Raw genomic sequence first — 144,179 nt, forward strand, 5'->3', positions numbered from 1 at the left:
TGCAAATGGTGGATTTGGTATGCTTATGTACGATTAAGGGGTTGCGATCGTCTTAATTGCATGAGTCTTGTTTTTATTGCACACTTACACTAGCATGAGTCTATGAAAGAGGCGATGTTGGGTAATTTCGCATGGATTATTTGCTTGTCCCAAACCTAACGTCGAATGGGGTCTGAAAACTTAAGGCTGAATCGAGATTAAGAGGTGGTTATCTAGTCTACTTGATAGACGCCCGGTAAGGCATAAATGATTACGGATGGGATCCACATGCATATCGCATAGAGTCACACATTGAGTCGCACATGTCGGTGTGAATTATGGTTTGTGTGATTATGTGATATGATTGTGTGGATATGGTTTTAGTAGATATGCATATACATGGATTTTAGGTGATCCATTTGATATGAATTGTTGATGTGTTGTTGATGTGATGTGTGTGCATATTTGTGATATATGTGATGAAATGGTGACTTGTATACATTATGGAATCATGTGAAAGTTGTATACATATGTTATGATGATTTGTAAATGATGATGGATGATAATATGTACATGAAATTGATATGTTATGAAATATGACTTTTGTACATCATTTAGTATTTATAAATGAATACATGTGGATTGTTGAGCCATGTCTTATGATGATAAACATGTGATTCTTTAATAAGATGATATGATGCATGTTTGTATGAAGCGTGACGAATTCTAATAGTATATGTATGTTTGTTATACATTTCATATTGTTAGGTTTTTCTATAATGATTTGAATTCTCACCCTTCTATTGGAATGATGTTCTATCGCGACATCGCTCAGGTACCGGAGATAGTGGTGCTTCGCACAAGGATTAGATTTGGAGGCTAGTTCTTGTTGTATTTTGACTAGGTAGTCTATAATGCTCTGGTCATGTAACACTTGGGTTTATGGGATTATTTGTCATTGTTTTGATGTTGAGAGATACTGTTGTGCTCTCTTTTATCTTGTTATTTGGATATGTTGGTTTTGATGTTGAGTGGCCTTAGAGCCCAAAACGATATTTTATGGTAGATGATTTATGGGAATCATCACTATTTACCATTTATGAAGAGAGATGTTATTCTGCTGTGTGAGTTTGCATGTTGGTTATTTGGTTTTGATTTATAATTCGTGTCACTTGTATGTGACCATGGCATGTGTTGTTTCTGGCAGAAGTAAATGTGATGCCCTCGTGTATGCATGCTTTAATTTACTCTGATTATGCAATTGTATGTTGTATTTGAGTAGTAGTAGTTTAGGGGGTGTTACATTAGTGGTATCGAAGCACAGTTGGTCATTCGGCCAGGTTATGAGTTTGTTTGATTCTGTTGTATCTGATTTGTGAGTATGACATAATCAATACAGTTTCGTGCTTGCGGAGGCATTGACCCTGTTGGCTGGTGCCATTCTGCAAATGAATGCTGGTGATCGGGAGCGTGATGTTGATGAGTTTCGTGCTTTGGGGAAGTTCCAGAGGAATAATCCACCAACTTTTGAAGGAGCTCATGAACCTGAAAAAGCTCAAGAGTGGTTGAAGGCGATTGAGAAAATATTTCGAGTTATAAATTATTCAGATGCGCAGAAGGTGCAGTTTGGCACTCATATGCTTGAAAAAGAAGTTGTGGATTGGTGGCGCAACACTGTTCAGAGATTTGATGAGGATGGAATTGAAATGACTTGGGCACTTTTCCGTGATGCTTTTCCGGAGAAGTATTTTCCAGAAGATGTTCGTGGAAAGAAGGAAATTTATTTCCTTGAGTTGAAGCAAGGTAATGGTACCGTAGCTGAGTATGTTGCAAAGTTTGAGGAGTTGATCAAATTTTGTCCCCATTACAATAATGCTAATGCTAAGAGATCCAAGTGTCTTAAGTTTGTGAATGGCTTGAGACCTGATATCAAGAAGGCAATGGGTTACCAACATATTATGGGATTTTCTGAGTTGGTTAACAAGAGTAGGATCTATGATGAGGATAGCCGTGAGGTTCTGCTCATTACAAGTTCTTGCATGATAAGAAAGGAAAAGGGAAATTCCAAGGGAAGTCGTACGATGGTAAGAAGAAAGCTGGTGATGGCAAGAATCCAAGTGGGGGAGGATCTCACACTCCTGTCAAGTGCTTCAGATGTGGTGTTAAGGGACATCCTGCTCCCGAGTGTCCTAAGGGTGATATGACTTATTTCAAGTGTTGCAAGCAAGGTCATCAATCTTTTAATTGTAAAGTTGCTTCGAATGTGACTTACTACAACTTGGTGAGAAAAGGCACATTATTACCTAGTGCAACAAGATGAAGAAGGAGCAAGCCAAAGGGAAAGTGTTTGCATTGTCCGGTGCTGATACTTCTGCTGAGGAGAGATTGATTCGAGGTACGTGCTTTATTAATAATATGCCTTTGATTGTTATTATTGATAACGGTGTGATGAATTCTTTTATTTCTTTGGATTGAGCTAAGAGATTGAATCTTGAATTATCTATTATGCGTGGAAGCATGGTTATTGATACTCTGGCTATGGGTTCAGTGACTACTTCATCTGTTTGTTTGAAATGTCCGTTGAATATTTGTGATAAAGATTTTGAAGTTGATTTAGTGTGTCTTCCATTGAGTCAACTTGATGTTATTTATGGAATGGACTGGTTGAGGGCCAACCATGTCTATATCAATTATTTTGCGAAAGCTGCTCTTTTTCTTGAGCCAGAGAAGGAGGGTGATTTATTCCTGTCTACTCAACAAGTGAATGAATTTGTGCAAGATGGTGCTGAAGTGTTTATGTTGGTGGCAAGTTTGAAGCTTAGTGAAAATGGAACAATGGGTGAATTTCCAGTTGTTTGTGATTTTCCTGAAGTGTTTCCTGATGAAGTTAATGATTTTCCGCCTGAACGTAAAGTTGAGTTCACGATTGATTTGATTCCTGGTACTAGTCCGATATCGATGGCTCCGTGTCGGATGTCACCATCTGAGTTGAAAGAGTTGAAGAGTCAACTAGAGGATTTGTTTGATAAGAGGTTTATTCGTCCGAGTGTGTCACCGTGGGGTGCACCTGTCTTGTTAGTTAAGAAGAAAGAAGGTACTATTAGGTGGTGTATATATTACATACAACTGAATAAGGTTACTATCAAGAATAAATATCTGCTTCTGAGGATTGATGATTGGATGGATCAGTTGGTTGGTGCTTGTGTGTTTAGCAAGATTGATTTGAGGTCTGGGTATCATCAGATCCGTGTGAAAGCTGAAGATATTCAGAAGACTGCTTTTAGAACAAGGTATGGACACTATGAGTATTCGGTGATGCCTTTCGGTGTGACAAATGGACCTGGTGTATTTATGGAGTAAATGAATCAGATTTTTCATAAATATCTTGATAAGTTTATTGTTGTGTTTATCGATGAGATTTTTATCTATTCAAAGAGTGAAGAGGATCATGCTGAGCATTGAAGTCACGTAAGTTGACGCCGCGTATTATTGGTCCGTATTAGATTTACGATAAAGTAGGTGATGTGGCTTATCGGATTACGTTTCCGCCGTCACTTGCTAATCTCCATGATGTGTTTTACGTGTCTCAATTGAGGAGATACATTGTGGATCCTTCACATGTTGTCCAATTAGATGATGTTGAGTTAGATATAATTTGACCGTGGAGACATTACCTATGCGGATAAAAGATAGAGAGGTGAAACAATTCTGTGGTAAAGAGATCACTTTGGTGAAAGTCGTTTGGGGAGGACCGACTGGTGGAAATGTGACGTGGGAGCTTGAGAGTCATATGAGGGATTCATATCCAGAGTTGTTTGCTTGAGGTAATTTTCGAGGACGAAAATATTTCAAGTGGGGGAGAGTTGTAATACCCCGATTTAATTTTTGTATTCATTTATTAGGTGTTTATTTTAATTAATCATTATTTGGTGTGATAATTAATTAAATATGTGTTCTGGTTATTATTTTAATTATTTGAATATATGTGTTATTTGAATAATTGAATTTTATGAATAGAAATGACAATTGTTTAGTAATGGGCCTAATTAATTAGAATGGGTGGATAAGTGGGTTAAGCCTATTATGAGTTAAAAGGATAGTAAGGGTTTTAGAGATTATAGTTAGTTTTGTAAAACAAGAGAAGAAGAGATAATATAAGAGAAGAGAAGAGAAAGAGAATAAGAGGAAACTAGAAGAAGAATGACCTATAGATTTCATCTATACTAAGGTAAGGGTGGGATTTCAAGTGGTTATGGGTAAACATAATGTATATAATGTATGTGGGTTAGATATCATGAACTTAGGATTTGGGGATTTTGATTTTGAGAAACCCTAATATGTGTTTATGTTTTAATCCATGAAATTGATATTTATGTTATGCTATGATGTTTCTATATTAAATTCCATGAATGAGTATGTGTATATGTAACACCTCAAAATTTTCCCTCCTCTCCTTGGGACTAGCTTAGCCTATTGCATTTCATTTTGTAGGACATTAGGCATTTGCATATTGCATATCATGTGAAAATAAATAGGTCATCCTCCTAAGTCTTTCTCAGAAGATAGAGAGGTTAAGAGGTTCATGCCTGAGGGTCTTATTGAATTAATGATCAATCATCTGAGGGTTGCTCTTCAATTAGGGTTTTATTGGTTCCTCAAGGAGGTTGAGTATTATCTTATTGGCAAGGATACATCATCATCATCATGGTTATATCCTTATCAAAGGTTTCAGAATTCATGCTCAGGTTCCTTGGGATTAGGGTTTTGACCTCTGGTCAACCCTAATCAATGGCATTCTTCCAGCCAGGGATTCTCAAGGAGATGAGGTATTTGTTGATGATGAAGATCATACGATTATTATTTTAGGCTTATTCAAGCTAGGGTTTCATTTCTGAGCCATTTCCTCAAAAGGTGGAGGCTCAAGCTGATCAGAGCATTTTCAAGTCATCTAGGACCTATAAAGTCAACAGAAAGTCAACTGAGGGATAGGAGGGGGAGAAATGAGTTTAAACATCTCATTCATGTTTAAAAAGGTTCATTTGTCATTACAAATACATATCTTGAAGAATTTGAGGTCATGGCAAAAGTTTCCAAAAATGAAAAGTGACCTGTAATTGAAAGTTTCCAAAAATGGAAGGTTTTTGGTCCAAATTCAACTTGACTTTCCAACATCAAAGAATTTTCAAATGAAATTTTGTCCAACATGAAAGTTGAATATCTTTCTCTCCCATTTCCAAAAAGTCCAAGATCATAAGCATCTGATGAATGGTTGAGAAGATATGATCAAATCATTGCCAAGTGTGTATGGAACTTCAACAAGCCATAACTTTTGATCTAAAACTCCAAATTGAGTGCCTCTTTTTGCAAAATTCTTCTTTTGACCTATAATTTCCAAATCCATCAAGGCATTGCATGAAATTTCATCACATGAACATTTGCTCATTCATGATCATTTTGGAGGGAAAATGACAAATTTGATTTTGGTGCATTGTATGAACAAAATGCCATTGCCATTGTGTTCATTGGAAGATTTTAAGTGAGTTTGATCATGCACATGCTACTGTTCACGTCCAAATGCTCCATGCACCTCCAATTTTCATTTTTTGGTCACACACCCCATTTTCACTAATCTCAATTAAACCATGCTTAATTATAATTTGGATGTGATTAGTGGAGCATATATAAGCCAAAGCATAACAGAATTGTTCATTTTTTCACCATTTCTAGATCTAAACTCAAGTTCCCTCCAAAATTTCTCCAATTTGAAACTTCATTTTCTTCCACATAAGCCTTTGATTTTCTTCCATATTCTGGTTCTCTGATATTGATTTAGTGTAGATCAAGCATTCAATCATTGAATTCGAGCAAAAATCAAGCATACCAAGCTCATGAAGGTGAAGATGGAAACTGTTATTTGAGCAAGATCTATGCCTCTTCAAGCTCCAATTTCTTCATAAAGCTTCATAACAAGTGCTCAGGAGTAGATCTACACATTTGCCAGGCCTTGGAACTGCAGATTTCAGTGACTGTTCTTCAAGAGGTAGGTTTTTCGATCCTCTTAATTGCTGATTTTATGTGCATGATCTTGTAGTTCTTCTCTTGCTGGTTAATTTGATCTAAATTTCGTGTGAAATGGTTGATTATTGGCTGAGATATGATGATTAGAAGTTTTGAATGTCAAACTGTTTTGATTCGATTTGAATTTGTTATGATGAATTAATATGATTTGATGATGGATTCGTGTTCCTTGTGTCATAACGGTTCGAATGATATAAATTTTGGCCGATTCTGGAAATTTTTTGAATGCTTGTTACTGTTCCTCCACCGTCTTCATGAAGAAGACAATGGTTTCCACCGTAGCCTGGCCGTGTGAACACTGTGCTAGGGTTTCTGGTTCGTTCATGTCCAAAATACTGTAGAAGCGCCTTTCAGGTTTAGCTCGCATGTTCGATTCTTCCATTTTGCTTGTTATTTGTTTTAATTCATGCTGATTCAGCGCTTGCGTGTGCCTCCATTGGCAGATCCATTGGTCCTTGGTGCATTGACCGTTCCACATATGCTTGACTGGATGACTGTGTTGCCATGTCATTTAATGGAACGAAGCGTTTTGAGGCGCGCTTCATTGAGCCTTGTGTTGTGTCTTCGATCCAGCTTTGAAACATTTCCATTTTATTCAATTCATTTCATTATTTTCTGCATGTTTTACATTTTTATTCCATATTATACATGATATTCAAAAAATCACTAAAAATAGCTTGATGATCCAATTAATTCCAGATTTTTTTTCTATATGATCATATGAATGTCTTCTATTTTTTGATGTGGATTTCTGGAATTGTGCATGGCTGGAATTTTAACTGTGCTAGACTCTTTGAACATGTATGCATTTGTGACATGTTTCACTCATCTTATTGTGAAATGCTCAATAATGATCCAAATGCCATGAAATTTTGCATGATGATTCTTAACATGATGATTGACTTGTGAGATTTTATTTGGCATTTTTTGCTATTTTCTTCCCTGTTTTGGACACATGGACTTTAGGTGTGACAATGTGTGTCACACAATTTGATGTCTTGCTTGTGCATTTTTGTATCCATATCAATTGAACTCTGATGATTCTAATTTTTGGCATGATGATTGTGCTGGACATGTTGTATGCTCATAAAAATTTCCATGATTGTTTGATTCATTTTTGTTTTAATATGAAATTTTGACTCTTGATGATCAATTGTATGCACCTTTTGTTTGCCTTGCCATATCTTGCTCATGTAATGACCTTGCTTGTTGCTTTTGACTTGGTCCGTTTTAGGACATGTTCTTGATTGAATAAACATGCTTTTTGTTGAATATTGGTTGCTGTTTTAGCTTTTTGATTCACTTTTGACCCTAGGCTTTTCCCTAGGAGTTTGGACTCACATTTTGAGCTTTGTCTTTCACGTTCAATCAATAAGTCCTAATGGATGATGTGATCTCCTTGCTTGAGATACAATTTGCTTTGTTTAACTAATGTTGATTGTGTTGTAGGTCCTTGGATGGCTAACTCACTTGAGTTGTTGACTTACATTGTGTATATTGGTTGTCTTACTGTTGTTTGTCTGTTGATTGTTTATTTGAATGTGGATATTGACTTGTTTGATTTTCTTACAGGTACTTTAGTAGCTTTAACTCATTACTTGAGTTGCTTTGCTTTGCTTGTGGTTGGTATACCACTTAGGTAATCTCTTGAACTCCATGTAGTCTGGAAGACCTGCTATCTTTGGCAGGCACCTGTCTGAAGCCCTCCTTAAGAGGCCATGTTCTTGTTTGTTTAATTTTGTGCTAAAGACCTCAATGAGGCATGGTTACATGTAAAGACCTCCTAAGTGAAGAGGCATTGGCAGATAGAAGGGATGTGCAATCCATCCCCTGCTATTCAGTTGAGTCTATCATCTTGCTTGCACTACGTGCTGATGCATTTTGAATAAACACCCAAAATCTTGTATATAGAGTCAGTCATTGTGGAATAGAGTTCCTCATTCTGGACTCCCATGTTTTCGTTGATTTGAAGCTCACCTAGGCCCGGGTTAAGAGCTATGAGGTTTAACCCTCATTACCTTTTCATCTGCTCACCCTGACGGTCAATGTCAGTGGTTAAGAGCCCCAGACACCCTTTCCAGTTGGCTTGTTTGTCGAGGTTGTGATGACCCCTTGACTAAAGCCCTGTTATGTTGTGTGAGCCTCCTTGTTTGCATACTGTGTGTGATACCTGTTCACCTGTGTTGTTTATTTGCTGTTTTGACTTGCTGCCTGTGCGAGTTAGGTTTTGATTCAGATACCTCAACCTAGGACTATTGTGGATTGCATGACAACTATTAGGCTCGAGTCAGTCTCCCTTGTAGTTTGTTATTTCCCAGTCTCTGGTTAGGATAGAAATTTCTTCCCTGTTAAGGGGAACTACGTCGCCCTGATTCTCATACCAGATGAGATACGTAGGCAGGAGATCGTATGAGATCTCTTCGGGCAACCTTTTATTTTTTTGTGTGTGTGTGCTTGACAGCTATTAGGCTCGAGTTCCAGACTCCCTATTAGCTTGTCTGTTTGATGACCTCTTGTGTGTGTGTGTGGAGTCTGATGTAAGTCCAACGATTGGCATTCGGTTTCCCGTTTATTTGTTGTGTGCTTGGAGTCTGATGTAAGTCCTGCGATTGGCATTTGGTTTCCTGTTTGTGTTGTTTGCTTGGAGTTGGACGTAAGACCATTGATTGGCAGTCTGTTTCCAGGTGTGTGTTTCGTTTGACGTCGCAACGTCTCCTTTCAGTGTTTATTTCAGCGTGCGTTAGCCGAACTATGAGTGTTCTGATTCTTTCTCTAGATAAGGAAAGATACGTAGGCATAGGATGCGATATCCTATCGAGCATGTTGCTTGTTTCCCCGAACTACGTCGACTCTGATGTTTGTTTCTGACAAACTACGTAGGCCCAGGATGCGACATCCTGCCGAGTCACCTTCCTCCGTCTTCTTACGCCTGTGTTATTATTCCAATGTGCGTGCATTCTTTGAGTAGTTATTCAACAACCTTCTTTCTATTCTTTTGAGCGTGGATCCCGTCGAGTAAGACGGACGTGAGGGGTGCTAATACCTTCCCCTTGCGTAACCGACTCCCGATCCTTGTAATCTCCGGTCGTAAGACCATTTCCTTTCCAGGTTTACTTCGAGCGTTTCCTTTCCCTCCTTTGGGATAAATAACGCACGGTGGCGGCTCTGTTTGTTTTTTTTCCCGCCGGTTGTTTTTCGCGGATGCGACAGCTGGCGACTCTGCTGGGGAATTAGAAGTTGACCTCTTGCTTGTCCATCTTCCCTAAGCGAGTCATTCCTAGTGCTCTTTAGGATAGTTATGGTTGCTTTTATGGCTTTATTTATTGCATTTATGATTATTATAATGTGTATATATTTGCATATGTGTTTGCATGCATCATATTATCATTGTGCTGGATTCTGTACAGGTTTGGTTCCTCTGATTTGGGGTGGGTGTCCTGAGTGGGGCTAAAACCCAGGCCCGAGTATACACCTAGGATTAGTGTGGTCTCACGTTTCCTCACATGTTGGATCAACATGTTGTTGCGACGTGACATACCATAAGCCGGACGAGGTTCTTTTGAGAGAACTCTTCCTTTGTGGGGTATTCCACTTTGGTTGGGTTATCTCATCTGAGCTGTTGACTTCGCTGACCGTTCTTTCCCGGATCTTTGGTTTAGATGATCTTATGAGAGCTGCAATGGCACACCCGAAAGGGCAAACCCGTTGAGTATCTTGTCCGATTGTCGAGACCATTATCCGCCTTAGGATGACCTTGTTTAGAATTCACCTGTGAGGGGAGGGTTTGATTCTTACAGATGCATGTTCTGATGGTGACTTTGATGGTGACTAATGGTTCAGTTATTGATCAGAGTCCTATTTATGAGTTGGATTTATGGATATTTATTTCCGAGACGCCGGAGTTCTGTCCATGGTATGTATCAGTGGGGATCCGTTTATTTCAGGATTCCATGGGCTGGTTCAGAGGATCTGGTGGTTATCTGTTCAGAGGACTTTCCAGTGATGATAGTGATGTATTCTTCGTTCCGTTTATTTCGGAACCCTGAGTTGGATTTGTGGTTACATATTCCCTCAGATGGTTGTGATCAGTTCAGAGATCAGGGTTTCAGTACAGATGTTCAGATGACTTGGAGGATGGCACAGTGCATTGCATTCATACATCAACATCATTCACATTTTGCATTTATCTGCATCTAACTCATGTTTATCCATTTGCAGGGAACATTCTTGATCGAGATCCTGGTTGAGAGACACCTTTGCTCCAGACATGCGGCCCGGCTTGAAAGATGACGTCGTCTACAGTTTCTTCAATCCAGAGATTGATGTGTTGAAGGATATGATAGCGTTGATTACACCTGACCATGTGGGGATGTTCCGTGAGACTCATGGTGGTATTCTGAAGATGGTTTTCAGGCTTACAGATACAGATAGGAGTGCCATCCACACTCTTCTCCAATTTTATGACCCCGTCTTGAGATGCTTTGTTTTCCCGGACTACCTGTTAGGGCCTTTGATGGAAGATTATGCCAGTATCCTAGGTATTCAGATCAGGAACCAGATTCCATTCTATGTCACTAAGGGGGAGCCTAATGTTGCTGAGATCTCTCGTGCTCTTTATTTGAGCCCAGAGGTGACCAAGGGAGGTTTGAAGGAGAAGGGAAAGTTGCCCGGTTTTCATCTAAGTTTCTTAGAGGCTAAAGACAAGGAGCATGCTGTTGTGGGTGATTGGAAGGATGTCTGTGCTTTGGTTGTTGTGAGCATCTATGGTATCATCCTGTTTCCTAATCAGAAGAACTTTGTGGACATTAATGCCATCCGGTTGTTTATGCAGAGGAATCCTATTCCTACCTTGGTTGGGGATGTTTATTACTCGGTCCATAATCGGAATGAGAAGCGGCGTGGGGGATTGATCAGATGTTGTGCTCAACTGTTGCACAAGTGGTTCATGGGATATCTGCCTTCCAGAGGTGCCTTTGTTTCTCTTGATCCTATGGTTAATTGGGCGACCAGGTTGATGGGTTTGCGAGCCAAGGACATAGCTTGGACTCATAATGGTGTGGCTGGATGAAACTTCATTTACAGTTGTGGGAGCTTTCCCAATGTGCCTCTTATAGGAGTTCAAGGTTGCATTAATTACAACCTGACGCTTCTTAGGAGACAAATGGGGTTTGCCATGGAGGTTCCTCCTCTCGAGTGTGAGATTGAGAAGTCTTGCTACCTCCCGGCTGAGGGTAATCTGTCACAGTTGAGGCAAGTGTCCGGGGCATGGCGCAATATTCAGAGGAAGGGCAAGGTTCCTTTTGGTAAGGTTAATAGCAAGTCTTTTCCTCCGTTTGATGATTGGCTTAGGAAGAGGATTGAGCTTACACATCTACCATTTCTTGGGGGTGATCCTTGGTGTCCATTGATTGAGGGGCCATGTTCTTCTGTCAGCATGGAAGAATTCCTTGAGATGAAGAAGGCCAGAGATCAGCTGCAAGCAGAGAAGACTGAGATAGAGATGAGTATTGCTAGGATTCAGATGGCTAATCAGGAAATCAAAGGGAGAATAGAAGATCAGGATAAGAGACATGCCATGGAGGTGAAGCGCTTTGACATAGACACTGCCTATTACCGCAAGATCAGCCAAGCGTTGGAGTCGTCTACAAAGGAGCATGACATTACCAAGGAGAAGTTAGCTAGAGCTTTGAGTGTCATTGAAGATGAGAAGATGAGGCAAATCCTGGTGAAGAATCAGAGGGATGTCAGAGCTAAAGTCCTTGCCACGGAATGGGAAGCTGAGAAAGCGAAGGTTATTGCTGAGGGAGATCACTATCTTGCTGAAAGGGATCATTACTTCCGACAAATGAAGATTCACCAGAAGGAGATAGGGAGATTGCAGCAGGAGAACACTGAGCTCAGGTTCGCCGTGAAGTTTACCAATATGGTTGGTGATACAGAGCCCTCTGTGGGACCTTCTTCGGTGTAGACTTTTGTTATCATGTGTTGGATTACCGTCAGGCCTGTTGACGGAATTCACTTGTTTTTATCTTCTTTCTGATTCTGGAGAATTGTATTTGATTTGTATCAGACCTGATGTATGACTCTCGCACATGTAATGTACTTTTGATATACAGTGGTTATTATCAGTCAGTAATTGATCTTCAAGCTTTATTTGCTTTCCTATATGCGCTCACATAGCACACACATGGTTTGGTGATATCTTTGCTAAATCATAACTCTCTGATCTGTATGGTGAAACCAGATGTTTGATGCCAAATTGTTGCTGGCGAATTATGATCTGTCTCGATGAAACCAGGATCGAAAGACAGAGTGGTCCTCATATGGATAGACATTGCATTTATGCATGAATGATAATAACTTGTCTTCTATTTTGCAGGTGTCAGTTGCTAACGTGCTTGATTGTTTCAGGAATCATTGCTCGCGCACGTAGAATCATTTCTTTGCACGTAACACGTCCACACAGATACTTTACCAGACACAACAAATCCAAGCTGATGGATCTACCCAACGCAGATATTCTCGAATTTAAAATGGGTGAGCTGATAAACGTCATGCAAGGGTTGGCCTTGGGGCAGAAAGCACTTGCTGATAAGGTGGAAAAGCTCGAGCGGGCTTCGGCTGCCAACAGTGGTAATAATCAGGAGGGTGTTTCCAACAACGGTCTCGGTGGCTTAAGGGATGGTGGTGATCCCAGGAAAAAGACTATCACTGGTGTGGTGATCAACAATGGTGGAGGCTTTGGTGTTGCCACAGGCGGTGGACCAGGTCCGATGGGTAACAATCTGAAAGATAGTCTATTTCCTCATTTCTTTAGGGCCGAGGAGGATAGAGAGGAAGACCAGTTCTTCGTGATGAATGAATAATTTGGTCAATACGGTGTCCAACCACCCAACAAAGAGATTCAGGTGCTGGCTGAGAAGATAAGAGCTCTAGAAAGCTATGCTACTCCGGGGGTTGTTAATATGTCGAACATGGGGCTAGTTGAGGGGATTGTGATCCCGCAAAAGTTTAAAGCGCCTGCGTTTGACAAATACAATGGGAGTTCTTGCCCAGAAACTCATCTCCAGGCTTTCGTCCGAAAGATTTTTGCTTATACAATGGACCAGAAGCTCTGGATGTACTTCTTCCAGGACAATCTGTCTGGTGGGTCTTTGGAGTGGTATACCAAGCTGAAATCTTCTGACATTAAGAGCTGGAAGGATCTCGGGGATGCGTTCTTTAAACAGTACCAATTTAATGCAGATATGGAGCCTAGCCGTACCCAATTGCAGGGTATGTCTCAGAAGCCTAATGAGGGGTTTAAAGAATATGCGCAGAGATGGAGGGAGTTGGCTTCCCGAGTCCAACCTCCGTTGGTAGACCGAGAAATGTCTGATCTGTTTATGGGTACCCTTCAGGGGACGTTTGCAGAGAGGATGGTGGGATGCCCGGTTGCCAACTTTGCTGATATAGTGGTGGCCGGAGAAAGAATAGAAAGCTGGTTAAAGATGGGAAAGATCCAGGGTAGTGCTTCGTCGTCTAGATCAAAGAAGCCCTTTGGGAATGGTCAGAGAAAAAAGGAGGGTGACACCAGCGCTGTGTATGCCCAGAGGGGACAAAGTAGGGATCGTTACTACTAGCACACTGCTGAGATAACCATTCCTGCTGATAATCAACAACAACAACAACAACAACCGCAACAACAACGACAACCATTTCAATAAAGACCGCAGAGGGCCGTGTATCAAGTAAGAGGGCGAATGATTGATCGTCAATTTGATAGGCCACCTGTGACATATTCCTTCCTGTTGAAGAAGTTGAAAGACTTAGGGTTGGTTTAGTTGAGGACTTTGGCTCCTTTGAGACCTGATCAGAGGCCTCCCAACTATGATGAGAACGCCAAGTGTGAATTCCACTCTGGTGCCCCTGGACACAATGTGGAAAATTGTAAAGCTTTTAAGCATGTTGTCCAGGACTTGGTGGATTCTAAGGCAATCAACTTTGCACCATCACAAAATGTGAATGCTAATCCCATGCCTGCGCATGGTAAAATGGGGGTGAATGCAATTTCTGAAGATGGTAGAACCGTTGGGCTGATGAACGTGGATTAGTTGAAAACTCCATTGGCTGAGGTCAAAAGACAATTGTTGGAGAATGGGGTCTTCCCGGGCTATGATGATTGTTGTGCTGCGTGCACCGTTGCTCCTAATGGGTGTGTTTTATTGAGGGAAGCTGTTCAGAGCATGATGGATGAGGGAAGCCTCAGATTTGAGAAGGTTGATTTGGGGAAGGAAGATATCTCCATCATAACCATTTACTTCGACCCGATCGATTTGTCAACGCTGGCAGATGCGGCTCCAGTTACCATCACGGTACCTGGGCCTATTTTTTATGACAATGATGATGCGGTGACGTAGCATTATGGTGGATAGGTCTACTGTAATGGCGAGAAGCAGGATGATCAGACTGCAGGTGAAACCACCGTTTCAAAGGTGGATAATGCCGGACCCAGTGGTTTCACTCGCAGTGGAAGGTTGTTTGCACTGGACACTTTGAGGGGTGGGGAAGGAGAAAAAGAAAAGAAAGATAAGGCCGAGGCTTTAGCCAGGGAAAGAGGGAAGCAGGTGGTAAATGAGGGTACTCCTGTGATGACACCGACGCCTGGTGGGTCGGAGAAAGAACTTGATGATGAAGATGAAGAATTTTTGAGAATCATCAAGAAGTCAGAGTATAAGCTTGTTGACCACTTGCAACAGACCCCATCCAATATCTCAATTTTGTCCTTATTGCTGAGCTCCGAGGGGCATAGGGAGGCTTTGCTGAAAATACTGAAGAGAGCCTATGTTCCCTAAGAGATTACGATTAATCAGTTGGAAATAGTGGTGTCTAACGTCAATGCCAGTCATGGGCTGGGTTTCACTGATCTTGATTTGACTGTGGATGAGCGTAATCATAATAGGGCATTACACATTGCAATGAAGTGTAAAGGAGCAGTGCTCTCGCACGTGTTGGTTGATACTGGCTCATCGCTCAATGTGTTGCCAAAGAAAGCCCTGGCAAAGTTGGACTGTGAAGGGGTGGTGCTGAGGCCCACAGACCTGGTTGTTAGAGCTTTTGACGGTTCGAAGCGGGTTGTGTTTGGGGAAGTGGAGCTCCCTGTGAAGATCGGACCCGAGGTGTTTAAGTCCGTATTCTATGTCATGGATATTCAGCCGGCATACAGTTGCTTGTTGGGTAGGCCATGGATCCATGCTGCTGGAGCGGTGACTTCGACTTTGCACCAGAAACTGAAGTATATCTGGGACAGGCAGGTCGTCACGGTTTGTGAGGAACAAAACATCTTCGTCAGCCACTTATCATCGTTCAAATATGTTGAAATGGACGGTGAAATTGTTGAGACGCCAAGTCAAGCATTTGAAACCGTCAAGGTGGAGAATGCCCTTTTTGCTAAAGAGGAGAAGCCGTCCATTTCTTCTTATAAGCAGGCCGCTGAGGTGGTGAAGAGCGGAGAAGCTCCTGGTTGGGGGAAGATGATGGACATCGCCGCCAAGAAAGACGGATTTAGGGTTGGTTATCAGCCGGACCGAGGCTCGTCTGGGCAGGGCAGAGGACGTCGTCAGCCATTCACGTTTACTAGTGCTGGAATGCTGGATCCAGATCGCATCTGTATGGTGGGTGAAGAGGTTGACAGTGACTGTGAGCTTGATCAGTGGATAAAATCGTGCGTACCAGGGATGGAGATCCAGAACTGGAAGGCCAAAAAGATCATCACTGTCACTCTACGTGAAGAGTAATATTTCCTGTTTTTCAAATCTGTCTGCATGAAAGCCATACGTTTTGCCCGAAACGTAATGGTTCATTGTAAGGGCCACCTCATGTGTTTCATTTTGCAATATTTGCATCATCAATAAAGGGATGTTTTTCAATTAAAAGCGGTGTTCCTTGTTTTTCATATATTTTTGTAGTTTAATAAAAACAAAAATAAAAATGGCAATGTTAATTTTCATTTTTCTTTTAATTTGCTTCGCTCCGGTTCTAAAGCAATGCATGAATCAACATTCATGCAGATGCGATCTTTCTTCGGATCTCATTGATAACAATCCTGTTACACCCTCATATGACTTCGACAATCCGATCTATCATGCCGAAGAAGAAAGCGAAGAAGATTGTGATCTGCCGGAGGAATTAGCCAGGTTGTTGAAACAAGAGGAGAAGGTGATTCAGCCGCACGAAGAGCAGGTTGAGATTGTGAATCTGGGTACCGAGGAGGTCATGAAAGAAGTAAAAGTTGGGGCTGCTTTGGAGGCAAATGTCAAGAGCAGAATGGTAGCATTGTTGAAAGAATATGTTGATATCTTCTCCTGGTCTTATCAAGATATACCAGGGTTGGATACTGATATCGTTGTGCACAAGCTACCGTTGAGACCAGATTGTCCTCCTGTGAAGCAGAAGTTGCGCAGAACTCGACCTGAGATGGCCATGAAAATTAAAGAGGAAGTGCAGAAGCAGTTGGATGTTGGGTTCCTCGCTGTCACTAATTATCCGCCTTGGGTCGCGAACATTGTGCCGGTCCCGAAGAAGGATGGAAAGGTGAGGATGTGTGTGGACTACCGGGATTTGAACAGAGCTAGCCCGAAGGATGATTTCCCATGACCTCACATTGATGTGTTGGTGGATAATACAACTCAATTCTCGGTGTTTTCCTTCATGGATGGCTTTTTTGGCTATAATCAAATTAAAATGTCGCCAGATGATATGGAGAAAACAACGTTCATCACACCATAGGGCACTTTCTGTTATAAGGTGATGCCATTCGGTCTCAAGAACGCCGGTGCTACTTATTAGAGGGCCATGGTGACTTTGTTTCATGATATGATTCATCATGAAATCGAATGCTATGTTGATGACATGATAGCAAAGTTCCAGACAGAAGAGGGGCATTTGGTAGATCTGGCCAAGTTGTTTGACCGGCTGAGACAATTCAGACTGAGGTTGAATCCGAATAGGTGCACTTTCGGAGTGCGGTCCGGTAAGTTGCTGGGGTTTATTATGAGTGAAAGAGGAATCGAGGTTGATCCTGCTAAAGTAAAAGCAATACAAGAAATGCTTGAACCGAGAACAGAAAAGGAAGTTCGTGGTTTCTTATGTAGATTGAACTACATTTCACGGTTCATATCTCATCTAACAGCCACATGTGAACCTATATTCAAGTTATTGAGAAAAGATCAAACGATCAAGTGGAATAATGATTGCCAAGCGGCATTTGAAAAGATTACAGAATATTTGCAGGAGCCTCCGATTCTGATGCCTCCTGTGGAGGGACGACCGTTAATCTTGTACTTGACGGTCCTCGAGGGGTCTATGGGGTGTGTATTGGGGCAGCATGAGGAGTCTGGTCGAAAAGAGCATGCCATATACTACCTTAGCAAAAAGTTTACCGATTGTGAAACAAGATATTCACTGCTCGAGAAAACTTGCTGTGCTTTGGTATGGGCTGCTCGCCGACTGAGACATTATATGCTGGTTCATACCACTTTGTTGATTTCTAAGATGGATCCAATCAAGTATATTTTTGAGAAGCCAACATTGACCGGACGGGTTGCGAGGTGGCAAATGATTTTGACTGAATATGATATTCAGTATACCTCTCAGAAAGCAAGCAAGGGGAGTGTATTGTCTGATTACCTCGCCCAGCAACCCATTGAGGATTATTAACCGATGAAGTTTGAATTCCCTGATTAGGACATCATGTTTCTCAAATCGAAGGATTGTGAGGAACCAATCCCGGAGGAGGGGCCTGACCCTGAATCCGAATAGATTCTGATGTTTGATGGGGCCGTTAACGTGAATGGTAGCGGTGTTGGTGATGTTTTGGTTACGCCAAAAGGATCTCACATTCCTTTTGCTGCCCGGCTAACATTTGAGTGCACCAACAACGTGGCTGAATACGAAGCTTGTATCTTGGGGATTGAAGAGGCGATTGATTTGCGGATCAAGAACCTTGTTATATATGGAGATTCAGCTTTGGTTGTGAACCAGGTTAACGGAAAATGGTATACGCATCAATCTCATTTAATTCCATACCGGGATTATACGAGGAGATTGTTGACGTTTTTCACCAAGGTGGTATTGCATCATGTGCCTAGAGAAGAGAATCCTTTGGCAGATGTTTTGGCTACTCTGGCCGCGTTGATTAAGGTATAGTGGTGGAATCAGTTCCCCAGTGTTGAGGTGGGACGTCTGGATAGACCAGCTTATGTGTTTGCTGTTGACACAGCGCCTGATGATGAAAAGCCGTGGTATTACGATATCAAGCGCTATCTGGAAACCCAAGAATATCATGAGGGAGCGTCCAAGAAGGACCGAAAGACTCTGAGGAGGTTGGCCATGGTGTTCTATTTGAATAAGGATGAGGTTTTGTACAAGAGGAATTTTGATTGGGTTTTGCTTAGATGTGTCGATGACAGAGAAGTAAGCCAATTGATGAAAGAGGTTCATGAGGGGTCGTTCGGTACCTATGCCAGTGGGAACGCGATGGTGAAAAAGTTGTTATGAGCTGGTTATTATTGGATGACAATGGAGGCCCAGTGTTTTAACTTCGTGCGGAAGTGTCATAAATGCTAGATTTATGCTGACAAGGTGCACGTGCCTCCAAACCCTTTGAGTTTGATGTCGTCTCCGTGGCCGTTTGCTATGTGGGGCATTGATATGATCGGGAAGATTGAGCCTACGGCTTCGAATGGGCACCGGTTCATATTGGTGGCTATTGATTACTTCACCAAGTGGGTGGAAGCGGCCTCTTATGCGAATGTGACAAAGCAGGTCGTTGCCAGATTCCTCAAAAGAGACATCATTTGTAGATATGGGGTTCCTGAAAGAATCATTACTGATAATGGTTCTAATCTCAACAATAAGATGATGGCAGAACTGTGTCGGGAGTTCAAGATTGAGCATCACAATTCTTCTCCTTATCGTCCAAAGATGAATGGGGCGGTCGAGGCAGCTAATAAGAATATTAAGAAGATTGTGCAGAAGATGGTCGTAACCTATAAGGATTGGCACGAGATGTTGCCATTTGCATTGCATGGGTATCGTACCTCGGTGCGCACATCTACTGGGGCAACACCTTTCTCTCTTATGTATGGGATGGAAGCCGTGCTACCGGTTGAGGTCCAGATTCCGTCGTTGAGAGTCCTGATGGACGTGAAATTACAAGAGGCTGAATGGGTAAGGACTCGGTATGAAGAGTTGAGCTTGATTGAGGAAAAAAGGCTGGCGGCCATTTGTCATGGGCAGTTGTACCAGCAGCGGATGAAGCATGCTTTTGACCGGAAGGTGCGACTTCGTGTGTATCACGTAGGCGATATGGTGTTGAAAATGATCCTTCCTCCTCAGAACGATCGTAGGGGCAAGTGGACACCCAATTATGAAGGTCCGTTCGTGGTCAAGAAGGTTTTCTCTGGCGGAGCCTTGTTGTTGACGACCATGGATGGTGAGGATTTTCCATCCCCTGTGAATGCGGACGCAGTTAAAAAATACTTTGTATAAGAGACCCGCTGGACGAAAAGAATAAAATAGTCCAGGCAAAAATGGGCATCCCGGCGAACCGAAAAAAAAAAGGTTCGGGCAAAAATTAGGGATAAAAAGAAAAAATGTACACCCGACAAGTCGAAAACCCCACAAGGGCGGCTTGGGCAAAAAACGGTATCCCGGTGGACTGAAAACCCGAAAGGGCGGTCCAGGCAAAAGAGGGATTGAAACGAACAACTGCGTCGAGCATGATCGTTTGTATTTTGGATATGACACGTGGATAATTCCCGGTAGGGATCGGTCGGAAGCGTCTTGTTCAGAAGGCAGAAAGCGTGGAGAGTCTAAGGACATATGGGGTGTAACCGAGTTGGAACTCGATGAGATCACGGTTTCACATTGCCATTAGGATAAATTTTCCTTTTGTGCGCAATTACCTCTTTTCAGGAATTGCTTCCTGTGTATTTGCTCAGTTATGAGCCACCTTTTTCAATTAATAAAATGCATATTCAGTCAAATAATTTTGTTTTTGTTTTCATTACCGCTTTGATTGCAAAAATATCTGTTTATTTTGATAAAGAATCTTTGCATTATGAGACATGGAGGTCTCTTTAAATGCATGTTCATAAGATTGAAAACCTGAAATCTTATTCGGAAGGTAGAGTGACCCAGGTGTTGAAATCTTGGCACGCCTGGGGCACGTTTTTATCTAACGATTTCTTTTGCAGGTGCTGTTAGATGTTTTCACTCACTTGCAGGTTGTGATGTGAAGTCTTTTGATAAAATATCCATGTGGAGTCCAATCAGGGACAAGGGATTGAAGAATAGTGAAAAGACGACGGAAGAACGAGCGACGATCCTGGAAGGTTAATCAAGAAGACTCTTCAAAGTTTGAGGACTGGAAAGTTTGTATGAATCCAGGGAGTTCGATCTCCGTGGAGTACGGAGAAGGCGAGAATACAAGGTGATGAATCTGAAAAGTCCAGACGAGCCTGGGAGCTCTCAAAAGTGGAAAGCTGACACTGGATTTAGATGTTGAATGCCAAGGTTCGACGAGTCAACGGGTGTTCTGTGCCAGACTTTCCTTATTTACCCAAGCAGGGTCGGGATGGTTATCTCCCCAGCAGGTTTGAGATCAGTGTTTCCTCAGCAGCCAGGCCTGAAGGTTGCTATTTCCCCAGCGGAGGTGTCTGTTGGCAAGCTGTTTCCCCTAGCACGACGGAGCTTGTTAGTTCTCCAGCAAGTCGAGGATTGCAGTGGTCCCCGCAGAGTGCGTTAGTGGTTTCTTCCCCAGCAAGGTTCCCAAGCGGATCGGGTTCAGCGAAGGTCATCCCTGGTGAGGGTGGTCCTTTCCCCAGCAGCAGTGCTATTCCCAGCAGGGTGGAGATTGGAGCGTTAGCGAGTTCCTCAGCAGAGTGCCTCGAGCTCCCCAGAAGAGTCCCTTGATGGGATACTTTTTATGCATTCATCATTTAGATAAGCATAGCATATTGCATAATTGCGTAGCATTTCCATGGTTATGGAGCATTACGCTGAAAAAAAATCATGCATCATCGTTGCAAGCATAAGCTAGTCTCAAGCCATGGTTACCGTTTGAGATTTGGTTTTGCCGGTTGGTGAAGATGCTACTCAAGCCGTGGTTACCGTTTGAGAAGTGGTTTCGCTAGTTGGAAGATCAACATCAGCATTGCAAGCATCAGTTACTCGAGCCGTGGTTACCGCTTGAGAATTGGTGTCACCGGATGGTGAAGATGTTACTCTGAGGAGTTTAGCATCGTGATTTTGAGTCAATGGTATTCCCCAATAGTGCGATACTAGAGGAGATTTCTATCGTGCGAGATAGAAGTTAGAAGATGTTACTCTGAGGAGTTTAGCATCATGACGTTGGAGCAACAATGTTCCCCAGTAGTGCGATATTGGAGGAAAATTTTCCATCGAGCGGAGATGGAAATAAAATCAAAAAACGTTACGCGATCAGCGCGAAAATTGAAGAATGGAGAAAAGGAAGTGTTGCGGCATTTTCTGGAGAACGAGGTTCAAATGGAGATTGGAGTTGGAGATTATATCCGGGGTGAGGTCCTCAGGATTGTCTTCTGATCATGTGTCACCTTAGACTTTGGTGAGGCCAACAGAATTCGTTATGGGTATCTTCGGAAGAAGAAATGCACATGATTACCTTCCTTTCGTGAAGGTGTACCCTCTGATATGTCGCCATCAGGGTGGTGTTTTGGTGTTATTTCCGGCATTGCCAGCGGAATTGTCACAGGAAAATGGAGAACGGGGTTCAAATGGATAGAAGGAAGTGCTGGGCATTTTCTGGAGAACGGGATCCAAATGGAGAAAGGGAGACACATGGTGTTTTCTGGAGAATGGGGTTCACAATGGCGATCGTGAGTTATCTTCAGGCGACTGGGGTTCAAATGGAGATCGGGGTTCATTGTTTGGCAAACAGGAGTGTTATGAAGTTGTCGGGGTTCAAATGCGGTGATCAGGGATCATACGCGCGAATTTAATTGTTCGGGATCCAAGAAAAAGAAAAGAGGAAATCATCAGAAAGTTTCGGGGTTCAAGAAAAGTAAAAAATATAATAATCCCCAGCGGAGCACAAATTGTTCGTCTGTTCTTGGTATTCAATCACTCTTCACCCTGATCATCTGAAAGTCGAGGCTATTCATATCGACAGGTTCATAGTGGATTGAATAGGGGCAGCTGTAACACCTCAAAATTTGCCCTCCTCTCCTTGGGACTAGCTTAGCCTATTGCATTTCATTTTGTAGGACATTAGGCATTTTCATATTGCATATCATGTGAAAATAAATAGGTCATCCTCCTAAGTCTTTCTCAGAAGATAGAGAGGTTAAGAGGTTCATGCCTGAGGGTCTTATTGAATTAATGATCAATCATCTAAGGGTTGCTCTTCAATTAGGGTGTTATTGGTTCCTCAAGGAGGTTGAGTATTATCTTATTGGCAAGGATACATCATCATCATCATGGTTATATCCTTATCAAAGGTTTCAGAATTCATGCTCAGGTTCCTTGGGATTAGCGTTTTGACCTCTGGTCAACCCTAATCAATGGCATTATTCCAGCCAGGGATTCTCAAGGAGATGAGGTATTTGTTGATGATGAAGATCATATGATCATTATTTTGGGCTTTTTCAAGCTAGGGTTTCATTTTTGAGCCATTTCCTCAAAAGGTGGAGGCTCAAGCTGATCAGAGCATTTTCAAGTCATCTAGGACCTATAAAGTCAACATAAAGTCAACTGAGGGCTAGGAGGGGGAGAAATGAGTTTCAACATCTCATTCATGTTCGAAAGAGGTTCATTTGTCATTACAAATACATATCTTGAAGAATTTGAGATCATGGCAAAAGTTTCCAAAAATGGAAAGTGACCTGTAATTAAAAGTTTCCAAAAATGGAAGGTTTTTGGTCCAAATTCAACTTGACTTTCCAACATCAAAGAAGTTTCAAATGAAATTTTGTCCAACATGAAAGTTGAAGATCTTTCTCTCCCATTTCCAAAAAGTCTAAGATCATGAGCATCTGATGAATGGTTGAGAAGATATGTTCAAATCATTGCCAAGTGTGTATGGAACTTCAACAAGCCATAACTTTTGATCTAAAACTCCAAATTGAGTGCCTCTTTTTGCAAAATTCTTCTTTTGACCTATAATTTCCAAATCCATCAAGGCATTGCATGAAATTTCATCGAATAAACATTTGCTCATTCATGATCATTTTGGAGGGAAAATGACAAATTTGAATTTGGTGCATTGTATGAACAAAATGCCATTGCCATTGTGTTCATTGGAAGATTTTAAGTGAGTTTGATCATGCACATGCTACTGTTCACGTCCAAATGCTCCATGCACCTCCAATTTTCATTTTTTGGTCACACACCCCATTTTCACTAATCTCAATTAAACCATGCTTAATTATAATTTGGATGTGATTAGTGGAGCATATATAAGCCAAAGCATAACAGAATTGTTCATTTTTTCACCATTTCTAGATCTAAACTCAAGTTCCCTCCAAAATTTCTCCAATTTGAAACTTCATTTTCTTCCACATAAGCCTTTGATTTTCTTCCATATTTTGGTTCTCTGATATTGATTTAGTGTAGATCAAGCATTGGATCATTGAATTCGAGCAGAAATCAAGCATACCAAGCTCATGAAGGTGAAGATGGAAACTGTTATTTGAGCAAGATCTAAGCCTCTCAAAGCTCCAATTTCTTCATAAAGCTTCATAACAAGTGCTCAGGAGTAGATCTACACACTTGCCAGGCCTTGGAACTGAAGATTTCAGTGACTGTTCTTCAAGAGGTAGGTTTTTCGATCCTCTTAATTGCTGATTTTATGTGCATGATCTTGTAGTTCTTCTCTTGCTGGTTAATTTGATCTAAATTTCGTGTGAACTGGTTGATTATTGGCTGAGATATGATGATTAGAAGTTTTGAATGTCAAACTGTTTTGATTCGATTTGAATTTGTTATGATGAATTAATATGATTTGATGATGGATTCGTGTTCCTTGTGTCATAACGGTTCGAATGATATAAATTTTGGCCGATTCTGGAATTTTTTTGAATGCTTGTTACTGTTCCTCCACCGTCTTCATGAAGAAGACGGTGGTTTCCACCGTAGCCTGGCCGTGTGAACACTGTGCTAGGGTTTCTGGTTCGTTCATGTCCAAAATACTGTAGAAGCGCCTTTCAGGTTTAGCTTGCGTGTTCGATTCTTCCATTTTGCTTGTTATTTGTTTTAATTCATGCTGATTCAGCGCTTACGTGTGCCTCCATTGGCAGATCCATTGGTCCTTGGTGTATTGACCGTTCCACATATGCTTGACTTGCTGACTGTGTTGCCATGTAATTTAATGGAACGAAGCGTTTTGAGGCGCGCTTCATTGAGCCTTGTGTTGTGTGTTCGATCCAGCTTGGAAACATTTCCATTTTATTCAATTCATTTCATTATATTCTTCATGTTTTACATTTTTATTCCATATTATGCATGATATTCAAAAAATCACAAAAAATAGCTTGATGATCCAATTAATTCCAGATTTTTTTCTATATGATCATATGAATGTCTTATATTTTTTGATGTGGATTTCTGGAATTGTGCATGGCTGGAATTTTAATTGTGCTAGACTCTTTGAACATGTATGCATTTGTGACATGTTTCATTCATCTTATTGTGAAATGCTCAATAATGATCCAAATGCCATGAAATTTTGCATGATGATTCTTAACATGATGATTGACTTGTGAGATTTTATTTGGCATTTTTTGCTATTTTCTTCCCTGTTTTGGACACATGGACTTTAGGTGTGACAATGTGTGTCACACAATTTGATGTCTTGCTTGTGCATTTTTGTATCCATATCAATTGAACTCTGATGATTCTAATTTTTGGCATGATGATTGTGATGGACAAGTTGTATGCTCATAAAAATTTCCATGATTGTTTGATTCATTTCTGTTTTAATATGAAATTTTGACTCTTGATGATCAATTGTATGCACCTTTTGTTTGCCTTGCCATATCTTGCTCATGTAATGACCTTGCTTGTTGCTTTTGACTTGGTCCGTTTTAGGACATGTTCTTGATTGAATAAACATGCTTTTTGTTGAATATTGGTTGCTGTTTTGGCTTTTTGATTCACTTTTGACCCTAGGCTTTGCCCTAGGGGTTTGGACTCACATTTTGAGCTTTGTCTTTCAGGTTCAATCAATAAGTCCTAATGGATGATGTGATCTCCTTGCTTGAGATACAATTTGTTTTGTTTAACTAATGTTGATTGTGTTGTAGGTCCTTTGATGGCTAACTCACTTGAGTTGTTGACTTACATTGTGTATATTGGTTGTCTTACTGTTGTTTGTCTGTTGATTGTTTATTTAAATGTGGATATTGACTTGTTTGATTTTCTTACAGGTACTTTAGTAGCTTTAACTCATTACTTGAGTTGCTTTGCTTTGCTTGTGGTTGGTATACCACTTAGGTAATCTCTTGAACTCCATGTAGTCTGGAAGACCTGCTATCTTTGGCAGGCACCTGTCTGAAGCCCTCCTTAAGAGGCCATGTTCTTGTTTGTTTAATTTTGTGCTAAAGACCTCAATGAGGCATGGTTACATGTAAAGACCTCCTAAGTGAAGAGGAATTGGCAGATAGAAGGGATGTGCAATCCATCCCCTGCTATTCAGTTGAGTCTTTCATCTTGCTCGCACTACGTGCTGATGCATTTTGAATAAACACCCAAAATCTTGTATATAGAGTCAGTCATTATGGAATAGAGTTCCTCATTCTGGACTCCCATGTTTTCGTTGATTTGAAGCTCACCCAGGCCCGGGTTAAGAGCTATGAGGTCTAACCCTCATTACCTTTTCATCTGCTCACCCTGACGGTCAATGTCAGTGGTTAAGAGCCCCAGACACCCTTTCCAATTGGCTTGTTTGTCGAGGTTGATATGACCCCTTGACTAAAGCCCAACCATGTTGTGTGAGCCTCCTTGTTTGCATATAGTGTGTGATACCTGTTCACCTGTGTTGTTTATTTGCTATTTTGACTTACTGCCTGTGCGAGTTAGGTTTTGATTCAGATACGTCAACCTAGGACTATTGTGGATTGCATGACAACTATTAGGCTCGAGTCAGTCTCCCTTGTAGTTTGTTATTTCCCAATCTCTGGTTAGGATAGAAATTTCTTCCCTGTTAAGGGGAACTACGTCGCCCTGATTCTCATACCAGATGAGATAAGTAGGCAGGAGATCATGCGAGATCTCTCCGGGCAACCTTTTTTTGTGTGTGTGTGTGCTTGACAGCTATTAGGCTCGAGTTCCAGACTCCCTATTAGCTTGTCTGTTTGATGACCTCTTGTGTGTGTGTGTGGAGTCTGATGTAAGTCCAGCGATTGGCATTCGGTTTCCCGTTTATTTGTTGTGTGCTTGGAGTCTGATGTAAGTCCAGTGATTGGCATTCGGTTTCCTGTTTGTGTTTGTTTGCTTGGAGTTGGACGTAAGACCATTGATTGGCAGTCTATTTCCAGGTGTGTGTTTCGTTTGACGTCGCAGTGTCTCCTTTCAGTGTTTGTTTCGGCCTGCGTTAGCCGAACTACGAGTGTTCTGATTCTTTCTCTGGATAGGGAAAGATACATAGGCATAGGATGCGATATCCTATCGAGCATGTTCCCCGTTTCCCCGAACTACGTCGACTCTGATGTTTGTTTCTGACAAACTACGTAGGCCCAAAATGCGACATCCTGCCGAGTCACGTTCCTCCATCTTCTTCCGCCTGTGTTATTATTCCAATGTGCGTGCATTCTTTGAGTAGCTATTCAGCAACATTCTTTCTATTCTTTTGAGCGTGGATCCCGTCGAGTACGACGAACGTGAGGAGTGTTAATACCTTCCCCTTGCGTAACCGACTCCCGATCCTTGTAATCTCCGGTCGTAAGACCATTTCCTTTTCAGGTTTACTTCGAGCGTTTCCTTTCCCTCCTTTGGGATAAATAATGCACGGTGGCGGCTCTGTTTGTTTTTTTTCCGCCGGTTGTTTTTCGCGGATGCAACAGTATAAAACATGATTTAGTGTATAATTGCATGTTTGAGTTTCACTTGAAAATGGTTGATTTAGGATTTTGGTAAAAATTAGTGGAGCTTAGAATCTTGTTTCTATGATCCTAATGGTTGCTATATGATATATATAGGTTGTATAACTATTTATTTCATGAAAAATGATGGATTAATGTGGTTTTATGATGAAAATTCATGCTGGACAACAACATTTTCGCAACAACAAATTTTCTGGTTTTTGACAGCATTTTTGCAACAACAAGTTTTTTGGTTTTTGACAACATTTTGAAAAACTTGTAAATTCAATAACTTTTGAACCGTAACTTCGTTTGAGATAATGTTTGGACCGTTACGAAGTTAAGAATATTATCTATAACATGATATTCATTTTGATAACAGTAGATTAATATTTTATTAAAAGAGTCCTAATATGGATGTATGTTGTATGTGTGGTGAATGTGAATGACTTGTTTTCTATTGTTTGGCATGTATTGGATGGTTTTAGGTGGATTTTATGAAGAAACATAATACTTGAAATTATGATTGTAATGATTCGAATTGCTGAATTTGATGAAAACATGAATTGACTTGTTTCCTTTATGTTAATGTGTTGTGATGAGATGGTGAATGCTATTTGATGTATTGTTTGGGATTGAAGTCATGTTAGGTGTATGTTGTGCATATGTTTGATGTGGTATGCTTATGTATTATTAAGGGGGTACGATCGTCTTAATTGCATGTGTCTTGTTGTTGTTGCACAATTACACTAGCATGAGTCTATGAAAGAGGCAATCTTGGATAATCTCACGTAGATTATATGCTTGTCCCAAACCTAACGCCGAATGGGGTTTGAAAGCTTAAGGCTGAATCGAGCTTTAAATGTGGTTATCTAGTCTATTTGAGAGATGCTCGATAATCCGGAAATGATAACAGATGGGATCCACATGCATATCGCATTGAGTCACACATTAAGTCGCACGTGTCAGTATGAATTGTTGTTTGTGTGATTATGTGATATGATTGTATGGATATGATTTTGGTAGATATGCATATACATGGATTTTAGGTGATCCATTTGATATGAAATGTTGATGCGTTGTTGATGTGATATGTGTGAATATTTGTGATATATGTGATGAAATGGTGACTTGTATACATTATGGAATCATGTGAAAGTTGTATACATATGTGATGATGATTTGTAAATGATGATGGATGACAATATGTACATGAAATCGATATATTATGAAATATGACTTTTGTAAATCGTTTAGTATTTATAAATGAATACTTGTTGATTGTTGAGTCATGTTTTATGATGATAAACATGTGATTCTTTAATAAGATGATATGATGCATGTTTGTATGAAGTGTGACGAATTCTAATAATATATGTATGTTTGTTATACATTTAATATTATTATGTTTTTCTATAATGAGTTGAATTCTCACCCTTTTGTTGGAATGATGTTCTATCGCGACATCCCTCAGGTACCGGAGATAGTGGTGCTTCGCACAAGGATTAGATTTGGAGGCTAGTTCTTGTTGTGTCTTGACTAAGTAGTCTATAGTGCTCTGGTCATGTAACACTCGGGTTTATGGGATTATTTGTATTTGTTTTGATGTTGAGAGATATTGTTGTGCTCTCTTTTATCTTGTTATTTAGATATGTTGGTTTTGATGTTGAGTGGCCTTAGAGCCCAAAACTATATTTTATGGTAGATGATTTATGAGAATCATCACTATTTACCATTTATGAAGAGAGATTTTATTCCGCTGTGTGAGTTTGCATGTTGGTTATTTGGTTTTGATTTATAATCTGTGTTACTTGTATGTGACCATGGCATGTGTTGTTTCTGGCAGAAGTAAATGTGATGCCCTCGTGTACGCATGATTTAATTTACTCTGATTATGCAATTGTGTGATGTATATGAGTAGTAGTAGTTTTAGGGGTGTTACATTTAATATTATAGCCTCATCCCTTACGCTAGAAGCTATTAGTGATAACATGAAGATTGATGCCTTTGAGGAGATGCATGCCTCCTTGGATGAATTATATTGTCATTAGCAGACACTGAAGGAAAATGTCCACAATATCAGACATAATCAACATGATTCCAATCCCCTATAGGAGATGGAATTGTTGGACCCCTAACCACTCTCAGACGAGATATGGAGAGCTCATGTCCCTGGCGAATTACGCTACCATTCGATGGTCTATGTGTTTACCCTGTGACTCCATCACCAACTATCAGGAGCTGGTAAAAAATATTGTGCAACAGTTAGCCGTGATTCGTTGTAGAAAAATGTCCACCACCACCCTGTTCAACATATGCCAGAGTCCAGCAGATTCGTTAAGGGACTATATCGCCCAATTTAATAAAGTCACCATCAAGGTCATCCCACCAAACCAAGAGATGTTTATGGAGGTGTTCAAAAATAAACTAAAAACGGGATGCTTTAACGATTCTCTCTCCTAGAAGCCATCAGTCTTGTTGGCGGAAGTGGTCACCCGAGAAGAATTCTACATAAAGGGTGATGATAGCAATGTTAAAAAGAAGGTGCACGATGTCAAAGAGCTTGTTCCTAATGCTAAGAGTTCACAAAAAAAAAGAAGATAAATTATACCTCTCCTATAAAGGCTAAGATTATGTTCAAGAGGGTAGGAAAGATGACAGAGAACTTCACTCTCCCTGAACATTCATCGTGAGTAGATTTGGCTCGAGGTTTTTCACTTGTAGAAAATTCCTGTGCCGCCAACTCCAAAGGAGGATGTAATGGGTCCTGAACCAAGAAGATGGTGAAAATTCCATATAGTTAAGGGACACCATACTGAATATTACTAACATCTCAATTAGGAAATTGAGAGACTAATCTAGAAGGGGCACCTCAAGAAATATGTGAAAGGATACTCCTCCCATGTGTCATACAAATCTAACTCGCGAGAGTAAGATGACGTAGTAATCCTGAGGCCCAACAAAGCAAAAGAGGTGCCTAAAATATAGGGTGGTAAAGTTGTGCACCACACGCTCAATACCATAGTATGAGGATTCACCGAGGGCGGGGAAACCAGCTCCGCCCATAGAAGGTACGCTCTCCAGATCATGAGTATATAAAATCTCCATGAAGTCGATACTCAAGGTGAACCCCAACGCCATAAACCATGATCTCTTTCTTAGAGAAAGATGTAGCTGGAATCCACCCTCATAAGGATGACCCCATTATCGTTATCGTCAAATACGGAGAATGGGAGATTAAAAGTAAACCCTAAACCCAAAATCCTAGAAGGTACCTTCTGCAGACATTCTATACTGGTCAAAGTTTAAAAGACTTCGCGTTAACCTAGAAGACTTGAAGCCTTTGAAAGGATCGTTGGTTGGATTTTCTGGAGAGCAGCTACAAGTAAAATGATACATTACCTTGAAGATCACTTTTGTTATTGTTTCCCCCTCTTCCTATAATATTATTATAGGGAGACTAGTGTTTAACTAGTAGGGCGCCACTTTGTCCATTATGTATTCTTTTATGAAGTAGTTGCTCCCCAATGGGTGGGTAAGATTCGTTTAAGGAGACCAGGAATTTGATAAACAATGTTATGTAGAGAGCCTTAAGCTAAAGAGAGTCTGCACTTCAGGCGTAGGTGGAAGGAAGGACGTTTGTAAAGGAGAGAGAGCTCCCCTTTAACCGCATAGGAGATTGAAAATTGAAGGTACATAAGGGATGCCTTCTGGAGACAACTGCATAGTTGTTGTTTATTTATTTTCTTTTATTACTGTTTGGCTACTTTGTTAATTTTTTATAGGCGAGTATTGAATCTCAGCTGATTGTAAGGACACATTTATTTTGTGGGGGTGCACTCTTTTCACTCTTCTCTTTATTGGTTATGAATATGGAAGTAGAAAAATGGTCTATAGGGGGGGTGAATAGACCTAGATTAAAAATGCAACTTCCATTTTCCAAAATCATAGTGTTTTAAAAAATGAGTTGCGAGCGGAAGGTTTGAAGCGAAAATGAAAATTATATAAATGAATATGATCAAGCTAACATAGTTTGTTTCACAATTATTCAGGATTATAATAATGAAACATTTGGTATTAATTGATTTAGTTTGTGTCGTCACAAGAAGTGTACATAATTATTTCAATGTGTGGAATCCTAAATTCAATTAGTTTCTAGATTTATTAATCACAATACTAGCTTGACTAATTGTCCAATTCCAAAAAAACTTAAAGCTTTATGTAATTAATAGCTACCAAGAACAAAACGATATAATGCAAAGGAATTGAAAAACCTAGCATGCAATCACTACGAATATAAATGCAAGAGTAAGACATAGAGAGATGACATCGGAATTTATAGTGCTTCGACATTCGTCCTCTCTTGGCCTACGTGCACTCTTAAATGATTTCCCATTAGAACCTGCATAATTCTTTGTTATTTGACAAATAATTCCAAGAGTTCATTCAATAACCAATACAATTAAAGCTTAGAAACCAAATCTCCTAATTTGAATCTTGAGTTGTATACAGCAAATTTGCCAAACTCTTTTACATAATCTTTACTCGAATACGTTTCTTGAACCTTCCCATAACACCAATTCTGATCCAAGCCTTCGTGTGTATTTTTCGTCATACCCAAACATTTATCCTCCCCTTTTAATTTTCATCTAACTTTTTGGTTTGAGATTTCATATGCATATTCATTAACATCATGGTACATTCATTTGCATTAAGAAACAAAATCATGCATTCAAAGGTCTTGATCACACAAAGCATTGAATGGAGGCCGATACCTAAGCCAAGTTTCTTTCATGGTATGTTTGTATGTGTGAATCCTCCTTCTTGGTTTTCTTGATCATGAGGCATAACCTAAAACCCTAATTCTTGATTTTAGCATTGTTAACCCTTGTGTGTGCATTTTGGGTTGAGAATCAATCAAGATCATTTGGTCAATCATGAGGGATTCATTTGCTTGATTAAGGTTCATTCAAGTTTTTACATGATCATGGTCCTTTTTTCTTGATTGAGGTTCATTTGTTCAAGTCCATTTTAATGGCATGGCAAGATCCATTTCATTCATTCAAACCCTTCAATCCATTATAAAATCCAATTCATTTGTTCAAATCTATTTCAATGGAAAGGTTCACTTGCATTAGCATTGTTTAAATTTCAAAATCATTCTTTGGAATGAAGCTTGTTACTTAGCATACAAGTATAATTTTTAACCATTTATGATCCATGGAAAGTCATTTTTCAAAACACATATGGAAATCCAAGTTCATTTTCATTCAAAAGGGAATTTTCCATTAAAAAACAATTCATACATCATAAGTCCTTACAAATCAAACCATACAAAGCAAAAAATTACATTTTTACCTAGGTTGACTTTCAGCTAACTATTGACTTTTTGTTTAACTAGTTGACTAAAGTCAACTAACTAAGTTTGACTATCCTAAACCCTGGTTCTTGCTATGCTTCTCTCACATCTTTTGTTTGTTTGAATTTTCTTGTTATCCCTGAACCAAGTCTTCAAATGCAAGTTAATTGAATTTCATTTTTGTAGGCCTTGTTCCATCCTTCCATCATCCGTGCATCAACCTTGCAAAACCATTTCAACATTAGCATACCACATAAATCATTATTACAAACCATTCAACATAGTGTCTTTAATTCAATTCAAGTTTCCACATATAACTAACTACATAAAATTCATTGCAAACTAACATTCACTCATAACATTCTAACCTAGTTTGCATACTAACATAAATGCGTATCTAGCATTATCCCTAATTATCTAACATTGATCTAACACTCATCTAACTTCCTTGTGCTAGAAAATAACATTCATTCAATCATCCTAACATCTAGCATTGAGTACATAACATAACAGGGCTAAACATCCTAACAGCAACACATTCACTTAATAATTAACTCAATAATTGCAGAAACTCATGCATCATAATAGAAAATCATAACATCTTGCAAAAAGGGAAACTAACAAAACTTCATTCCAATAGGGAAATTAACAACTAACGTTAACATACTAGCTTCTAATCTAACTGAGCTTTGTACTAACAGAAATTAACTACATAACAAAACAAAACAACAATGCAGAAATCCAACAGGAAATTCAGTTAACAAGTTTCAGCTCAACCCAAACCTAACAGGTTTTCTTCATCTGCCTAATAGGTTTTCTTCAAACTAACAGATTTGGATTTCTAACCTAACAAGTTTTCCTCAAACTAACATATTTGGATTTCTAACCTAACTGAACTCAACTGCAATTAACTAAGAAAACTAACTCTCTAACCCCTAACTGGTTTTCTCAACTAACTAACTCTCACAAACTTCCATAACTAACAATGTGAGTAACTTGCAACTGATTTACACTGATCCAAACTAACAGAGATTAACTATGTTAATCTTCAATCCCTATAAATAATTCATAATCTCATTGCTCGATTCCACTTTTCATTGAACCACTAACTCCTGCAATCATTGTTTCACTCTCATTAGTTCACAAAATCTTTCACTCTTGATCACACTAAAATTTACGTATTTTCGACTCCGATTTCACATGCATTCTAGTTGTTTTATTATCATTTTGTTGTGTTATTGGTATGTTTTCCTTTGTTTTCAGGTTTTTACTTTAATCGGAGCCCCGATCGAGAAAAGGAGCGAAAAAGAGCCAAAGACCCTAAAATTCAGCATTTTGTTCTTATGGCCTACCCCATGGCGGGCGCCACAGACCAAGCCATGACGTGTCCAAGCTCAACTTCCCTCAACTCCCACGTTTTCCACTACATCCACTAAGGCGCCTCACTTTGGCCTTGTGGCGGGCGCCATGGCGTTGTGGCGGGCGCCATAAGAGGAAAATAGTTTCCCTCCATTTTCAAGTTGAAGGGCATCCAAGTCATTTCCATCTTTTTACTTGCTTATAAATAGAAACTCGAATTCACTTTTACAATCATCCAAACTTAGAACAGAGGCAAACTCAGAAGTAAATTTGTTTCACTTAGGCATATATTCAGTTTTATAAAGTGGTAATCGCTTCGCATTAGAGTGTTACCACAATTGTGTAATCAAATATGTGATAGAGTCTGTAATCGAGTTTGGAGCACTTTGGAAGGAAGTTAGTCCTGCCACCATTTTCGTTTCCGCATTGCAATTTACTCAAACCTCCGATTGGAGCAGGTTTTTATTACTCGCTTTACTTTATTTATTTCCCGCACCCGCTTTTACTTTATTTATTTCCCGCACTCGCTTTACTTTATTTATTTCCCGCACTCGCTTTACTTTATTTATTTCCCGCACTCGCTTTTACTTTATTTACTTTCCGCACTCGCTTTAAATTATTTACTTTCCGCAATCGCACTACTTTTGTTTACTTTCCGCACTCGCACTACTTTTATTTATTTTAATGCACTTTTACTTTACCATGTCTAGCAAAATTTATAAGGTTAGAATGTAAGGATCATAATTGAACCGATAATCCGTACAATTGTTCGTAGAAATACTTAAGGGCTATTTTAACTTTCAACTTAAGTTTTCCTGCACTTCAATTCCGTTGGGTAAGATCGAAAGCCGTCCAACGCCTTTTTAAACTTAATTGTTTTTAACTATTTCAAAAACAGCGAAAGCGCTTTGTTTAGTTCATTAGGAGATTTTAACATTAAGAAGAAAAGAGATTTTAAAACTATTTTCGGACGCGTTTATAAGTTTAGAGTCTGGTTCGTAAGAACCTCTTTTGGTTAAGAAATCCAGGTTATAATACTTTTCAACTTAGTCAAGACACTATATTTCTTAAAAATAGGTTTACTACTCTAACGCAATGCGCGCCTTTTTATAAGTGACAATAAGAGGGTTTGATTAGGGAGTACAACTCGGTTCTGAATACGCGAAAGCGACAGTTCCTGTTAAATTAGTTCTTTTCAAAGTAGGAAATATTGCCCATAAGTAGTTCTATTAGCAAGTACTTGGATTATCAATTGATTACGTGAATTACATTCGACCCTGTCTTTATTAATTAAATTTATTTCAAACTTTACTTTTCAATTGCACACTACAAAAACACCTATTTTACTTGCCTTTGATAAACACCATAACAACAGATAACGATAGATTGACACTTGGTCTCTGTGGTTCGACAATCTTTCATATTACTTTGACGCGTTCGTATACTTGCGAACATCAAGTTATTGACCGCATCAAGTTTTTGGCGCCGTTGCCCAGGACCAATTTCGTCAAATTTCATTTTCCTGTTGTTATATCGTTTAGACTTAGGTTATTTCCCGCCGGTCAATGCGAAGAACTCGCAGCACCGGAAGTTTAAGCTTAGTATACCCTCTGGCGGAACCTGAACGTTACGCTCGCACACGTTTATTCTTTCATAGAATTAAGAGAGCTATGGCCTAAGATCAAAACCAAAGACCTCTTAAGGACTTCGCTCAACCATCTAACGATGAACCTAGTTCTAGTATAGTAAACCCACTCATCCCAGCTAATAATTTTGAACTTAAACCATCCCTGTTGCAACTAGTGCAACAAAGACAATTCGCAGGTCTCGCTACCGAGAACCCGAACCAACATTTAAAAATATTTCTTCAATTAACAGATACTTTTAAAACCAATGGAGCTTCTCCTGAGGCAATACGTTTAAGATTATTTCCTTTTTCCCTCAGAGATAAAGCCCTATCATGGTTAGATTCCCTTCCACCCAATTCCATTACGACTTGGGATAACCTTAGAAGAGTTTTTCTTGCTAGATATTTTCCCCCGAGTAAGACCGCCGTTCTTCGAAACCATATAACTAGATTTACCCAAAACCATGGAGAATCGCTATTCGAAGCTTGGGAGAGATATAACGAGTTGTTACGAGCATGCCCACATCATGGCTTAGAAAATTGGTTAATCATTCAAACCTTCTATAATGGACTTCATTACACCACAAAGATGACCATCGAAGCTGCCGCAGGCGGTGCTATGATGAACAAACCTTATTGTAGCACCTCAAATTTGCACCTACCTTTTGTACATACACTTTCATATTAGGTCATTAACATAACATAGTCCACTGCATAGCATTGCATTGTCCTTTGCCCAAGTGCAGGTCCATCAGACAAAATTAGGTCAAACTGGTTAGGAGATCAGTCAATCAAGCAAGCTACTACAATTTCCATTGAGACAAGGCCCTAGGGTTGGTCCAACCTGTTCACATGACCTAGGGGTCCTTTTGAAGTGTTTTGGTCAAGGATTGGGTGCTCAGAAGTCATCAGTCATTGTTCAGTCCACCAGAAACCCTAGAAAGTCAACTATGGTCAACTGTGCTTGAATTTTTGGATTTCAAGGTGGGAGATGGTTTGAAAGGGTTCATTCATGTCCATAAAAGTCTCATTTGACATTTCAAAGATCAATATTGGAGAATTTGAAGTCAGACAAAAAGTTTCCTAAAATGGCAGGTGACCTGTAATTGGAAACTGCCAAAAATAGAAAGTTTTTCTCCTCAAATTTACATCATAATACAAGCTTCAAATGAAATTTTGTCCAACATGAAAGTTGAAGATCTTGCTCTCACCTTTCCAAAAAGTCCAAGAATACTCATTTCGCATTTGTGGTTGGCAAGTTATGATCAAATCATTCTCAGAAATTTTTGAACTTCAAAGTGGCATATCTTCCAAACCATTTGGCCAAATTGAGTGAGGTTTTTTGCTACAAGTCACATTTGATATGCTCTATCCAAATCCTTCATCACAATTCACCAAAAATCATCCAATCAAAATGGCCTTTTTTCAAGTGCATTGAATTAAAAGAGGGAGAGGTGAAAAATGAACTTTCAAATTAAGCTTTGCCAATGCATTCTACCAATTGCCAATGTTCAGAAACTACATTTGGGGTGTGCCTAAGCCCATTTTCGTGCAGTAGCATGCACCCCCATGCATAATGATTGGATTTAGCAATTTGCACATATTGGTCATTTTCACTAATTGGCAAAGTTTGGCTTAAATTTGATTAACACATTTCATTAACAGAGAGTATATATGGTTAATCAAAACAGAAAATACACTTAACACTCTCACTTTTCTTCATCTCAATTTTTCTGAAAAATCCTCAAAGGACTCGTGCTTTTGTCCATTGTGCCATCATCCACCATCCTTTTGGAAGCCTTTGCAAGCTTTGTTTCACAACTGTAAAGCCAAGAACCACTACTGTTCCATTGAATGTCTCACATGGCAGTTGAACCTTCGAGCACGATAGAGCAAGAGTGAGCTAGAATCATCCTTCCATCTACCTCCTGGAGCATCACTGTGCTGCTGTTTCAACTAATCACGGCCAAAGAACCCCAGAATCCACATTGTTCTTCAAATTAGGTAAACTTTCGAACCTTGCCATTGTCAAAATCATGATATGCTTCTTAAAGATCTTTCCATGCTGTTTATAATGAACTTTGAATCGTGAGAAATGATTGAGAATTGAGAGAGAAATATTGAATTAAAGTTTGGTTGTCAAATGTGTTTTTGCTTATTTCTCACTTGTTAGCTCGAATTAGTGAAAACCAAGGTTAGATTAGTAATGAGCCTTGTAAGATGAGTGGATTGGTATGTTCATTTCAAAATTCTGAGAAAAATGTTCATCACGATGATGAACATGTTACTGTGTACATGAACCCTAATTTTGGAAGCCCAGGATCGTGTTTGATCTTTGAATTTTCGTTCTGCATGTGTTTCCCGTGTTCTTGGCCATGAAGCCAATCAGAGCAAGACACGCCCTTAAGTGAAACGCGGCGTTTCACTTAAGTGGCCGTGTAATTACCATTGTGCCATTGCCGGTTTTAATTAAATTTAATTCATTTCTTTTTTTTCAATATTTATTTCACTTGGCATGGCAAACTTAGAAAATTCATAAGTTCTTCAATTTTAATCCAAATTTGATGGGATTTTTTGTGAAATGCTCCTCTTGATCTCTAGTTTATTATGGTGATTTTTCCAGATTTTTTGAACGTGTAGATTTTAAAAATGCCTAGGGTTTGTTCATGTGTGTCCATTTTGTGTATGCTTTGCCAATTTGCTTGTGAAATGATGATACATAATCCAATGCCTCTCAAATTTTTTGTGCTTAAACTAGACATGTTCGTGGTGATTTTGGTATAGAGTTTGTAATTTTATCATTGCTGGTTGTGGAGATTTGATTTTTTGAATAGAGGTGTGACAATTTGTGTCACACCATTTATGTCCAACTTCATGATTTTAATTACCTTGCTTATTGAACTCAAAATGGTTTGGATTTTTGCATGAAGACACATGTGCATGTTGAGAATGTATGTGAATATTTCTGGAATTTTGGAATGCATTTTCTATTTGTTTGGTAATTTCTCCCCTGTTTGACCAAATTGTTGACCTCTTGTGACACATGATGTTATTTGATTTGTGAAATTCTAATGCTTATTTGGATGGACTTGAAATTTGACATGTGAATTGTAGACATCTTAAAGTTTGTCATGGTTTTAGTCCCATTCAATTATCATATGTTGTTTCTGTTTTATGATTAAATGGAGTTGGTGCATGTTTTGATGCTTTGTATGAGTATGTTTGAACTTTCTTTGACTTTCTGATTTTGATTGACCTACTTCCCTTGATCCAAATGAGATGAAATTTGATATTTCTATCATGTTATGGATGATGATTGATCATGAATTATTTGAAGATTTTTTGAAATGTTTGTGATTGGATTTGAGTTGAATCATTCTGTTGACTTCTATAAGCTCTTATATGACATGCTTTGACCTATTTTGATCATGAAATGATATTGATGAATGATATGAACATGGGACTAATTGGGTTTGATTTATAATTGTTTCATCTTGATTTTGGATAAGTTTCATGTTCTGTTTTGATGATTTGATCTCATTTTGACCCTAGTCTTGGACTAGTGGTTTGTGCTCTCACTCTTGAGTTGTGTTTCAGGTTGATAGCACAAATGCTTATGCTTGATGGTGTGCCTCATTTGGAGTTGCTTTCTTGATTGTTTATGACTAATCATTCGTTTGTTTTGTATGTTTTAAAACTTGGTATTGTGCCTTAAAGCTTGCACCTTTGTGCATTGACTTGTGTCTGACTGTGTATAATTAACTGTTAACCATTTGCTGTTTAATGTTGGTTTGTCTGAGTACTGATTGTATTTGATTGATTTCAGGTACATTAGTTGCTTTAGTTCTATTGAGAACATTCTTTGCTTTGCTTAAGAGCATTTGCATTGAGGTATAATATCCTAACTCCATGTAGTCTGGAAGACCTGGCCTGTTACTTGGCCAGGCACCTGTCTGAAGTCCTCCTTAAGAGGCAATGTCTGTGTTTGTTTACATTTTGTCCTTGTACATATTCAAAGACCTCCTAAGTGAAGAGGCATTGGCAGATACAAGGGATGTGCAATCCATCCCCTGCTATTCTGTGTGTCATTTGCTTTGCTCACACCACTGTGTTGATGCATTGCAGATACTAACCCAAGATCTTGTACAGTTGTACAGTTGAGTCAGTGTCATATGTGTAGAAGGGTGCTCACCTTCTGGACCCACACATTCTTGTCTTAAGCTCTCCCAGGCCAGGGATAAGAGCTGTGAAGTCTCATCTTCACTCACCTTTCATCAGCTTCACCCTAACTCTCAATGTTAGGGTTAAGAGCTAACACTACCCTGTTACAGTGGTTTGTTTGTTGAGGTTGATATGACCCCTCGACTAAAACCTAACCTTGATTGAGCCCATTGATTGCATATAGTGTGTGCTATTTGTGCTTGTGTGTTTGCTTTAGCTTGCTTCCTGTGCAAGTTAGGTTTGGTTTGGCTTGCTTCCCGTGCAAGTCATGTTTAGGATAGGCTTGCTCCCTGTGCAAGTTAGATAGCAACCTTAACTTAGGGATGATTTTGCATGACAACATCTAGGCTCGAGTCGTAGTCTCCCTAGTTGTGTCTCCCTCTGTTATCTGGTTAGGCTAGTCCTGTGTCCCTTCGTAGGGGAACTACGTCGCCCTGATCCTCATACCAGATGAGGTACGTAGGCAGGAGATGAGCAGATCTCTCCGGGCGCCTGTGTCTTTGTTTTGTGTTGTTGTGTGCTTGGAAGCTGATGTAAGTCCATCGAGTGGCGTTCGGGTTCCAGTGTGGGTTTGTTTGGTTCGGATGCTGATGTAAGCCCAGTGATTGGCATTCGGGCTCCACGTTTGCCTTCTTGTGTGTGTTTTGGGTTCGGATGCTGATGTAAGTCCAGTGATTGGCATTCAGGCTCCGCGTTTGCCTTTGCCTGTGTTTATTTGTGTGTGTGTTAGCCGAGCTACGAATGCTCTGATTCTCCTTCGTACAAGGAGATACGTATGCATAGGATGCGATATCCTAGCGAGCATGTGTTGTTTCCCCAGTCCGAACTACTTTGACTCTGATGTCTATGCTTGATAGACTAAGTAGGCCCAGGATGCGATATCCTGCCGAGTCAGTCTTGTTTGTCTCTTGTGTCTCTTTCAGCCAGTATCTGTGTGTGTGTGAGCAGTGTTTTAGCAACCATTTTCCTTCCTATTGTGCGTGGATCCCGTCGAGTACGACTGATGCGTAGGGGTGCTAATACCTTCCCTTCGCATAACCGACTCCCGATCCCATTCTCTTTGGTCGCGAGACCATGCTTTTTCCAGGTTTACTCTGAGCGTTTCCTTTCCCTCTTTTGGGATAAATAACGCACGGTGGCGGCTCTATTGTTCTTGTTTTCCCGCCGATTTTTCACGTAATGCGTCAGCTGGCGACTCTGCTGGGGAGGATAGCGAAGTTGACCTGTGCTGGTCCGTCTTCCCTAAGCGAGTCTCTCCTAGCGCTCTCTAGGTTAGGGTTTTGGTTGCTTTGGCTGTTATTTATTGCATTCATTATTTATTGTTTGCATTTATGTTTGCACTTATGTTTGCATTCATTCATATTCATTGCTTATCTGGCTGGCTGGTTGTCTGTTTCTCTCTGTTGGGGTGGGAGTTACTTGAGGTAAAAGGCCCAATACCCAGGCCATGAGTGAAATCTAGGATGCTTAGGAATAGAGTGATTCATGGGAAGCGGGTCGTATTGCGCCACTTAGCGGAACATTGATATCACGAGCAGTTCAGACCCTGGTGGGATACTGTCGTTACATACTTCAGGTGTGTATATGATGGTATTCTGCGAAAGGTTATTTATGCTGCGTTTCTCTCGACCTTACCCTGGCCTAGACGACACCCGTGAGTGGGGAAGGGTTTGATCATTATTACAGGTACCGTTGGTGACTTGTGGTTCTATTGGTGACTTTGGGTTCAGATGACAGTTCTTAGTTGACTTTGGGTTTCAAATGGATTTGGGATTCTGAGCTTAAACCGAAGCTTCGACCTTGTGTTCAGAGATGCACCGCCAGCCAGTCCAGTCTGCATCATGTGCATCATAGCATATTTATTTTCAAAAAAAAAATACGCAATAAAAAAAAAGAATAAAAAAAAAGAAAAAAAAAAGAAAAAAAAAGAAAAAAAACTAATCTCTGCATGCATATCATTTCTCAGGTACATTCCAGAGCTTGTTCACTGATAGAGATGGCAACAGTCCCAGAGCCGAAGCGGAAGACCTGTTCTTACAGCTTTCATTGTGAGCCGTTGACTTCATTGATAGAGTTGGGTAGCCTTGTGACTATTGATCATCTGAAGGGTTTTGTTGGCCAATATGGGGACATTCTGACGTTGTTGAAGATGGTAGTTGATCCGGTACCGTTACAGACTCTTCTTCAGTTCTACGACCCAGAGCTTCATTGTTTCACCTTTCAAGATTATCAGTTAGCGCCTACTCTCGAGGAGTATTCTATTCTGCTGAGTGTCCCGATTCAGCATCAGGTTCCTTTTTTGGATGTGCCGAAAGAGGTTGACTTCAGAGTTGTTGCCAGAGCTCTCCAGTTGAGTGTCAAAGAAGTCTGTGATAACTGGAAGCCCAGTGGGAATGTTGTGGGTCTGCCGTTGAAGTTTCTCCTGAGGGTTGCTAGAGATGAAGCAGAGAAGGGGAATTGGGAAGCTTTTCATGCCCAGCTTGCTGTTATGATCTATGGGATCGTCCTATTCCCGAGCATGCCCAATTTTGTTGACCATGCTGCCATCAGTATCTTTATTGGAGGGAATCCAGTTCCTACTCTGTTAGCTGACACTTACTATGCTATTCACAGTAGGCATGGTAAGGGTGGAGCTATCAGATGTTGTTTACCTCTCTTACTCAGATGGTTCATGTCCCTTCTGCCAGCCAGTGGACCCTTTGTGGATGCTCAGAGCACTCATAAGTGGACTCAGAGGGTCATGTCGCTTACCTCCTATGATATCAGATGGCAATCTTACCGGATGGACGTGCAGAATGTTATTATGAGTTGTGGAGAATTCTGGAATGTGCCCCTCGTGGGGACCAAAGGTTGCATAAGTTATAATCCAGTTCTTTCTCTTCGTCAGTTAGAGTTTGTAATGAAGGGAAAACCACTTGAAGCTGAGGTAGCTGAAAGTGTGTATTTTGAGAAGCAGAGTGACCCGACTAGATTGGAGCAAATAGGAAGAGCTTGGAGGTCTGTTGGAGTTAAGGATGGAGCTGTCTTAGGGAAGAAGTTTGCCATTGCTATGCCTGATTACACTGATTGGGTAAAGAAGAGAGTGGAAACTTTGTTGCTACCCTACGATAGGATGGAGCCGTTGCAGGAGCAACCACCTTTGATCCTTGCTGAGAGTGTGCCTGCTGAGCACTATAAACAAGCCTTGATGGAGAATCACCGGTTGAGGGAGAAGGAGCAAGATACCCAGATGGAGCTCTACAAAGCCAAAGCTGATAGGTTGCACTTGGCCCATCAACTCAGGGAAGTGCAAGGAGAGGATGCTAGTAGAGTGAGAAGCAAGAAGAGATCCTACGAAGAGATGGAATCCATGTTGGATGCAGAACATCGAGAGTGTTTGAGGCTGCAGAGAGCTGAAGCTAGCTACCAGAAAAAGATCAGAGACCTGGAGAAGCAACTCAGAGACAAAGACATCCAGTTGAAGAAAGAGGTAGATTTGAGGCAGGCATCAGAGGACTACCTTGGAGGAGAAGTTATAGAGCTTAGAAGACAATTGAAGGAGAAGATCACCCCTCTACCAGAATGTTCAGAATGCACACTGTTGATAGACCAGTGCCAGTACCTGAAGACTCTCATTCCGGAAGACCATTTGTCTTAGCTTGTACCTTTGATGTTTATGTTGAGAATGACCTCCAGGCTTGTTGGATGGGATTCATTGTTGTACTCCGTTTATTCAAATATTTGTTGACTTGGTTGTATGATCTTATTACTCTTATTTATAGATAAGGTTGTTGGTGTTTCCTGTTGTTCTCATTTACCTTGTATTTTGTTGTTCTCCTGTTGCTGCAGGTTGCCATCTTTTGAGGATGAGTCAGGCTCTTTGAATGCTTGAGAAATGAGCATATCATGTGCATCATACGCATCATTAACATCATACTCATATCATCTTTGCATAGCAGGTGTTCTTGTTCGTGACTTCTCACTATGGTTCCTGTGTTTAGGCAGGATAGCTGATCAGAGACTGCACCGCTACTCAACGAGTCTCAACCATCAAAGGAACATGGATCAAGTACAAGCTGAGTTAGCTGAGATGAGGGCTAGCATGGCCCAGTTCATACACATGATGCAAGGGGTTGTGCAAGGTCAAGAAGAACTCCGAGCTCTAGTTCAGAGACAAGAAGCTGCAATTCCACCGGTCAACCAAGCTCTACCAGAGGGAGGCCCGATCAATGACAACCTTACTGCGGCTGTGCCCATCAACAACTTTGCTGTAGGGGATGAGTTGAGGGGTATTCGAATCAACGGTCAACCTATTGCTCCAGATACTGCTAATGCCAGAGTAGTTCGTGCTCTGGCCCGTAATCAAGCTCTGATTGTTGACAGACAAGAGGATATGTTTACTCTGCTCAGTGAAGACGAAGACATTTTGGGAAGGGGTGATGAGAGAGATCGCAAAGTTGAGGCCCTTGCTGAGAAGATCCGGGCTATGGAATGCCAAAATTCTCTCGGTTTTGACGTTACCAATATGGGATTAGTGGAAGGTCTGAGAATCCCACACAAATTCAAAGCACCCACTTTTGACAAATACAACGGTACCTCTTGTCCTCGCACTCATGTGCATCCATACTATCGAAAGATCTCGGCGTATACTGACGACGAGAAGATGTGGATGTACTTTTTCCAAGATAGCCTGTCTGGGGCATCTTTGGACTGGTATATGGAACTGAAAAGAGATTCGATCAGATGCTGAAAGGATTTGGGTGAAGCTTTCATCAGACAATACAAACATAACATGGATATGGCACCGAGCCGGACTCAACTGCAGAGTGTGTGCCAGAAAAACAACGAGAGCTTTAAAGAGTACGCCCAGAGATGGCGTGAGCTTGCTGCGAGAGTTCAACCCCCTATGCTGGAAAGGGAGTTGACAAACATGTTCATCGGCACTCTTCAAGGTGTGTTTATGGACCGGATGGGAAGCTGCCCATTCGGTAGTTTTTCTGATGTCGTCATCTGTGGCGAGAGAACTGAAAGTCTGATCAAGGCCGGCAAAATTCAAGATGTGGGTTCTTCTTCGTCATCAAAGAAACCTTTCTCTGGGGCACCTCGTCGTAGAGAAGGTGAAACCAATTCCGTACAACACCGAGGGAATGTGTATAGAGGAAATATGAATAGAGATCAGTATCGCCCGGTTGCTGCAGTGACCATTCCTGCACCTCAACCTCGTCAACAACAACAACAAAGAGTTCAACAACCGCAACAACAACAACAACAGCAACAACGTCCGTATCAGCCCAGGCAAAGAATGCCTGATCGACGTTTTGATCCTTTACCAATGTCGTACGCCGAACTACTTCCCGAACTACTCAGGTTAGGGTTTGTTGAGTTGCGTACAATGGCTCCACCAACAGTATTGCCTCCTGGATACGACGCCAACGTCCGTTGTGACTTTCACTCTGGGGCACCAGGGCACCACACTGAAAAATGCCGGGCTTTCCAGCACAAAGTCCAAGATTTGATCGATTCCAAGGCGATCAACTTTGCTCCGGTACCTAACGTTGTGAACAATCCTATGCCTCAGCATGGTGGGCATAGGGTGAACAATATTGAAGGGGAAGCTGAAGATCTAGTTGATAGTGTTGATGATGTTCAGACTTCTCTGCTGGTGGTAAAGGGCCGTCTGCTGAATGGGGGTGTCTACCCGGGCTGTGATGAGGGTTGTATTGGTTGTGTTGAAGCTGATAATGGGTGTGACCAGTTGAGGGCTGGTATTCAAAAGCTGATTGACGAAGGTTGTGTCCAGTTCAGTCGGGCTGTCAAAGATAATGGGTCGGTGTCAACTGTCACCATCTACTTTAAACCGTCTGAAGGACGTGGACAAGGGGCCGTTAGTACATCTGCAGCAAGTGGTACCCCAGTTACAATTTCCGCTCCAGTGACCATCAGTGCTCCAACTACTATTGTTGCGTCTGGAAGAAGACCGGTTGAGAATAGTAGGGTTGTGCCATGGAGATATGATAACACCTACCGCAGCAATAGAAGGGCTGATAATCAGACGAGGCCAGCAAGTCAAGCGCCTGTGACGATCAGTGTACCAGTTAAAACTCCTATGGTTGTGAGTCCCGTTATGGACAACGTAGGTGGACCAGGAGGTTTTACTCGGAGTGGACGACTGTTTGCTCCTCAGCCGTTGAGAGATGCCAATGCTGAGGCATCTACTAGGGCGAAAGGCAAGCAAGTTGTTGTTGACGAAGAACCGGCTCAGAAGGAGGCTGAGGGTTCATTTGAAAAGGACGTGGAGGAATTTATGAAGATCATAAAGAAGAGTGACTACAAGATCGTAGATCAGCTCAACCAGACTCCGTCCAAAATTTCAATTCTCTCTTTGCTGCTGTGCTCTGAGGCACATCGTGATGCCTTGTTGAAGATGCTGAACATGGCATACGTACCTCAAGAGATTTCCGTCAACCAACTAGAGGGTGTGTTGGCCAACGTGAGCACCAGGCATGGTGTAGGATTCACTGACCTAGACTTAACGCCTGAGGGTCGCAATCATAACAAAGCCTTGCATATCACTATGGAATGTAAGGGAGCAGTTTTGTCTCACATGCTAGTAGACACCGGGTCGTCGTTGAATGTCTTACCGAAGCAGATTCTGAAGAAGATTGATGTTGAAGGAGTTGTGCTCACTCCTAGTGACCTTATTGTGCGCGCATTTGATGGATCCAAACGTTCTGTGTTTGGAGAAATTACCTTGCCGGTGAAGATAGGTCCAGAGGTTTTCGACATCATTTTTTATGTTATGGACATTCAACCCGCCTACAACTGTCTATTGGGGCGTCCTTGGATTCACGCAGCAGGAGCAGTCTCGTCAACTCTCCACCAAAAACTCAAGTATGTCTGGAACGGCCAAATTGTGACCGTGTGTGGCGAAGAAGAGATTCTGGTGAGTCACCTATCCTCGTTCAAGTATGTCGAGGTAGATGGCGAGATCCACGAAACATTATGCCAGGCGTTCGAGACTGTGGCTCTTGAGAAAGTGGCGTATGCTGATCAGAGGAAGCCATGTGCTTCGATTGCTTCATACAAGCAAGCCAAGGAGGTTGTTGATTCCGGCAAAACTGAGGGCTGGGGCAAGATGGTAGACTTGCCTGTCAAGGAGGACAAGTTTGGCATTGGTTATGAGCCTCTCCAAGCAGAGCAGAGTGTGTAGATGGGTCCGAGTACCTTTACCAGCGCCGGGCTGATGAATCATGGTGACGTCTTTGCAACTGGTAGTGAAGGCTGTGACAGTGATTGTGATATGGACATCTGGGTTCGCCCGTGTGCACCAGGGGAATCTATCAACAACTGGACGGCTGAAGTAGTGGTCCAAGATACTCTTCAGACAGAGTAATTTTCCTTTGTTTTGTCATTTTGCATGAAAAACCCTACGTTCTGCCCAAGACGTAGTGGTTCATTGTAGGGCCTCATCATGTTTTAATGATTATCATAAATAAAGGACGTTTTGCAATCAAATTTTGTGATCCCTGTCTTTCTATTTTTTGTTTTCACTTTTTCTAAAAAATAATAAAAATGGCAATGTTTTTGTTTTTTGTGACTTTTTTTGAACTCTTTTCTAAAAAAAAGGCATTAACATGCAGAAGTGATCTCGTGGAATCCACTGTGAACAATTCTGTTATGGCTCAGTATGATTTTGATAATCCCATCTACCAAGCTGAAGAGGAGAGTGAGGAAGACTGTGAACTCCCCGAAGAATTGGTCAGACTATTGAAGCAGGAGGAAAGGGTCATCCAACCTCATCAGGAGGAGTTGGAGATTGTTAATCTGGGTACTGTGGACGCCAGAAGAGAGATCAAGATTGGGGCTGCTTTAGAGGACTCTGTCAAGAGGAGGCTGATTGAGATGCTGAGAGAATATGTGGAAATATTCGCCTGGTCATATCAAGATATGCCTGGGTTGGATACAGACATTGTGGTGCATCGACTACCCCTCAGAGAAGAGTGTCCGTCGGTCAAGCAGAAGCTTCGCAGAACTAGTCCTGATATGACTGTCAAGATCAAGGAAGAGGTTCAAAAGCAGTGGGATGCAGGTTTTCTGGCTGTTACCAGTTATCCACCGTGGGTAGCCAACATCGTTCCTGTGCCGAAGAAGGATGGCAAAGTCAGAATGTGTGTCGATTACCGGGATTTGAACAGGGCGAGTCCGAAAGATGATTTCCCATTACCTCACATCGATTTATTGGTGGATAATACGGCTCAATCCTCGGTATTCTCTTTCATGGACGGTTTCTCGGGCTATAATCAGATCAAGATGGCGCCAGAGGACATGGAAAAGATGACATTCATTACACCTTGGGGCACGTTCTGCTACAAAGTGATGCCATTTGGGCTGAAGAATGCCGGTGCTACCTATCAAAGGGCAATGACGACTCTCTTTCATGACATGATGCACAAAGAGATCGAAGTGTACGTGGATGATATGATTGCGAAGTCGCAGACAGAAGAGGAGCACCTGGTAAATCTGCAGAAGTTGTTCGACAGATTGGTCAAGTTCAAACTGAGGCTGAATCCGAACAAGTGTACGTTTGGGGTGAGATCAGGGAAGCTGTTAGGTTTCATTGTCAGTGAGAAAGGGATTGAGGTTGATCCAGCTAAAGTCAAAGCTATTCAGGAGATGCCTGAACCGAAAACCGAAAAGCAAGTCCGCGGGTTTTTAGGGAGGTTGAACTACATTGCAAGGTTCATATCTCACTTAACTGCCATGTGTGAACCAATTTTCAAATTGCTCAGAAAGAATCAAGCAATCAGGTGGAACGATGACTGTCAGAAGGCTTTTGACAAGATAAAAGAGTATTTACAGAAACCTCCAATCCTTATACCTCTAGTTCTAGGGAGACCTCTGATAATGTACCTATCAGTGACCGAGAACTCGATGGGGTGTGTATTGGGACAGCATGACGAGTCTGGTCGAAAAGAGCATTCCATATACTACCTTAGCAAAAAGTTTACCGATTGTGAAACAAGATATTCACTGCTCGAGAAAACTTGCTGTGCTTTGGCCTGGGCTGCTCGCCGACTAAGGCAGTATATGTTGAACCATACTACCTTATTGATTTCTAAGATGGATCCAGTGAAGTACATCTTTGAGAAGCCGGCTCTCACCGGGCGCATTGCTCAATGGCAGATGATTTTAACAGAATATGACATTCAGTACACGTCACAGAAAGCCATCAAAGGTAGTATTCTGTCAGACTACCTTGCCGAGCAACCAATTGATGATTATCAGCCGATGATGTTTGAATTCCCTGATGAGGACATCATGTACCTTAAGATGAAAGATTGTGAAGAGCCGCTTGTCGAGGAAGGACCGGATCCCGATGACAAGTGGACACTGATGTTTGATGGGGCTGTGAATATGAACGGTAACGGTGTTGGGGCAGTGCTCATTAATCCTAAAGGGGCTCATATACCTTTCTCTGCCAGATTGACTTTTGACGTCACCAACAATGAAGCTGAGTATGAGGCTTGTATCATGGGGATAGAAGAAGCCATCGACCTGAGAATCAAAACTCTTGTCATATTTGGAGATTCAGCTCTAGTGATCAATCAGGTCAATGGAGATTGGAATACGAACTAGCCGCATCTAATTCCGTATAGAGATTACACCAGAAGAATACTGACGTTCTTCAAGAAGGTGAAGTTGTATCATGTCCCCCGGGATGAGAATCAGATGGCTGATGCTTTGGCTACTTTATCCTCGATGATAAAAGTTCATTGGTGGAATCATGTGCCACATGTTGCAGTGAATCGACTCGAGAGGCCTGCGTATGTGTCTGCAACCGAGTCTGTTGCGATTGATGAGAAGCCGTGGTATTATGATATCAAGAACTTCCTCAAGACTCAGGAGTATCCTGAAGGTGCATCGAAGAACGATAAGAAGACCCTGAGAAGGCTAGCTGGAAGCTTTTACTTGAATCAGGATGATGTGTTGTACAAGAGGAACTTTGACATGGTCTTGCTCAGATGCGTGGATAGACACGAAGCAGACATGTTAATGCAAGAAGTGCATGAAGGTTCATTTGGTACACATGCTGGTGGTCATGCAATGTCGAAGAAACTGTTGAGAGCCGGTTATTACTGGATGACTATGGAATCCAATTGTTTCAAATATGCTCGGAAATGACATAAGTGTCAGATCTATGCTGATAAGGTGCATGTACCACCAAGCCCGTTGAATGTCATGAACTCGCCTTGGCCGTTCGCCATGTGGGGCATAGATATGATCGGGAAGATTGAGCCTACTGCTTCGAATGGACATCGCTTCATCTTGGTCGCGATTGACTACCTCACCAAATGGGTGGAAGCAGCTTCCTTTGCTAACGTTACCAAACAAGTGGTTGCCCGGATCATCAAGAAAGAAATCATCTATCGTTATGGAGTTCCTGAGAGAATCATCACTGACAATGGTTCGAATCTCAATAACAAGATGATGAAAGAGCTTTGCAGTGATTTCAAGATCGAACATCACAATTCTTCTCCTTACAGACCGAAGATGAATGGTGCTGTAGAGGCGGCTAACAAGAATATCAAGAAGATTGTGCAGAAGATGGTCGTTACGTATAAGGATTGGCATGAGATGCTGCCTTTCGCTTTGCATGGGTACCGTACCTCAGTGCGTACGTCGACCAGGGCAACCCCGTACTCCCTTGTGTATGGTATGGAAGCAGTCCTGCCTGTTGAAGTGGAAATCCCTTCTCTGAGAGTCTTGCTAGATGTCAAGCTGGACGAAGCCGAGTGGATTCGGACAAGGTTTAATGAGTTAAGCCTTATCGAAGAGAGGCGGCTGGCAGCTGTGTGCCATGGGCAGTTATACCAGAGAAGGATGAAGCGAGCCTTTGATCAGAAAGTGCGTCCTCGGACATTTCAGACTGGTGATCTAGTTCTGAAGAGGATCCTTCCTCCCGGTACCGATAACAGGGGCAAGTGGAATCCTAACTACGAAGGTCCATATGTTGTGAAGAAGGTCTTCTCCGGTGGAGCCTTGACGCTTACAACTATGGATGGTGAAGATTTCCCGTCCCCTGTTAACTCAGATGTAGTCAAAAAATACTTCGCATAAATTGACCCGCTGGACAAAAAGAATAAAAGAGTCCAGGCAAAAAAGGGTACCCCGGCGAACCAAAAACAGAAAGAAAAGGTTCGGGCAAAAATTAGGGATAAAAATGAAAAGAATTTGTACACCCGGTAAGTCGAAAACCCGCAAGGGCGGCTTAGGCAAAAATGGGTATCCCGGTGGATTGAAAACCCGAAAGGGCGATCCAGCCAAAAGAGGGATTAAAGCGAAGACTACAGTCTGAGTTATCTGTACTTCATCGTGCTTCATTCGTCAAGCTTCCATCTCGAAAGATGTGATCGGTCCAGTCATTCTTCTCAAAAAGCAAGGAAGTTGGGAGGAAAATCGAAGATCTATGAGTTATAACAGAATTGGGAAATAGTGGATGCCGTGTTCACATTGCCATTAGGATAGTTTATTTTCCTTTTGTGCGCAATTACCTCTTTCTAGGAATTGCTTCCCAATGTATTTGCCTTTTCAGGCACATTTTCAATCAATAAAAGTCGTTATTCAGATAAATAGCTCTTTGTTTTTACTTTTACTGTTTTGTTTGCAAAAACGTCCGAATTTTTGATAAACACTGCATATAAAAACATGAAGGCTAAACAATCACTTGCAGAAAGATAAAACATTTGAAAATCATTTTGAATGTTGAGGACACTTGAGCGTATCTTGTCCACGTATCCCCTGGGGGCATTTGTTGTTCTGTTTTGCAGGTCGTCGTCTGTGAGCATTCCCCAGCAGTTATTTCCCAGAGCAGAGTTCATCCTACTCGTGGATTGGTTGGGCCTTCCCCAGCAAAGTGCCAGTTTGTCCATAGCAAATTGCTTTATTACTCCCCAGCGAGTTGCCTTGTTTTCCCCAGTGAAGTTGTATTGATGGTTTCTCAGCGCAGTCGTCCTGTGTATTCCCCGACAGAGTTTTCATCATTTTTCATCTTGCATGTAGTGATCATGGCATCCTCAAACTGTGTAGCATTCCCATTCCATATGGAGCATTACGCCATAGAAAAATTCAAACATATGCATTCATGTGTTCGAAACCTATCAGACCGCATCCCCGGCAGAGGCGGATCATTTTGTTCAACATCGGCACAGCACGTCTGCTACAATTGTGCCTGACAGTATTCAGGATTGATATCCCCACAGAGGTTTATGTCCTCACCCGTTGGTGACAGAAAGTTTGTTTCTCCTCAGTGAGACCCCCAGCAAGTGGTCAGTTTTGCCTTGACGTACTTAAGATGTCATTCTTGTGATACCGGTAAGTGTCATGTCGGCACCCGCGTGTAGTCTTTGTTTGGTGTCGGTAAACACCATTGTTTCGGTGTCGGTAAACATCGAGTCTCACCCCATTCATCAGTAAATGTCTGGTCATTTTTTGGATGTCGGTAAACATCATCTTTCGGTGTCAGTAAACATTTGGTCTTATCCCAGTCATCGGTAAATGTCTGGTCTTTTTTTTGGTGTCGGTAAACATCATCTTTCGATGTCGGTAAATGTCGAGTTTTTTCCTCAGTCATCGGTAAATGTCTGATAATTCCCCAGCTAGAGATCCCCAGTAGAGTCGTCGGTAAACGTCCTATCTGGTTCACGGTTGCAAGTATTTGTTTTTCCTTCCCCAGTGAAGTTTTCACCTCTCCGTTGGTGTCGATAAACGTCGAGCCTCTCCCGTTCGTCCGTTGATGTCTGGTCGAGTTTCTTTCCCCCCAGTCATCGGTAAATGTCTGGTCGTCTTTTCTTTGATGTCGGTAAACATCATCTTTCGATGTCGGTAAACATCGAGTCTCATCCCAGTCATCGGTAAATGTCTGGTCGTGCGTTTTCTTGTTGATAAAATCGAGATCCCCAAGAGTCGTCGGTAAACGTCTTGTCTGATTCCATTATAATATATCCTTTTCCTCCCCTAGTGGAGACGCCATCAGTAAATGGCCCTACTTTTTCGATATCGGTAAATATCGAGTCCCCAGCTGGAGTAGCCATCGGTAAATGGTTTTGTTGAAGTTGATATCGGTAAATGTCAAGTTGCTTTGAAGCCACCATCGGTAAATGGTCTTGCTTCCTTTTAACATCAAGTTGTTTCCCAGCAGCCATTGGTAAATGGTCTCGCTGAAGTTGATATCGGTAAATATCAAGTTTCCAGTATTTAGCCATCGGCAAATGGTTTTGCTTTTCTGAAGTTGTCGTGCAGCCGTCATCAGTAAATGACTTGGTTTTTCTTGTATCATATCCAGCAGAGTGCAAATTTCTACGGTTCTTTGGTATTCAATCCTTGTTTACCCTGAAAGTCTGACAGCCGTTGCTCTCATCCGTTCAGGTCCCCAGCTGATTGAATAGGGGCAGCTGTAGCACCTCAAATTTGAACCTACCTTTTGTACATACACTTTCATATTAGGTCATTAACATAACATAGTCCACTGCATAGCATTGCATTGTCCTTTGCCCAAGTGCAGGTCCATCAGACAAAATTAGGTCAAACTGGTTAGGAGATCAGTCAATCAAGCAAGCAAGTACAATTTCCATTGAGACAAGGCCCTAGGGTTGTTACAACCTGTTCACATGACCTAGGGGTCCTTTTGAAGTGTTTTGGTCAAGGATTGGGTGCTCAGAAGTCATCAGTCATTGTTCAGTCCACCAGAAACCCTAGAAAGTCAACTATGGTCAACTGTGCTTGAATTTTTGGATTTCAAGGTGGGAGATGGTTTGAAAGGGTTCATTCATGTCCATACAAGTCTCATTTGACATTTCAAAGATCAAGATTGGAGAATTTGAAGTCAGACAAAAAGTTTCCTAAAATGGCAGGTGACCTGTAATTGGAAACTGCCAAAAATAGAAAGTTTTTCTCCTCAAATTTACATCATCATACAAGCTTCAAATGAAAGTTTTTCCAACATGAAAGTTGAATATCTTGCTCTAACCTTTCCAAAAAGTCCAAGAACACTCATTTCTCATTTGTGGTTGGCAAGTTATGATCAAATCATTCTCAGAAATTTTTGAACTTCAAAGTGGCATATCTTCCAAACCATTTGGCCAAATTGAGTGAGGTTTTTTGCTACAAGTCACATTTGATATGATATATCCAAATCCTTCATCACAATTCACCAAAAATCATCCAATCAAAATGGCCTTTTTTCAAGTGCATTGAATTAAAAAAGGGAGAGGTGAAAAATGAACTTTCAAATTAAGCTTTGCCAATGCATTCTACCAATTGCCAATGTTCAGAAACTACATTTGGGGTGTGCCTATGCCCATTTTCGTGCAGTAGCATGCACCCCCATGCATAATGATTGGATTTAGCAATTTGCACATATTGGTCATTTTCACTAATTGGCAAAGTTTGGCTTAAATTTGATTAACACATTTCATTAACAGAGAGTATATATGGTTAATCAAAACAGAAAATACACTTAACATTCACAAAAACTCAGATCTATATCTGAAAAAGAGACACTCTCACTTTTCTTCATCTCAATTTTTCTGAAAAATCCTCAAAGGACTCGTGCTTTTGTCCATTGTGCCATCATCCACCATCCTTTTGGAAGCCTTTGCAAGCTTTGTTTCACAACTGTAAAGCCAAGAACCACTACTGTTCCATTGAATGTATCACATGGCAGTTGAACCTTCGAGCACGATTGAGCAAGAGTGAGCTAGAATCATCCTTCCATCTACCTCCTGGAGCATCACTGTGCTGCTGTTTCAACTAATCACGGCCAAAGAACCCCAGAATCCACACTGTTCTTCAAATTAGGTAAACTTTCGAACCTTGCCATTGTCAAAATCATGATATGCTTCTTAAAGATCTTTCCATGCTGTTTACAATGAACTTTGAATCGTGAGAAATGGTTGAGAATTGAGAGAGAAATATTGAATTAAAGTTTGGTTGTCAAATGTGTTTTTGCTTATTTCTCCCTTGTTAGCTCGAATTAGTGAGAACCAAGGTTAGATTAGTAATGAGCATTGTAAGATGAGTGGATTGGTATGTTCATTTCAAAATTCTGAGAAAAATGTTCATCACGATGATGAACATGTTACTGTGTACATGAACCCTAATTTTGGAAGCCCAGGATCGTGTTTGATCTTTGAATTTTCGTTCTGCATGTGTTTCCCGTGTTCTTGGCCATGAAGCCAATCAGAGCAAGCCACGCCCTTAAGTGAAACAAAGCGTTTCACTTAAGTGGCCGTGTAATTACCATTGTGCCATTGCCGGTTTTAATTTAATTTAATTCATTTCTTTTTTTTCAATATTTATTTCACTTGGCATGGCAAACTTAGAAAATTCATAAGTTCTTCAATTTTAATCCAAATTTTATGGAATTTTTTGTGAAATGCTCCTCTTGATCTCTAGTTTATTATGGTGATTTTTCCAGATTTTTTGCACGTGTAGATTTTAAAAATGCCTAGGGTTTGTTCATGTGTGTCCATTTTGTGTATGCTTTGCCAATTTGCTTGTGAAATGATGATACATAATCCAATGCCTCTCAAATTTTATGTGCTTAAACTAGACATGTTCATGGTGATTTTGGTATAGAGTTTGTAATTTTATCATTTCTGGTTGCGGAGATTTGATTTTTTGAATAGAGGTGTGACAATTTGTGTCACACCATTCATGTCCAACTTCATGATTTTAATTACCATGCTTATTGAACTCAAAATGGTTTGGATTTTTGCATGAAGACCCTTGTGCATATTGAGAATGTGTGTGAATGTTTTTGGAATTTTTGAATGCATTTTCTATTTGTTTGGTAATTTCTCCCCTGTTTGACCAAATTGTTGACCTCTTGTGACACATGATGTTATTTGATTTGTGAAATTCTGATGCTTATTTGGATGGACTTGAAATTTGACATGTGAATTGTAGACATCTTAAAGTTTGTCATGGTTTTAGTCCCATTTATTTCTCATATGTTGTTTCTGTTTTATGATTAAATGGAATTGGTGCATGTTTTGATGCTTTGTATGAGTATGTTTGAACTTGCTTTGACTTTCTGATTTTCATTGACCTACTTCCCTTGATCCAAATGAGATGAAATTTGATATGCCTATCATGTTAGGGATGATGATTGATCATGAATTATTTGAAGATTTTTTGAAATGTTTGTGATTGGATTTGAGTTGAATCATTCTGTTGACTTCTATAAGCTCTTATATGACATGCTTTGACCTATTTTGATCATGAAATGATATTGATGAATGATATGAACATGGGACTAATTGGGTTTGATTTATAATTGTTTCATCTTGATTTTGGATAAGTTTCATGTTCTGTTTTGATGATTTGATCTCATTTTGACCCTAGTCTTGGACTAGTGGTTTGTGCTCTCACTCTTGAGTTGTGTTTCAGGTTGATAGCACAAATGCTTATGCTTGATGGTGTGCCTCATTTGGAGTTGCTTTCTTGATTGTTTATGACTAATCATTGGTTTGTTTTGTAGGTTTTAAAACTTGGTCTTGTGCCTTAAAGCTTGCACCTTTGTGCATTGACTTGTGTCTGACTGTGTATAATTAACTGTTAACCATTTGCTGTTTAATGTTGGTTTGTCTGAGTACTGATTGTATTTGATTGATTTCAGGTACATTAGTTGCTTTAGTTCTATTGAGAACTTGCTTCGCTTTGCTTAAGATCATTTGCATTGAGGTATAATATCCTAACTCCATGTAGTCTGGAAGACCTGGCCTGTTACTTGGCCAGGCACCTGTCTGAAGTCCTCCTTAGGAGGCAATGTCTGTGTTTGTTTACATTTTGTCCTTGTACATATTCAAAGACCTCCTAAGTGAAGAGGCATTGGCAGATACAAGGGATGTGCAATCCATCCCCTGCTATTCTGTGTGTCATTTGCTTTGCTCACACCAATGTGTTGATGCATTGCAGATACTAACCCAAGATCTTGTACAGTTGTACAGTTGAGTCAGTGTCATATGTGTAGAAGGGTCCCCACCTTCTGGACCCACACATTCTTGTCTTAAGCTCTCCCAGGCCAGGGATAAGAGCTGTGAAGTCTCATCTTCACTCACCTTTCATCAGCTTCACCCTAACTCTCAATGTTAGGGTTAAGAGCTAACACTACCCTGTTACAGTGGTTTGTTTGTTGAGGTTGATATGACCCCTCGACTAAAACCTAACCTTGATTGAGCCCATTGATTGCATATAGTGTGTGCTATTTGTGCTTGTGTGTTTGCTTTAGCTTGCTTCCTGTGCAAGTTAGGTTTGGTTTGGCTTGCTTCCTGTGCAAGTCATGTTTAGGATAGGCTTGCTCCCTGTGCAAGTTAGATAGCAACCTTAACTAAGGGATGATTTTGCATGACAACATCTAGGCTCGAGTCGTAGTCTCCCTAGTTGTGTCTCCCTCTGTTATCTGGTTAGGCTAGTCCTGTGTCCCTTCGTACAAGGAGATACGTATGCATAGGATGCGATATCCTAGCGAGCATGTGTCGTTTCCCCAGTCCGAACTACTTTGACTCTGATGTCTATGCTTGATAGACTAAGTAGGCCCAGGATGCGATATCCTGCCGAGTCAGTCTTGTTTGTCTCTTGTGTCTCTTTCAGCCAGTATCTGTGTGTCTGTGTGCAGTGTTTTAGCAACCATTTTCTTTCCTATTGTGCGTGGATCCCGTCGAGTATGACGGATGCGTAGGGATGCTAATACCTTCCCTTCGCATAACCGACTCCCGATCCCATTCTCTTTGGTCGCGAGACCATGCTTTTTCCAGGTTTACTCTGAGCGTTTCCTTTCCCTCTTTTGGGATAAATAACGCACGGTGGCGGCTCTGTTGTTCTTGTTTTCTCGCCAGTTTTTCGCGTAATGCGACACTTATCCTGAAGCTAGTGCAATCATCGAAGATATGGCTCAAAACCATCAATCTTGGGGAGTCGAACGAGCGAAAGTAGAGAAGAAGGAAGCCCAAGGAGGAGTGCATGAACTAAGCTCTATAGACATGATGCAAGCTAAAATGGACGCATTAGCCCTTAAGGTCGAGCATATGTGCACAAACCCGAATACTGTAGCTGCAGTTTCGTCGGATTGTGAGATATGTGGCACCCAAGGTTACCAATCCGCAGAATGCAGTCTATTGAACGAAGCCCACTCCGAGCAAGTAAACTACACCTAAGGGAACCCATACTCGAATACCTATAACCCTGGATGGAGGAATCACCCAAACTTCTCCTATAAAAACAATAACCCTATTCAAAATAATACACCTTCGAGACCTAGTTATCAAGCCTCTAGATCAAATCAACCTATGCAACCTGTACCACCAAAGCCGAGCCTTGAGAAAATTATGGAAAATTTCATCACAGCTCAAACCCAACAAAACAAGGAGTTCATGAACCAAAACATTCATGTTAACGAATTGATTACTCAGTTAGGAACCAAGGTTGACCAAATAGTTACTCATACTAAGATGCTTGAAACCCAAATCTCTCAGGTAGCTTTAAACCAAGCCCCTCAGACTACACCTGGAGGACAATTCCCTGGACAACCTCAACCCCCGGACGAAGTAAAGGAACCAGAGGAATCTGAAAACCAGGAAGGTCGAGATAAAGGAGAAGAACCTAAAGATAAAATTTATGTACCGCCCCCGCCATATAAACCACCTATACCATATCCCCAAAGACTCAAACAAACCCAAATCAATAAACATTATCAAAAATCTATTAAAGTTATAGAAAAACTTCATGTAGAAATCCCTTTCACAAAAGCCATTACCCAAATACCTTCTAATGCAAAGTTTCTCAAAGACATCCTTACCAACAAACGTAGACTTGACGATCCGAAGCCTTTGGAATGTAATGCTATTTCCGAGGACAAATTAGCAAAGAAAGATAAAGATCCTGGAAATTTCTCCATTCCTTGTCTTTTGGGTAATCATGTCATCGAAAAAGCTTTTCTAGACTTAGGAGCTAGTGTGAGCTTAATGCCTTTAGCAGTTTGTGAGAGGTTAAACTTAGGAGAGTTATAGCCCACTCAGATGTCACTTCAGTTAGCCGATAGATCTGTTAAATATCCGATAGGCATTTTAGAAGATGTTCCTGTTAGGATAGGTCAGTTATTTATCCCTACTGATTTTGTCGTCAAGGACATCAAAGAGGACAATGATATACCAATTCTTCTAGGTAGACCATTCTTATCGACTGTAGGAGCCATAATAGATGTCAAGAAAGGAAAGTTGACATTTGAGGTATGTGAAGAGAAAATAGAATTTATACCTTCGAAATTTCTTATGGCACCTGTGATGGGAGACTCGTGTTATGCTTTAGATATCATTGATGAATGTGTTAGAGAATTAGAACAAAAAGAAATTATAAAAACAATTAAGTTACCGTAAACCCCCATAAAGGAAGATGATGACTTTAAAGAACCTTACATCGATGATAACCTTTACGAATGTTTATCCCTTACCCCAGATCCTATGCCATGCCCTAAGAAACCAACCTTAGAACTTAAGGAACTGCCTAAGAACCTGAGATACGAGTTCCTCGATGAAAAGATGAACCGTCCAGTTATAGTTAGTGCTACCTTGAGCCAAAAGGAGACGAACCAACTTTTAGACGTTTTACGAAGATATCCCTCAGCCTTAGGATATAATATCTCTGACCTGAAAGGTATAAGCCCATCCGTATGCATGCATCGGATTTCGCTTGAAGAAGATTCAAAACCCTCGAGGGAGCATCAGAGAAGAATAAACCCTATAATGAGTGATGTTTTTAAAAAGGAAGTTCTTAAGTTACTGGAGGCAGGTATAATCTATCAAATCTCGGATAATAAGTGGGTGAGCCCTGTGCATGTAGTACCTAAAAAGGGAGGCATCACAGTCGTGAAAAACGATAAAGGCGAACATGTAGCAAAACGTTTAGAAGGAGGATGACGGATGTGTATAGATTATAGAAAATTAAATAAAGAAACTAGGAAGGATCATTTCCCTTTACCATTTATAGACCAGATGTTGGAGCGCCTAGCCAGACACTCTTACTTCTGTTATCTAGATGGATACTCTGGATTCTTCCAAATACCTATTCACCCCGAAGATCAAGAAAAGACTACCTTTACATGCCCTTATGGAACTTTTGCCTACAGACGAATGCCGTTTGGCCTCTGTAATGCTCCAACTACTTTCCAACGCTGCATGATGTCAATCTTCGCAGATTACCTAGATGGTATCATGGAAGTGTTTATGGATGATTTCTCGGTTTGCGGATTCGATTTTCACAATTGTCTTGCTAACCTTGAGAAAATCCTGGAGAGATGCGTGGAGGTGAACCTCGTGCTAAATTGGGAAAAATGTCATTTCATGGTGACCGAAGGAATAGTTTTAGGACATATAGTTTCCGAAAAAGGTATAGAGGTAGATAAAGCTAAAATAGAAGTTATAGAAAACCTAAAACCCCCAAAAACCATCAGAGAAGTCCGAAGCTTTCTTGGACACGCTGGATTCTACCGGCGTTTCATTAAGGATTTCTCCAAAATAACCAAACCTTTAACCGGACTTTTAATGAAAGATGCTGAATTCATTTTCGATGAAAAATGTAATGACGCATTTAATCTTTTAAAGCAAGCATTAGTATATGCACCCATTATGAAACCGATTGGTCGGAACCTTTTGAGATAATGTGCGATGCTAGTGATTATGCAGTTGGAGCTGTTCTAGGACAAAGGAAAGATAAAAAATTACATGCCATTTATTATGCCAGTAGAACCCTAGATGCTGCCCAACTTAATTATGCAACAACTGAAAAATAATTACTCACTATAGTTTTCGCTATAGACAAATTTAGATCTTATCTAGTAGGAGCAAAAATTATTGTTTACACCGATCATGCTGCCATTCGTTACCTACTAAGTAAAAAAGATGCCAAGCCCAGGTTACTCCGATGGATTCTATTACTACAAGAGTTTGATTTAGATATAAGAGATAAAAAAGGAACTGAAAATGTAGTAGCTGATTACCTTTCTAGGCTAGAACATATAAAACCTGAACTAATACCCAGAAATGATGATTTCGCCTATGATAGACTGATCGCTAGAGTAGAAACCATCGAAGACAATAACCTAGATCCTTATGAGCATTCCCAAAATTCCTTAGCAATAAGTAACGTACCCTGGTATGCTGATTTCGTTAATTACCTAGTTGCTGATATAGTACCCCCTGATCTTGACTACCACCGCAAAAAGAAATTCTTCCACGATGTGAGAAACTTCTATTGGGACGAACCACTCCTTTTCAAAAGGGGTAAAGATGGCATTTTTCGCTGTTGCGTTCTAGAAGAAGAGGTAAATAGTATTATCGAGCATTGTCATTCTGCACCTTATGGTGGACATGCGAGCACCTCTAAGACATACGCCAAGATTCTTCAAGCTGGCCTATTCTGGCCTACCATGTGGCGTGATGTCTATGCTTTCATTGTCAAGTGTGATAGATGCCAACGCACTGGAAACAGTTCAAGACATGATGAAATGCCTCTAAGAAACATTCAGGAAGTAGAACTCTTTGACGTATGGGGTATAGATTTCATGGGACCTTTTCCACCATCCTTAGGAAATAGGTATATCTTAGTAGCTGTAGACTATGTGTCTAAGTGGATTGAAGTTATAGCTGCACCTACAAACGACACTAGGGTAGTAATCAAACTATTTAAAAACTATATCGAGAATCACACTTTATATTCCCTAGACTTGGACCACCACGTTTAGTCATAAGCGATGGAGGATCACACTTTATATCGAGAATATTTGACAAACTTTTAAGGAAATATGGAGTTAGGCATAGAGTAGCAACACCTTACCACCCACAGACTAGTGGCCGAGTAGAAGTATCTAATAGGGAGATAAAACAAATCCTAGAGAAAACTGTTTCTATTTCTAGGAGAGACTGGTCTCAGAAGCTTCAAGAAGCATTATGGGCCTATAGAACCGCTTTCAAAACCCCTATAGGAACTACTCCTTATCAACTAGTTTATGGAAAATCGTGTCACTTACCATTCGAGTTAGAGCATAAGGCCTATTGGGCCATTAAAACTTTGAATTTAGACTACTTAGCTGCTGGAGAAAAGCGTACCCTAGACATTCATAAATTAGAAGAACTTAGGCAATCTGCCTACGAGAATGCAAAAATATATAAAGGGAGGACAAAAGCCTATCACGACAAAAGAATAGTAAAGAAAAACTTCAATATAGGCGATTTTGTTCTCCTTTTCAACACTAGGTTACGACTCTTCCTTGGAAAGACACGTTCAAGATGGACTGGTCCTTTCGAAGTATCCAAGATTCTGAGGTCTGGAGCCGTAGAAATCAAGAACGAAACCTGTATCCCATTCATTGTAAATGGACAAAGACTGAAGCTCTACGAAGGAGGAGACATTCCAACATACTACTCAAGCCACACCCTGATTGATCCACCGATTCCTACTACTACAGGTGTATAAATTCTAACCGTCAAGCTAATGACGTTAAACAAGCGCTGCTTGGGAGGAAACCCATGGTTTTTCTTTCATTTTACTTTTTCGCATTTGTTTTCATTTCTATTTTATTTTATCTTATTTTACATTGAGACTAAGATTTGAATGGTTTGTATTTTCAGGATCACTTTCTTAACTTTTACCAGGATGCAGGGTTTTGATGACATGCATGTTGCCTATAGAGATAATGCTCAGAGGGAGCGCTACATTGCTTTGTATCAGCGCCCTATGGCACCCACATGTTACCCTGATCAACATTGTATGGAGGCACTGGGTATCGAGCCTAGTATCAGATTCCTTAGCCACCAGCTCCACTGGGACGAATTTGCTGATGACTTGAGTAACACATATAGGAACCTGACTTTGGAGTTCATGAGTTCATTCGACTATGACCCATATTCTGGACCAGATGGGTATGCTGCTTTCAGACTTTTTGGAGTTGAGTACTCCTTCAGCCAGAAAGAGTTCGGCGACTTATTGGGTTTCTAGACTACTCCTGATGCTATCCCGGAGACACCTTTGGGATATTTCCTGGGTAAGGAAGTGGAGAAGTTTTGGAGTGATATATCAGGTGGCGGAAGCCAGGATCCATCTACACAGTTATCTTATGTCATACATAACCCAGCCTTCAGATATTTTCATATGATATTAGCACATTCCTTCTTGGGAAGACAGGATGCAGAGACACTACTGAGTGAAGAGGAGATCTTCCTATTATTTTGCGCATCCCAGTCTCGCCCAGTAGCATGTGGGAACTTTTTATTGAATAATCTCAGCGGTATTTCTAGATCCACCGAAGGAGTCATCCATGTTGGTGGAATCATCACACAGATCGCTGTCGCTTTAGGTCTGTCTCGCAAGCTGTCACATCTTCGGATCTACTGTGGATACACTACCATGGACATCGATTTCTGTTTGACCAGAGGATTGATGAGGAGAGCCTCTTTCCATCCATGTCAGTTCCGACTGCTTGTCGACAGCGAGGCCATCCTTTACTTCACATTGCCAGACCCTATGATGACCAGTGTGCATGATCCAGCGAATTGGAGTTATACTCTAGAGGGCCAGGGAGAGACCGTCGAGGCACCGAGATCACCACCCACTGCTGAATACACGCCTACACCACCATCTCCTAGAATCACTGTTTTCTCTAATAATCATTCATTGCAGACACCCGACATACACACCCAGATTACTGAGTGTCGTAGAGAGATTGCAGAGCTTAGACAGGAAGTGGTGGACTTAACTTTACAGATAGGAGTGTCTGATCTCACCCATGCTACTGAAGCCGATTGTCTATATCAGGAGATCGCAGAGCTCAGGCAGGAGATAGCCGTGCTCCGTGGATCCACTCAGGCAGACGACAATCCTAATACCTGATCTCACCATTTCATTTTATTTCTCTTTTATATATTTATCGTATTTGCATTATCCATTTTATATTATCGCATTTAGAATATTATATAAACCACTACTATACATCAGTATTTCTATTTTTATCTATATATGTTTTATATTTATTTTATTTGCATTTTAATTTTTCAGTTATTTATTTATTTATATTTAATTTCTATTTTTGTTTTTGTTTCAGTTTCACTTTTTATTTTTCGTCTTTACTTTTATAAAATTATGCAAGTCAAAGAAACTAGGAGAATCACAAGACAAATGCTATCCAGACCCCTCAAAGCCAAAAGACAAGCGAAGCCCAAACCAAAGGACCAAAATCTGGCCCAGCCGGATTTTGCCTTGTGGCGCCCGCCATAGGACCTGTGGCGCCCGCCACAGCGTCTGTAAATGGTCGGGGCAGACCCCTTTTCTTCACCATTTTTGCAACTTACAACCTCCAAAACCCATTTTTTCACCTTGGAAAAAAGTCCTTGAACCCAAAAAAAGCTCATACTTTCCTAACCATCATACCACACAAATCATTAATCCACTTTCCATTTTCGATTTCATCCACCGGATTTTTGTAAAAATCCAACCTTTTTCACCAACCACTTCATCTTCTTCATCCACTTTTCAAGATCATTCAAATGGAGTTCAACGGGTTCATTCTTCGAGGAGAGAAACCGGGGGAGAGACAAAGAAAAATCATTGAACGGTTGCAAAATCGGGAAATTCTCCCGACAAGGTATGTTGACGAAAATTGTCTATATACTTTAGGTATCTACCATAGCGTTTTTCATTTATTAGACAACTTAGGTTTGCCTAATTTCTTTATCAACAAAGAACCCACCTATGAGCGATTGACGATCGAATTTTTAAGTTCCTTAATTTATATTGTCAACCCTAACACTGCTAGCACAGTCGGTACTGTCAAATTTAGAATGTTTGCTGTTGAATACCAATTCAGTACCGATGAACTAGCCAGCCTGTTAGGGATCCCTCATGGGGAAGGTGCTATTTGTGAGGCCCCTTTGGATTCTGAATGGTCTGTTAAGGTATTTTCCTTCTGGGAGCGTTTATCAAACACTTCCATTAACTCTTTTGAAGGAGTTCTTGCCTCAACTATCCATAACCCGACCATAAGAGTTTTTAGATATCTGTTGGCATGCGCTATTTTTGGCCGGGAGAATCCAAATAAGGTTAATGCTAGAGAGCTTCTATATTTGCAAGGAAGCCTCACAAATAGGAGAATCAATTCGGTTCCGTTCATGCTCGCCCATATCATTTTAACTCTGAATAAGGCGGGACCGATTTCTTTTGGTGGACTGATTACGTCTATTGCTCGGGCACTTAACCTGAACAATGAGATGGCTACCCTAGACCCCTTACCTCCTCGCACATTTAACTTAAAATTTCTGAGAGACATGAAATTATGCCGTTCAAGGAGAGAAGGAGGTTATACACTTATGATTCATGGTGTATCCATCCCATCTATTATTCTACCTTGCACTAGACGTACAGATATACAAGATGAAAGGAATTGGACCTACGATTTAAACGCTCCACCTGTTTTAGGTCCTCTTCCTCCTAACATTCCTGATGAGGCGAGACATGACACCGATGATGAATATGATCGGAGAGAGAGATCTCCCGTACCACATGTGTCCCCCCATCATCCTTCACCACCATACACCGCACCATCTTCTTCTTCTGCAGGTACCACTCTTGGCTTCTATATTACAGAGGAGATGTGGCGTGACCACATGGCTAGAGAGCAAAGGCGAGATGACCTACTCTCTACCATCCAGCAACAAATGACGGATAACATGAGCTTCATGCAAGAATCGCAGCGGAGGACAGACAGGTCCTACGACACTGTTTTACAGTCTCTGCTTACGATTACCAGTACACAAGCCCGTCAACAACAATACCACCAGCGACACATGGCACTCATCGAAGCCACTCAAGGTTCCATTATAAGTAACCTTCGAGAGGTGAGGACCGCTCAGGATGCCCTGCAGGCGAGGATGAATCAGAGAGACCGTCGTCGTACCCGATCCCGTCGTCCACCTCAGGATGGCGAGGGCACTTGTGGTCAGCAATAGGTTGCCAGGTAACTCTTCCTTATCTTATTTCGAAACATTGGGGACAATGTTCGATTTAAGTGTGGGAGGAGACTCTATCGTCTTTTCTTTATTGTTTCTCTCGCTTTTCCTTTATCGTTTTTATTTACTGTTTTTAGATTGTTATTTCCTTTTAGTTGTTTACTTTGCTTTTTAGTATAATGCGTGAGTCTGACGAGTCACCAAATACAATAGATCTTTAGTACAATCCTACCTCCCCATGCTCAGATCATAATCACTAACAGGCCACTCTACTATGAAGTATGTACGGATAATGGGCTTAATGTAATTGCGCCGTAATGATGAAATGCCTCTAAGAAACATTCAGGAAGTAGAACTCTTTGACGTATGGGGTATAGATTTCATGGGACCTTTTCCACCATCCTTAGGAAATAGGTATATCTTAGTAGCTGTAGACTATGTGTCTAAGTGGATTGAAGTTATAGCTTCACCTACAAACGACACTAGGGTAGTAATCAAACTATTTAAAAACTATATCGAGAATCACACTTTATATTCCCTAGACTTGGACCACCACGTTTAGTCATAAGCGATGGAGGATCACACTTTATATCGAGAATATTTGACAAACTTTTAAGGAAATATGGAGTTAGGCATAGAGTAGCAACACCTTACCACCCACAGACTAGTGGCCGAGTAGAAGTATCTAATAGGGAGATAAAACAAATCCTAGAGAAAACTGTTTCTATTTCTAGGAGAGACTGGTCTCAGAAGCTTCAAGAAGCATTATGGGCCTATAGAACCGCTTTCAAAACCCCTATAGGAACTACTCCTTATCAACTAGTTTATGGAAAATCGTGTCACTTACCATTCGAGTTAGAGCATAAGGCCTATTGGGCCATTAAAACTTTGAATTTAGACTACTTAGCTGCTGGAGAAAAGCGTACCCTAGACATTCATAAATTAGAAGAACTTAGGCAATCTGCCTACGAGAATGCAAAAATATATAAAGGGAGGACAAAAGCCTATCACGACAAAAGAATAGTAAAGAAAAACTTCAATATAGGCGATTTTGTTCTCCTTTTCAACACTAGGTTACGACTCTTCCTTGGAAAGATACGTTCAAGATGGACTGGTCCTTTCGAAGTATCCAAGATTCTGAGGTCTGGAGCCGTAGAAATCAAGAACGAAACCTGTATCCCATTCATTGTAAATGGACAAAGACTGAAGCTCTACGAAGGAGGAGACATTCCAACATACTACTCAAGCCACACCCTGATTGATCCACCGATTCCTACTACTACAGGTGTTTAAATTCTAACCGTCAAGCTAATGACGTTAAACAAGCGCTGCTTGGGAGGAAACCCATGGTTTTTCTTTCATTTTACTTTTTCGCATTTGTTTTCATTTCTATTTTATTTTATCTTATTTTACATTGAGACTAAGATTTGAATGGTTTGTATTTTCAGGATCACTTTCTTAACTTTTACCAGGATGCAGGGTTTTGATGACATGCATGTTGCCTATAGAGATAATGCTCAGAGGGAGCGCTACATTGCTTTGTATCAGCGCCCTATGGCACCCACATGTTACCCTGATCAACATTGTATGGAGGCACTGGGTATCGAGCCTAGTATCAGATTCCTTAGCCACCAGCTCCACTGGGACGAATTTGCTGATGACTTGAGTAACACATATAGGAACCTGACTTTGGAGTTCATGAGTTCATTCGACTATGACCCATATTCTGGACCAGATGGGTATGCTGCTTTCAGACTTTTTGGAGTTGAGTACTCCTTCAGCCAGAAAGAGTTCGGCGACTTATTGGGTTTCTAGACTACTCCTGATGCTATCCCGGAGACACCTTTGGGATATTTCCTGGGTGAGGAAGTGGAGAAGTTTTGGAGTGATATATCAGGTGGCGGAAGCCAGGATCCATCTACACAGTTATCTTATGTCATACATAACCCAGCCTTCAGATATTTTCATATGATATTAGCACATTCCTTCTTGGGAAGACAGGATGCAGAGACACTACTGAGTGAAGAGGAGATCTTCCTATTATTTTGCGCATCCCAGTCTCGCCCAGTAGCATGTGGGAACTTTTTATTGAATAATCTCAGCGGTATTTCTAGATCCACCGAAGGAGTCATCCATGTTGGTGGAATCATCACACAGATCGCTGTCGCTTTAGGTCTGTCTCGCAAGCTGTCACATCTTCGGATCTACTGTGGATACACTACCATGGACATCGATTTCTGTTTGACCAGAGGATTGATGAGGAGAGCCTCTTTCCATCCATGTCAGTTCCGACTGCTTGTCGACAGCGAGGCCATCCTTTACTTCACATTGCCAGACCCTATGATGACCAGTGTGCATGATCCAGCAAATTGGAGTTATACTCTAGAGGGCCAGGGAGAGACCGTCGAGGCACCGAGATCACCACCCACTGCTGAATACACGCCTACACCACCATCTCCTAGAATCACTGTTTTCTCTAATAATCATTCATTGCAGACACCCGACATACACACCCAGATTACTGAGTGTCGTAGAGAGATTGCAGAGCTTAGACAGGAAGTGGTGGACTTAACTTTACAGATAGGAGTGTCTGATCTCACCCATGCTACTGAAGCCGATTGTCTATATCAGGAGATCGCAGAGCTCAGGCAGGAGATAGCCGTGCTCCGTGGATCCACTCAGGCAGACGACAATCCTAATACCTGATCTCACCATTTCATTTTATTTCTCTTTTATATATTTATCGTATTTGCATTATCCATTTTATATTATCGCATTTAGAATATTATATAAACCACTACTATACATCAGTATTTCTATTTTTATCTATATATGTTTTATATTTATTTTATTTGCATTTTAATTTTTCAGTTATTTATTTATTTATATTTAATTTCTATTTTTGTTTTTGTTTCAGTTTCACTTTTTATTTTTCGTCTTTACTTTTATAAAATTATGCAAGTCAAAGAAACTAGGAGAATCACAAGACAAATGCTATCCAGACCCCTCAAAGCCAAAAGACAAGCGAAGCCCAAACCAAAGGACCAAAATCTGGCCCAGCCGGATTTTGCCTTGTGGCGCCCGCCATAGGACCTGTGGCGCCCGCCACAGCGTCTGTAAATGGTCGGGGCAGACCCCTTTTCTTCACCATTTTTGCAACTTACAACCTCCAAAACCCATTTTTTCACCTTGGAAAAAAGTCCTTGAACCCAAAAAAAGCTCATACTTTCCTAACCATCATACCACACAAATCATTAATCCACTTTCCATTTTCGATTTCATCCACCGGATTTTTGTAAAAATCCAACCTTTTTCACCAACCACTTCATCTTCTTCATCCACTTTTCAAGATCATTCAAATGGAGTTCAACGGGTTCATTCTTCGAGGAGAGAAACCGGGGGAGAGACAAAGAAAAATCATTGAACGGTTGCAAAATCGGGAAATTCTCCCGACAAGGTATGTTGACGAAAATTGTCTATATACTTTAGGTATCTACCATAGCGTTTTTCATTTATTAGACAACTTAGGTTTGCCTAATTTCTTTATCAACAAAGAACCCACCTATGAGCGATTGACGATCGAATTTTTAAGTTCCTTAATTTATATTGTCAACCCTAACACTGCTAGCACAGTCGGTACTGTCAAATTTAGAATGTTTGCTGTTGAATACCAATTCAGTACCGATGAACTAGCCAGCCTGTTAGGGATCCCTCATGGGGAAGGTGCTATTTGTGAGGCCCCTTTGGATTCTGAATGGTCTGTTAAGGTATTTTCCTTCTGGGAGCGTTTATCAAACACTTCCATTAACTCTTTTGAAGGAGTTCTTGCCTCAACTATCCATAACCCGACCATAAGAGTTTTTAGATATCTGTTGGCATGCGCTATTTTTGGCCGGGAGAATCCAAATAAGGTTAATGCTAGAGAGCTTCTATATTTGCAAGGAAGCCTCACAAATAGGAGAATCAATTCGGTTCCGTTCATGCTCGCCCATATCATTTTAACTCTGAATAAGGCGGGACCGATTTCTTTTGGTGGACTGATTACGTCTATTGCTCGGGCACTTAACCTGAACAATGAGATGGCTACCCTAGACCCCTTACCTCCTCGCACATTTAACTTAAAATTTCTGAGAGACATGAAATTGTGCCGTTCAAGGAGAGAAGGAGGTTATACACTTATGATTCATGGTGTATCCATCCCATCTATTATTCTACCTTGCACTAGACGTACAGATATACAAGATGAAAGGAATTGGACCTACGATTTAAACGCTCCACCTGTTTTAGGGCCTCTTCCTCCTAACATTCCTGATGAGGCGGGACATGACACCGATGATGAATATGATCGGAGAGAGAGATCTCCCGTACCACATGTGTCCCCCCATCATCCTTCACCACCACACACCGCACCATCTTCTTCTTCTGCAGGTACCACTCTTGGCTTCTATATTACAGAGGAGATGTGGCGTGACCACATGGCTAGAGAGCAAAGGCGAGATGACCTACTCTCTACCATCCAGCAACAAATGACGGATAACATGAGCTTCATGCAAGAATCGCAGCGGAGGACAGACAGGTCCTACGACACTGTTTTACAGTCTCTGCTTACGATTACCAGTACACAAGCCCGTCAACAACAATACCACCAGCGACACATGGCACTCATCGAAGCCACTCAAGGTTCCATTATAAGTAACCTTCGAGAGGTGAGGACCGCTCAGGATGCCCTGCAGGCGAGGATGAATCAGAGAGACCGTCGTCGTACCCGATCCCGTCGTCCACCTCAGGATGGCGAGGGCACTTGTGGTCAGCAATAGGTTGCCAGGTAACTCTTCCTTATCTTATTTCGAAACATTGGGGATAATGTTCGATTTAAGTGTGGGAGGAGACTCTATCGTCTTTTCTTTATTGTTTCTCTAGCTTTTCCTTTATCGTTTTTATTTACTGTTTTTAGATTGTTATTTCCTTTTAGTTGTTTACTTTGCTTTTTAGTATAATGCGTGAGTCTGACGAGTCACCAAATACAATAGATCTTTAGTACAATCCTACCTCCCCATGCTCAGATCATAATCACTAACAGGCCACTCTACTATGAAGTATGTACGGATAATGGGCTTAATGTAATTGCGCCGTAATGATGAAATGCCTCTAAGAAACATTCAGGAAGTAGAACTCTTTGACGTATGGGGTATAGATTTCATGGGACCTTTTCCACCATCCTTAGGAAATAGGTATATCTTAGTAGCTGTAGACTATGTGTCTAAGTGGATTGAAGTTATAGCTTCACCTACAAACGACACTAGGGTAGTAATCAAACTATTTAAAAACTATATCGAGAATCACACTTTATATTCCCTAGACTTGGACCACCACGTTTAGTCATAAGCGATGGAGGATCACACTTTATATCGAGAATATTTGACAAACTTTTAAGGAAATATGGAGTTAGGCATAGAGTAGCAACACCTTACCACCCACAGACTAGTGGCCGAGTAGAAGTATCTAATAGGGAGATAAAACAAATCCTAGAGAAAACTGTTTCTATTTCTAGGAGAGACTGGTCTCAGAAGCTTCAAGAAGCATTATGGGCCTATAGAACCGCTTTCAAAACCCCTATAGGAACTACTCCTTATCAACTAGTTTATGGAAAATCGTGTCACTTACCATTCGAGTTAGAGCATAAGGCCTATTGGGCCATTAAAACTTTGAATTTAGACTACTTAGCTGCTGGAGAAAAGCGTACCCTAGACATTCATAAATTAGAAGAACTTAGGCAATCTGCCTACGAGAATGCAAAAATATATAAAGGGAGGACAAAAGCCTATCACGACAAAAGAATAGTAAAGAAAAACTTCAATATAGGCGATTTTGTTCTCCTTTTCAACACTAGGTTACGACTCTTCCTTGGAAAGATACGTTCAAGATGGACTGGTCCTTTCGAAGTATCCAAGATTCTGAGGTCTGGAGCCGTAGAAATCAAGAACGAAACATGTATCCCATTCATTGTAAATGGACAAAGACTGAAGCTCTACGAAGGAGGAGACATTCCAACATACTACTCAAGCCACACCCTGATTGATCCACCGATTCCTACTACTACAGGTGTATAAATTCTAACCGTCAAGCTAATGACGTTAAACAAGCGCTGCTTGGGAGGAAACCCATGGTTTTTCTTTCATTTTACTTTTTCGCATTTGTTTTCATTTCTATTTTATTTTATCTTATTTTACATTGAGACTAAGATTTGAATGGTTTGTATTTTCAGGATCACTTTCTTAACTTTTACCAGGATGCAGGGTTTTGATGACATGCATGTTGCCTATAGAGATAATGCTCAGAGGGAGCGCTACATTGCTTTGTATCAGCGCCCTATGGCACCCACATGTTACCCTGATCAACATTGTATGGAGGCACTGGGTATCGAGCCTAGTATCAGATTCCTTAGCCACCAGCTCCACTGGGACGAATTTGCTGATGACTTGAGTAACACATATAGGAACCTGACTTTGGAGTTCATGAGTTCATTCGACTATGACCCATATTCTGGACCAGATGGGTATGCTGCTTTCAGACTTTTTGGAGTTGAGTACTCCTTCAGCCAGAAAGAGTTCGGCGACTTATTGGGTTTCTAGACTACTCCTGATGCTATCCCGGAGACACCTTTGGGATATTTCCTGGGTAAGGAAGTGGAGAAGTTTTGGAGTGATATATCAGGTGGCGGAAGCCAGGATCCATCTACACAGTTATCTTATGTCATACATAACCCAGCCTTCAGATATTTTCATATGATATTAGCACATTCCTTCTTGGGAAGACAGGATGCAGAGACACTACTGAGTGAAGAGGAGATCTTCCTATTATTTTGCGCATCCCAGTCTCGCCCAGTAGCATGTGGGAACTTTTTATTGAATAATCTCAGCGGTATTTCTAGATCCACCGAAGGAGTCATCCATGTTGGTGGAATCATCACACAGATCGCTGTCGCTTTAGGTCTGTCTCGCAAGCTGTCACATCTTCGGATCTACTGTGGATACACTACCATGGACATCGATTTCTGTTTGACCAGAGGATTGATGAGGAGAGCCTCTTTCCATCCATGTCAGTTCCGACTGCTTGTCGACAGCGAGGCCATCCTTTACTTCACATTGCCAGACCCTATGATGACCAGTGTGCATGATCTAGCGAATTGGAGTTATACTCTAGAGGGCCAGGGAGAGACCGTCGAGGCACCGAGATCACCACCCACTGCTGAATACACGCCTACACCACCATCTCCTAGAATCACTGTTTTCTCTAATAATCATTCATTGCAGACACCCGACATACACACCCAGATTACTGAGTGTCGTAGAGAGATTGCAGAGCTTAGACAGGAAGTGGTGGACTTAACTTTACAGATAGGAGTGTCTGATCTCACCCATGCTACTGAAGCCGATTGTCTATATCAGGAGATCGCAGAGCTCAGGCAGGAGATAGCCGTGCTCCGTGGATCCACTCAGGCAGACGACAATCCTAATACCTGATCTCACCATTTCATTTTATTTCTCTTTTATATATTTATCGTATTTGCATTATCCATTTTATATTATCGCATTTAGAATATTATATAAACCACTACTATACATCAGTATTTCTATTTTTATCTATATATGATTTATATTTATTTTATTTGCATTTTAATTTTTCAGTTATTTATTTATTTATATTTAATTTCTATTTTTGTTTTTGTTTTAGTTTCACTTTTTATTTTTCGTCTTTACTTTTATAAAATTATGCAAGTCAAAGAAACTAGGAGAATCACAAGACAAATGCTATCCAGACCCCTCAAAGCCAAAAGACAAGCGAAGCCCAAACCAAAGGACCAAAATCTGGCCCAGCCGGATTTTGCCTTGTGGCGCCCGCCATAGGACCTGTGGTGCCCGCCACAGCATCTGTAAATGGTCGGGGCAGACCCCTTTTCTTCACCATTTTTGCAACTTACAACCTCCAAAACCCATTTTTTCACCTTGGAAAAAAGTCCTTGAACCCAAAAAAAGCTCATACTTTCCTAACCATCATACCACACAAATCATTAATCCACTTTCCATTTTTGATTTCATCCACCGGATTTTTGTAAAAATCCAACCTTTTTCACCAACCACTTCATCTTCTTCATCCACTTTTCAAGATCATTCAAATGGAGTTCAACGGGTTCATTCTTCGAGGAGAGAAACCGGGGGAGAGACAAAGAAAAATCATTGAACGGTTGCAAAATCGGGAAATTCTCCCGACAAGGTATGTTGACGAAAATTGTCTCTATACTTTAGGTATCTACCATAGCGTTTTTCATTTATTAGACAACTTAGGTTTGCCTAATTTCTTTATCAACAAAGAACCCACCTATGAGCGATTGACGATCGAATTTTTAAGTTCCTTAATTTATATTGTCAACCCTAACACTGCTAGCACAGTCGGTACTGTCAAATTTAGAATGTTTGCTGTTGAATACCAATTCAGTACCGATGAACTAGCCAGCCTGTTAGGGATCCCTCATGGGGAAGGTGCTATTTGTGAGGCCCCTTTGGATTCTGAATGGTCTGTTAAGGTATTTTCCTTCTGGGAGCGTTTATCAAACACTTCCATTAACTCTTTTGAAGGAGTTCTTGCCTCAACTATCCATAACCCGACCATAAGAGTTTTTAGATATCTGTTGGCATGCGCTATTTTTGGCCGGGAGAATCCAAATAAGGTTAATGCTAGAGAGCTTCTATATTTGCAAGGAAGCCTCACAAATAGGAGAATCAATTCGGTTCCGTTCATGCTCGCCCATATCATTTTAACTCTAAATAAGGCGGGACCGATTTCTTTTGGTGGACTGATTACGTCTATTGCTCGGGCACTTAACCTGAACAATGAGATGGCTACCCTAGACCCCTTACCTCCTCGCACATTTAACTTAAAATTTCTGAGAGACATGAAATTGTGCCGTTCAAGGAGAGAAGGAGGTTATACACTTATGATTCATGGTGTATCCATCCCATCTATTATTCTACCTTGCACTAGACGTACAGATATACAAGATGAAAGGAATTGGACCTACGATTTAAACGCTCCACCTGTTTTAGGTCCTCTTCCTCCTAACATTCCTGATGAGGCGGGACATGACACCGATGATGAATATGATCGGAGAGAGAGATCTCCCGTACCACATGTGTCCCCCCATCATCCTTCACCACCACACACCGCACCATCTTCTTCTTCTGCAGGTACCACTCTTGGCTTCTATATTACAGAGGAGATGTGGCGTGACCACATGGCTAGAGAGCAAAGGCGAGATGACCTACTCTCTACCATCCAGCAACAAATGACGGATAACATGAGCTTCATGCAAGAATCGCAGCGGAGGACAGACAGGTCCTACGACACTGTTTTACAGTCTCTGCTTACGATTACCAGTACACAAGCCCGTCAACAACAATACCACCAGCGACACATGGCACTCATCGAAGCCACTCAAGGTTCCATTATAAGTAACCTTCGAGAGGTGAGGACCGCTCAGGATGCCCTGCAGGCGAGGATGAATCAGAGAGACCGTCGTCGTACCCGATCCCGTCGTCCACCTCAGGATGGCGAGGGCACTTGTGGTCAGCAATAGGTTGCCAGGTAACTCTTCCTTATCTTATTTCGAAACATTGGGGACAATGTTCGATTTAAGTGTGGGAGGAGACTCTATCGTCTTTTCTTTATTGTTTCTCTCGCTTTTCCTTTATCGTTTTTATTTACTGTTTTAAGATTGTTATTTCCTTTTAGTTGTTTACTTTGCTTTTTAGTATAATGCGTGAGTCTGACGAGTCACCAAATACAATAGATCTTTAGTACAATCCTACCTCCCCATGCTCAGATCATAATCACTAACAGGCCACTCTACTATGAAGTATGTACGGATAATGGGCTTAATGTAATTGCGCCGTAATGATGAAATGCCTCTAAGAAACATTCAGGAAGTAGAACTCTTTGACGTATGGGGTATAGATTTCATGGGACCTTTTCCACCATCCTTAGGAAATAGGTATATCTTAGTAGCTGTAGACTATGTGTCTAAGTGGATTGAAGTTATAGCTGCACCTACAAACGACACTAGGGTAGTAATCAAACTATTTAAAAACTATATCGAGAATCACACTTTATATTCCCTAGACTTGGACCACCACGTTTAGTCATAAGCGATGGAGGATCACACTTTATATCGAGAATATTTGACAAACTTGTAAGGAAATATGGAGTTAGGCATAGAGTAGCAACACCTTACCACCCACAGACTAGTGGCCGAGTAGAAGTATCTAATAGGGAGATAAAACAAATCCTAGAGAAAACTGTTTCTATTTCTAGGAGAGACTGGTCTCAGAAGCTTCAAGAAGCATTATGGGCCTATAGAACCGCTTTCAAAACCCCTATAGGAACTACTCCTTATCAACTAGTTTATGGAAAATCGTGTCACTTACCATTCGAGTTAGAGCATAAGGCCTATTGGGCCATTAAAACTTTGAATTTAGACTACTTAGCTGCTGGAGAAAAGCGTACCCTAGACATTCATAAATTAGAAGAACTTAGGCAATCTGCCTACGAGAATGCAAAAATATATAAAGGGAGGACAAAAGCCTATCACGACAAAAGAATAGTAAAGAAAAACTTCAATATAGGCGATTTTGTTCTCCTTTTCAACACTAGGTTACGACTCTTCCTTGGAAAGATACGTTCAAGATGGACTGGTCCTTTCGAAGTATCCAAGATTCTGAGGTCTGGAGCCGTAGAAATCAAGAACGAAACCTGTATCCCGTTCATTGTAAATGGACAAAGACTGAAGCTCTACGAAGGAGGAGACATTCCAACATACTACTCAAGCCACACCCTGATTGATCCACCGATTCCTACTACTACAGGTGTATAAATTCTAACCGTCAAGCTAATGACGTTAAACAAGCGCTGCTTGGGAGGAAACCCATGGTTTTTCTTTCATTTTACTTTTTCGCATTTGTTTTCATTTCTATTTTATTTTATCTTATTTTACATTGAGACTAAGATTTGAATGGTTTGTATTTTCAGGATCACTTTCTTAACTTTTACCAGGATGCAGGGTTTTGATGACATGCATGTTGCCTATAGAGATAATGCTTAGAGGGAGCGCTACATTGCTTTGTATCAGCGCCCTATGGCACCCACATGTTACCCTGATCAACATTGTATGGAGGCACTGGGTATCGAGCCTAGTATCAGATTCCTTAGCCACCAGCTCCACTGGGACGAATTTGCTGATGACTTGAGTAACACATATAGGAACCTGACTTTGGAGTTCATGAGTTCATTCGACTATGACCCATATTCTGGACCAGATGGGTATGCTGCTTTCAGACTTTTTGGAGTTGAGTACTCCTTCAGCCAGAAAGAGTTCGGCGACTTATTGGGTTTCTAGACTACTCCTGATGCTATCCCGGAGACACCTTTGGGATATTTCCTGGGTAAGGAAGTGGAGAAGTTTTGGAGTGATATATCAGGTGGCGGAAGCCAGGATCCATCTACACAGTTATCTTATGTCATACATAACCCAGCCTTCAGATATTTTCATATGATATTAGCACATTCCTTCTTGGGAAGACAGGATGCAGAGACACTACTGAGTGAAGAGGAGATCTTCCTATTATTTTGCGCATCCCAGTCTCGCCCAGTAGCATGTGGGAACTTTTTATTGAATAATCTCAGCGGTATTTCTAGATCCACCGAAGGAGTCATCCATGTTGGTGGAATCATCACACAGATCGCTGTCGCTTTAGGTCTGTCTCGCAAGCTGTCACATCTTCGGATCTACTGTGGATACACTACCATGGACATCGATTTCTGTTTGACCAGAGGATTGATGAGGAGAGCCTCTTTCCATCCATGTCAGTTCCGACTGCTTGTCGACAGCGAGGCCATCCTTTACTTCACATTGCCAGACCCTATGATGACCAGTGTGCATGATCCAGCGAATTGGAGTTATACTCTAGAGGGCCAGGGAGAGACCGTCGAGGCACCGAGATCACCACCCACTGCTGAATACACGCCTACACCACCATCTCCTAGAATCACTGTTTTCTCTAATAATCATTCATTGCAGACACCCGACATACACACCCAGATTACTGAGTGTCGTAGAGAGATTGCAGAGCTTAGACAGGAAGTGGTGGACTTAACTTTACAGATAGGAGTGTCTGATCTCACCCATGCTACTGAAGCCGATTGTCTATATCAGGAGATCGCAGAGCTCAGGCAGGAGATAGCCGTGCTCCGTGGATCCACTCAGGCAGACGACAATCCTAATACCTGATCTCACCATTTCATTTTATTTCTCTTTTATATATTTATCGTATTTGCATTATCCATTTTATATTATCGCATTTAGAATATTATATAAACCACTACTATACATCAGTATTTCTATTTTTATCTATATATGATTTATATTTATTTTATTTGCATTTTAATTTTTCAGTTATTTATTTATTTATATTTAATTTCTATTTTTGTTTTTGTTTTAGTTTCACTTTTTATTTTTCGTCTTTACTTTTATAAAATTATGCAAGTCAAAGAAACTAGGAGAATCACAAGACAAATGCTATCCAGACCCCTCAAAGCCAAAAGACAAGCGAAGCCCAAACCAAAGGACCAAAATCTGGCCCAGCCGGATTTTGCCTTGTGGCGCCCGCCATAGGACCTGTGGCGCCCGCCACAGCGTCTGTAAATGGTCGGGGCAGACCCCTTTTCTTCACCATTTTTGCAACTTACAACCTCCAAAACCCATTTTTTCACCTTGGAAAAAAGTCCTTGAACCCAAAAAAAGCTCATACTTTCCTAACCATCATACCACACAAATCATTAATCCACTTTCCATTTTTGATTTCATCCACCGGATTTTTGTAAAAATCCAACCTTTTTCACCAACCACTTCATCTTCTTCATCCAATTTTCAAGATCATTCAAATGGAGTTCAACGGGTTCATTCTTCGAGGAGAGAAACCGGGGGAGAGACAAAGAAAAATCATTGAACGGTTGCAAAATCGGGAAATTCTCCCGACAAGGTATGTTGACGAAAATTGTCTCTATACCTTAGGTATCTACCATAGCGTTTTTCATTTATTAGACAACTTAGGTTTGCCTAATTTCTTTATCAACAAAGAACCCACCTATGAGCGATTGACGATCGAATTTTTAAGTTCCTTAATTTATATTGTCAACCCTAACACTGCTAGCACAGTCGGTACTGTCAAATTTAGAATGTTTGCTGTTGAATACCAATTCAGTACCGATGAACTAGCCAGCCTGTTAGGGATCCCTCATGGGGAAGGTGCTATTTGTGAGGCCCCTTTGGATTCTGAATGGTCTGTTAAGGTATTTTCCTTCTGGGAGCGTTTATCAAACACTTCCATTAACTCTTTTGAAGGAGTTCTTGCCTCAACTATCCATAACCCGACCATAAGAGTTTTTAGATATCTGTTGGCATGCGCTATTTTTGGCCGGGAGAATCCAAATAAGGTTAATGCTAGAGAGCTTCTATATTTGCAAGGAAGCCTCACAAATAGGAGAATCAATTCGGTTCCGTTCATGCTCGCCCATATCATTTTAACTCTGAATAAGGCGGGACCGATTTCTTTTGGTGGACTGATTACGTCTATTGCTCGGGCACTTAACCTGAACAATGAGATGGCTACCCTAGACCCCTTACCTCCTCGCACATTTAACTTAAAATTTCTGAGAGACATGAAATTGTGCCGTTCAAGGAGAGAAGGAGGTTATACACTTATGATTCATGGTGTATCCATCCCATCTATTATTCTACCTTGCACTAGACGTACAGATATACAAGATGAAAGGAATTGGACCTACGATTTAAACGTTCCACCTGTTTTAGGTCCTCTTCCTCCTAACATTCCTGATGAGGCGGGACATGACACCGATGATGAATATGATCGGAGAGAGAGATCTCCCGTACCACATGTGTCCCCCCATCATCCTTCACCACCACACACCGCACCATCTTCTTCTTCTGCAGGTACCACTCTTGGCTTCTATATTACAGAGGAGATGTGGCGTGACCACATGGCTAGAGAGCAAAGGCGAGATGACCTACTCTCTACCATCCAGCAACAAATGACGGATAACATGAGCTTCATGCAAGAATCGCAGCGGAGGACAGACAGGTCCTACGACACTGTTTTACAGTCTCTGCTTACGATTACCAGTACACAAGCCCGTCAACAACAATACCACCAGCGACACATGGCACTCATCGAAGCCACTCAAGGTTCCATTATAAGTAACCTTCGAGAGGTGAGGACCGCTCAGGATGCCCTGCAGGCGAGGATGAATCAGAGAGACCGTCGTCGTACCCGATCCCGTCGTCCACTTCAGGATGGCGAGGGCACTTGTGGTCAGCAATAGGTTGCCAGGTAACTCTTCCTTATCTTATTTCGAAACATTGGGGACAATGTTCGATTTAAGTGTGGGAGGAGACTCTATCGTCTTTTCTTTATTGTTTCTCTCGCTTTTCCTTTATCGTTTTTATTTACTGTTTTTAGATTGTTATTTCCTTTTAGTTGTTTACTTTGCTTTTTAGTATAATGCGTGAGTCTGACGAGTCACCAAATACAATAGATCTTTAGTACAATCCTACCTCCCCATGCTCAGATCATAATCACTAACAGGCCACTCTACTATGAAGTATGTACGGATAATGGGCTTAATGTAATTGCGCCGTAATGAAAAGGACACAAAAGAGATGAAGAGGCAGGCCTAGGTATTATGGGATAATATGGGTTGGTTAATATAGGAATGAAGTTTATGTCCGTATTTGCGGATTAGTGTCATCATGATACCCTTAGTTCATTCAGTTAGTACCTATCACTGCATCCCAACTTGAACTTGGAATTTTTACCTGAAGCACTCGTTTACACAAAATTTTCTTTCACGAGCTTTATAATGTTTTGCTTGAGGACAAGCAAAGGTTTAAGTGTGGGAGAGTTTGATCACACTGAAATTTACTTATTTTCGACTCCGATTTCACATGCATTCTAGTTGTTTTATTATCATTTTGTTGTGTTATTGGTATGTTTTCCTTTGTTTTCAGGTTTTTACTTTAATCGGAGCCCCGATCGAGAAAAGGAGCGAAAAAGAGCCAAAAACCCTAAAATTCAGCATTTTGTTTTTATGGCCTACTCCATGGCGGGCGCCACAGACCAAGCCATGACGTGTCCAAGCTCAACTTCCCTCAACTACCACGTTCTCCATTACATCCACGAAGGCGCCTCACTTTGGCCTTGTGGCGGGCGCCACAAGAGGAAAACAGTTTCCCTCCATTTTCAAGTTGAAGGGCATCCAAGTCATTTCCATCTTTTTACTTGCTTATAAATAGAAACTCGAATTCACTTTTACAATCATCCAAACTTAGAACAGAGGCAAACTCAGAAGCAAATTTGTTTCACTTAGGCATATATTCAGTTTTATAAAGTGGTAATCGCTTCGCATTGGAGTGTTACCATAATTGTGTAATCAAATATGTGATAGAGTCTGTAATCGAGTTTGGAGCACTTTGGAAGGAAGTTAATCCTGCCGCCATTTTCTTTTCCGCATTGCAATTTACTCAACCCTCCGATTGGAGCAGGTTTTTATTACTCGCTTTACTTTATTTATTTCCCGCACTCGCTTTTACTTTATTTATTTCCCGCACTCGCTTTACTTTATTTATTTCCCGCACTCGCTTTACTTTATTTATTTCCCGCACTCGCTTTTACTTTATTTACTTTCCGCACTCGCTTTAAATTATTTACTTTCCGCACTCGCACTATTTTTGTTTACTTTCCGCACTCGCACTACTTTTATTTATTTTAATGCACTTTTACTTTACCATGTCTAGCAAAATTTATAAGGTTAGAATGTAAGGATCATAATTGAACCGATAATCCGTACAATTGTTCGTAGAAATACTTAAGGGCTATTTTAACTTTCAACTTATGTTTTCCCGCACTTCAATTCCGTTGGGTAAGATCGAAAGCCGTCCAACGCCTTTTTAAACTTAATTGTTTTTAACTATTTCAAAAACAGCGAAAGCGCTTTGTTTAGTTCATTAGGAGATTTTTACATTAAGAAGAAAAGAGATTTTAAAACTATTTTCGGACGAGTTTATAAGTTTAGAGTCTGGTTCGTAAGAACCTCTTTTGGTTAAGAAATCCAGGTTATAATACTTTTCAACTTAGTCAAGACACTAAATTTCTTAAAAATAGGTTTACTACTCTAACGCAACGCGCGCCTTTTTATAAGTGACAATAAGAGGGTTTGATTAGGGAGTTCAACTCGGTTCTGAATACGTGAAAGCGACAGTTCCTGTTAAATTAGTTCTTTTCAAAGTAGGAAACATTGCCCATAAGTAGTTCTATTAGCAAGTACTTGGATTATCAATTGATTACGTGTATTACATTCGACCCTGTCTTTATTAATTAAATTTATTTCAAACTTTACTTTTCAATTGCACACTACAAAAACGCCTATTTTACTTGCCTTTGATATACACCATAACAACAAATAACGATAGATTGACACTTGGTCTCTGTGGTTCGACAATCTTTGATATTACTCTGACGCGTTCGTATACTTGCGAACATCAAGTTATTGACCGCATCAACTCTTCAATCCCCTTCACTCTCTCTAAATCCGTCACACTAAATAATCTCACACAAGCACAAAACAACAATGAAGAATACACAATAAAAACCGAGTAGTAAAATAAGGGAAGAAGAAGAATAACGAAGAGGAAGAAGAGATTTTCAAAGCGAAGCAGTGTACCTGAGCATCTTCATATTCATCCTTGGGAATTGTTTTGTACCGATCTTCATCCTTATCTTCAGAGGTAAGGAAATTTTGCTTGTTTTGATGTAATTTAGTTACCAAGATGTAGCTTAGCTCTTGGGGAATCAAAGCCCTAACCAATTGGACTTTTATTCCCCCTTCAGAGAGTTTAATTTAGGAATTTAGGATTAGGATTCTTGATTTTGTTGAGTTTAATTTCGGATTTAGAGCCCTAGCTTTTGGCTTTATACTTGACTTTCATTAAAACACTTAACAAAAAACGAGTTCAATCTGATGCTCTGAGAGTGAAAAAGAGTGGTTAGGATGCCACTGTCCTCTCAACTCTCCAGTATTCTGATTATTGGCCATACTTAGTAAATGGTTAAATGCTTATCTCAATATAAGTACTAATAGTTAACTCGTCAAACAAATTTAATAAACAAAAACTTTCAGGATGAAAAAGAGTGGTTAGGATGCCATTGTCCTCTCAACTCCCAAGTACTCAGATTTTCGGTTGTGCTTAGCTTGTGGTATGATACTTGTCTCCACTCTAAAATTGACCACAACTCATCAAATCCAATTTTCCACTTTGGGGTATCCAAAAACTTTTCACAAAGGACATGTTACTTCCGTTCTACCTGATAACGCGAAAATACATCATATATTTGCTTTGATTTACATTAAAAAATCGCATCATTTTCATTTATATTCCGATTATTCCGTAAGTGTTCGAGTTATTTTTGCAGGTATTTGAATTCACATGCTTAAATGAGCAAAGTATAGAAAAGGAAGGAAAAGAAGAAGAAACAAAAGAGAAACAACAGAAAAGTATAAATTCAGTGCAGGTGACGATCGTCACAAGCCCCGTCATGACCGTCACGCCCTGGTTGTGACGAACGTCACATGCCCACCATGATCGTCACAAAGCCAAAAGCAGCGTAATGAATTGTTCAACATAAGTGATCCACACGCCCCATTTTCGCTCCTCAACCCACTTTCCCGTGAATATCTCACTCAACCAAGTCACCCTTATTTCTCTCAACTACGAAGACCAAATGGATAATATAAAAGGTTGGAAGTTTGAAACCTAAAGACGGGTTTTTTTGGGAGCCTCCCTGAAGCAAACTCTCAAGCTATTTTTCTCTGCATTTATTTTCCACATCAATTTTGTTTTCTATTATATTTCTTCAGCAACACTGTTTTCTTTTACCGCAATTTGTTTACCGTTCCATTCAGAGCTTTGATTTTTCCCTTCCCTTTCCGTTTTTTAATTAGCCAAAAGTAGTAGCTTCCTACATTGGGGAACGACTGAAATTTATTTAATTTAGTTTAAGCAATTGTTTTGAAGAAGAAGAATCCTACCGACCTGTGGAGGTTTGCTTAAGTACTTCAAGATTCGGCATATTCAATTAATTCAAGTTCCAGGTTTTTATTCAGTTATTATTGTTATTGATTTATTATTAAATAATCATGTTTGCTTTATTTTTAATTTTTTTATGTTCGTCTATGACTGTATTAATTAACATGTCTGGCTAAACTACCGGTATCGGTATGTAAACAATTTAATTTGATGAGATTTAATAATAATCAATGTAAACTTCTTTTCTCAAGTAATCTTTCTGGCTGTGGTTTTTAATTTAAATTTAATTAACTTTGCCATGAGAGTGAGAAGCTATTTAATACGGTTTTTCCACGAGAGTGGGAAATTAACTAAGGTTAGAACCGACAATCACGAGAGCGTGAGGGTCGAACTGGATAGTAAAAACTAGGCATTGATTTTAAAAACAGCGAGAGCACGTTTAAAGCAATTCGAACTTATTTATTTTCAAAAAGTATTTTTAACTTCAAATGGGACAGCGAGAGCGTACATTCTGACTAAAAAGTATAGTCCGAGTCAACAATCACGAGAGTGTGCGATAAAGCCTTTTAAATGAGTATTTTCTACTAAAAGATATTTGGTAAATAAAATAAACACCTGTGACTTATCGAAACCCTGACGATTAATATGTTGCATACTGATATCCCTTCATTAATATTTTCTTAAAAACTTAACTTCCTTTAGACTTAATTTTTGTTCAACCAAACCTCTAAAAAAATCATCCCCTTAGCTAAACATAGTAACATCGATAGCATTAGTTTGACCATCGGTCCCTGTGGGTTCGATATCTTTTAAAACTAAACGACTAGACTGTGCAGTTGCAGTCAAGTATCCGATAAACTATATTTTATATACAGTCACGAGACGCATCACTACCGCGGTATGAATGATGCTTAAGCCTCCCATGCATCAGCATACAAGTAACATTTAACTACTAAAATGTGATCCAAGGGCATCCATTCTATCGCAAACAAACAACACTCAAGTCTCCTATGCGGGAGCATACATGCAACATTTAAATGCTAGAACGTGAATGTTAACACTGTCCACTAAAAACCAACCAACGCATCTGTATTTTCTACACGAACTACGAAGTTTTGATTTCCTTATTGCATTATAAGAAGACGTAGGCATAATATTACGAGATCTTGGAGAGTACACTAATTAAAAACTTAATTTTCCTCCATTAACCAATAACAAGTAACCTTCAGATAACAACATCCATACGCACATAGAACAAGCAAAGTGGTTCCCGTTGAGTACAACAGATGTGAGGGGTGCTAATACCTTCCCCTTGCATAATTGACTCCCAAATCCTCTCTTGGTTACGACGACCATTCTTTTGGGATTTAATCGATATTTTCCCTTTCCTTTGGAATAAATAAAATCCGGTGGCGACTCTATATTTTTCATGGTGTGACAACTATCAACCCCTTGATCCTACAGATTCCTTGAGAGGTGAAATTGTACGAAGATCTGATAAGAACTCCACCTTATCTATAGCCTTCCATACAATTATTACTAAGTCAATGTCGGAGAGAAAAACCTACTTCTTTTTAATACCACCATTGACAATCCATCAATCTTGCTAACAACCTAAAAACTCAACAATATCTCCAAGAATGGTGAGTTTCAATGTACGAGCCTCCTTCAATCAATCTCAGAGCTCTTGTTATCAAGCTCTGAACTCAATTGAAGTTGAATATGTGAGAAATTTGTAGCAAGACTTTGAACACTCAAAATAGAGGAAATTGATTTTCACATAAAATCACACTAAATAATATTAACAAAATGAATTATCTTATGTGTAGAATGATGACAAAAATGATTTATATGTGCATGAGATATATCACATAAAATGGTTGAAAAAGGTGGTTAGATTTGAATCAAGAAAAATATATTTTGAATAAAATGAGCAAAATAAGGTAGAATGAAAGAAATAACTAATTTTTGAAAAATATGGAAGTTTATTCGGATTAGAGAAACTCTGATTCAAATCAAATGCCTTGTGATTTGAATCAAGCACAAAATTTGATTCATATCAAAATTTGATACATTCTGCCTTAAAAGTATAGGCCGAGTCAAAAATTACGAGAGTGTGAGATAAAGCCTTTTTAATGAGTATTTTCTACTAAAAGATATTTGGTAATTAAAATAAACACCAGTGACTTATCGAAACCCTGACGATTAATGCGTTGCATACTGATATCCCTTCATTAATATTTTCTTGAAAACTTAACTTCCTTTAGACTTATTTTTTGTTCAACCAAACCTCTAAACAAATCATTGCCTTAGCTAAACATAGTAACATCAATAACATTAGTTTGACCATCGGTCCCTGTGGGTTCAATATCTTTTTAAACTAAATGACTAGACTGTGCACTTGCAGTCAAGTATCCGATATACTATATTTTATATACAGTCACGAGACATATCAATTTTTTGGCGCCGTTGCCGGGGACCTTATTTAGTCAAAAAGTGTGATTCTTTCGTTGCGCAATATAGACTAAGGTAAAAACTAATTTCCCTTCCATTATTTATCGGTTGTATGCCAAGTAATCGCTCACAAGGCGAAAACTTAGCCCCACCAATCATAGAATTAGAGCGTTTCTTATATTTAAGATGCCGAATACTAGAGTACCAACGAAGGTACATTATTTCTGATATCTTCTTTCCTACTACTGAACTAGTTGAAAAACTAACCATGGCTGCAGTGGGACCACAAAATCGTCCTCTTAAGTTCTATGCTACCCCGTCCCAATAAGAACCTCACAAACACATTGCTTCCCCTACTATCGATCGAAACGATTTCGAGTTGAAACCCTCATTATTATTAGTTGTCCAACAACATCAATTTGCGGGAAATCCTACGGATGACCCTAATGAACATTTGACCAAGTTTGTGCAGTACGCAGACACTATGAAGGCGAATGGTTTATCTCGAGATGTGATAGGACTACGCCTTTTTTCCTTTCTCTATAAGAGACAAAGCTTGGGCTTGGTTGCAATCCTTGCCATCCAACTCAGTCACTACATGGGAAGAACTGAAGAGCATTTTCTTAGCCCAATATTTCCCGCTAAGCAAAACTGCTATGCTGAGAGCTCAAATCAACGGATTTCGACAAAAAGATGCAGAATCTCTCTATGACGCGTGGGAGAGATGCAAAGACATGATAAGGATATGTCCACATCATGGTCTCAAAGACTGGGTGATCATTCACATATTTTACAATGGGCTTCTGTATAACACAAGACTGACAATAGACACTGCCGCAGGAGGTGCACTTATGGACAAGCCATACAACGAAGCCTATCAACTCATCAAAAACATGGCCCAAAACCATTGCCAATGTGGAGGTGAAAGAACTCCAGTAGAAAAATCCCAAACGGAAGGTGGAATGTAAGAAATCAGTATCCTTGACCACGTCAATGCAAAGGTAGATTCCCTTGTTCAAAAGTTAGACAACTTGACTATACCACCCGCAACCACTGTGGCTGCCGTAACTCAAAACTGCGAGTTATGTGGAATTCCTGGACACACTGCACCAGAATGTCAGATATTAGCAGGAGTCCCCACAGATCAAGTAAATTATGCACAAGGAAATCCTTATTCGAATACCTACAACCAAGGTTGGAAAAACCATCCTAACTTTTTGTATAAGAACAACAACGCCATTTATGCACCGGACCAAGCACCCGCTATTCCACCTGGATATCAAAAGCCAGCTGTAGCACCTCAAATTTGCACCTACCTTTTGTATATACATTTTCATGAGTAGGTCATTAACATTACATAGTCCACTGCATAACATTGCATTGTCCTTTGCCCAAGTGCAAGTCATCAGACAAGATTAGGTCAAGATGATCAGGAGAATCAGTCAAGCAAGCAAGCAAGTGAATTTCTCAAGGAAGCAAAGCCCTAGGGTTGTTTTATCAAGTTCATATGATCTAGGGATCATTTTGGAGTGGTTTGGCCAAAGATTGGATGATCAAAGCTCAACAGTCAAGCTGAATTTCATCTGAAACCCTAGAAAGTCAACTGTGGTCAACTGTGCCAGAAATCAAGGATTTGAAGGTGGGAGATGGTTTGAAAGGCTTCATTCATGTCCATACAAGTCTCATTTGACATTTCAAAGATCAAGATTGAAGAATTTGAGGTCAGACAAAAAGTTTCCAAAAATAGTAAGTGACATGTAATTTCAAACTGCCAAAAATGGAAAGGTCTTCTCCTCAAATTTACATCATCATACAAGATTCAAATGGCATTTTGTCCAACGTGAAAGTTGAATATCTTGATCTCACCATTCCAAAAAGTCCAAAAACACTCATTTCTCATGTGTGGTTGGCAAGTTGTGATCAAATCATTGTCAAGAATTTTTGAACTTCAAAATGGGATAACTTGCACACCATTTGGCCAAATTGAGTGGGGTTTCTTGCTACAAGTCACATTTGACATGCTCTATCCAAATCTTTCATCACATTTCATCAAAGGTCATCACATCAAAATGGCATTTATCAAGTGACTTGAATTTAAAAAAGGGAGAGTTAAAAAAGTGACTTTCAAAATATGCATTTGCCACACTTTCAAGCTTCACATTTGGTCTTAAATCAACATTTGGAGTATGCTTGAGCTGAATTTCGTGCACTGTAGCAAGGTTATCATGTGCATAGGGTGTTTTGGCCAATTTGTACATAAACATGCATTTCACTAATTCACTTCCATTTCAGCTAATTGGGATTAACAAAAGTGATTAACAACACATATAAATAACTAATCCTAAGTGAATTCATCATTTGCATTCATTCATCTCAGATCTAGAATCCAAAATCCCAAATTCTCTCAACTTTTCATTTCACTTTTTCTGCAAATTTTCCAAAGAAACTTGTGCTGTTCTTCAAGGATCCATCATTCACAAGCATTGTTGGAGCTTCTGTAAGCAAGACCTCATCCATTTCATGCAGAATCAAGAACTGCACAATTGAGCATCATCAATGGCAGCTTGAATTTAGAGCATGATTGAGCATAATTGAGCTTCGAGGTTTCTTCCATTCATCAACATAATCAACATAGAGCTTCTGTTTCGTGCTTACAAGCCTTGAAACTCAAGATTCCAGTTCTGCAATTCTTCAAAGGTTGGAATTCGAAACTTTCAATTCATGAAATTAGGCTATGGCTTATGTAGATCTTCTATTGTAGAGCATGCTGCACTTTGTAGATTTGAATTTCATCAAGTATTGAACGAGATATTGTGAATTAAAGTTTGATGCTCAAATTTTCTTTTGATCGATTTGGATTTGTTAGTGAGAATTAGAGGAAATCATGTTGAGATTATTGTTGTGCTTGAGAAGACGAGTCTGATGATATATAGTTTGTAAATTTTCATGAACATTTGTTCTTGAGTGATTTCTGGTGAAGAACATGATGAAGGCGCTCAAGAACACTTTCCAGATAGCGTTAGATCCTTGGTCCCGTGTTTGTGCATGTGATTCGTGTTTTTCGTCCATGAAGACAATAGGAACTAGCCACGTCATTTAATTAAACGCAGCGCTTAAGCCCTAGCGCGCAGTTTGAAATGCTACAAGGCTCGATTCCGAGCGAGGACACTTCTCCATTTGGCTTTGCATCATTTTCTTCATATAGCTTCCATATTTCACCATGCCTTGTTTTACATTTTTTTATTTTTTCTTCCACATTAATAATTCATAACTCATTCATTATTTGTCCAAATGATGTGAGATTTTTTCCATGATAATCCTTGTGATCTCGAGAATTTTTTGATGATTTTTGTGGAAATTGTGCACATGTGGATTTCTGTTTTGCCAAGCGTTTGTTCTCATATGTCATTTGTTGCACCATGCTTACTCTTTTGATCATAAAATGATGATTCTTAATTGGAAATTCTTGAAACTTTACATGTGTGTTCTAGACTCATTCCTGGTCATTTTGGTATATGATTTGTGATTTTTGCATTCCTGGATTGAGAGATATGACATGATCTTTAGAGGTGTGACAATTTGTGTCACACCATTTCTTGTGCAACTTCATGATTTTTGTTACCATGCCATATGAACTCTAAATGACTTGAATTTTTGCATGTTGGATCTTCTGGATATTAAGTTCGAATGTGAATTTTTCTAGAATTTTTGAGTACATTTCCAATTTGACTGAGATTTTCGCCCCTGCTTGACCAATTGTTGACTTTTTGTGAGTGTTGATTTTATTTGATTTGTGAAATTCTTGTTGTTAATTGGATGGACTTGAAATTTGGCATGAGTATTATAGACATCTTGAAGTTTTCCATGGCTTTGGTCTCACTCATTTATCGTGTTTGGTTTCTGTTTTATGATTGATTGAAGTGGATGCATGTTTTGGTGCCTTGTATGAGCTTGTTTGAACTTGTGTTGACTTGATGAATTTAATTGACTTGCTTCCCTTGGTCCAAATGCGCTGAAATTTGGTGTGTAGATTTGAGTTGAGCCATTCTGTTTGGTCCTTTGAGGTTCTAAGTTGCATGTTTGGTACTCTTTGCCTCATGAAATGATATTGATGAATGATATGAATGTGAAACCACTTGGATTTGATTCTTATTTGATTGATCTTGATTTTGGATAAGTTTCATGTTCTGTTTTGGATTTTTGATCTCATTTTGACCCTAGTCTTGTACTAGTGGTTTGTGCTCTCACATTTGAGCTTTGTTTCAGGTTAAAAGCACAATTGCTTATGCTTGATGATGTGCACTCAATTGGAGTTGGCTTGTTGATTGTTTATGACTAACTTTAAGTTTGTTTCGTAGGTTTTGAAATTTGAGTTTGAGCCATGTGGCTTGCACCTTTGTGCACTGATGCTTGTTATTTGTTCGTGTTGTGGACTTGTAATTGTCTGTTTGCTTATTGTTTGAGCTGAGTACTGATTATATTGGATTGATTTCAGGTACCTTAGTTGCTATAGTTCCATTGTGAACTTGATTTTGCTTTGCTTGCTAGCTTGAGCATTGAGGTATAATGATCTCTTCTGCATGTAGTCTGGAAGACCTGGCCTGTTACTTGGCCAGGAACCTGTCTGAAGTCCTCCTTAAGAGGCAATGCTTGTGCTTGTTTATTTTTGTCCCCAAGCGGGAAAAGACCTTTGTTAAGGCAATTGGAAGATAAAAGAGATATGCAATCTATCTCCTGCTATTCTTGTTGAGTCATCCCTTTGCTCACACAACTGGTGTTGATGCATTGGGATATTAACCCAAGATCCTTGTACAGTTGTACAGTTGAGTCAGTGTCATAAGTGTAGAAGGGTTCCCACTTTCTGAACCCACACTTCTTTGTCTATAGCTCTCCCAGGCCAGGGATAAGAGCTGTGAAGTCTTATCTTCACTCACCTTTCATCTGCTTCACCCTAACTCTCAATGTTAGGGTTAAGAGCTAACATCCCCCTGATACAGTTGGCTTGCTCTTGCAGCCTAACCCTTTGTTTGAGCCCCACTTGGTGTGCATATAGTGTGTGCTATTTGTGATTGTTTGCTTTGCTGTTTGTGCTGAATAGGATAACTTGCTCCCTGTGCAAGTTAGCTAGAAACCTTGACTTAGGGATGATTTTGCATGATAACATCTAGGCTCGAGTTAGTCTCCCTAGTTGTGTCTCCCTCTATTATCTGGTTAGGCTAGTCCTGTGTCCCTCCGTAGGGGAACTACGTCGCCCTGATCCTCATACCAGATGAGGTACGTAGGCAGGAGATGAGCTGATCTCTCTGGGCGCCCGTTTTTGTTTTGTCTTTGTGTGTGTTAGGAGATGGATGTAAGCCCAGCGATTGGCATTCCGTATCCTATTGTTGTGTGCTTGGAGTCCGGTATAAGTCCATCAAGTGGCATCTGGTTTCCAGTGTGGGTGTGTTTTGGGTTCGGAATCTGATGTAAGCCCAGCGATTGGCATTCGGATTCCACGTTTGCCTGTGTCTGTTTTGTTTGTGTGCGTGAGCCGAGCTACGGATGCTCTGATTCTTCTTAGTCCAAGAAGATACGTATGCATAGGATGTGACATCCTAGCGAGCATGTGTTTCCCCCAGTCCGAACTACTTCGACTCTGATGTCTATGCTTGATAGACTAAGTAGGCCCAGGATGCGATATCCTGCCGAGTCAGTCTTGTTTGTTTTCTTGTGTCTCTTTCAGCCAGTGTGTTTGTTTATGAGCAGTGTTTTAGCAACCATTTTCCTTCCTATTGTGCGTGGATCCCGTCGAGTACGACGGATGCGTAGGGGTGCTAATACCTTCCCTTCGCATAACCGACTCCCGATCCCATTCTCTTTGGTCGCAAGACCACGCTTTTTCCAGGTTTACTCTGAGCGTTTCCTTTCCCTCTTTTGGGATAAATAACGCACGGTGGCGGCTCTGTTGTTCTTGTTTCCCGCCGGTTTTTCGCGTAATGCGACAGCTGGCGACTCTGCTGGGGACTAGAGAAGTTGACCTCTTGTTGGTCCATCTTCCCTAAGCGAGTCTCTCCCAGCGCTCTCTAGGTTAGGGCTTCGGTTGCTGTTTGCTGTTTATTTATTGCATTCATTCATTTATATGTGCATATCTGTTTGCATGCATCATACTTTCATTGAGCTGTCTTCTGTACAGGTGGTTCCTCTGTTTGGGGTGGGTGTTCTGAGTGGGGCTAAAACCCAGGCCCGAGTATACACCTAGGATTAGCGTGGTCTCATGTTTCCTCACTTGCTGTATCAGCATGCTGTTGCGACATGTCACCATAGCCGGACGAGGTTCATTTGAGAGAGTCCTTCCGTTTGGAGTTATTCCACTCAGGTTGGATGATCTCATCTGAGCTATTGACTTCGGTGACCGTTCTTTCCCGGATCTATGGTTGAGACGATCCTAAGAGAGCTACAACGGCACACCCGAAAGGGCAAACCCGTTGAGTATCTTTGCCCGATTGTCGAGACCAGTATCCGCCTTAGGATGACCTTGTTAGAATTCACCTGTGAGGGGAGGGTTTGATTCCTGCAAGTACAGTTTCTGCCAGTGATGCTGTGTTCTTTATTTATGGACGCCAGAGGTTGGACCCTGGTATTGATCAGAGGATTCCGTTTATTTCGGATCCCTGGGCTGAATTTGTGGGTACTCGCTCAGATGGTGACTTGGTTCCTCAGAGAGGGTTCAGATGACAGTTCCTCAGATGACTTTGGGTTTCAGATGAATGGTGGTGCCGAGTTCGAGCCGAAGCTTCGATCCTGTGTTCTGAGATTGCACAGCCTGCCAGTCTTGTCTGCATCATCTACATCATAGCATGTTTATTTTCAAAAGAAACGCAATAAAAAAGAATTAAAAAAAAATGAAAAAAAAAAAGAAAAAAGAAAAAACTAATCTCTGCATGCATATCATTTCTCAGGTACATTCCAGAGTCTGTTCACTGATAGATCTGGGTGCTCATTTATAGAAGAGATTGTTGGTGTCACTCGGTATTCATTGCTCTTGTATGTTGTGCTTCCTGTGTTGTGTTGCTTGAGATTGCCATTTTTCGAAGATGAATCAGGCTCTTTGAATGCCTGAGAAATGATCATTTCATGTGCATCATATGCATTAGCATCATACTCATATCATGTTGCATAACAGGTGTTCGTGCCCGGACTTCTCACTCTGATTCCTGTGTCAGGCAGGATAGCTGATCAGAGACCGCACCGGTACTCAACCAGACTCAACCATCAGAGGAATATGGACCAAGTTCAGACGGAGTTGGCTGAGATGAGGGCGAACATGGCCCAGTTCATGGCAATGATGCAAGGGGTTGCGCAGGGTCAGGAGGAGCTTAGAGCCTTGGTTCAGAGACAAGAGACTGTGATTCAGACGTCCAACCGTGCTTCGCCTGTTGTTGCACCTGCTCATGAGAACATCAATGTTGCTGCTCCCACTAACGACTATGCTGTCGGGGATGAACTCAGAGGAATAAGGATCAATGGACAGCCTCTTGCCGCAGAGACTGTCAATGCCAGAGCTGCCCGGGCTCCGGTTCGTCATCCAGCTCCTGTTGTTGACAGACAAGAGGACATGTTCACTCTGCTTAGTGAGGACGACGATGTGGGGAGAGTTGAAGAGAGGGACCGTAAAGTTGATGCCCTTGCTGAGAAAATCAGAGCTATGGAATGTCAGAACTCCCTAGGGTTTGATGTGACCAATATGGGTTTGGTAGAGGGGTTGAGGATCCCTTATAAATTCAAAGCACCCTCATTCGAAAAGTACAAGGGTACCTCTTGTCCTCGCACCCATGTGCAGGCTTACTTCAGGAAGATCTCTGCTTACACTGACGACGAAAAGATGTGGATGTACTTTTTCCAAGATAGTCTATCTGGGGCATCTTTTGACTGGTACATGGAATTGAAGAGAGAATCAGTTAGAAGTTGGAAAGATCTGGGTGAAGCCTTTCTGAGGCAATACAAACACAATATAGACATGGCGCCTAGCCAGACTCAGCTGCAGAATCTATGCCAAAAATCCAATGAAAGCTTCAAAGAGTACGCCCAGAGGTGGCATGAGCTAGCCGCTAGAGTGCAACCTCCTATGCTGGAGAGAGAGCTGACTGACATGTTCATTGGGACCTTGCAAGGTGTGTTCATGGACCGCATGGGAAGTTTCCTGTAACACCCTTCTAAAATACCCCAAATATTTAATTAAAATAACAATATATATATATATATATATATATATATATATATATATATATATATATATATATATATCAATCAGAGTAAATATGCAATTAAGGGTGTCACACAATCACTTCACACCATTCACCATAATATTTAGTCATGCTCATTATTTAACTCAAAACATAAAGTATTGCACAATACGCAGCGGATAGAGATCAAATCGATCATTCAAAACATGTAACACATTCCATGAAAAATTATTCAACAAGGTAAAACATCCCGTCCCGATGTTACATCTATCAGAGCATGACCCACTAATGAACTACACTAGACTCCAAGCACTAGCTCCTACTCAATCACTGCTCGTTACCTGAAAAATAGTTGTAAGGGTGAGTTCCTCAATCGATATAATAAGCATTATAAAATATCATGTCATGTTAAGTAATTTAACACATTAATCACCCTAATCACATCACACATTCAGTAACGGCACATAATTTCAAATATCATACTCAATACCAATACAACTCATACTCATACTCAATATCAACACAAACACACGTATAATATTGGAATACATCCATTCATATTATACGCCATACACATATTATGCAATGAGACTCCATGCATGCGGTACCGACTATTCGTGAACATATAGTTCACCTCACCGATCAAATCCAGATACAGCTACCAAGTCCACTAGTCCCACTCATTTGAGACCTAGTGACTCACTCACTAATTCCTCACCACGGGAATTAGCTACCACCCCCAAGGGCCATGCTATGCACGCTAATTCACCTAGCATGCAAACATCAACAACAGTCCATAATGACTAACTCACTAATTCCTCACTATGGGAATTAGCTACCACCATAAAGGCCACAATATGCATGCTAAATCACCTAGCAATGCAAAAACATCAACAATAATCCACAATGGACATATGCTCACACTCTAAGCCATAAACAGTCCATACACAATTTCATACATAACATATACATTCACAGCATTATGCATACCATCATACATCATCAACACATGTATCAAAACATCATATCATGTCAAATAATTAAACACAGTATTAGCACACTCTACTAATACCTATACTGCTCAAAACAGCGGGAATTAATCCCTATTACATCATACGCCAATATAGGCCAAACACCAATTATGCACACATTATGCAAATATTAATTTTTCACCTTTCCAACAGTGTTAACCGGTTAACGCCCTGGGTTAACCGGTTAACGCAACACAGAACACGCTTTCTGGCAAAACTCAACAGTGTTAACCGGTTAACGCCCTGGGTTAACCGGTTAACGCAGAAAGAACAGCAATTTCTCAGAAATCACAACAGTGTTAACCGGTTAATGCCCTGGGTTAACCGGTTAACGCAAGCAAAACAGCAATACATCACAATTCCTAACAGTGTTAACCGGTTAACACCCTGGGTTAACCGGTTAACGCAAGACAGAAAGCTGTTCCTGCGCTAACACGAAGCAGAATGCAGAATTCTCCGCATTTTCCGCCGTTGGAGAACTTCTGGACCTCCGATTCCAATTCCGTAAAAAGCTATACGTTCGGGAAATCACTACCCATCCAATTACAGATTCAATTACAGTTTTTTACACAACTTATCCAACACAATTTTTCAGAATTCAACATCCCAATTAGGGTCAATTCAACGGTTTATCACTACCCATTACATGTTAACCCATAATACCCATTAAACGACGATAAACCCCCCTTACCTGAGTTAATCCGGCGAATCTTTAAGCTTCAAGCTTTTCTCTTCTCCAACCTTCTTCCTCTTGCTCTGTCCCTTTGCCCTTTTCCTCTTCTCAGCCGCTTCTCTGCTTTTCACGTGAAACCCTTTCTTTACCAAATGGGACTCTTTTCTTATTTCCAACTTATATATATATTTTCCAATAATTATTATTCCAATAATAATAATAATAATAATCCAATAATTACAATTATTTAATTAAATTAATAAATATAATATTAACTTAAATTAAATAATTATCTTATTTTTATCGGGGTGTTACAACTCTCCCCCACTAAAAGAGTTTTCGTCCTCGAAAACATACCTCAAGCGAATAACTCCGGATAAGACTCCTTCATCTGACTCTCAAGTTCCCAAGTCACATTGCCACCCGCTGGTCCTCCCCAAGCTACCTTCACTAAAACAATCTCTTTACCCCGCAACTGCTTCAACTCTCGATCCTCGATCCTCATAGGTGATGTTTCAACAGTCAGGTTATCTCTCACCTGTACATCATCTACTTGGACTACATGCGACGGATCAGGAATGTACCTCCTCAACTGAGACACATGAAAAACCTCATGCAAATTCGCAAGCGACGGTGGTAAAGCGATACGATAGGCTACCTCCCCTATCCTCTCCAAAATCTGATAAGGACCAATAAATCGAGGTGTCAACTTCTTCGACTTCAAAGCTCGACCAACCCTAGTTATCGGAGTAACACGAAGAAACACATGATCTCCCTCTTGAAACTCAAGTGACTTCCTCCTCTTGTCGTGATAACTCTTCTGACGACTCTGAGCAATTCTCATCTTCTCCTGAATCATCTTAATCTTTTTCGTAGTTTGTTGAACAATCTCTGGTCCAACCACAACACTCTCACCGGACTCATACCAACATAAAGGTGTCCGACATCTCCTACCATACAAAGCTTCAAACGGTGCCATACCAATGCTCGAATGAAAACTATTGTTGTAGGTAAACTCAATCAAAGGCAAATAACAATCCCAAGCACCTCCTTTTTCCAAAACACAAGCCCTCAAAAGATCCTCTAGTGACTGAATCGTCCTCTCAGTCTGACCATCAGTCTGCGGATGATATGCAGAACTCAATCTCAGCTTAGTTCCCAAAGCCCTCTGCAAACCTTCCCAGAACTTCGATGTAATTCTAGGATCTCTGTCCGAAACAATACTCGACGGAATACCATGCAAACTTAAAATTTTCTCAATATACAACTCGGCTAATCTCTCTAACGGATAATCCATTCTCATCGGAATGAAATGAGCCGATTTTGTCAATCTGTCAACAATCACCCAAATAGCTTCAAAATTCTTAATCGTCCTCGGTAAACCAGAAACAAAATCCATACTGATATTATCCCACTTCCACTCTGGAATAGCCAACGGTTGCATTAGCCCAGACGGCTTCTGATGCTCAATCTTTGACTTCTGACAAGTCAAACAAGAATAAACAAAACTCGCAATTTCTCTTTTCATTCCCGGCCACCAAAATAACTTTTTCAAATCATGATACATCTTCGTAGCTCCAGGATGAATACTCAAGCCACTACGATGTCCTTCCTCAAGAATACTCTTCTTAAGTTCGGCAACATCCGGAATACATACCCGATTACCAAATTTCAAAACACCGTTCTCATCAACTCTGAATTCACCACCTTGACCTTGATTCACTAGAGTCAACTTGTCAACCAAAAGCACATCGGATTTCTGACCCTCTCTAATCTCGTCCAGAACACCACTTGTTAACTTCAACATTCCCAATTTAACACTATTGTGAGTACTCTCACACACCAAACTCAAGTCTCTAAACTGCTCAATTAAATCCAATTCCTTAACCATTAACATAGACATATGCAATGATTTCCGACTTAATGCATCAGCCACTACGTTTGCTTTACCCGGATGGTAATTCAAACCAAAGTCATAATCCTTCAGAAACTCTAACCATCTCCTCTGTCTCATATTCAGCTCTTTCTGATCAAACAAATACTTTAAACTTTTATGGTCACTGAAAACTTCGAATCTTGACTCGTACAAGTAATGTCTCCATAATTTCAGAACAAAAACCACAGCTGCCAACTCTAAATCGTGTGTCGGATAGTTCCTCTCATGAACCCTCAGTTGTCTCGAAGCATAAGCTATAACCTGCTTATTCTGCATCAACACACCACCCAAACCCAACAATGAAGCATCACAGTAAACCTCAAATGATTCCGACGAACTCGGTAATATCAGAATAGGAGCACTAGTTAACTTTCTCTTTAACTCTTGGAAACTTTCTTCACACTTTGAGTCCCAAACAAACGCTTGCCCCTTTCTAGTCAACATCGTCAACGGTAACGCCAACTTAGAAAATCCCTCAATGAATTTCCTATAATAACCTGCAAGTCCAAGGAAACTCCTTATCTCAGAAACTGACTTCGGAGCTTCCCACCTAGATACCGCTTCTATCTTAGAAGGATCAACAGCAACACCACCTCTTGAAATCACATGACCAGGAAACTAACTTCTTCTAACCAACCACACCGGTGCACCCCACGGTGACACACTCGGACGAATAAATTTCTTATCCAACAGATCTTCCAACTGACTCTTTAATTCAGTTAATTCAACAGCAGACATACGGTACGGAGCCATCGATATCGGCCTAGTACCAGGTACCAAATCAATCGAGAACTCAACTTCATGCTCTGGCGGCAATTCATTCACTTCTTCCGGAAACACATCAGGAAAATCACACACCATGGCTAGATCGCAAATCACCAGTTTATCTTTAGCCTCCAAAGTCGCTAACAGCATAAACAACTCTACCCCATCTGCTACTGCCTCATCCACTTGCCTCGCTGATAGAAACAAACTCTCTCCTTCCTCCATCTCAGGAAAGATCACAGTCTTATCAAAACAATTGATAGAAACTCGGTTAAACACCAACCAGTTCATACCCAGGATAACATCAATCTGCACTAGTGGAAGACACACTAGGTCCATCCCAAAGTCTCTACCAAAAATACTCAAAGGACAATTCAAACAAACGGAAGTAGTAGTCACTGAACCCTTCGCAGGAGTATCAATCACCATACTTCCATGCATCTCAGATATCTCTAATTTAAGTTTCACAGCACAATCCAAAGATATAAAGGAATGAGTCGCACCTGTGTCAATAATAGCTACAAGAGGAAAGCCATTAATATAACACGTACCTCGGATCAAATGATCATCTGCAGAAGTCTCAGAACCCGATAAAGCAAAGACCTTGCCTTCCGACTGATTCTCTTTCTTCGGCTTAGGACACTGTGGACTGATATGACCCACCTCTCCACAGTTGAAACAAGTCGCAGTCTTCAACCGGCACTCTGCAGCCAAGTGACCACCTTTGCCACACTTAAAACACTTCTTCTCATTACTGGTACACTCATGGATACGATGTCCAGCCTGACCACATCTGTAACACTTAGCAGGGGCACTAGAGTCTCCCCCACTAGGCCTCTTCATCCCACTCTGTCTCTGGAAACCTTTGCCAGCCGCATACGGTTTCCCACGATCATTCTGATTCTTCCCTTTCCTATCAACCCTCTGCTGATAGCTCTCTGCTCTGGCTTTGGTATCCTGTTCAAAAATCCTGCAACAGTCAACCAAATCAGAAAACACTCTAATCCGCTGATACCCAATAGCCTGCTTGATCTCGGGACGTAACCCATTCTCAAACCTCACGCATTTTGAAAATTCTCCAGTAGCCTCATCATAGGGAGTGTAATACTTCGACAGCTCTGTGAACTTAGCAGCATACTCAGTAACAGACCGATTGCCCTGCTTCAATTCCAAGAACTCTATCTCTTTCTTTCCTCTGACATCCTCTGGAAAGTACTTCCTCAGGAATCTCTCTCTGAACACAGCCCAAGTGATCTCAGCATTCCCAGCAGATTCCAACTCAGTGCGGGTAGCAACCCACCAATCACCTGCTTCTTCTGACAGCATATGCGTACCGAACCTGACCTTCTGGTTATCGGCACATTCAGTCACTCGGAAGATTCTCTCGATCTCCTTCAACCACTTCTGAGCACCATCTGGATCGTATGCTCCCTTGAACATTGGAGGATTGTTCTTCTGGAACTCACTCAGTTGACGAGCAGCTCCCATTCCCACAACATTCGGATTTCCCCCAAGTACTCCAGCTAGCATACCCAGAGCCTCAGCAATCACAGCATCGTCTCTACTTCTTCCCGCCATCTCTATTCTGAGAACCTAACAAGATGAAACAATAAGTACTGATAGGGTTATACAACACCTATCACGTACAGGGGAACAAAATAATTACGACTCGACTCGACCGACTATGCTCTGATACCACTAATGTAACACCCTTCTAAAATACCCCAAATATTTAATTAAAATAACAATATATATATATATATATATATATATATATATATATATATCAATCAGAGTAAATATGCAATTAAGGGTGTCACACAATCACTTCACACCATTCACCATAATATTTAGTCATGCTCATTATTTAACTCAAAACATAAAGTATTGCACAATACGCAGCGGATAGAGATCAAATCGATCATTCAAAACATGTAACACATTCCATGAAAAATTATTCAACAAGGTAAAACATCCCGTCCCGATGTTACATCTATCAGAGCATGACCCACTAATGAACTACACTAGACTCCAAGCACTAGCTCCTACTCAATCACTGCTCGTTACCTGAAAAATAGTTGTAAGGGTGAGTTCCTCAATCGATATAATAAGCATTATAAAATATCATGTCATGTTAAGTAATTTAACACATTAATCACCCTAATCACATCACACATTCAGTAACGGCACATCAATTCAAATATCATACTCAATACCAATACAACTCATACTCATACTCAATATCAACACAAACACACGTATAATATTGGAATACATCCATTCATATTATACGCCATACACATATTATGCAATGAGACTCCATGCATGCGGTACCGACTATTCGTGAACATATAGTTCACCTCACCGATCAAATCCAGATACGGCTACCAAGTCCACTAGTCCCACTCATTTGAGACCTAGTGACTCACTCACTAATTCCTCACCACGGGAATTAGCTACCACCCCCAAGGGCCATGCTATGCACGCTAATTCACCTAGCATGCAAACATCAACAACAGTCCATAATGACTAACTCACTAATTCCTCACTATGGGAATTAGCTACCACCATAAAGGCCACAATATGCATGCTAAATCACCTAGCAATGCAAAAACATCAACAATAATCCACAATGGACATATGCTCACACTCTAAGCCATAAACAGTCCATACACAATTTCATACATAACATATACATTCACAGCATTATGCATACCATCATACATCATCAACACATGTATCAAAATATCATATCATGTCAAATAATTAATCACAGTATTAGCACACTCTACTAATACCTATACTGCTCAAAACAGCGGGAATTAATCCCTATTACATCATACGCCAATATAGGCCAAACACCAATTATGCACACATTATGCAAATATTAATTTTTCACCTTTCCAACAGTGTTAACCGGTTAACGCCCTGGGTTAACCGGTTAACGCAACACAGAACACGCTTTCTGGCAAAACTCAACAGTGTTAACCGGTTAACGCCCTGGGTTAACCGGTTAACGCAGACAGAACAACAATTTCTCAGAAATCACAACAGTGTTAACCGGTTAACGCCCTGGGTTAACCGGTTAACGCAAGCAAAACAGTAATACATCACAATTCCTAACAGTGTTAACCGGTTAACACCCTGGGTTAACCGGTTAACGCAAGACAGAAAGCTGTTCCTGCGCTAACACGAAGCAGAATGCAGAATTCTCCGCATTTTCCGCCGTTGGAGGACTTCCGGACCTCCGATTCCAATTCCGTAAAAAGCTATACGTTCGGGAAATCACTACCCATCCAATTACAGATTCAATTACAGTTTTTTACACAACTTATCTAACATAATTTTTCAGCATTCAACATCCCAATTAGGGTCAATTCAACGGTTTATCACTACCCATTACATGTTAACCCATAATACCCATTAAACGACGATAAACCCTCCTTACCTGAGTTAATCCGGCGAATCTTTAAGCTTCAAGCTTTTCTCTTCTCCAACCTTCTTCCTCTTGCTCTGTCCCTTTGCCCTTTTCCTCTTCTCAGCCGCTTCTCTGCTTTTCACGTGAAACCCTTTCTTTACCAAATGAGACTCTTTTCTTATTTCCAACTTATATATATATTTTCCAATAATTATTATTCCAATAATAATAATAATAATAATCCAATAATTACAATTATTTAATTAAATTAATAAATATAATATTAACTTAAATTAAATAATTATCTTATTTTTATCGGGGTGTTACATTGCCCGCTCAGTAGCTTTTCTGATGTTGTTGTCTGTGGGGAGAGGACTGAGAGCCTTATCAAAGCAGGAAAGATACAAGATCCTGGCTCTTTCAGTTCTTCGAGTTCTAGAAAGCCATCCTCTGGGGCACCCAGAAGGGGAGAGAGTGAAACAAATGTTGTGCAGCACAGATGAAAGGCGAACAGAGGACAGTATCGTCAAGCTGCCGCTATGACTATTCCAACAACTCAACAACAGCAGAGAAGACCAACTCAGCAATATCAACATCAGCAACATCGTCCTCAACAGCAGGCTTACCAGCCTCCCAACGATAATCAAGCTAGTACGAGTAATGAAAGGAAGAAGATCATTTTTGATCTGATCCCTATATCGTATGCAGAATTGTATCCCTCTTTGATAAAGCGGAACTTGATAACTCCCAGAGACCCGCCGGCTATACCCGTCAACCCTCAGTGGTGGTATAGGCCTGAGCAGCATTGTGTGTATCATTCGGGTGCTCCTGATCATGATGTGGATAGTTGCTTTCAGTTGAAGATGAAGGTTCAAGACCTCGTGAGGTCAGGTATTCTGAACTTTGAAGACTTAGGTCCCCGTGTTAATCAAGCTTGAAGATAACAAGTCCCGGGCTGGCGCCGACTTTTCTTCAAGAGGGCTGTTCAAAAGCAGAAGCTACTGATGCAAGAGATTCTGACATTTGTCATCCCTGGTGGGATCTATCACAATTGGGTCACTGTGGGCGTTCCTGCAGTTGTTCATAAGTCAGAGTAATAATCACTTTGTTTAAAAACCCTTCTCCCATGCCAAAAGGAGAAGTGATGACTTTGTTGGCAACATTTTGTGCAATGATATTTTCATTCAAATAAATTCATGTTAAAACATTTGTTTTTCCATTTGTTTTCCCTTTTCGCTTTTTGCATGAAATTGGTGATCACAAAAAACCCTAAAAACAAGAATAAAAGCAATCTTTTCATCTGCATAACGATTGTCTTGTTTGACTTCCAAAAAGCTTTTTTATACTCAAAATCATTATGCAGGTTAATTCTTAAACCCATTGAACATAATGATCAGACGTCATCTCCCAACTTTGAGTTCCCTGTATTCGAAGCGGAAGAAGAAGATGTTGAAGGGATTCTTGACGAGATTTCCCGACTTCTTGAGCAAGAAAAGAAGATCACTCAGTTGTATCTCGAGAATCAGCAGAACAGCCAACTAGGGCATCAAAAAAAATGTGTAAAAAAAAAAGAAAAAAAGAGGAGGGTGCAAAATCAAAAGAAATCAAAAAAAAAATCAGAAGAAAGAAAAAGAAAGAAAGGAACAAAAGAAAAATAGCACCCTCAAAGTCCCAAGTTGACTGATGCTGGATGGATTCAGCGTCACTATGACCAACTGAATCCGACCGAAAAGAAGAGATTAACTGCCATGTGTCATGGTCAGTCATATCAGCAGAGAGTGGAGAAAGCACTCGATAAGAAGGTCAAGCCTCGTGCGTTCCGAGAAGGTGACCTTGTGCTCAAGAAAGTCTTGTCTTTCGCGCCCGATTCCAGGGGCAAGTGAACCCTAAGCTATGAATGTCTATATGTTGTCAAGGAAGCCTCTTCAGGCGGTGCTTTGACACTTACAACTATGGATGGAGAAGTTCACTCGTCTTGTGAATCCCAGATGCAGTCAAGAAATACTTCGCCTAAACGAAAAAAAGCAAAACAGCTCGCTAAGTCGAACACCCCAAAGGTCGACTTAGGCAAAAAGGAGCGTCTCGGTGGATTGAAAACCCGAAAGGGCGATCCAGGCAAAAGTTAGAGACATTGAAAAAAAAGAGAATTTGCATCCCGCTAGATTGAACACCTCACACCGGGGTAATCTAGGCAAAAATTAGGGATTTGGCAAGTAACTGCATCTTGACAAGACTATGCTCTATATCTGTCATCCGTCAGGGATTCTCGATTCGTCGTCGACTGAAGCTCTGGATACATCGAAATTCGGAATGGTAGAGAAAGGGTCATTATGTTCAAAGTAGCCCTCTTCCAGTATACATCGCCGATTTCAACCTTGTACAGATCTATGGAGTCTCGCCCTTTGCAGACTACCATTCCATCACATCAACTTGAGCTTTTATCCCATTATTTGCACTGTTATTTGTTTCAATTCAACAAATGTTTTGCATGTTTTAATTGATAAAGTATCATTGTTTTCAAAATAAACATTTTTCAAAATCGTTCTTAAACAAAGTGAACATTCACAATGATGGAAGGATACTTAGAAGATCCGCAGTGCTCTCCCAAGGGTGGTATGATTACCAGCAGGTAAGACATTTGTTCGTATCTCCAGCATAACTGTATCGTTTTCCTGTAGAACCTCTTATGGTCCCTCCTCAGCGGGGTTGCTTAGTGCAGTGTTGGTTGAAGTTGTTCATCTTCATGTCCCCGGCAGTGCAACATTCTTCCTCCAAGTCCCTGTTAGCCCTATTGTGGGGCATCCCCAGCAGGTGGCTGTTTTGAACATCGTTGTGGGACATCCCCAGCAGGTTGCTGTTTGAGTCCTATGGTGGGGCAGCTCCCCTAGCAGAAGGTGTACTGAAGACTTCAACTTTCGTCTCTCCAGCAGAGCAGTCTTCTCCTCACCCTAGCACGGGTGTGTTTCTGTTAAGATTCTGTATTTGGAAGATTGACATCCCAGTACTCCGTCATTTTCTCGGGTAGATCCCCAGCAGAGTTGTTGACATGGTGAACTTTATCAATACCTATATGTTCTCACCAGAGATCTGGTTGATTCTTGGTATCTCTGTTCTCCAGCATGAGTGAGAAGTCTGTGCTCTCCCTGCAGAGTTTTCCTCAAGCAGATTTCTTCAAGCAGAGTCTCCCCACAGAGTTGGAGTATCTGATCAGTGGGCTCCCCAGCGGAGTTTTCATCATTTTGCATTTTGCATATAGTGATCATTGCATCCTCAAAATCGCGTAGCATTTCCATTCGATATGGAGCATTACGCCATAGAAAAATTCAAACATATGCATTCATGTGTTAACCCGTAGACTTCATCCCCGACAGAGGCGGATCATTTGTTCAACATCTGTACGGCACGTTTGCTACCGTTGCTCCTGACGGCATTCAGGATTGATTCCCCCAGAGTGGTTTATTTCCTCATTCGTTGGTGAAAGAAAAACCTATTTCTCCCCCAATAGATCCTCTCCTAGCAGATGTGGGTGTGTCCAATCTCTCCATATAGAGTCTACCCCTTAAGCAGAAAGTGTCTACCATTTACTTCTGCGCTCCCCACTGAGTTATATCCTCGTGGATGACGGTTGTTTCCGTTCCCTCCCTGCACACCTAACGGGATGGGTTTTCCCTTTTGAGTTCTTTCCTCATTAGGATGAGTCTTGATTCAGTTTGCCTTTTTGGATCGATCCTAAATTGGCTTCCTCGTGGCTGTCTCTTGTGCTTCCCTGGGGCAAGAATGAATAGTTGCTTACTAACCGGCACTCATTCATCTCATCCTCAGCGGAATTTTGGTGGCCTCTACCTACGAACCGGTAGTTGTAAGTCCTATCTTTGTGGTCTTCTACTTGTCAACCGGTAGATGTAAACCCCACGTTCTCCCCTTGGTGGAGTTGACCCTTTGTGCTCATCCTGATTGATGACGGTTACTTTTCCGTGGTTTTCTACCTACTACCCGATAGATGTAATCCCCTCTTTGTGGTTATCATTATCAAGTCTCGGTATTGATATTCCTTTCACCTTTCGGATATTTTCTTTGATTAAGCAACTTTATCCCTTGTTGATTGGTCATCTTTACATACCTAGTCCTGGTATCCCGATGCCTCTCTGGTCGGTTGATTTATCCATTTAACAACCTACAACCCGGTTATGGATAATCTTCCATGCGAGCGTATTATCTACGTTTTGACGGCTATAGATAATATGTCTCATGCACTCTTGGGTCGAAGTTTTGTCCTCCCCAGTTGAGTAAGATTCGTATTCCTTGTGGAATCGAATGTCCATACTTTAACAAGTTTGCTTTCGCTCTCTTCAGGATGATGTCAGTTGGTTTATCCATTTAACAACCTACCACCCGGTTATGGATAATCTTCCATGCGAGTGTATTATATACGTTTTGACGGCTATAGATAATACGTCTCATGCACTCTTTGGTCAATCTTTTGATTGTTTTCTCCAGCAGAGTAAGATTCGTATTCCTCGTGGAATCGAATATCCATCCTTTAACAAGTTTGCTTTCGCTCTCTTCAGGATGATGTCAGTTGGTTTATCCATTTAACAACCTACAACCCTGTTATGGATAATCTTCCATGCGAGTGTGTTATCTACGTTTTGACGGCCATAGATAATATATCTCATGTGCTCGTTGGGTGAACCCTGTGTTTCTTTCCCCAACTAAGTAAGATTCGTGTTCCTTGTGGAACCGAATGTCCATCCTCTAACAAGACTGCTTTTCTAGCCCTCTTCAAGATGTTGAGTGTTTTGGAGCACAAACCAATTCACGTTTTGGTCGGTCACCTATCCTTGGTGCTCCTTCCTGTTTGCTCGCTGTCGTGACCTTGATCTCCGGTGAGATCCCCAACAAGTGTTCAGCCTTGCCCTGACATATGTAGATGTCATCTTGTGATACTGGTCAGTATCCGGTCAGCACCCGCGTGTGTTGTTTCTTGGGTGTCGGTAAACATCATCTTTCGGTGCTTTCCCAGTCATTCGATAATGTCTGGTCGTCTTTCTTTTGGTGTCGGTAAACACCATCTTTCGGTGCTTTCCCAGTCATGCGTAGTGTCTGGTCTTCTTTTGGTGTCGGTAAACATCATCTTTCGATGTTCGTAACGTCGTCCTCCTTCCCTAGTGAAGCATTTCTCCTCTCCGTTGGTGTCGATAAACGTCGAGTTTTTCCCAATTATCCGTTGATGATTTGGTTGTGTTCATTATCCCCAGAAGAGTTTCCTCCTCTCCGTTGGCGTCGATAAACGTCGAGTTTTTCCTATGCGTCCGATGACGTATAGTTGCTTATTCCCTACAGATCATTCGGTAAAGCCAGATGATTCCCCTCAGATTCCTCCTCTCCGTTGGTATCGATAAACGTCGAGTTTTTCCTAGTCGTCCGATGACGTCTAGTTGACCCTTCCCCATGCGGATTTACCTCTCCGTTGGTTTCGATAAACGTTGAGTTTTTCTCATTCGTCCGTTGACGTCTGATTGTACCCTAGTTCCCAGTCATTCGATAATGTCTAGTTGATTCCCAGCCAGAATCCCCAGTAGAGTTGTCGGTGATGTCCTATTTGGTTTCAGGTTGTTGTATCCCTTCCTTTGGTAAGTGGTTTCTCCTTCTCTGTTGGTGTCGATAAACGTCGAGCTTCTCCCATTCGTCCGTTGACGTCCGGTCGAGTCTTTCTCCTTCTCCGTTGGTGTCGATAAACGTCGAGCTTCTCCCTTTCGTCCGTTGACGTCTGGTCGAGTCTTCCCATTCATCCGTTGATGTCTGGTTACCTCTCCGTTGGTGTCGATAAACGTCGAGTTTTTCCTGGTCGTCCCTAGTTGATTTACCTCTCCGTTGGTTTTGGTAAACATTGAGTTTTTCCTAGTTGTCCGTCGGCATCTAGTTGTGATTCCTGTTCCCATTCATCGTGTGTCGATGTCTGGATGTGGTTGTACCATTGAAGAAGAAAAATCAAAATACCCAGTAATAAATATCAGATCCGAGTGGACGTTTCTGTTGGTGGATCCCCGCATTGTGCAAATTTCTACGGTTCTTCGGTATTCAATCCCTGTTTACCCTGAAAGTCTGACAGTCGTTGCTCTCATACGTTCGGGTTCCCAGTTGATTGAATAGGGGCAGCTGTAGCACCTCAAATTTGCACCTACCTTTTGTATATACATTTTCATGAGTAGGTCATTAACATTACATAGTCCACTGTATAACATTGCATTGTCCTTTGCCCAAGTGCAAGTCATCAGACAAGATTAGGTCAAGATGATCAGGAGAATCAGTCAAGCAAGCAAGCAAGTGCATTTCTCAAGGAAGCAAAGCCCTAGGGTTGGTTTATCAAGTTCATATGATCTAGGGATCATTTTGGAGTGGTTTGGCAAAAGATTGGATGATCAAAGCTCAACAGTCAAGCTGAATTTCATCTGAAACCCTAGAAAGTCAATTGTGGTCAACTATGGTCAACTGTGCCAGAAATCAAGGATTTGAAGGTGGGAGATGGTTTGAAAGGCTTCATTCATGTCCATACAAGTCTCATTTGACATTTCAAAGATCAAGATTGAAGAATTTGAGGTCAGACAAAAAGTTTCCAAAAATTGTAAGTGACCTGTAATTTCAAACTGCAAAAAATGGAAAGGTCTTCTCCTCAAATTTACATCATCATACAAGATTCAAATGGCATTTTTTCTAACATGAAATTTGAATATCTTGATCTCACCTTTCCAAAAAGTCCAAGAACACTCATTTCTCATGTGTGGTTGGCAAGTTGTGATCAAATCATTGTCAAGAATTTTTGAACTTCAAAATGGGATAACTTGCACACCATTTGGCCAAATTGAGTGGGGTTTCTTGCTACAAGTCACATTTGACATGCTCTATCCAAATCTTTCATCACATTTCATCAAAGGTCATCACATCAAAATGGCATTTCTCAAGTGGCTTGAATTTAAAAAAGGGAGAGTTAAAAAAGTGACTTTCAAAATATGCATTTGCCACACTTTCAAGCTTCACATTTGGTCTTAAATCAACATTTGGAGTATGCTTGAGCTGAATTTTGTGCACTGTAGCAAGGTTATCATGTGCATAGGGTGTTTTGGCCAATTTGTACATAAACATGCATTTCACTAATTCACTTCCATTTCAGCTAATTGGGATTAACAAAAGTGATTAACAGCACATATAAATAACTAATCCTAACTGAATTCATCATTAGCATTCATTCATCTCAGATCTAGAATCCAAAATCCCAAATTCTCTCAACTTTTCGTTTCACTTTTTCTGCAAATTTTCCAAAGAAACTTGTGTTGTTCTTCAAGGATCCATCATTCACAAGCATTGTTGGAGCTTCTGTAAGCAAGAACTCATCCATTTCATGCAGAATCAAGAACTGCACAATTGAGCATCATCAATGGCAGCTTGAATTTAGAGCAAGATCGAGCATAATTGAGCTTCGAGGTTTCTTCCATTCATCAACATAATCAACATAGAGCTTCTGTTTCGTGCTTACAAGCTTTGAAACTCAAGATTCCAGTTCTGCAATTCTTCAAAGGTTGGAATTCGAAACTTTCAATTCATGAAATTAGGCTATGGCTTATGTAGATCTTCTATTGTAGAGCATGCTGCACTTTGTAGATTTGAATTTCATCAAGTATTGAACGAGATATTGTGAATTGAAGTTTGATGCTCAAATTTTCTTTTGATCGATTTGGATTAGTTAGTGAGAATTAGAGGAAATCATGTTGAGATTATTGTTGTGCTTGAGAAGACGAGTCTGATGATATATAGTTTGTAAATTTTCATGAACATTTGTTCTTGAGTGATTTCTGGTGAAGAACATGATGAAGGCGCTCAAGAACACTTTCCAGATAGCGTTAGATCCTTGGTCCCGTGTTTGTGCATGTGATTCGTGTTTTTCGTCCATGAAGCCAATAGGAACTAGCCACGTCATTTAATTAAACGCAACGCTTAAGCCCTAGCGTGCGCAGTTTGAAATGCTACAAGGCTCGATTCCGAGCGAGGACACTTCTCCTTTTGGCTTTGCATCATTTTCTTCATATAGCTTCCATATTTCACCATGCCTTGTTTTACATTTTTTTATTTTTTCTTCCACATTAATAATTCATAACTCATTCATTATTTGTCCAAATGATGTGAGATTTTTTCCATGATAATCCTTGTGATCTCGAGAATTTTTTGATGATTTTTGTGGAAATTGTGCACATGTGGATTTCTGTTTTGCCTAGGGTTTGTTCTCATATGTCATTTGTTGCACCATGCTTACTCTTTTGATCATGAAATGATGATGCTTAATTGGAAATTCTTGAAATTTTACATGTGTATTCTAGACTCATTCCTGGTCATTCTGGTATATGATTTGTGATTTTTGCATTCCTGGATTGAGAGATATGACACGATCTTTAGAGGTGTGACAATTTGTGTCACACCATTCCTTGTGCAACTTCATGATTTTTGTTACCATGCCATATGAAGTCTAAATGACTTGATTTGTTGCATGTTGGATCTTCTGGATATTAAGTTTGAATGTGAATGTTTCTGGAATTTTTTAGTACATTTACAATTTGATTGACATTTTCTCCCCTGCTTGACCAATTGTTGACTTTTTGTGAGTCTTGATTTTATTTGATTTGTGAAATTCTTCTTGTTAATTGGATGGACTTGAAATTTGGCATGAGTATTATAGACATCTTGAAGTTTTCCATGGCTTTGGTCTCACTCATTTATCGTGTTTGGTTTCTATTTTATGATTGATTGAAGTGGATGCATGTTTTGGTGCCTTGTACGAGCTTGTTTGAACTTGTGTTGACTTGATGAATTCAATTGACTTGCTTCCCTTGGTCCAAATGAGCTGAAATTTGGTGTGTAGGTCATGTTATGAATGCTGTTTGATCATGAATATTTTGGGGATTTATTGAAATGTTTGTGAGGTGATTTGAGTTGAGCCATTCTGTTTGGTCCTTTGAGGTTCTAAATTGCATGTTTGGTACTCTTTGCCTCATGAAATGATATTGATGAATGATATGAATGTGAAAACACTTGGATTTGATTCTTATTTGATTGATCTTGATTTTGGACAAGTTTCATGTTCTGTTTTGGATTTTTGATCTCATTTTGACCCTAGTCTTGTACTAGTGGTTTATGCTCTCACATTTGAGCTTTGTTTCAGGTTAAAAGCACAATTGCTTATGCTTGATGATGTGCACTCAATTGGACTTGGCTTGTTGATTGTTTATGACTAACTTTGAGTTTGTTTTGTAGGTTTTGAAACTTGAGTTTGAGCCATGTGGCTTGCACCTTTGTGCACTGATGCTTGTTATCTGTTCGTATTGTGGACTTGTAATTGTCTGTTTGCTTATTGTTTGAGCTGAGTACTGATTATATTGGATTGATTTCAGGTACCTTAGTTGCTATAGTTCCATTGTGAACTTGATTTTGCTTTGCTTGCTAGCTTGAGCATTGAGGTATAATGATCTCTTCTCCATGTAGTCTGGAAGACCTGGCCTGTTACTTGGCCAGGCACCTGTCTGAAGTCCTCCTTAAGAGGCAATGCTTGTGCTTGTTTATTTTTGTCCCCAAGCAGGAATAGACCTTTGTTAAGGCAATTGGCAGATAAAAGAGATATGCAATCTATCTCCTGCTATTCTTGTTGAGTCATCCCTTTTCTCACACAACTGGTGTTGATGCATTGGGATATTAACCCAAGATCCTTGTACAGTTGTACAGTTGAGTCAGTGTCATAAGTGTAGAAGGGTTCCCACTTTCTGAACCCACACTTCTTTGTCTATAGCTCTCCCAGGCCAGGGATAAGAGCTGTGAAGTCTTATCTTCATTCACCTTTCATCTGCTTCACCCTAACTCTCAATGTTAGGGTTAAAAGCTAACATCACCCTGATACAGTTGGCTTGCTCTTGCAGCCTAACCCTTTGTTTGAGCCCCACTTGGTGTGCATATAGTGTATGCTATTTGTGATTGTTTGCTTTGCTGTTTGTGCTGAATAGGATAGCTTGCTCCCTGTGCAAGTTAGCTAGAAACCTTGACTTAGGGATGATTTTGCATGATAACATCTAGGCTCGAGTTAGTCTCCCTAGTTATGTCTCCCTCTGTTATCTGGTTAGGCTAGTCCTGTGTCCCTCTGTAGGGGAACTACGTCGCCCTGATCCTCATACCAGATGAGGTACGTAGGCAGGAGATGAGCTGATCTCTCCGGGTGCCCGTTTTTGTTTTATCTTTGTGTGTGTTAGGAGATGGATGTAAGCCCAGCGATTGGCATTCCGTATCCTCTTGTTGTGTTTTGGGTTCGGAATCTGATGTAAGCCCAGCGATTGGCATTCGGATTCCACGTTTGCCTGTGTCTGTTTTGTTTGTGTGCGTGAGCCGAGCTACGGATGCTCTGATTCTTCTTAGTCCAAGAAGATACGTATGCATAGGATGCGACATCCTAGCGAGCATGTGTTTCCCCCAGTCCGAACTACTTTGACTCTGATGTCTATGCTTGATAGACTAAGTAGGCCCAGGATGCGATATTCTGCCGAGTCAGTCTTGTTTGTTTTCTTGTGTCTCTTTCAGCCAGTGTGTTTGTTTATGAGCAGTGTTTTAGCAACCATTTTCCTTCCTATTGTGCGTGGATCCCGTCGAGTACGACGGATGCGTAAGGGTGCTAATACCTTCCCTTCGCATAACCGACTCCCGATCCCATTCTCTTTGGTCACGAGACCACGCTTTTTCCAGGTTTACTCTGAGCGTTTCCTTTCCCTCTTTTGGGATAAATAACGCACGGTGGCGGCTCTGTTGTTCTCGTTTCCCGCCGGTTTTTCGCGTAATGCGACACCAGCTAATAGTGCTCCTAACATGCCTAGGAATTCCAACATTGAACTAATGATGGAAAGATTCATAACTACCAAAGCTTAAACAAACAAAGACTTCTTGAACCAAAACATACATACTAGTGAGCAACTTAAACAATTAGCGAGCAACTTAAACAATTAGCGAGCAAAGTAGACGCCTTAGCCACCCACACCAAAATGCTTGAAACATAAATTTCACAAGTGGCTCAATAACAAGCATTAACTGCTGCTCCCGCTGGCACATTTCCTGGACAGTCACAACCTAATCCAAAAGGACATGCAAATGCCATTATATTGAGAAGTGGAAAAGAACTAGACGGACCCGTAGATCTAAGACTCCAAAATCCTACCATGTACCAAAAACCTGACAAAACAACAATTGAAAAGGTAAGTGAACCAAAGGAGAAATAAGATAACACCCAATAGGCCGAAGAGAAAGAAAAACCTTATGTGCCTCCACCACCTTATAAACCACTTATTCCGTATCCTCAAAGACTCGCAAATTCTAAAACTGCAGGGCAATTTAGGAAATTTGTTGAACTTCTGAAGAAATTGAATATTATAATTCCCTTTATAGAAGCCATCACACAAATGCCATCATATACCAAGTTTCTTAAATATATCCTATCCAATAAGAAAAATATCGAGGATAACGAAACAATTACACTTACTACTGAGTGTAGCGTAATAATCCAAAACAACATGCCTCCCAAACTAAAAGACCCAGGTAGTTTCTCCATGCCCTGTGTCATTGGAAAGTTCGTCATAGACAAAGCTCTATGTGACTTAGGAGCCAGCATTAGTGTAATGCCCTTAACCATCTGTAAAAGGCTCAACATGGGAGAACTAAGACCAATCGAGATGTCTGTTCAACTAGCTGTCCGCTCAATCAAATATCCTGTTGGTATACTAGAGAATGTCCTAGTACGCGTAGGATAATTCTACATTCCTACAGACTTCATAATCATGGACATCAAAGAAGATGCCAGTACACCTATTATATTAGGAAGGCCATTCTTAGCTACCACCTGAGCCATAATAGACGTGAAAAGAGGTAAGCTAACATTCGAAGTTGGAGAAGAAAAAGTTGAATTCATCTTGACACAATTCTTACAAGCGCCAACTATAGACGATACTTGTTATCTACTTGATGTCATAGACGAGTGCGTAAGAGAGATGAAGATGCAATAAATCACATATTATGATATAATGAAAATCCAAATCCCTCCAATCTTTGAAGATGATAATTGGCGTGAACCATACCAAAATGACAGTCTAAGCAAATGCTTAGCACTTACACCCAATCACATGCATTGCTCGATAAAAACCAGACTTAGAATTAAAAACACTACCAAAGAACCTAAGATACGAATTCCTAGACACTGAACTAAAAAGACCAGTAATAGTCATCGCAGACTTAGGAAAGATTGAAACTGAAAAGTTACTAGATGTCTTAAGAAAATATCCAACTGTGTTAGGCTACAACATCGCCGACCTAAAAGGAACAAGTACTTCTATCTGTATGCATCGCATTATGCTAGAGGAAGATTGTAAAACCTCTAGAGAACACCAGAGAAGGATCAACCCAATCTTAAGTACTATAGTCAAGGATGAAGTAAATAAGTTATTAGATGCAGGAATCATGTACCCGATCTCCGATAGTCAACGGATTAGCCCCGTTCATGTAGTACCCAAGAAAGGGGGTGTTACAAGTGTTAAGAACGAGAAGGGAGAATCTATAGCACAAAGAGTTGTGACCGGAAGTAGAATGTGCATCGATTATAGGAAACTAAACAAAGCCACTCCAAAGGATCGTTTTCCTCTGCCTTTTATTGATCAAATTCTTGAACGATTGGCTAAGCATTCCCACTTCTGCTATCTAGACGGTTATTCAGGATTCTTTCAAATTCCTATCCATCCTGATGACCAAGAGAAAACCACCTTCACATGCCCTTATGGTACATTTGCTTATCGACGAATGCCATTTGGACTATGCAACGCTCCCGCAACATTCCAAAGATGCATGATGTCAATCTTCGCTGACTTTATAGACGACATTATGAAAGTCTTTATGGACGATTTTTCTGTTTCTGGGCAGAGCTTCAAAGGATGTCTATCAAACTTTGAAATGGTACTTGAAAGATGCGTAAAGGTGAATCTCGTATTGAACTGGGAAAAATGCCATTTCATGGTTCAACAAGGAATCGTGTTAGGACATGTAGTATCTGATAAAGGAATTGAAGTAGACAAAGCTAAGATCGAAATCATAGATAATATTCAACCTCCGAAAACTTTGCGAGAAATACGAAGCTTCTTAGGACACGCCGGTTTCTACCGACGCTTTGTCAAAGATTTCTCGAAAATCACCAAACCACTGACTGGTTTATTAATGAAAGACGCTGACTTTATCTTTGATGAGAAATGTTTAAAAACGTTTGAATAATTAAAAACATCTTTAATCACCGCACCTATCATACAACCACCTGACTGGAGATTACGATTCGAAATCATGTGTGATGCGAGTGACTATGCCGTAGGCGCAGTGCTAGGACAAAAAAAGGATAAAAAACTTCATGCGATCTACTACGCAAGTAGAACCTTAGATCTTGCCCAAATGAACCACGCCACCACTGAAAAGGAACTTCTATACTGATCACGCTGCTATTAGATATTTGCTAAGTAAGAAGGATGCCAAACCAAGACTCTTAAGATGGATCCTACTCTTACAAGAATTTGACTTAGAAATAAAAGATAAGAAGGGTACTGAGAACGTAGTTGCAGACCACTTATCACGAATTGAAGGGAATAAGCCTGAACAAATTCCAATCAATGATGATTTCCCTTACGAACGACTTATAGCCAAAATGGAAAGCGACATGTATGAGCTAACCTTAAATGATACCGAAATAGAAAAATCCGTGGAAGAAATTCATACGAATATAACTCTACCATGGTATGCTGATTTTGTCAACTACCTAGCTGTTGGAGTACTAACACCGGACCTATCATACCAACAAAAGAAGAAATTCTTTCATGATCTTAAATAGTACTACTGGGATGAACCTCTGCTTTTCCAAAGAGGTACCGACGATATTTTTCGTCGATCTATTTCTGAATATGAAATAGATGATATAATCTCTCATTGCCATTCCGCTCCCTATGGTGGGCACGCAAGCACTTCAAAAACTTGTGCTAAGATCTTACAATCTGGCCTCTTTTGGCCTACTCTTTGGAAAGATGTCCATAATCAAGTTATAAATTGCGATCGGTGCCAACGCATTGGTAACGTTTCAAGACGCGATGAAATGCCACAAACAGGCATCTTAGAAGTGGAAGTCTTTGATGTGTGAGGGATTGACTTCATGGGACCATTCCCGTCTTCTTTTTGTAATAAGTACATACTCGTAGCTGTCGATTATGTTTCAAAATGGATCGAGGATGTAGCTTCTCCAACAAATGACACACGAGTAGTGATTAAGCTGTTCAAGAAAATAATCTTTCCTAGATTCGGTGTGCCAAAACTAGTAGTTAGTGACGGTGGCTCCCATTTCATATCAAATATCTTTGGAAAACTTCTTCTGAAGTATGGAGTCCGACACCGTATAGCAACACCGTATCACCCACAAACCAGTGGGCAAGTCGAAGTTTCGAATAGAGAGATCAACCAAATTCAAGAAAAGACTGTCAGAATATCTAGAAAAGAATGGTCATCTAAAGTAAATGAAGCTATGTGGGCCTATAGGACAACCTACGAGACCCCAATAGGAACCACACCCTTTAAATTAGTCTATGGTAAATCATGTCATCTTCCTGCGGAGTTAGAACATAAATCTTATTGGGTAATTAAGACCCTAAATCTAAATTATACTTCCGCAGGCGAGAAGCAAATTTTAGACATTCACGAATTGGAAGGACTTCGACTAGACGCCTATGAGAATGCCAAGATATAAAAAGAACGAACCAAAAAATGGCACGATAAACGTATATCTAGGAAAGAGTTTAATGTCGGCGACGTAGTGCTACTATTTAATTCAAGACTTAAGCTTTTTCCGGGAAAACTTAAATCTAGGTGGTCAGGCCCTTTCGAAATTACAAAAGTTTTTAAAAGCGGTGCGATAGAAATCAAAGGTAGAAATAGTGAACCATTCATGGTAAACGGCCAACGATTAAAACATTATCATAATATTGACAATAGAGACTATTCAAATAGTCTAAGATATATAGAGCTGCCCGCTCAACCCTAAAACTAATGTATCACAACGTTACTGTCGAACTTATGACATTAAACAAAGTGCTTAGTGGGAGACAACCCGCCTCTTTTTAATTTATTATTGATTTTTTTATTTTTATTTTTAAATGTTTCCCTTCTTTGACTATTACTTTTATTTTGCTCCCTTTCCTTGATTCTATGCAGTAATATACTTGTTGTTTCTCGTTACTAACTTAGTAATATTGGATACTAATTAACATGCAAACTTATAACTAGTTAGTAACTAACTTTTATCATGCAACAAGTAGATACAGTTTTCAGAGGCAGAGTTCAGAGAAGGAGTTATGATTATTTAGCTCAGAAGGATATGGCTTTATCCATATATTATGATGGACCTACCATGGATAGGTTAGGTATCCGCGATAGCATCTTGTTTATGTTTAACCAGCTAGGTTGGGAGAATGCTTGTCACATACCGTGAGATTACCCTAGAATTTCTTAGCTCCCTAGTTTACAACCCCGAGCATGGTTATGGACTCAACAAAGGGTTGATTTCCTTTAGGCTGTTTAGTATGGATTTCACTTATAACCGTAGAGACCTTGTTGACCTTCTAGGATTTCCTAGTGGCCCATTTGTATTCACTACCCGCCAGGAGGAATTAATCGATGACATTGACTTAGATTACTTTTGGGCTAGTTTAATTGGAGATCACCGCCCTGAACCACACTAGATGCACTCTCAAATGATACAGAATCCCGCTATCCGCTACTTCCACAAAATACTAGCTCACACCCTATTTGGAAAAGAAGAGAATAATAACACCTTAGTGTCAAGGGATGAACTTTTCATCTTACTCTATGTCGACCAAGGTCGACATGTCAATGCTGTAACATTTATGATGGAAATATTTGTTCACCTTGCAAAGAACAATCGTGCCCAAATCATAATAGGCGGCCTAGTAACCATGGATATTGACTTTTGCTTCGACCTAAGAATTATAGGAAACCTTGGGCCAAACACTTTTCACTACCTAATTAATAATGAAGTTGTGCAACTATTTACCTTACCAAACCATGAGAGAAAAAGTGTTCATAACCGAAATGACTAGCTAAATGATTTAGATGAACACCACATTGCTCCACCATCACCTCCTGAGACACCACCTATTTATGAGTATTTAGATGACCCTATCTCTGTTGATGAATCTGACCCTGAAACCCCTCTAAACTACTATAATCTGGATGAACCAGAAACTCCATCGTATGCCGAAAATCTGACCATAATCCTTACCCGTTTGGATGGTTTCCGTACTAACATTATTAATGTGAAATATGAACTAAAAAGCATGCACCTTGATGTCTTAGGCTTAATGGATACCGCCTTCGAACAGTTTGATCACTTGAACAAGGATGTATCCGCTTTGGGAAAGCACCATGGCTAATTACATCGACCGCTGAATTTTCCTACTCACATTAAAGCAATGAGGACACTGCTATGTTTTAGTGTGGGGAGGGAGCACTTTATTGCTATTATTCTTTTAATGCTTAGTGTTACATTTAACTTTAGTCTTCACATTTAATCTAAATGACATTGTTATTTCTTTTGCTTCTATGATCAATTTAATTTACCTCCGTCAGTTTAATTTTGTTATTTTACTGTTGTTAATTCCATATTGCTGCTATTTTATTTTATACTGGTGCTGCAATTATTTTATTACTGTGTTTCTACTATCTTTATTTCGTTTCTATATTGTTACTGTCTTTACACTCATAACATGCAACCAATTAGAAATTAAGCCTGTAGTAATTTTTTATATATTTTTTGGCGTTTTTGCAAAAATGTGACCGTTGCATGTGACGATCGTCACATGAAGCAGCACGCCCGTCAAAGAAGCGTCACGCCCGTCATAGAAGCACCATACCCGTCACATATGACCGTTATACAAGACCGTTACGCATGACGACCGTAGCAGCCCTGTGACGCTCGTCACGGGTCCAGAACACGCGTTCTATTTCCCTGTTAAAATAGGCGCACTTCTCTTCTTCTTCCTCATTTACTCCTTCTGTTTTCCTTAACCATCCCACTCACACCACTTATTTCTCCATTAACCCTTCCATCACTTCCTATTTTAAGCAAGAAACAAGTGAGTTCCCTATAACCCACGAAATCCATCTCTTCCACCAAAACCTAAATTTGCAATTCGCACACTCAATGGCCAGTCAAGAGAGACCTGCTCCCGACCTTTCAAATATCATATTCAGAGAGGGCGAAGTTGGAGAACGGCAAAGAGATAACTACCTCAGGTTCTATCAACGTTTAATCCAACCTACGAGGTACGTTGATCATGATTGTCTGATGGAGTTGGGGATTTCAGATGGCGTGGAATAGATGCTGAACACCTTTGGTTTGACGCGGCTCTGCACCAACCCACAACCAACTTATAAGGCGCTGACCATGGAATTCCTGAGTTCGTTCTCCTATATAACACCTCCCGGTGCAACTCAGTTTCTAACCGGAGCCTCCACATTTAGAATGTTCGGCACCGAGTATTCCTTGAACCAAACTCAAATAGCACGAATACTTGGTTTTCGACATGGAGATGGAGTTCACTGATGTATCCCTGACAGATGGTAGGAAATAGGATTTAGAGTGTGGAACAACCTTACCAACGTGAACGTCACAAGCTGGGATGTACTCAACGCAACGTACATCCATAACCCGGCTATAAGATATTTCCACCGAGTCTTAGGACACACGGTTTTCGGAAGAGTCAACAACCATAAGGTAAACTCTAAGGAACTTTTCTTCCTTCACTGTGTGTTCACTCTTGTGGCGTTCAATGCCACCCTGTTCTTGTTGGCCAACATCCAGGCTGCCTGCATGAGAGGTAACACGACATTCTATTTTGGAGGAATCATCACCTCCATAGCATTAGGCCTGAATCTGGGGGATAGGCTTGCTAACTTACCTGCCTTGCCGGCCGAGTTCCTCAATATCTACTATTGCCGTTCCTCGCACCTCATCAAGATCAGAGACGACAGGAAGTACCACCCTGTGGTTCGGAATAAGATAGTTCTGTTGGTGTAAGCCCTAGAGGCCAATACTTTTGGTACTTGTGTCGAATTATTTATTAATAATAAAAGGCATTTTCTTTATTATGGTTGATTAATAAAGTCCCTGGAATAGATAGTCCGTTTAATGTATTAAGTGTGACTTAATCATGAGAGCACATTAAACATAAGGACACCATTCTTAAAGTATCCGTAGTCGAGATTTAGTGTGAAGTGGGATAACATTAAAGCATTAAGACTATTATGTTTGTAGACTGATGATCGCATCTCATGGATCATGGATAAAGAGTTATCAAGTCTTAAACATAAGTATGAATATTAGGAGTAATATTCACATCGGATTGACCCGCTATGAGAATACTATATAGAAAGTTATGCAAAGTGTCATAAGTTATTCTCATGGTGATAATAGTGTATACCACTCTTCGACCTGAAACCACTATGGATCCTAGATGTAGAGTCGAGTGCTTTATTGCTGATCCAACGTTGTCCGTAACTGGATAACCATAAAGACAGTTTATGGGTACTCCACAAAGCATGCTGAGGGACATGAGTGTCCTAGATGGAATTTTCCCATCCCGCGTAACAGGATAAATGTCTATGGGCCTAATATTGAACTGGACAAGGATGACACGGTCTATATCTTGTGTTCAATATAGACATAAGGGCAAAGGAGTAATTATACACATAATTATCATCACAGGAGGTTTTGTCAGATCACATGACATTTTCGTGTCTTGGGTAGCAGTGATGTGTTGCTAGATACCGCTCATTGTTTATTATGTTAAATGCGTGATTTAATATAATTGCCAACGTCGCGAAAACCTACAGGGTCACACACAAAGGACGGATTGATGAGAAATAGAGTAACTAAGGAACACCGTAAGGTACGGTGCACTTAAGTGGGAGACGAAATATGGTAAGGTACCAAATACTTAAGTGATTTTGGCATATGGGCCAAAATACACTAAAGTGGGCTTTTTAGCTTGAAGCCCACATAAGTGGTTCTATAAATAGAACCCCTTGGGTAGAAGCATTGCAACTCCACTCAGACTGAAATTTAAGTGAAGACTTGGAATTTCGTTTCCCTCTCTCTCTCTCACTCAAAGCCTTCATTCGTACCAGCTAGCACTGAGATTGAAGGAATCCGTTCGTGTGGACTGAGTAGAGACGTTGTCATCGTTCAATGTTCGTGATCGCCCCGTGGATCTGTATTAAAGGTTTTGATCATTATCAGAGATCTGCATCAAAGGTTTGAATCGCCACAAGAGGTAACGATTCTATCATTGATCATGCCCATTCGTAAGGATCACTAAATGGAGAAATTTTTAAATTACGTTGCGCCTTGGATGGCAATTCTCCTTCAGTGGTATCAGAGCCACTTACGAAACCATGAATCTGATAACTGTTTTTGTTCTGTATTAATATGATTAAAGACAGAATGAATCAAAGATTAAATTGAGATAGATCAAGTTACATATATATGATATATGTAATCCTGATGCAAAATACATTATATTTGATATATTGTTCTCATTTCGTTCATTCAAACACTCAATGATTGTTTTCCTTTGAGCGATCAATGGTCGTTTGCTTCTTGATCCGACATTAGTATGGTGAAGCAATGACGTGTTGATCAATCATACTGAATTAACAGTCGAGATGTGTTTGACAGTCTGAAATTGGTGCATCAGGGTTAGTGACGAGACAAGGGTTGTGTTGTCAGAGAGTTATGCGATTGGGGTTTGACTACACAAGAGTTGTGCTTTCTAAACACTTTTTGGAATAGTGTTAACCGGTTAACGCGTATGGTTAACCGGTTAACGCAATACGAAATTAAAATTTTTAAGTTTTCAAACAGTGTTAACCGGTTAATGCATATGGTTAACCGGTTAACGCAAGGCGGAAAACAGTTTTCCAAGACATTTTCAAACAGTGTTAACCGGTTAACGCAAGGCAGAAAACAATTTTTTTCAGATTTCAAACAGTGTTAACCGGTTAACGCAAAGCAGAAAACAATTTTTTCCAGATTTCAAACAGTGTTAACCGGTTAACGCATATGGTTAACCGGTTAACGCAAGGAAAAATTCACCCGTTCGGCTAACTCAGTGCTCTAAAAGTATCAAGTGTTGATACGAAAAGAGACATCGATTTTAAATGAATTGTTCATTAAAATGTGGTGATCGATCGTCGAGATTTAATTTGATTTTAATTAATTAAAGGAATTAATAATAATAATAAAGTGTTTATTATTGTCTTGTGGTGATCGGTTATGGCCTTAGTTTTCCTTTATTCTACTTTGGGTTTTAAAATACGACCTGCGTGTCGTGCCTCTCTCTTAATCTCCCAAATGTAACTTCTTTTCTTATCTAACTCCCTCGTATGTAAAACGAGTTTCTTTCATGTAATGTAATGATATGAAGAAAGCAAAGAAGTCAGTGCCAAAGGAGGACAACCTTGAAGATCTTGCTTGGAGAAGCTTAGATCGTTGTAGGTTAGCTTAGGTTCTCTCATTGGCTTGGGAGAACAATTGCGCTAGGGGCCATAACTATTTCATTTTGTTTGTATGTATGTTGATGCATGTGAGAGACGGTTTATATGATAAACAAGCCGCTGAGATCAGAAAATTGCAATTCCCTCAAATTAAATATTAAGTTTATGCTTTCCAAGTTTTAACACTCATCAAGACTAGTAATGGATAATGTAGGTTTCGCCTACGTGAGGTGCATGATCTATATATTACTAAGGTGCGATGGGATAATTGTAATATCCAACTGTTAAAACAATGGGTCAAACTTAACTAAACAAATTATAATAAGATTATATATGTTTAGAAGCAAGAGTTGGGAATGATCCATATGATGGATTGAAATAAGGAGTTATTCACCCAACTGAAATTTTCGAGAGTTGTATGAGATACAATTGGAAGAAGTTCCTACCTAAATAACCTAGTTTTGTGTAATCCTCCTACGCGGACTTAGAACGAAGTGAAATATGGATCTCGACCCACTAGAAAATCTTCCAACGGGATTTTCCGAATCAAATGATGAGGGTCATTTGTTTTGAATAAAATAGTGGGAGCATATTTAATTAAAGGCCTAATTAAATATGTCTATGATACTTATATTTTCATTAATCCTTGTGTAGATAACCATGACAAAAAACACCTCTAACAACATATTACGATCAAACCTTGACAAGGAAAAATTGTCTGGGACAAATTTCCTGGATTGGTACCGAAACATGAGGATTGTCCTCAAACATGATAAAGGGAAAGGAAAGGAAGTTGCCAAACCCAAACCCACTATTGCTGCTTTGAAGCCTAGTGGAAGCATAGAAAAAGAAGGCACCTGCTTCCATTGCGGTAAGACCGCACACTGGAAGAGGAACTGCCCAAAGTACCTGGAAGATAGGAAGAATGGAGTAGAGACTACAACTTCAGGTATTTTTGTTATTGAAATTAATTTATCTACTTCTGCATCATGGGTATTAGATACTGGATGCGGTTCTCACATTTGTACAAATGTGCAAGAACTAAAAAGGAGTAGATAAATGGCAAAAGGTGAAGTCGACCTACGAGTTGGTAATGGAGCAAAGGTTGCTACCTTAGCCGTAGGAACTTATGAATTGACTTTACCTAGTGGTTTAATAATTCAGTTAGAGAACTGTTATTATGCACCAGCAATTAGCAGGAATATTATTTCCGTTTCTTGTTTGGACAACTTCGGCTTTTCATTCATACTAAAGAACAATTGTTGTTCAATTTATTTGAATGATATATTCTATGCTACTGCACAAATGAACAATGGACTATATGTCCTTGATCTTGAAATGCCTATTTATAACATTAATACTAAAAGGATGAAACCTAATGAGTTAAATCCAACTTACCTTTGGCATTGTCGATTAGGCCACATAAATGAGAAACGCATTTCCAAACTCCATAAAGATGGACTGTTGGACTCTTTTGATTATGAATCATATGAGACATGCAGATCTTGTTTAATTGGAAAGATGACAAAGTCTCTATTCATAGGAAAAGGTGAAAGAGCTAATGATCTTTTGGCCCTCATACATACTGATGTATGTGGTCCACTGAACATACCAGCCAGAGGAGGTTTTCAGTACTTCATCACATTCACTGATGATTTCAGTAGATATGGTTATGTGTATTTAATGAAACACAAATCAGAGTCCTTTGTGAAGTTCAAAGAATTCAAGAATGAAGTACAAAACTAACTAGGTAAGAATATTAAAGCTCTTCGATCAGATCGAGGTGGTGAATATTTAAGCCTAGAGTTTGATGACCATCTAAAAGAGTGTGGGATCCTATCCCAACTCACTCCTCCTGGAACACCCCAATGGAATGGTGTGTTTGAGAGAAGAAATTGAACCCTGTTGGACATGGTCCGATCCATGATGAGTCACGCCGATCTTCCAAACTCCTTTTGGGGACATGCGCTATTGACAGCAGCTTACACACTTAACCGTGTGCCATCCAAAAAGGTTGATAAGACACCATATGAGATATGGAGTGGTAAGAGACCACATATGTCTTACATGATGATTTAGGGTTGCGAAGTTTATGTGAAACGACAAATTTCAACTAAGCTTGAGCCCAAATATGACAAATGCTTATTTGTGGGGTATCCTAAAGAAACAAGAGGGTATTACTTCTACAATCCTTTAGAGGGCAAAGTGTTTGTCGCTCGAACTAGAGTTTTCCTGAAAGGGATTTTATTTCCAAAGGAATCAGTGGGAGGAAAGTAAAGCTTGAAGAAATTCAAGAATCACAAAGCATCAATACACCTATGGAGGAATTAGAGCAGGAAACACAAGTAGTTGTGTAAGAGCAACCTGCTCAAGTAGAACAAGACCAACGTAGGTCAAGCAGGATACGTCACCTACCTGAGAGATATGGATATCTCATAACAGATCAAGGTGATGTATTACTCATGGATCAAGATGAGCCTGTGACCTACTCATGGAATCTTCATTTTGATGAAACAATAAAATGATATGGATTCATCAAGAACGAAGATGAGCCTTGTGTCTACAAGAAGGTTAGTGGGAGCATGACCGTTTTCCTGGTATTATATGTAGATGACATATTACTGATTGGAAACGATATCCCTACCCTGCAACAAGTAAAGTCTTGGTTGGGGAAATGCTTTTCTATGAAGGACCTAGGTGAAGCAGCCTATATATTAGGAATCAGAATCTATAGAGATAGATCACAAAATGCTTGGCCTAAATCAGAGTACATAGACAAAGTGCTGAGACGATTTTATATGAATGATTCCAATGGTTATGTGTTTTGCTTGAATGGTGGCGCTGTGAGCTTGAAAAGTTCAAAGCAAGATGCAGTTGCTGATTCTACAACCGAGGCCGAGTATATTGCTGCCTCAAGTGCAGCAAAGGAAGTTGTTTTGATCAGGAAGTTCATTAGTGAACTTGGCATAGTCCCTAGCGTTGTGGATCCCATTGGTCTCTATTGTGATAACAATGGTGCTATCGCACAAGCTAAGGAGCCTAGATCTCCCCAACGATCCAAACACATACTTAGGCGTTATCATCTCATTCGAGAGATAATAGATAGAGGAGATGTGAAAATATGTAAAGTACCTACACTTGCAGAAGCATGATGGCCATATTAGATCAATGGGCATACAGGGTGTGCCTGTTTGGCTCTAGTGCTAGTGGGAGATTGTTGGTGTAAGCCCTAGAGGCCAATACTTTTGGTACTTGTATCGAATTATTTATTAATAATAAAAGGCATTTTCTTTATTATGGTTGATTAATAAAGTCCCTGGAATAGATAGTCCGTTTAATGTATTAAGTGTGACTTATTAATGAGAGCACATTAAACATAAGGACACTATTCTTAAAGTATCCGTAGTCGAGCTTTAGTGTGAAGTGAGATAACATTAAAGCATTAAGACTATTATGTTTGTAGACTGATGATCACATCTCATGGATCATGGATAAAGAGTTATCAAGTCTTAAACATATGTATGAATATTAGGAGTAATATTCATACCAGATTGACCCGCTATGAGAATACTATATAGAAAGTTATGCAAAGTGTCATAAGTTATTCTCATGGTGATAATAATGTATACCACTCTTCGACCTGAAACCACTATGGATCCTAGAAGTAGAGTTGAGTGCTTTATTGCTGATCCAACGTTGTCCGTAAATGGATAACCATAAAGACAGTTGATGGGTACTCCACAAGGCATGCTGAGGGACATGAGTGTCCTAGATGGAATTTGCCCATCCTGCGTAACAGGATAAATGTCTATGGGCCCAATATTGAACTAGACAAGGGTGACACGGTCTATACCTTGTGTTCAATATAGACATAAGGGCAAAGGAGTAATTATACACATAATTATTGTCACAGGAGGTTTTGTCAGATCACATGACATTTTCGTGTCTTGGGTAGCAGTGATGTGTTGCTAGATACCGCTCACTGTTTATTATGTTAAATGCGTGATTTAGTATAATTGCCAACGTCGCGAAAACCTACAGGGTCACACACAAAGGACGGATTAATGAGAAATAGAGTAACTAAGGAACACCGTAAGGTACAGTGCACTTAAGAGGGAGACGAAATATGGTAAGGTACCAAATACTTATGTGATTTTGGCATATGGGCCAAAATACACTAAAGTGGGCTTTTTAGCTTGAAGCCCACACAAGTTGTTCTATAAATAGAACCCCTTGGGTAGAAGCATTGCAACTTCACTCAGACTGAAATTCAACTGAAGACTTGGAATTTCGTTTCCCCCTCTCTCTCTCACTCAAAGCCTTCATTGGTACCAGCTAGCACTGAGACTAAAGGAATCCGTTCGTGTGGACTGAGTAGAGACGTTGTCATCGTTCAACGTTCGTGATCGCCCCGTGGATCTGTATCAAAGGTTTTGATCATTATTAGAGATCTGCACCAAAGGTTTGAATCGCCACAAGAGGTAACGATTCTATCACTGATCATGCCCATTCGTAAGGATCACTAAATGGCGAAATTTTTAAATTTCGCTGTGCCTTGGATGGCAATTCTCCTTCAAGTTCGATGCATCATTATGCCCAACAGGAATTGTACAAATCCGCAGAATATGGAAAACGGTATTTTTGATCTGTACGCTTCTGAGCCCAATGAAGAAGATCCTAATAATAATGGATCCGATGAAATTGAAGAAGAACTGGACCGACATGTGCTAGAGCCACCTCCTGAGCATGCTGTAGAGACATCTTCCCGAAGCCAACGAAGAAATGAGCGTCGACCCACCACCATGGAAGACATCTATGTTGAGATGTTGCGACATAACCAGAGGAGTGAAGAGTGCCAGACGGAAATGATGCAAGCGATCCAGCAAATACAGAGAGATCAACATGACTATGCAAACTGGCATGACCAAGGGATGGCAGAACTTTCCGAAGAGATGAGCGCCTTGACACATCATGTTGATGCCATCCAGGAGTACACTCAGTATGTGGGGTTGGACCGTACCCAGCATGGTTGAAGTGAACATGCACGAGCAAGAGTTAGAGCACGTAAGGGCCAACGTCGTGGCGAAAAGTAGTGATCCTCCTGTTTCTACACAAAAATTTAAGAAATGGGAGGAGTTGAAGAGACTAATCCTAAGCAAAAATTTAAAAGTTAAGAGTTGAAAAGATCTGACCAATGGGATGCAATCCAATAGACAAGAATGTCATTTAGAAACCCACTTTTCCCTTTGACTTTAAATCAAGCAATATTAATAAGCAAGTAGCAAAATGAAGAGCAAGGCATCAAATAAAGATCTCCACATCCAAGCTAGCAACTTCATAGTCTTCTTCTTAATCTTCCCATGTATCAGATGACATACTCCTTGAATGGCTTAGAATAAGGCATTAGACACGGATTCAAAGTAACATTTGCACAAGACCATGTAGCAGATAAAGTTTCATGGATCCAATACTTGCATCAGATGAAAGATCAATTCACAATATCTTCGTTTCAGAAATGTTGGCATTGGCCAAGTCCTTTTGCATAGGGAATGTTGCCTAATTCTAAGTCCAAAGCTCAGATCAAATCCAACAGTCCACATAAACATTTTTTAGGGTTTTCGTTGTTTATTAGGTATTTTAAGGTCCTAAGACCATAAACACAAACAAGATACACCAATATATACAATCACAATATATGGCTCAAGTGAGCAAAGTGAAAATGACATAAACATAAACAAGTTAAATGATATGTAAAATTACAAATGAAATGGTAAATGACTTGAATTTAAATTTCATAAAGTAAATTACTTGAAATTAAAAGCAATAATAATAAAAGTTAATCAAATTGTTAGTTGATTAGATGTTAGTGATGTTTTACTTTTCAATTGATTAAGTCATTCTTTGGAGAACACTCAACCCTCTATTCACAAGCATGGATCCTTGAACCAAAACATCTTCCAAAGTAAGGAAAAAAGGAAAAGTTTCCACACAATACCATGAAGGGGGGAGACTTACATTCTCACTTACTAGAATACTTTGCTTTTGGGTCAAAATTTAGTGCTATGTTAAGCAATCTTAATTGGACTTATGTAGAAGTCACAACTATCTGAGGCCGGGCAATATAAATATTGGTATTAATGCATGTTATAGATATGGTATAATGAACCATACTCCTAAAACACACCACACAAAAAAAATGATCAAAGGATGGACCTAATCTCATCCATACTTGTATTGGTTCACCTAACATGAAGTTATTGATGAACCAATTAGCCTTAGGATATTGATACTTCATTGGTCAATGAGATGAATGGGATTGGAGATGAAGAGGGAGGGGGAAATGAGACAAACATAAATTGGTCATGGGAAGACTTTTATCAAATTAAAATCATTCATTCATTTTGGGAGATGAAATGTACATTTCATCAATCCCCTAAATCCAATGATTTTAATCTAAAAAAAGTCAAATCAACCTTGAACAAGGCCCAAACACATAGTCAAACTTCACAAGTCAATAAAAATGGCTCAACATAATTTCTACATAATTAATCAAATTAAAATGCATTTAAATTAAATAATGTTTGATCAAAAACCTAAAACCTCTCCAAAACACCAAATAAATGGCCAAGAGATTTATCATAGGTCAAACAAGGTCAAAGGACCTTGGATAAAAAATTTCATATTTTTTGAAAACTCAGAAGCATTTTTAAACAATTAAAAATATGCATAAAACAATTAATTCATGAAAAATATCAAAATTAATCCAAAAAATAACTTTAATTCAGAAAATGAAAGAGAAAAATATTTGATTTTTTTTTTTGTGAAAGTCCCATATATTTTGGATTAATAATGAAATTAATATGAATTAATTAAAAATAATGGATTAAATGAAATAATCAGAAATTAAAAAAAAAAGAGCCATGTGATCTCCCTCATTAATTGAGGTGAAAGATCAGATGGTTGGAAACGCGTGTTCCACATGCGCTTTAGTCATCTATCCCACACACATGGTAATCCAAAGCAAAGCACGAGATTAGAAGATGGAGAGAAGATCTTAGATAGAAGCATGCCACGACACCACCAGAGCTAGAGCTCCGATTGCCTTCTCCAGTTGACCTCACCGGACTGGTCCACCACCAACCTTCACTAAAATGAAAAACAAAGACATGTATTCAAAGAAAAAATGCTCAAGAGCTCGAATATGGCATAAATTTGGTCAAATTCCAAGCATATAAAAAGATACAGGGATTTGAATTTTGCGGATCATGAACTGAGTTGTTTTGATTTGACCTCAAAGCAACTCAAGCTTCTTGCCTACATTGATAGGACTTCAGACAACCAAAAATCAACAAGAATGGTGAAGAATTGAGAGAGAATCGAAGAGATGAAAATTCTGAAAAATCACCTTCAATGGAGCTTCAGAATGGCACGATCTTTCTTTCAATTATGCTTGGCCTTGCTTCAGATGCTTGATGGAAGAGGAATGGATCAAAGAAAGGGATGGACTCTTAGAGTTTCAATCTCAAAACAGATGGAGAATTAAAACTCGATTTTCAAAGAAAATCTTCAAGTTTATCCTTCAATGGTGAGGGTTTATGGTTACAGATTCAAAGCTTGGGCACGAGGTCCCCAATTCTGAGCAATGAGGGTCTTATTTATAGGCCATGAGATTGATTTCCACACACTTCCAATTTTGGCAAAATTTGAAATTCTCCCTTGCATGGATGCATGGGCGTGCACTAGGCCCATGAGATGATGTAATCTGATCTATAATTCAATATACATCATGCTGAAATCATGTTAGAAGTCCATGCACATGTGTATGAAAAATGGAAGTTGAAATTGTCCAAATGGTCCTTTAACTTACACCCATGCGCAAGTCCTTCATTCTTTGGTCAAATGAGATTATCTTGGACTTTTTAGAAAGGTGAGATCAAGGGGAATAACTTTGATGTTGAACACTTTTGGATTTGAAGCTTGGATCATGATAAATTTTAAGGTAGAAATTTGGGAAATCAAACATATTTGAAACTTTTCTAAGTCCCAAGTCAAATGTTCACTTCTTCCACCTTGAATAACTTTTTCTATGGACTTCAAATAAGAAACATTCCCTCATAAAAGTTGTATCCCTTTCAAACCTATTTAATTTGGTCACAAATTTGACCTCATTTGGATTTGGCATGAAGGCGTTATGCATTTTAGAAGTTGAGGAAAATCACTTGTTCAATGGTATTGGCCCAAAATGACCTATAATGTTTCCTCTTGGAACATGCATTTTGAAGTTGAATTTGAACTTACTCCAAACATAAAAGTTTAATTAGACATTTTGAATTCGATCATTCAATTTGAATGGCTTTCATATCCTACAAATTGAGCAAGTTATGGTCTTGGGAAGATAACCTCCAAACTAGGGTTCACACAAAATAACCTATAATCTTTCACCATAAAAAATGAATTTCCAATAAAAACTAGCTCTTGACTTCAATATGAAAGTTGTTTGTAATATAATTTTGAGTAATGTTTCTCTTGGAATAATTTTCATATGACAAAAAGTGTAGGAGATAGGGTCTAGGGAACCCCAGTTTTGACCAGTTGACTTTCTCTAGTCAAACACCATGAACCAACTTGCTATCTTGACACTCTCTTGATTTTTGGGACTAATGGAGGATCATATATGTGTAATATGATGAAATGTGAAGTATCCCTTGAAATAATTTGATCAATGGTTGAAGAAACTTGTTGAAGAAGTCACACAAGATACCCAGATGAATTAGGGTTTCCAAGGCAAGCCAACTCCAAACACTTGATGATTTCTTGATCAAAATAACATGTGAAGGTCATGGGGATCCATATGTGATGCTTAGATCCAATGTAAACCAATTATTGATTGAGCTCATTGCATTGAGGGTCTTAAACCCTAGATATGAGCTTGATAGAGCATAGGTGAGCATATACACTACCTACAAAAGAAACAAACTATACATTGAAATATTTTTGGTATTTTGGTTAGTAAATAATGAAAATAATGGAGTATGATACAATCACACGTGCTTGGTGATATCTCCTAATGCAAACCCAATGAATGAGGGGTAAGGAGGATGCCAAGGTGTGATCCCAATGCTATTGCATATGATGAGATATCATGAGGGTTCTTAGGGTCAAAATTGGGGTCTTACAATACCCCCATAGCCCAACATATTCTTGATTTGAACTCCTGAACCCCCCCATTAATATTTTTATTAATTTTTAATTAACTCATTCTTAATTCCAATTTTTTTTATAATCTCAGAATTGTTTTGTTAATCTTTGTAAAATCAGGTTTTAATTCTTGATTTTAAATATTAACTCATTGTGTTGATTAATTAGTGTAATCCATAGTTATGTTTAATTAGGTGATTTACTTAGTAATTATGTTTAATCAACTTGCTAGATTAGATTTAGTTTCTTAATTTTTCAGAATTAATTCATGAAGTGTTTAACCATGCACTGATTAGGATTTAGTCATTAGGCTTTGATATTTCATTTTGTGAATTTTGTATGGATTAATATGATTAACATTTGATTTTACCATGATTAGACATTAGGTTAAATTTTGACCTTTAGGTTTGTTTATTCATGTTGTGAATAATGACCATTTTACCCCTAGGGTGTAGAATAGCTTGATTTGCATGCTCCCTTAGGAATAACATGTGAATATAATTCTAACCCTCAGATTAGGATTAGTCATAACTTTTCAAACTAATTCAAACCTTCGATTAAAGTTGATCAAAAAAATTTTTGATCAACTAAATCATTTGGTCTTGTATAATCCCACAGTCTAATTCAAGTGATCAAAAGGCCATTGATCACTTGATAAGACTCTTTCTTAAAGTTGTGGAGCTCGAAGCCTCAAGTCAGACTCTTGATCAAGGCATCCCCAGTCATGTCAAGCAGAGAATCATACAAGGCACATCAAATTGGTTCATAAAGAGCTTGTTAATCAAAGTTAGAATTGCGTGGCATGGGCCTTAAGAAATAGAGACTGAATGAGAGTGGAGATTTCCATTAAATAATTTTGAATATCTTTGGGTACGAGACGCTTGACCTAGTTGCTTATCATATTCACCTCTATTTGTATACTTCAGGACAATCTAAATCATATGATTGACAAGTCTCTCCCTTCACAAAGCAGCAGTGCAACAAACAAAGGACTTCACCAACAACTTACCAATCATGGTTCACGTTGTACGACACGAGCCTTAAGAAATAGAGAATGAATAAGATTTGAGAATTCCATTAAATCATTCTAAGTATCTTTAGGTATGGGATTCTTGACCCAGTTGATCATCATATTCACCTCTATTGATAGACTTTAGTGCAATTCTGATCAAATGATTGATAAGGTCTTCATCATCGCATGGAGCAGCAAGGATTCTTCTCCAGCAACTTGAAAGTTAGGATGATAATTACATACGACTAGCCTTAAGTAGTAAAGAATGCACCAGAGTGGAGAATTCCGTTAACTCATTCTGGGTATCTTTGGGTACGGGACGCTTGACCCAGTTACCCATCGTATCCACCTTTACTCATAGACTTTAGTATGGTTCTTATCAAGTAACTATCAAGTCTCTTCATATTCAATCAATCATTACTCCTCTTTCCTCATCAATCATCTCATTGTCATCTCTAGTGGGATGAACTGCGAAAGCTCTAATTTTCTCATTACACGATGAGAATAGTAGGTAGGAGAATTCAGATTCTTCGCGAGCTACCTTATTTATTAACCCAATCAATCATTCTTCATTCATTCAATCGCCACCATCCTTTTGAGATCAAATATACTTCTCCTTGGACTCCATGTACATCCGTTTAGGACGATATAACGACAACCCACCTCATGAACCATGAGTTGTTTAGATCATCCCAAAACATTTAATTCATTCTTTTTTGGCTAAGATGCTCGCTTACTCTTCGGTTCATAGTCTATCTTCTTCCATTGATCCAGGATACCATTCTACTTTGATCTCGAACTGTTTATTCCTCAGCAAGTGATATCCTTTTCCTGGTACCCAACCATACTTTCTTTCGGACCCCGCATATACCCTTTTAGGACGATATAGCGGCAATCCACCTTGTGAACCAAGAATTGTTTGGATCGTACCCAAACATTTAATTTATTCTTTTTGGCTAAGAAGCTTGTTTACTCTGTGGTTCAAAGTTCACTTTCCCTTTGTGGGTTCACTTGATACCATTATGTTGGTACTAATTGTACTTTCCATCACTTTGAGTATCTTTTTTGTTTTTATGGTTGCAAGGAGTACGAATGCTTTGAGGATGTGAATACGTAGGAACGAGGATGTGAATCCTTGGCGAGCATAATCCTAATTATTCCTCCTTCCACCTTAGGGAACCATTCATATCTTTCATAACCCAATATCTACCTTCAATCATTGAACCATTCACCCTAGTGACATACTGTTTCTTTGAAATCAGATACACTTTCTTTGGAATTCCATATACACCCTTTTAGGACCATATAGTGGCAATCCACATTTGTACCTAGAGTTGTTTGGCTCGTACCCATACATTTAATACCTTCTTTTCTTGGCTAAGACGTTGTTTCCCTATATAGTACAAATTCCATTTCTCCTATGGATTCCAATACACTCTACTTTTGGTTTCAAACTATACCTTTTCAGTCACAGTTACTAAACCCTTCACTTTTGTGACTTTGGTCATTCATTCCATTCATATCCATGATGAATTCATTATTTTACCTTTATTCACTTCATGTGATATACTACCACTTTTAGGCCAAATAGCCCTCTTTGAGCTCCATCTTATGTAACCTTGTGAACCAAGAGCTGTTTGGCTCGTACCCAAACACTTAATTCTCCTTGTTTTCGGCTATTCCATATAGTGACTGATGCTTCCGGCTAGCCGACATATTGGTCAATGTCAGTTTTACTCTGGGGTTCATATTTCATCCCTTGATTGGAGTTCAAACAAGATTATTCTTTGGTCTAGAACATAATTGTTTTCACTCCTCTTTTCACCTCATGCCATTAGTTCTATGAATTATGGAGCTCTAAATTCCTGATTGCACTATGAGGATACTTAGGCATGGGGCCCCCAATCCTCACCGAGCACTTTATATATTATTTTCTTTTCCCCTATTCTTTTGCGAGTAACTTTAGATGTCACACATATTCGAGCAAGAACAATCAAAATGGTTCCCATGGAGTACCATAGATGTTAGGGGTGTTAATACCTTCCCCTTACATAACCGACTTCCTTACCCAACATATATCTTTCCCCCAGGTTTTTATTGATGTTTTCCCTTTCCTTCGAGAATAAATCAATTTTGATGGCGACTCTGTTGTATGTTTGAGCGTGCGATACATTCAGGTATATTTCTGCTAGATTCAGTTGACGACTTTGTTAGGGATTTTTCTTGTAGTTAGGGGTCTCTTGTTGAGCATCCCCAGCTTCAGCTGGCGAATCTACTGGGGAGACTTCTCTACTTGGAGTACTTCCTAGTCACTAAAAGGAGTCGAGCCTAGTTGTGGTTGGTTGCTTGCTTTAGGTGTGCATCTTTATGCTTTACTCGCTTTATTTATCACATTATTTATTGATTTAAATATTGTTTATACTAGATGTTATCTGTTATACTCTCTGTTGGGTTGGGGTTATGCTACATGAGTGAAGCTCTTTACCCGAGCTTAATATACACACAGGATATATTTGTGGATATTCGTGTACACTTGCATTTCACGTGTTGGGTTGTCACGAGAGCCACACCCAGACTAGATTCACTTAGAAGTACTTTGTCCATGGATAATTCGCTACGATAAGGTATTTTTGTTTCGGGTCAATGACTCTGGGAGACCTTGTAGGGACTACCTTTTGGAGACTAGAACCTAACTGTGTGGGGGATATGGTTTTTGTGTGCAGGAAACCATGGAATCTACATACATTATTCTCATGGACGTTGGACCTTTGACCCTGTATCAGGAAGTATACACAGATTATCCAGATTATTGGTGTTGTTAACCTATGTTATTGCATTGCTGTAAATATGTCGGAGCTTTGTTAATCTATGGATGCATCATAATTATTTTCATTCCATCTCCAACATATGCATTCATGCATTTGCATTTCATGCATGTTAACTAGAAAACTCACCTTATCCATACCTCCGTCAGAAAGACAATGGTTCGCCGACATCGATCATTGAGGAATTATGGAAAAGGGTAAGGGCATTGACAGAGCTGACATAGTCTTGGGATTATTCTTGAATAGGATGACAATGGACTACACCAATCAAGTTGTGTTTGGTGAGAAAACCGAAGACAATCTGAAGAAAGATAACAAACAGAAGGTGGCTGCAGGCATTCTGCCACTTCCTCCTCAAGAACAACGTTTACTGCCACACCAGAAGCCTTCTCAAAGCAACCGAAAATTGAAGCAGAAGCAAATCATCCATAAGAACAACGATCAGGAAGGGAGACGTCCTCGTAATGATCCAATCCTATGAGTTATGCACATCTGTTGCCTATACTGGTTAATGATGAGGGAATTGTTCCTAAATAGATCGAGCCTGCAAGGTTCCCCTAGAGTTGTAAGCATGACCTTCATGCCACGTATGGGTACCATGCTAGATATGTAGGGTACTCAATAGAAACTTGTCATGTTCTCAAGGCTAAAGTTCAAGAGCTCACTAATTAGAAGTTATTGTACTTTAAACTTGTGACTACTGAGGCACTTATTGAGAAGGAGTTTGAATACAATGGTCATTCGATTCATGTGCAAGTTCCTCTTTCCGTGGTCCAGCATGTTGCGCAGTACAAAAACGAAGGATATCACTCTAGAATGCAGTTGGCCTATCCCGGGGCATCGTCTTCCACTACTATTGCACCTTAATACACCTATACCGGGGCACCCTACGTCCCACTCGGAGTTCATTATGGCCAAACTTCTCATTAGATAGCCAGTCCTGGCTTGTGCATTCTACTCAAATGGTCCAACCAATGGCTACTCCTCAAATTCATCCTCAGTTGCAAGAACCTTCGATGCCTATTGTCATACGGTGAACTGACTTTGGGTGTTTTGCTTAATCGCAATGTCGCGGATAGCAAGAGTCGCCACCGACTTTTCTTTTATCCAATAAGGAAAGGCGAAAAAGAACAGGAAAGACCTTAACTAGATTTTGGGTTCGGGAGGTACATTATACAAAGGGAAGGTGTTAGCACCCTTTGTATCCATGGTTATCCATGGGCTCTTAATTGCTGGATCACTTATGTTTGTCTGAAAAAAAATGTTCGTGAATTGCTAAAAAAATGTTTTGAAAAGAGAGTTTAACTTTGTAATGATTCTTGTATGAATGTATACAAAGTATTTATCTCGTTTAATTTTGAAATTTAGAAAAATATAACTTGGCAATGATTCTAGTATGAATGTATACCAAGTGGTGATTTTCTAGTATTTTGCAAAGTGTGAGGTATGGAAAATGTTTTAAGTTGTGATTCAGCATTTAAGAGTTATACCTACCCGAGGTCTTTATGGGCATTTCCTATCCTTATGAGGGTAAAACTGTCCTTACTATGGAGAAGTAAATAGTTTATCCTTTGGATGCAAGGGACATCGTAGGGTCATCGATTGGTCATTGAAGGCAACATTTGTAAGGATACCTTAGCATTCGAAGGGACGATCATCATTTAACCGTAGGCTACACCGAAGGGTCATCGAGGGACAAAACCATATATTCGAAGGCAACATCCGAGGGACTATGATTTATTTTATGATGATTTAATTGAAGGGTCTTTGCTAAGTATATCCCCACATTCGCGGGACATAACCATAATACCGTAATACCGTAATACCGTAATACCGTAGGGCAACAAAGAGAGGTCCAAGATCACATATTCAAAGGTCATATTTTACAATCAATTAGGTAATTAGGATGAATCTCCGCAATAACATTAATACATTAAAATCGATTAAGCAATTTAGGGTGGATTTCCACAATAAAATTAATACATTAAAATCAATTAAGTAATGTAGGGTGAATTTCCACAAGGGTATCCCACAAATAAAGTGGAATACCTATCAAGCTATCTTTTCCCAGGATATGTGAACCTTTACAAAACTCAGCAAACATGTCAGAATACCAAATCAGGGTGCAATCGAGAATTACACCACAAAAGAAATCACAACAGCAATAGGGTCAGGTAAACAATGCATGGCTATGATGAAAATATGGCAGATGAGCATAAATCAGAACAGAAAAGTCAGCTACTGTCACGTTCGCTCCTGCCTCGCCTAGCGAGGGCTTAGCGAATACTCGCCACATGCTCGCTTAGCGATGTGCTAGCGAGCGACTGCGGATTCTGGTTTTGATAACAGTATAATGTCAGCAAGCTTCACACCCTATGTCATCCATTACAGAACTTATGTGGTTAAACATTCCAAATATCCATACATACTTAAATTCACATCCAAAACTTAAGATATTTTCATAAATTCAATCATAAGGCCATATGCAAATTAAGAACATAATGCGGTGATAGCAATGCAAACCTGTTTGCAATGGAATTGCAAACTTGGATTGGAAAATCGAATTGAATTGGGCGGAGGTGACCTTGGTGCCGCCGAGCTTCCTTCAGGGTTTCCTTTAGGGTTTACCGTCTGTAAGTGTTCGCCTTTCGCCTCCGCTTTCGTTCTGTTTTTCCGCCTTCGCTTTCGTTTTGTTTTTCCGCCCTCCCCCTTTCTGACTGAAGCTGAGGTATTTATAATGCCTTCTTTGTGACCTAATGGGCTCAGAGTGAAGCCCAGAAATTCTGATATTCGCAAGCTTCGCTAGGCGAGCGGTATAGCGAATGGTTCGCTAGGCGAATGATTGGCTCGCCTAGCGAGCGAGCTAGTTTGGGCCATTTTCTGGATTGGGTTGGGCTTTGGTTCTTTTTAAGATCAGTGCCTTGAAAAATGAGTTGGAGTGCTTTGAAATATTAACGGGCAAATTTTGGGGTATGACAGCTGCCCCTGTTCAATATTCTTGAACCGAGAGAGTTAGAATGGTATGTACGCCATACGTGGTCTGGAGGTGGAAGATTGTTGAACACTAGAACGCCCCAAGAATTTGCACTTGTTAATTAGTCTTGATGGAGATGGGCTTAAAGATGCCATCTAGGAAGTTTTGAGGGCTTCGGAGTGCGTCGTATGTTAGACGATATCTGAAAACATGGGTCTCATACTAGGTCATACGCTAGACCGTATAGCGAGTCATCCATTAGGCTGTCGACTTTACTGGGGAGTCAGAGTGTGTCATACGCCGCTGGGGATAACAGATCAGAATGGATCATACGCTAGATCGTATCTGAATAGCAGAATGAGTCGTCCGTTAGGCTGCATCTAACGAAAAGTAGTCGTACGCTAGACTACACCTCGGAAGGTACCGTACGCTAGGTAGTATCTGACGAAAGAACATCCAAATGTGTAGTACGCTAGACCGTATCGTACTTGTTGGAGGAGCCATAGGTTGTGCCGAATCAGGATGAGATAAGGATCCGAATGAGTCGTACACTGCTGGGGGATAAAGGATCAGAATGGATCATACGCTAGATCGTATCTGAAGACCAGAACGAATCGTACGCTAGATCGTATCTGAGTAGCAGAATGAGCCGTCCATTAGGCTGTATCTGAGAACTAAAGGTCAGAATAGATCGTACGCTAGATCGTATCCGAGTTGCAGGATGAGCCGTCCGTTAGGCTGTATCCGACAAACAGTAGTCGCACGCTAGACTACACCTCGGGATGTACCATGCGCTAGGTAGTACCTGAGGAATGAAGATCCAAATGGGTCGTACACTAGACCGTATTGGAGTGGTTGAAGGAATCATATGTTGGGCTGACTCAGAATGAACCGTACGTTAGGCTGTTTCTGATCGTATTTGCAATAAATGTCTAAGATGGGCTTAAAGATGCCATCATTAGGAGGATATCCGAGTGCTTGTCAGAATGGATATTCATGTGGATTGTATCTGAAAGATGTAGACGTAATCGATAAAGATGTCCGTATGAATGGATCTTTATTTTGACTGTGTCAGAAGGATAATTAACCTGAAAAATAAAGTTAGCTTCATGCCATGTCATGATGCATGAGATGTTTTATGCTTTTGAAAACAAATGCGGACATTGTAGGCATGCGTATGCTGTGAAATGATGTAATGAATGAATTATGCATCTGAAAGGTTCTTCCAGGGAACTCTACTGGGGAAATAAGTCTCAATCTTCTGGTTGGAGATATTGGTATTGATGACCCTTTCTCAGTCGGGGATGCTTGATTTCTGTCTGATGGTAGAAATATTCAACAGAGCCCGACTGGGGATAACAGAAATGACCGGTCTGTCTGGTGATGCCGACCTCTTCTGGGAAATAGCTGGTTTTTATTGGGGAATAGGATTAGCAACCGGATTCATTGGAAAGCATGGTTAGACCTTCTCCTCGATCCTGAAGTCTGTTAGTAATTGCTATCGCTATTTTATGCATGTATTTTTGATAAACATCAATCATATTCAAATGCATATATTAATTCGAATTAAATCAATGGACGTTTATGCAAACAAAACAGAGAAAGTAAAACAAAAACATCTTTTTGGAAATAAAATTGTATTGATTTTGAAAGGGGGCCTATAAACAGGCAATTTGTGTACAAGGAGACAGAAATCCTAGTAAGAGGAAATTGTCAAGAAAACAAAGAGAAAGCTATGCAGAAAAAGTCCTATTGATTTTGATTCCACTACTGTCATTATGTCTTCAAACCTCTCATCTCTTGTTGTCGGATAAAAGCGATTGGCTTGTCCAGTCCTTTGAACTTGGGTGAAGCCGATTGAGAACGGGGCATAGTCATACGCTTTAATCCCTAACTTTTGCCTGGACCGCCTGTTCAGGTTTTCAGTCCACCAGGATACCCTTTTTTGCCCAAGCCTCCTTTTCAGGTTTTCGACTTGCCGGGTGTGCATTATTTATGTTTATCCCTAATTTTTGCCCGAACCCTTTTGGTTCGCCGGGATGCCCTTACTTTTGCCTAGGTACGTCGACTTAACGGGTCTTTTTTTCATGCGTAGTATCTTTTAACTATGTCTGCGTTCACGGGATGCGGGGAGTCTTCGCCGTCCATGGTAGCAAGCATCATGGCTCCACCAGAGAATATCTTCTTAACCACAAATGGCCCTTCGTAGGTGGGAGTCCATTTGCCTCTAGGATCACCTTGCGGTAGAATGATACGCTTTATTACTAAGTCGCCAATTTGATACACCTGTCTCTTGACCTTTTTGTTAAATGCCTGGGTCATGCGCTTCTGATATATCTGCCCATGACAAACAACCGCAAGTCTCTTCTCATCAATCAAATTTATCTGATCGAGTCGAGTCTGAATCCATTCATCTTCATCTAAGCCCGCCTCTTTCATGATCCTTAGGGAGGGAATCTGAACTTCGACTGGTAAAACAGCCTCCATTCCGTAGACTAAGGAGAACGGAGTTGCCCCTGTCGAAGTGCGCACCGAAGTGCGATAACCATGGAGAGAAAACGGTAAAATCTCATGCCAGTCTTTGTACGTTACTGTCATCTTTTGTATGATCTTCTTGATATTCTTATTAGCATCCTCCACGGCGCCATTCATCTTTGGCCGGTACGGAGAAGAGTTATAGTGTTTTATGTTGAACTGCGTGCAGAGTTCAGTAATCATCTTGTTGTTCAAATTAGTACCATTGTCGGTGATAATTCTTTCAGGGATGCCATACCGACAAATGAGACTATTCTTGATGAACCGTGCCACCACATTCTTGGTAACAGAAGCAAATGAGGCTGCCTCTACCCACTTCGTAAAGTAATCAATAGCAACAAGAATAAAGCGGTGTCCATTAGAAGCAGTAGGTTTAATCTCCCCAATCATATCAATACCCCACATTGCAAAGGGCCACGGGGCTGTCAACACGTTCAATGGAGCAGGAGGTACATGTACTTTGTCCGTATAGATCTGGCACTTGTGACAAGTTCTGGAGTGATGGTAGCAATCAGCTTCCATGGTAGACCAATAATACCCTGATCTCAGAATCTTCTTGGCCATCGTATGTCCACTAGAATGAGTCCCGAAAATACCGTCATGCATGTCTTCCATAATCTTTTCTGCTTCCTTTTTGTCCACACAGCGAAGCAAAGTCGAATCATGGTTACGTTTGTATAATACTCCACTACTCAGAAAGAATTTAGCGGAGAACTTCCTCAGAAATTTTCTGTCATTGATGGATGCCCCTTCAGGGTATTCCTGAGCTTCTAAATATCTTTTTACTTCGTGGAACCAAGGTTTCTCTTCTACCTCACCAGTATTAAGTTCATAACAATATGCTGGTTCATCTAATCGTTCAATGGTGATCATGGGAGCTTCACTGTCCCATCTGACTCTGAACATAGATGACATGGTAGCCGATGCGTCTGCCAACTGATTCTCTTCTCGTGGGATATGTTCGAACGTAATCTCTTCAAAGTATGGGATTAATGTCAACACCCGCTCTCGATAAGGGATGAGATTCAGATGTTTAGTGTCCCATTCTCCTTTGATCTGACTGATTACTAATGTTGAGTCTCCGTACACACTCAAAAACTTGATTCTCAGGTTTATAGCAGCCTTGAGTCCTAAAATACATGCTTCATACTCAGCCATATTGTTGGTGCAATCAAAACATAGTCTGGCAGTGAAAGGCGTATGACAACCCCTGGGTGAGATGATTACAACACCAACACCGTTGCCCAATGCGTTAGAAGATCCATCGAAAACCATAGTCCATCGGGATCCCAGTTTGGGTCCTTCATCCGGTCCATATTCTTCATGATCAGTAACAAGCATGACATCTTCATCCGGGAACTCAAAATTCATAGATTGGTAATCATCCACCGCTTGATGAGCCAAATGATCAGCTAACACGCTTCCTTTGATTGCTTTCTGAGTAGTATACTGGATATCATACTCTGTTAAAATCATCTGCCACCTTGCTATTTTTCCGGAGAGGGCAGGTTTCTCAAATATGTATTTGATAGGATCCATCTTAGAAATCAATAAAGTGGTATGATTCAACATGTACTGCCTTAGTCGGCGAGCAGTCCAGGCCAAAGCACAACAAGTTTTCTCGAGCAATGAGTATCTTGTTTCACAGTCGGTAAACTTTTTGCTAAGGTAGTATATGGCATGCTCTTTTCGACCAGACTCGTCATGTTGCCCCAACACGCACCCCATTGAATTTTCTAATACGGTCAAATACATGATTAGAGGTCTTCCTTCAACTGGCGGCATCAGAATTGGAGGTTCTTGGAGATACTTCTTGATTTTGTCAAAAGCTTCTTGACATTCATCATTCCATATCATCTCTTGATTTTTCCTCAGTAATTTGAAGATGGGTTTGCAGGTAGCAGTCAAATGGGAGATAAATCGGGCAATGTAATTCAAGCGTCTCAAGAAACCTCTGACTTCTTTGTCTGTACGGGGAACTGGAATTTCTTGAATAGCTCTCACCTTAGCCGGGTCAACCTCAATCCCTTTACCACTGACAATAAAGCCCAAGAGTTTACCGGATCTTACTCCAAAGGTGCATTTGTTCGGGTTCAACCTCAACTTGTATTTCTTCAACCTCTCGAACAGTTTGTATAAATGATCGAGATGTTCTTCTTCAGTATGAGATCTGGCTATCATGTCATCCACATATACTTCTATTTCATGATGGATCATATCATGGAACAAAACCACCATAGCACGCTGGTAGGTTGCCCCTGCATTCTTTAAACCGAATGGCATTACTTTATAGCAGAAAGTGCCCCATTGCGTCACAAACGTAGTTTTCTCCATGTCCTCAGGCGCCATCTTAATCTGGTTATAACCTGAGAATCCATCCATGAATGAGAATACCTTGTGTTGAGCGGTGTTATCTACCAGAACATCGATGTGTGGGAGTGGAAAGTCATCCTTGGGACTCGCTTTGTTTAAATCTCTGTAATCTACACACATTCGCACCTTACCATCCT

At 40.3% G+C, this 144,179-nt stretch overlaps 1 protein-coding gene and 2 non-coding genes across 3 annotated transcripts; 1 reads left to right on the forward strand and 2 right to left on the reverse strand.

Annotated features, from left to right (window-relative positions):
- Window positions 1–1,427: 1,427 nt before the first annotated feature.
- LOC127130009 (uncharacterized) lies at window positions 1,428–119,002 on the forward strand. Its single transcript, XM_051059096.1, has 4 exons — window positions 1,428–2,063; window positions 2,287–2,374; window positions 2,456–3,025; window positions 118,683–119,002. The coding sequence occupies exons 1-4, from the start codon at window positions 1,428–1,430 to the stop codon at window positions 119,000–119,002; spliced, it is 1,614 nt and encodes a 537-aa protein (XP_050915053.1).
- LOC127133100 (small nucleolar RNA R71) lies at window positions 35,928–36,034 on the reverse strand. The gene has a single exon (XR_007807094.1). It is a non-coding gene; the product is annotated as a small nucleolar RNA R71 (small nucleolar RNA).
- On the reverse strand, window positions 87,073–87,179 carry LOC127132944 (small nucleolar RNA R71). Its single transcript, XR_007806947.1, has one exon. It is a non-coding gene; the product is annotated as a small nucleolar RNA R71 (small nucleolar RNA).
- Window positions 119,003–144,179: the final 25,177 nt, after the last annotated feature.

The sequence above is a fragment of the Lathyrus oleraceus genome, chromosome 3 (assembly GCF_024323335.1).
Source record: "Lathyrus oleraceus cultivar Zhongwan6 chromosome 3, CAAS_Psat_ZW6_1.0, whole genome shotgun sequence".
In the NCBI taxonomy this organism is placed as follows: domain Eukaryota; kingdom Viridiplantae; phylum Streptophyta; class Magnoliopsida; order Fabales; family Fabaceae; genus Lathyrus; species Lathyrus oleraceus.

Excerpts from the sequence above, each read along its gene's own strand:
- LOC127130009 (XM_051059096.1), top strand. The coding sequence starts at position 1,428 with ATGAATGCTGGTGATCGGGAGCGTGATGTTGATGAGTTTCGTGCTTTG. Across the intron at positions 2,064-2,286 it reads CCAAGGGAAGTCGTACGATG|TGCAACAAGATGAAGAAGGA; the intron begins GTAAGAAGAAAG and ends ATTATTACCTAG. Across the intron at positions 2,375-2,455 it reads TGAGGAGAGATTGATTCGAG|CTAAGAGATTGAATCTTGAA; the intron begins GTACGTGCTTTA and ends CTTTGGATTGAG.